This window comes from Apteryx mantelli, chromosome 27, assembly GCF_036417845.1.
Source record: "Apteryx mantelli isolate bAptMan1 chromosome 27, bAptMan1.hap1, whole genome shotgun sequence".
NCBI classification, from domain to species: Eukaryota; Metazoa; Chordata; class Aves; order Apterygiformes; family Apterygidae; genus Apteryx; species Apteryx mantelli.
In genome coordinates, this window is record NC_090004.1 from 3,763,268 (window position 1) to 3,869,558 (window position 106,291).

At 52.6% G+C, this 106,291-nt stretch overlaps 7 protein-coding genes, 1 long non-coding RNA gene and 5 other non-coding genes across 24 annotated transcripts in view; 11 read left to right on the forward strand and 2 right to left on the reverse strand.

Moving 5' to 3' along the window:
* The first annotated feature begins 15,098 nt into the window (after positions 1-15,098).
* Positions 15,099-32,213, forward strand: TRNAU1AP (tRNA selenocysteine 1 associated protein 1). Of its 4 annotated transcripts, none has more exons than XR_010886435.1 (10): positions 15,099-15,177; positions 18,187-18,284; positions 19,076-19,175; positions 22,007-22,059; positions 23,614-23,745; positions 26,722-26,841; positions 28,277-28,439; positions 29,005-29,038; positions 30,351-30,517; positions 30,794-30,871. XR_010886435.1 is itself a non-coding variant. In XM_067311370.1 (10 exons), exons 3-10 carry the CDS (start codon positions 18,199-18,201, stop codon positions 30,928-30,930), a joined length of 825 nt encoding a protein of 274 aa, XP_067167471.1. In that variant the 5' UTR covers positions 15,099-15,177; positions 18,000-18,076; positions 18,187-18,198; the 3' UTR covers positions 30,931-32,213. The 4 variants fall into 4 exon arrangements, 3 of the variants coding, with proteins under 3 accessions (XP_067167471.1, XP_067167470.1, XP_013795521.1); XM_067311370.1 differs by lacking the exon at positions 30,351-30,517 and adding an exon at positions 18,000-18,076 and having other exon boundaries at positions 30,794-32,213; XM_067311369.1 differs by lacking the exon at positions 30,351-30,517 and having other exon boundaries at positions 30,794-32,213.
* Positions 32,214-36,896: 4,683 nt separating this feature from the next.
* LOC106482485 (uncharacterized) lies at positions 36,897-39,970 on the forward strand. The gene is made up of 4 exons (XR_010886457.1): positions 36,897-37,281; positions 37,844-37,916; positions 38,957-39,087; positions 39,610-39,970. It is a non-coding gene; the product is annotated as an uncharacterized lncRNA (long non-coding RNA).
* LOC136994321 (small nucleolar RNA SNORA16B/SNORA16A family) lies at positions 36,905-37,048 on the forward strand. Its single transcript, XR_010886465.1, has one exon. It is a non-coding gene; the product is annotated as a small nucleolar RNA SNORA16B/SNORA16A family (small nucleolar RNA).
* Positions 37,557-37,687, forward strand: LOC136994322 (small nucleolar RNA SNORA44). Its single transcript, XR_010886466.1, has one exon. It is a non-coding gene; the product is annotated as a small nucleolar RNA SNORA44 (small nucleolar RNA).
* Positions 37,960-38,095, forward strand: LOC136994323 (small nucleolar RNA SNORA61). The gene has a single exon (XR_010886467.1). It is a non-coding gene; the product is annotated as a small nucleolar RNA SNORA61 (small nucleolar RNA).
* LOC136994329 (small nucleolar RNA SNORD99) lies at positions 39,399-39,471 on the forward strand. The gene has a single exon (XR_010886473.1). It is a non-coding gene; the product is annotated as a small nucleolar RNA SNORD99 (small nucleolar RNA).
* Positions 39,971-40,953: 983 nt separating the features above from the next.
* Positions 40,954-42,718, forward strand: LOC136994278 (ras-related protein Rab-42-like). Its single transcript, XM_067311323.1, has 2 exons — positions 40,954-41,517; positions 42,234-42,718. The coding sequence occupies exons 1-2, from the start codon at positions 41,282-41,284 to the stop codon at positions 42,655-42,657; spliced, it is 660 nt and encodes a 219-aa protein (XP_067167424.1). The 5' UTR covers positions 40,954-41,281; the 3' UTR covers positions 42,658-42,718.
* A 363-nt stretch (positions 42,719-43,081) lies between these two features.
* Positions 43,082-44,934, forward strand: LOC106494804 (ras-related protein Rab-39B). Its single transcript, XM_013955125.2, has 2 exons — positions 43,082-43,484; positions 44,189-44,934. The coding sequence occupies exons 1-2, from the start codon at positions 43,270-43,272 to the stop codon at positions 44,619-44,621; spliced, it is 648 nt and encodes a 215-aa protein (XP_013810579.2). The 5' UTR covers positions 43,082-43,269; the 3' UTR covers positions 44,622-44,934.
* A 1,041-nt stretch (positions 44,935-45,975) lies between these two features.
* On the reverse strand, positions 45,976-53,967 carry TAF12 (TATA-box binding protein associated factor 12). The gene is made up of 6 exons (XM_067311505.1): positions 53,885-53,967; positions 49,393-49,644; positions 48,340-48,417; positions 47,924-48,038; positions 47,379-47,467; positions 45,976-46,447 (listed from the first exon to the last, which is right to left on the reverse strand). The coding sequence occupies exons 2-6, from the start codon at positions 49,558-49,560 to the stop codon at positions 46,412-46,414; spliced, it is 486 nt and encodes a 161-aa protein (XP_067167606.1). The 5' UTR covers positions 49,561-49,644; positions 53,885-53,967; the 3' UTR covers positions 45,976-46,411.
* A 386-nt stretch (positions 53,968-54,353) lies between these two features.
* LOC136994327 (U11 spliceosomal RNA) lies at positions 54,354-54,482 on the forward strand. Its single transcript, XR_010886471.1, has one exon. It is a non-coding gene; the product is annotated as a U11 spliceosomal RNA (small nuclear RNA).
* A 575-nt stretch (positions 54,483-55,057) lies between these two features.
* LOC106482484 (discoidin, CUB and LCCL domain-containing protein 1) lies at positions 55,058-67,107 on the reverse strand. 3 transcript variants are annotated; one of them, XM_067311558.1, is made up of 15 exons: positions 67,004-67,107; positions 62,862-63,083; positions 60,065-60,202; positions 59,147-59,198; positions 58,955-59,027; positions 58,719-58,852; positions 58,578-58,615; positions 58,298-58,492; positions 57,518-57,639; positions 57,187-57,355; positions 57,007-57,099; positions 56,821-56,911; positions 56,587-56,624; positions 56,270-56,392; positions 55,058-55,832 (listed from the first exon to the last, which is right to left on the reverse strand). In XM_067311558.1, the coding sequence occupies exons 1-15, from the start codon at positions 67,104-67,106 to the stop codon at positions 55,321-55,323; spliced, it is 2,103 nt and encodes a 700-aa protein (XP_067167659.1). In that variant the 5' UTR covers position 67,107; the 3' UTR covers positions 55,058-55,320. The 3 variants fall into 3 exon arrangements, with proteins under 3 accessions (XP_067167659.1, XP_067167658.1, XP_067167660.1); XM_067311557.1 differs by having other exon boundaries at positions 58,719-59,027; XM_067311559.1 differs by lacking the exon at positions 56,270-56,392 and having other exon boundaries at positions 58,719-59,027.
* A 4,833-nt stretch (positions 67,108-71,940) lies between these two features.
* Positions 71,941-84,772, forward strand: GMEB1 (glucocorticoid modulatory element binding protein 1). 5 transcript variants are annotated; one of them, XM_067311541.1, is made up of 10 exons: positions 71,941-72,000; positions 74,435-74,598; positions 75,774-75,886; positions 76,839-76,963; positions 77,934-78,037; positions 78,491-78,645; positions 79,415-79,543; positions 80,282-80,419; positions 81,528-81,650; positions 82,779-84,772. In XM_067311541.1, exons 2-10 carry the CDS (start codon positions 74,471-74,473, stop codon positions 83,498-83,500), a joined length of 1,737 nt encoding a protein of 578 aa, XP_067167642.1. In that variant the 5' UTR covers positions 71,941-72,000; positions 74,435-74,470; the 3' UTR covers positions 83,501-84,772. The 5 variants fall into 5 exon arrangements, with proteins under 5 accessions (XP_067167642.1, XP_067167643.1, XP_067167644.1 ...); XM_067311542.1 differs by having other exon boundaries at positions 82,794-84,772; XM_067311543.1 differs by having other exon boundaries at positions 75,804-75,886.
* Positions 84,773-86,554: 1,782 nt separating this feature from the next.
* YTHDF2 (YTH N6-methyladenosine RNA binding protein F2) overlaps positions 86,555-106,291 on the forward strand; it is a 22,992-nt gene continuing 3,255 nt past the window's right edge. Inside the window, exons 1-4 of one of the 3 annotated variants that reach the window (XM_067311494.1) lie at positions 86,555-86,625; positions 86,935-86,959; positions 87,355-87,434; positions 91,718-93,304. In XM_067311494.1, the coding sequence (XP_067167595.1) occupies positions 86,599-86,625; positions 86,935-86,959; positions 87,355-87,434; positions 91,718-93,304 (1,719 nt within the window). In that variant the 5' untranslated portion in view covers positions 86,555-86,598. Of the gene's footprint in view, positions 86,626-86,934; positions 86,960-87,354; positions 87,435-88,895; positions 88,961-91,717; positions 93,305-106,291 lie in introns of those variants that run through there. The other 2 variants (XM_067311496.1, XM_067311495.1) reach the window with 2 other exon arrangements.

A 106,291-nucleotide genomic window follows, 5' to 3' on the forward strand; every position in this document is an offset into this window, starting at 1 on the left:
GCAGAGCACACTCCCACAGTCCTAGGTACTAACTCTTGTTTCCTCTGACAGATAAAGAAAACTCAAAGGGTCAGCTCATGAGTCTTTAGGGAACTCAAGTGCTCAGTTTCCCTCCCCAGTTTAAAGCGGAGCCACTGCAAATCCACACAGGGACTACAACTAAACCTTTCTACTGCAGAGATGTAGTTCATTTGCTCCTGGAACAAAACTATTTGGAGATCTGGGAACATCTTAAGATGCTGTAGATGAATTCAGAACATCTCCAGCTTATTTAACACACACGCACAGTGTTTGTGCAGAATTCTTGTCTAGCTGCAAACCCCAGGTCTCCATGCATTCATGGCTTCTTTCCTTGAGGGAGTGCTCTCAAGAACAGAGAAGCCTGGAAGATTTGGACTCTCTTCCCATGTCAGATACTGGATGTTCCAGCAGAGATCCAGTTGATCGCAATCCACTTGATTGCACTTGATCCCAAATTTGTCATTGCCACCCTGTCTGTAAGCAAGCCTGCCCTCAGGGCTTTGGGGGCTGCCGGTTGCAGGGAGATTTAAACCTGGATTAACCCTCACTGTCAGCCCAAATGAACATTCGTGACCCAAATCATTTGTGCCATTCATTCTTGTGGAAATGTCACTCAGCTGACATTGAGCCCTCGGCAGGGTGGGGTTCCTCCTGGGTGATGCCAGCTACAACGACAGCTGTAATTAGACTTGTAGAGTGTGAATACTTCAGTGTGATTCACAATGTCTTATACAAGCAAATAGGATACATGGATCTGGGGCATAAAAAGTGGCGGGCTCTCGTTTGCTCCATAGCTCTAACTCCCTAAAACAGCCACTAGCTGGTCCTCGATAAATCAAATAATTCTCTTTGTGCCTCAGTTTCCCATATATGCAAAATGAGGATAATGCCATTCAGTAAAATGCTTTGCAATCTTCAGCTGAAAGCAAAATCACAAGCACAATAGATTTTTTCCCTTTCTTACAAAAGACATTCTTGGTGATTAAAATTCAGTCTTCACTTTGTTGCCAGCTGGCTCCATGCACCTGACAGGCCATGCCAAGAGTTAACTGTCATGCCCCCTCTTCCCATGACATTTAACAACAAAAGTTAGAAGTCCAGATCTTTTTATGCACCCTGGTCATTGGTAGGGAGAGACTCAAGCACTGGCAGGAGGGCTCAGGTTGCTGGAAAGGGAAGAGGTGGCCAAGAGAGTGGCTGAAGAGGTGGATAGTGCCTGTTCTGCACGACAAGGTACCTTTGTAAGAAACATTCCAGGAGAAATAAGGTGAAAGGAAATACAAATAATCTTCAGCCTTTTCTGTGGTGGGAATGACAGCACTGGAGACATCGCCTCACATTGCCAGGGCTCTGCATGACCCTTTTCAGAAGAAGACAAATGCAGGGCTGGCTGCGAGCTGCCTTTCTGGGGAGAGGAGGAGAATGCAACACGAGAGCAGAGGGCAAGGAAGGACACAGAAATACCCTCAGGAAAATCAAGGAGACTTCTTCTTTGGGTCATATTATTTCTCTTAGTTGCAAACTGAAGGGGCCAGGCAGAATTTCCTCACCAGTGAGGATGACTGAGGGAGGAGGGGTCAACCAACACCCTCGGGATTAAAATACACCCCACCTCAGGGTGGCACTGGTACAGTGCAATGCTTTCTTTGTCCAGCACTCATAGAGAAGTCAGTATGAGTAGATTGGCTACATTTAGATATATTCCAGGTGTATTTTGCAGCTCTAAGCCTTAGCACATTGGGCTGGACCTTAGCTGATCTCAGCAGTTAATTGGGATCTAAACAACCAACAGATGGAAACAAAATCTGGCCTCTAAGAAACACTCATGTGTTGCAGGGTTTGGGGCTGGCAATTCATTACCAACACACTTCCCTATCACTCTTAGCGACTTCTGCAGTAATACTGCAAGGTCAGGGCACGCTCTGGGGTTGTCAAGTTGACACAGCAGTTAAGAGTGAAACAAAGGTCAAAAGAGACGTCAGGAGAAAGGAAGCCTTGTTACGGCTCGAGTTTGGTCCCAGGAGGGAACTACAGTTGCTCTCCCAGGCATAATGAAATCAAAAAAAAAAAGAGAGATTTAGCCTGATCATACGGAAAGAATGTCTCTGATCTCCCCCTCTTCCGCACAGCGATGCACCACCCAACACAATAGAGAGGAAGGATGAATAAAAGAAGCTCATGTCCCAGGCATCTAATAAAGGAAATTGGTGGGTTCAGCCCCAGAGAGTAACCCCGGATTTGTTCGCGTTGTTCAGGGTTAAGGGTTCTTGCTCTCAACCTGCATCGGAGGCAAGACTAGCTTGTATTCAGGGTGGCCGTTCAAAGCTGATGTTCTGCTGTGCCTATTGTTCAGCGTGACAAACACAAAGCATACAGTAAGTGAAATTCTATGTTGGGCTTATTTTTAAAAGCACTAACATTTGGGAAAAACTAGGAACTCCCACCACTTTGGGCTAAGTCTGAGAAACAGAGAAAATAAATAAGGACAGGCTCCATGCACATACTTTCCTAGGAAGAAAGTTGTTTACAATACATATTACACTCCAGAATAAAGCTGGAATAAACAAAGCTGAACTCTTACTCATGTCTGTACTTTTTCCTGTGAAAAAGTCTTCTCAAGAGAGAATCAGCCCACCACCTCATCACCCCATAAACCCTATTTAACTTCTTGTGAATAGTGGCTCAGACACTGCGGAGGACAGTCTTCTCTGATCAACCTGTGTGCTGCTCAGCCACGCTAGTGCTTTCCAAATGCTCCTTCCGCTGCTTGACTAGACAAAATGCACCTTTTCCCAAACACAGCAGACTGGCTCCCAACATGCCGGCTACAGATCTGTCCTGGTAGGTACCAAGCACCAGTGACTCCAGCGGAAAGCAGGAGAAGATGAAATCAGTAGTTTGCAGGAAGCACTTAGCACGTTTCAAGATTAGGTCTTCTCTTTCTTACGTCAGAACGGTTGTCTCCCAGAGATCTTGTGAGGACACCTTGCTGGGTTACCCGATAACCACCCAAATGTTGTCACCTGTTGGACCATTAGTCAAATATGTCCGATATTCTGTCTAGGATGATAACCAGTTCCTTTCCTACATCAGCACATATCCCCACCTTACGCAAACATACACACTTCGGAGAACTAAAAGCAATGTGCTAAATTTTTGAGTGAGGAAAACTTATTTTAAAAAGTCACATTCCTTCTGAAATGTGGTGAATCTAAGACTTTCCAGTCTCCATATAACCCGTTCTTTCTCTGAAAACTTAGGGCCATTCTGCAGGACTGTTGACCATGGCAGAACTTTTAAGCCCAACAAACAGCAGAGCTTTCTACCCAGTGACCAGACTCTGAAGACATGAACTGTGTCCTTGGACACAAACACCCAACCACACATGTGTATCTTGCTCACGGCTGCAGCCAAGACACTCTCTGAGGTCCTCATGACTCAAAGGCAGGCCAGAAGAGAGCTTCCCTTGATCTGGGCTTAGCCTCTAGTTTCACAAGGATTCGTTTCAGTGGAAGTGCTGGCCTAAGTAGCTCCCGTATCTTCCCCCCTTGTCATGCTCTCACTGTCGCTACAACTTCTTTTTGTAGCTGAAATACAGGTTAGGGAACTTGCCTGCACTAAAAATAACCCCCAAAAAAAGAAAAAGAAAAAAGGGGGGTTCTTTCTTTTTCTTTTTTTTGTCTAAATTGAGATCAACTCCCTAGCTGGTTCATCACTCAGCCATGCAAAAGTTACAACAGGACGAGAGAGGGGAACAGCACAGGGGCAGGAATGGCCAGCCAAAGCGAGGAGAAAGTGCACTGCTGCCAGAAGAAATGCTTGTGAAACAAAACCCTTAGCTGTGCTGAGCGTGTCCCAGTTTGGAGCTATTTGTTTTGCACAGGAGACTTCGGAGCCCGTCCGGTTCTGACCGAGAACCTTCCATAAGGCAAAATCCCCACTTGGCTTCCCGTTAGCGTGAATCGATTGCCGAACCCTTACACTGCCACACTCTTGGGTCCGACTCGGGCTACTTTGAATAAAAACAACCTGAAGGTCTCACATGAAGAAAGATCTGGATTGACAGAAGAAGGAAAACACAAACCTGTTAATGCAGCTATTGCTATTAATAATCTTTATACACCCCAAATGAAACCTGGATAAGGCCCACAGGAAGCCAGGAGGCAAGTTCCAGGTCCTTGTGGTTCACGAGAATTTCCTGCCTTGTCAGTGCACATTTCCTCTGCTTCGGGGAGGGATGGAGTCCAAAGCAAACGGCATTCCTTTTACTCACCGACCACGGCATCGTCCGAAGGAAGGGGCAGCCGAGGAGCTCTAATGCTGACAGATGGCGGTTTAGAAATTGAACCGCTGGGAGACCCAAGCCAAATCAGATATGGGGCCTCAGGGATACTGGTAGTAACTCCAGTAAGGATGTGCAGCCGGCTATTACTCAAATTAATTCTGACTGCTGCTTTCCTAAGGAAGCTGTATCCAGCGGGGCGAGGAGCGTTTCTGCACCCCCTGGAGACCACCGATTGCACGTACTGACTAAGCCGGTCACCCCCCACCCGCCTCTTTTGCAGCTGCCTCTCCGAATGCTGCAACGGATAGCAGCGAAGCCTGGGGGGATTATACCTTACTGCCGGGGAGCCAGGGGGAGCCTGTGAAATTGGTCGCGCTAAATGGCAGGATCCCGGTGGGAGCGAGTCCCGCGATCACTCTGTTTTCATAGTTACGTCCAGTGACAAAACACCCCCTATCGTGTTCTTTTGCATCAGCGGACAAACTTCTGGAAATCAGACCCTTTTCAATTAGATGCCCACACGTGGATTTAGGAATCTGGGCAATCAGGTTTGTAAATGTTTAGGGCAGGATTTTTCAAAAGCTTTTGAACCGCACGCTTGTGAAAATCCGCTCGCTAGCAATAAAGACCTCAAGGTGCTGTGGAAATGTCCTTTAATTAGTGCACGCAATTTGTGAAGCTGAATTATTTCCTTAGCCCCATTTTATAGATGGGAAAGCCAAGGTACAAATGAGGCAGCATGTTTCCCAAGGCTACATAGCGTGTTAGTGCCAGAGCCAAAAACAGACCCTACTGCTTCTGACTCCCAGTTTCTTGCTCTAATTACCAGAAAATTCCTCTCCTCTATGGCACAGCCAACTGGTTCCAATAATAAATCCAAGCTGTTGCAAAGATCAAGTCCATTTTTTCATTGCTTAAACCAAAAAACATTTAATTTTCAAAACACAGGTTTGGCTTTTCACCAGAAAAAGGATTTGTTTTTCATTATTCATCTGTTTTTTGTTTTTTGCTTTTTCTTCCTCTTTTTCAAGGCCAAACATTCAATCACTCTGTTCAATATAGAGTTCCTATGCAAGGAACACTGCAATTATCATTACCCTATAAATCTTCATTATTCTTACTATAAATACACTTATGTATTTTTCATTTTGTTATTTTTATGACTAAATATGGCACCTTTAGCAAACCTCAGAATGCTTTCCAAAATTAAGAACTTTGAATCAAATCCTGTAGCCCTTGTTTCTGAGAAGCAATGTTTTTGAAAAAAATTGTAACATTCCTTGGTATGCATCCAAAGCTATAACCTAAACCTATGGCTTTTCAACACTCCTTTAATTATGCCAGTCTATGTTGGTAAGGATAATAGTGCCTTAGCTAGACACAGTCATATTGCTACAATGGTACTTTATGTTACCTATTCCTGCATGGGAATAAGCCAAACCAAGCTAAAATAGTTTTTCTTAACTGTGCCCACTATAGGTATATCAGAAGAAAAGCTGTGTGAAGAAGCCTTAACGGTAAAAATGACTTCTAGCATGTACAATAGTCACTGCTGAGCTGAAAAGAAGACACGTGGACAAAAGAATGATGTTTGTCCTCTTTCTAAAGTGGTAGGATATTCTTTCTAGCTTTGCTTTTTTTATTTTTTTGTTTTCCTAAACTGGAAATTCAGATTCTGTGGAGGCTGGAAGAGTCTCAGATGACTAGAAACTAAGCAAAAATAGTTTTATCATAGAGTTTATGAGTGTAAAGACCGATCTGTTGAAAGGAGAAGCGAATGTTAATTAGATCCTTAAACTCTGTTTCTCATTCCCAGTTTGGCACAAATGAGTAATTAACATTGTGGAGAAAGGATGCTTTTGTTAAAGAACTAAATCCCACAGATTCTTCCCACCTTGTCCAAGAACCAGTAACTCACTATAAATAGGAGAACAATAGGGTGGCGAAAATGACTGAATCCATCCGCCTTTCATCTGTGCTCCCCCTGTGCAACTGTATGTGTTGATAAATCAAAGAGCTCTGTATCGGTCAGACTTCTCGGACGAACCTTCCAATAACACCCAGGACACGCAAAGCGCTGGAAATGATTGACCGGGATTTGCAATCCTTTGCCAAGGACTTTGATTCCACTGGCAGCAGCAGCCTACAGAATAACATGACCCGCATATTCTTCTTCACCCCATAAACTGGGCTTGTCCATAGTTAACTTTCCAGCCCATGGAGGCAACCGCAGAGAGGAAGGGCCTCTTCATGGGCAATGACAACTTTAAAACTAGACACTCTTATGAGCCTTTTAGTTGTATTTCCTCAGGTCTAGAGCCTTGTGCTGAGCTAACAGGCATAAGCTCCAAAAGCAATACCACTCAGCGGAGAACCAGAAAGCTTAACGGCTTGCAGGCAGTTCAAAGGCAAGTGATGAGATCAAAGGTGCTCACTGTGTGCCAGCTGCAGCAAAGGTGGCACCTTCGGCCTCTCTGCTACACAAAAGAAGGAAATTAATCATTTTTCCCTGGATGCTTTTCATAGGGGCATTAGCTCTCTCTCATCAAAGCCAAAGAATACCTGGAAAACTGCTTCAGAGGATTTAAAATTATCTCAATATATCTTCAACACAAAGAAAACTAAAATGGGAGAAACTGGCTGGGTTTGAATTTAAAAAACAAGAAAACAAACAAAAAGACATGAACTTTTGCTGCAAAACACAAGCCCAAGAAAACCCTCACCCATTAAGTTTTTAGGTTGAAAAAGAGGGGATCTCTACCTTCCTCTGAATTTTCAGCATTCGCTAAAATGAAAAAAAGCTCAGGAAAAGTCTTCTCATTGCATTTCTGACACAGTATGAGGACATAGAGAAAACCTTATAAACAAAAATGCATAAACTACAATGTTTACTTCTGGAAGCATGCAACCCCAAGACAAAGAGGTCAGAGAGTTTTATCCACTTTAAAACTCTTCAAGATTCCCAACCTAATTCCTTGATCCCTGTTTTCTGGAATCAGAGAAGCAATCTAAATGTTTGACTGATTTCACCGAAGTTTTCAGTGCTCATCCATCACTAACAAATAAGCTCTCGGTAAACTGCACTGTTGGCAACTGAGAAAAAAATACAAGCGGCTACAGGTTCTCTGCTCGCTCTAAGAATCAGTTCAACTGGTTCCTTTGGAGCAGAACACCCCCCAACCCCAAAATGGGTACAGCTCCATTAAATCCAATGAATTTCAGGCGTTTACAGCAGGTACTCAGGTCAGATTTACAGATTTTACATACCCTGCAGTATGTATGCAGAATCCAGCAAAAATTCACATATCCCATCCTAGGAGAGGTGTGAATATCATCTTATCTCCCCTTCCCTTCCTCTTTCATTAAGAAAGGTTTATTTTTGAAGCATAAGGTTTAGATTCTTAGGAAATCCTCTTAAGATTGTCTATCTTAGTAATTATAACTCTGATTCTAACTGTCTAACTGTCTAATTCACAGAAATGGTCAGTTCTTTTTTATTATTATTATTATTTTAGGTAAGCTCTTGGCTTTTGCATAGTTGGCTCCAGTGCCACACTGTAAACCTGAAATATTACTGGAGCCAATGGGAGACATCAACATTTCTGGAAGACAGCTCCCTGTATGATAACATACCTTTTCCATCCACTCAAATTTGCTGTCTCTCAATGTCACCGAATATTTCTGTGCTTCAAGCACACAGGAAGAGCAATCTTTCCCATCCCCAAAGAAATGATCCAGTCCCCCTACATGCATTATCAAGCACATGTATACCACGTTCAGGGGTTTGTCTGACTTGCTTATAAAAATCACCCCAAAATTCCCAGATGAAGCCTGCTGTCTAATAAGAAGAAACCTTCTGCAAAAATCTCATTGAAATGTGTTTTGCTGGACGTTAAGCAGCCTTCTTTCCGTCCTGCCCACAGCAGAGTTAGAGGATAACTGATTGCAGCCCTCCTACCTTTCACACATTGGAAGACTGTCCTTAGCAAACCCTACCCTTCATCTTTTATTTCTGGATTAAACACATTCAGTGCCTTCAGCTTCTTTCCTAGGTCCAGAGTTTTGGACCTCTGGTTGTTCCTGCTCTGTTCTGCGCTCCAGTGTGCACTTCTCTTCCTTAACACATAGCGCTCAAAGCTGGGAGCACTGATACCTGCCCGAGAGGCATAATCACTCCTGTGTCTCACATGACTTTCTTGCTAATACATGCTTAGCCTTTTTTACAAAGCACCAACTGATGGATCATATTCAGCTCGTGGTCCACTAAAACCTCCACATCCTTCACTGCTATGCCACTACTGAGCTATTGCCCACCCTTTATTTGTACACTCTGGTTTTCCTTGCTGTTGGAATAGTTGTCTAGGAGAGCCTAATCTACCTTCTCCGCACTTGTAGGAAGAAATGTAAAGGCTAATTCAACTACTCAAGCACCTGGAGAGAGAGAAGAAAGTCAAGTGAGCTCTGACATGTTCTCTGAGAAGCTTCCTTGCTAGTTCTCCAGCAGCACCTGAGCAAGGGTACGGTTTGTAGCTACTCTAGAAATGAACCCCATGAGTCCCTCACAGGCCACAACTACCCGCACATTATTTTTCTGATCAGTGACAATTTGTGGGGCTGGGCAAAAGAAATTTCCAGCAATCTCCAATTGCTGCTATGTTTTCAGTTTAGTTTTCAGACTGCAGGTGACAGACAGCACTGAGTGGAGCCAGATGTAACACAGCTGGGACCAAATCACCACATGCTTCTTCCACCCAGTGGCCAGCTTTGCCTTTGCTTCATGACATGGGTCTGACACCCCATCCTATTCCAGTTCTTAACTTACAGCAACAGAGTGCAAAAGACGCTTGGTGAAGATTAAACTGAACACCTCAAACGCTGCTAGGAGCGTGCTAAGAAGCTGCTGCAGGGATGACTGGCAAACTGCCACTGCCACCCTCCACTGCGCCGCACCAAGACAGAGAGCCCGATGAGGCCGTCATCCCTCCCCGTTCGGGTGTGATGCGCATGCCCCATGCTGCACAGCCCCCACCTCCTCCCCTCTTTCCCTGCCAGCTGCTGGGTCCATTTCAACATGGCATTTGAAGGACCTACTGGGTTTTCTGTTGGCCTGTACATGAAATCAGACAGTATTAATCTAACCAGACTGGTGCTTCTGCTTTCAGCAACATCGGAAGTGTTCAGACTGAGTCATTAGCTTAACTGCTCTTAGAGTTACCAAACAAGCTCACCAATTGGGTAAAAAAGACCTGAAGCCTATTTATTCATTTTACCTTAAAACATCAGTGGCATAAGATCCCACAGCTGACTTCATACAGAATACAAACATACTGGCAGATGCCCCAAGAGCCACTTTCAATCAAATACCCCAAACCAGGCTTAATTCTGTCCCATGAGATGCTTATGGAGGATGTAAACAGACAAGCCCTGCCAGCTAGTAAATTATGACTGCGAACATCCAGAACACTCTTATTTGACTTATTGACGTTTTCATAAATTCTCTGAGGCAGAATTCCCTGTAGTACCAAGGGAGAAAATAAGAAACAGACTTCTTATTTTCTGACCCATTCCTGGTCAATGACATCCACAGTCCCTGATGGCCCTTGCTGAATCTTGGCTTGGTGAAACTCAGTGGTCTGTTATTTGATCCCCGTGTGGCTAGATGAGGCCTCCAAAGAAATCTCCTCAGAGGAATGGGCAAGGACATCCCTCAGTGAAAATATGACGTGGATAAAAGCTATGAAAGAAAAGGGATCAACAGATGGTGTGGGAACAGGAATGCAAAACTAGCAAGGGGAGCACACATACTCACTGAGGGGAGAACTGACAGGCCTGGGAATGGATTCCTCTAGCCCTGCTTGCTCCTTGAGGTGCTGGACTATACAGGTATTCTCCACACTGAATTCTACATGTTGTTGCTCACAACCATTGAGCTTGGAAAGCACTCATAACTTCATAGCTTGGAAAATATTCCTTTAAAGGTGTAGGAATGAAGTGTCCTTGGCTTATGCAATCTTGGCGTTGTTCAGGAGTCTTACAAAACCCACAGGACCAGAGAAATATGAACACAGGGGAGCATCACATAAGCTCCTCCTTTCTTTTTCTTAAATACAATGCAGGATTGCTGAGACTTTCCTTGTAGGTACTCCAAGAGCCCTGCCAACACCCGAGAGCCCTGCCAACACCTGCATGGATACAATATGCCACCCTGAACATTATTAATAGCAGGACAGATCTGTCTCTGAGAGAGCATCAGGTCTCCACCACAGACGGGTGTTGATATTACAACAAACAGGGTCTGGGTAAGAAGCTAGCACATACATATGTCTCCATAACGAGCTTTTACCACTACTTCCTTCAAAAATACTGCTGGTAGCTACAACACGGTCACAAATTATTTTCACTTGCTGTGAGATCAAGATAGGAACAGCAAGTTTTATCAGTAAATGAACAGAAAGTCAAGTCTACAATAATTTGTAAATGTTATATTGAAAAAAACCCTCTCAGATCTTTGGATCACTTCAAGCTGTGTTATCTTCATCATATAAAAAACTGGTTTTGATCAAATTTTAAGACATACCATCTCATGCAATAATGGAAAACAGATTTCATTGCATATTTTCTCCTGGATTACTTAAATTACTTTCAGAACCTCAGAAACCACTCCAAGCCCAAGCTTTTGCTTTATATATCTTCATTTTGTTATTTTATTTATTATTTTAATTATCCCTGGCCAAATTCATCCCTGATCTCAGTCCATTGGCTACAGTTGTCTCAAGACCGAAGATGGACTTGGCGCCTGTGAGACTAACAATAGGGAAGGCTCTAACACAGTAACACAGTATCAAAGGCAGAAAAACTATTTGAATCAGTTTCAAACTCAAGCTAAAAATAGTAAATTCAGATTAAAATCTCCCAGGCCAGATTCTCATGCTCAAACCCATTAATTTTAAACACTGAGACCACTCAGGGCCTCCTCCTGGGAGATACTAAGTGACCCTTAACTCCAGTCAAAGTTAGTGAGAGTTGAAAGAGCTCTGAAGCTCACAGGATTGGGCCCTTCAACTAGCCAAGTTCCTGGAGGGTTCCACAAAGAGAACCGGATAGCCAGCATCGCCCACCCCTTTGGGGTGCCGAAGGATCACACCTCCAGTGGATATCAGTAAACGGTAACTGGCATTTACTCAGCAGTTCTCAGGGCCAAATTCCTAAAGGAAAAGGTCACTTCCATCCCAGCAAAGGTGACAAGATATACAGACATTTCAGCTGCTGAGTATTGACACTCGCACACAGGACAGAGGAATTCCCACTTCTTCCCATTATAAGCTGCTGCTTCTTTGCCAATTTATAAATCTTTCAAAGAAAACAAACAGTTTTTCAGGTAATAATATTCTTCTGGCAGTGTTTTTGCTTTGTCACAAGGTTAGGTGCATAAACAGCAGTCATTTCAGAAATAGCACAGAACACAACATTCTTACCTCTTGCTTGTCGAATGAGATCCCATGATCCTGGCTTCCTTTTGCATTTTCATTGCCCAATATCCATCTCTATGGATTATCCCAGGAAAAAGCGAGTTCTGTATTACTCAGCTGGAAAGAAAAATAGAACAGAGTTATTGAAGATACTGGGTTCACTTCGTCAAATAACAAAGAAGAAACTACTGGCATTTAAAAGCACTCTGAGTAGTTGTAAGGTAATAACAGAGGATGAGTGACAATTTTGTGGGCTCTGCAAAACAAAGCTCAGTGCTAACCAGTGGACGAGTCACTAGGTTGCAAAAATCCATCCTGGAAGCTATCTCCCAAAAAGCAGTCTCAGTGGGATTGCCAAGGAGGGTGAGCCTACAAGAAGCCAGGTTGCCAGTGACACCTAGGCACCAAAAGTGCTACTTAACAACTGAAGGTCTTTACTGAACAGTTATCAGCAGTGATTTCTCCAGCTGAGATACATCTACGGGAAAGAGCGAGGGAAGAGATTGCTTTACTGCTGCTCCGACTTTACTTCATATATGGACAGCAGGCATCAGATAGCAGAGTTGTCAAGTGCTACCCTTCATAATTCTTGATCAGCAAGAACACTGACTGTCTCACAATGTCTGCCCTGCTAACTGTCTTGATTTTATGCCAGATTTTGCAATGTTGCAGGGAAGAGCTTAGAAACATGACCTGAGGGTGGCCTAGAGGCTCAAAAATCAGAAAACAAATAAATCAAAGTGTAAACATGTTTTTAATCTCACGAGTCTTACATCACTCATGCTTTCTGAAGAGCAGATATTCTGGAGCACTCAATACTGGTCATACTGCAGAAAGATGACAGATACAGATCCTGCTCAGTATGAAGATAAAGGATTTGCACAATCTCCTGCAAAAATGTAGTAAGGGTCGATGTTCATTACACTTTTCATCTGCAGGGAAAACCAGCGAGATTAACTTTTTTTTTCGATTCCTGGTCGGTTTCACATATTCACCGGAATGAGACTGCTCCAGAGCAAAGTTTAAGTGAACGTTCACACATTGCTTCACAAGAAGTTTCAGAGCATTAGCTCCTTTGACCTGTGCTGCTCAGATCAGGCTATGAGGATGCCTAGTGTCACCACGTTGAAACCTCCAGACAACAACCCACGGCCTTGTGCTGCCCTCTCACGGGTAGCAAGCAGCAGAGCAGCAACATCTCTGCTCTCTGAGACCCAGGAGCCACAAAGGCGGCAGTACGAAGGGTTTGGACTGTCCCTGTCAGCAGCAGCTTGGATTTATGGCGTGCTATAGTGACTGCACAGCTACAGCCAGTGCTTTAGCAGCTAATGCCCCATGCCTGGCTTGCCATCACAAGGTACAGGGCTCGCAAAGTACAGTTCCTGTGACCAGAACTGCTGGGTTGGGTGATGCCGAAATACCAACCAGCTCCCAACCACGCAGCTAACGGTGCTTTGGGAGTTCTGATACTTGAGACGGCCTCGGTGATGCTAGCACCCATCTCTGCTCCATGATGGCTAGCCGTCTCATTTGCTCCAGGAACTGCCACCTTTGCTGTCAAGGACCTGGCAGAGTAAACCGGAGAAGAGGTAGAATTACACCATACCCGATCCAACCCCATGTGCTGGACTGACAACCGAAGACTCAGTCTCCTGACTGCTGAGCAAAGAGGCAGTGGTCTAAACTCACGGACACTGCAGAGCCCAGGGCAGCCCTGGTGTGGATGGGAGAGCTGCACGGCTGCTCCCTGACGGGGTCCAGAGCACCTATTCTGCGCTGGTGGTCCTAGAGCAGGACGGAGGGGAGTAGGGGTTATGGCTCTGTCATAGCAAATTATTTGGGTATGCAACAAGTTTCCATTATTTTTATGCAATGCCTAGCACAGCAGAGTCCTGCGTACCACTCTGAGAAGCAATTAATTTTTTTTTCTTCATTTAAAAGCCTCGTGAATTTTTAAGCCAATCCCACGGTGTGCAGGGACCTGCACTGTCAGTTTAGCGTGCTACAGAGAATTCAAACCCTCCGTCTCAGAAAAGAAACGGATTTTTTAATTAGGAAATTTGGGGTTCATTTCATTTGTCTTCCCCCCTCTGAAACTTTTTTAGAGTACGGAATGAATCCGGTTTTCTTGCCATTCTCTGGTACTTAAGGGGCTGGAAACTCACTTTTCATTTTCAGAAAGAGTCGAGACCCTCAGGAACGCCACAACTCCAGGAGCAGAGGTGTTAAGGGAGACATCGCTATCACGGCTGGTGGTGGCATCGCGTCCGCTCTGAGCTCCAGCCGTTGCAGCCGCTTGACCAATTTTCAGAGACGAACCTTCTCCAGCGGCTGCCATCTCCTCCTGCCCCAGCTCCCTGCTCCTCTACCCCCTTCCCCAGGGGCCGTGTCCCCTGTGGGGTTCTCCCATCCCCATCCCCGTCCCCACGCGGCCTCGCAGGGGCCTGACCCACCGTGCCGCCCCACACTCGCCTCGCCTGTGCCGCCCTCCCTGCCCGTCACCCCTCGGCCCTCGCCTCCTCCTCCCTCTCTCCAACCCTTTCTCCCCGCCTGGGCCCCCTCCTCCTGCCCCCCTCACCCCCGGCCTCCTGCCCCACCTCAGGCTGGGCCCGGCCGCACACCTCCCTCCTCCTGGTGCCCCAACTCCTCTCCTGGGGTCCCAAATCTCCTCCCGGGGTCCCAAATCTCCTCCTGGTGCCCCATCCCTCCTCCTGGTGCCCCAACTCCTCTCCTGGGGTCCCAAATCTCCTCCCGGGGTCCCAAATCTCCTCCTGGTGCCCCAACTCCTCTCCTGGGGTCCCAAATCTCCTCCCGGGGTCCCAAATCTCCTCCTGGTGCCCCAACTCCTCTCGTGGGGTCCCAAATCTCCTCCTGGGGTCCCAAATCTCCTCCTGGTGCCCCATCCCTCCTCCTGGTGCCCCAACTCCTCTCCTGGTGCCCCAGATCCTCTCCTGGGGTCCCAGACCTACTCCTGGTGCCCCATCACTCCTCCTAGTGCCCCAAGTCTCCTCCTGGCGCCCCGTCCCTCCCCCTTCCCGCGCCTCCCCCCCCCCCCCGCGGGCGCCCCTCCTCCTCCTCCTCCTCCTCCTCCCCCCCGCCTCCATCTTGTCCCCCCCGCGGGCGCCCCCGCGCCGCGCGCTCCTCCGGCCGGCAGGCGGCGCTGCGGCGGGCCGGGCCCCCCTGGCGGCGGCGGCGCCGCTCTCTCCGCCCGGCCGGGCCCCGCGGAGGAGGCGGCGGCGGCGGAGCGCGGCGGCGGCGGCGGTGGCAGCGGGCCGCGGCGGAGCGCGAGGCGGCGCCGGCGGCGGCAGCGGCGGGGCCGAGGCGGGAGGCGAAGCCGCGGCCCCGCTGAGCCCGCCCGGGGCCTGCGGGAGCAGCATGGCCGCCAGCCTGTGGATGGGGGACGTGAGTGTCCGGCCGGGAGCGGCGCGGGGCTTTGTGAGGCGGGCAGCGGGGCGGCCTGGCCGGCGGCGCGGCGCGGGGCGGCGCGGGGCGGGGGGACACCGCGGCGGCGCCCCGGCTTCGCGCCCCGGGGCGGCCGCGGGCTGGGGGCGCCCTGACTGACTGACTGGCTGGCTGACACTCGCGCGCTGACACCCTCACGCGCCGCCTGACGCCCTCGCGGACACCCTCGCGCGCAGGCAGACACCCTCGCACACTCGCAGACACCCTCGCGTTGCCCCACGCTGGCTGACACGCGCGGACACACGCGCGGACACCGGCCCCTGCCCGGCCGGCGGGCGCTTGCACACGCGCCGGCACGCTCACGCGCCTCGGAGCGACCCGCGTCGCCTGCCCGCACCGGCGCTCGTGGGCACCTGCGCGCTCGTGGGCACCTGCGCGCTCGTGTTCGTGTGCTCTGGGCACTTGCACGCTCATACGCTCACAAACTCCCAGGCGCTTGCACGCTCACAACCTTATATACCCACACCCTGGCAGGGATGTATATGCTCGTGTACCCACTCGCACGCCATAGGCATTTACACACTTACAAGCTTAAGCTCCCAGTTAAAGGCACTTATACACTCACATGCTTGCACTCGTGCGCTCACGCTTGCGCTCACGCTCGTAGGCCCCTGTCCGAGAGCATCCCTCCCTGCCTGCCTCACGCACACCCGTGGGTGCGCTCACACTCGTAGGATTTTACACTCTCGTACATGCCCACGTAGGCGCTAACACGCCCCAGAGTTTCCCTCGCTCCTGCCTGCGCTGGCTCCTGGGAGCGCAACCGCACTCGCAGAGGCTTATTCACTCCCGTGCGTCTCTCGCTGCCTGCTCACATACACTCCTGGGGATGCTCACGCAGTGATACGCTCCCCAGAGCGTCCCTCACCGCCTTTCCTGCCCACGCGCTGCATACACGCTCACACTCGTCCGCCTCAGTGTCCCTTGCTGCTTGCCGCTGCGCACACACATTCGTGTACGTATTCACATTCACACGCAGTGTATCGTAGCATTCTGCTATCTGCCACCCACACACACACACCTGTATGTGTGTGCTCACATCGGTATATTGTAGCGTCTCCACTGTCTGCCGCTTGTACACAGCCGTACTGCAATCGCACCGCTGTATCACGGTGTCCTGGCTGCCTGCCACATGCCTATATACACCTGCATGCACATACTCACAGCAGCCGTTAGTATCCCCCACATCCCTTTCTTGCAGACTGCCACCAGCATATCGTGGAGTCCCCTGCCGCTTGCCCCTCGGGCACACGTGCATCCTGTAGTCCTTCACAGCCTCTCTCTTGTGCGTGTACACACACAAACCAGCGCGTTATTGTGGACCCTGCTGTCTTCTTCTGTCCCATATCCACTCCGAGTCTCCCGTTGCGTTGCGCACATACGCTGGCCTGGCAGAGGGTCTTCCACTGCCTGCAAACACGCGCTGGAGTCCCTCGCTGTCTCTCTTACCTGCACAAAGGGTTATCTCCCGTCTCTCTGCCGTAAGGTCATCTTCTTTTTCAAACAAATACTCACCAGAACAGCACAGTTACCTCTCTTTCCCTCTCTCACAAACTGTCCGCTGCTGTTTGAAATACACATGTACACATGCAAGCAACAGTCACCTGTTGCTTTTCTGTGTCTGTCTGTCATGTACACACACATACCACAAGATCACCCTCTGCCTGACATGTCTGCACAGAGTAGGGCTACATGATGCTTCTTGTACATGCACCAAAACCAGGAACATTTCTGTTTTACACTCACACTTCCACAGGGCACCTGGCACCTTTGCACATGCCTGTGCAATACGGTCACCCGTGACCAGATATACACACACAGTGCTACTCTGCACACTTACACGCGTGTGAAAGAATAACCTAGTACCTGACAGACACACGAACACACGCGAGAGCTACCAGTTATCACAAGGCCACCTCTCTTACCTGCTGCCTGTCACACACGTATATATACTTACGCGGAGCTATTTCTGTTCCCCTCACCCCCTTCACCTGTTCCGCACCCCTCATTCGTGGTGCCAGTGTGAGCTCCGTGCTTGCACAGTGCCTTTTTTCACTTGCAAACACAGCCACCCCAGCCGTGCGTTACCTGCCACGTAGACACGGTGCTGCCCATCAGCCTGCGTATTGCAGCAAAACTTCATTTCAGTCAGTGCCACCCTTGACTGCCACTTTTTATTATGCGAAGAGGCATCCTTTTCCCTCAGTCACTTCATTATCTATTTGGTCCAAATCGCAGTGCTATTTCCTACTTTTCAGTCACATGTACCGTACAGTCACCTCCTCTCCAGTACCTTTGCTCGTACAGTGCCACTGCCCTGCGCTTCATATACACTCTCGCGTGCACGGCGTCACCCTCTCACCCATGCAGCACAAGACACTCGATGCACGCGTGCGATACAAAGTGTTGACTGACTGCGGGATGCGGTTACGAGTCTCCCCTTTAATTGCTGCCCCGTAAAGCTCCCTGGTTACCTGAGGTTGACATGGCTCTGCAAACCCCCACCCCGGCTGGATGGAGGCTGTGTTACCTGACGCATGCCGCCCGTTCATCCTGGCATCCCGGGCTGTGCCGCACCTTTGTACTGATAGTGCTGGCCCAACCTCCGTCTGCGTACGGAGAAGGAGCTTGCCGTCTCCTCATCCCCTGCTCCGTGTAGTGACGCTCAGTTTGTTGCTGTATGTCTCTGAGTGGCTTTTGTCCTTCTGTGAAAGCTCCCTGTTCTCTGAAATTCATGCTGTCTCTTGGGTTCCACTTTGCAGACTGTTGAGCCTGGTTCATGCATGCCTGCTGGTTTTGAGTGGCATCGACCCTCTTAAATGAGTCTTCTTTTTGAAGTGTAAGGGTAAAATACTTCTCAATAATGTTTTAACTGCTTAGGGTGACATTGACACATATATTCTCCTTTTTGTAGACTCCCAAATCTAACTTTTTTTTTTGCTTTTATAGCTGGAGCCATATATGGATGAAAACTTTGTTTCGAGAGCCTTTGCTACCATGGGAGAGCTTGTACTGAGTGTAAAAATCATTCGAAACAGGTTGACAGGGTAACTGCTTGTTTGTTATCAGTTCATTCTACGAGTGCGTCCTTGCATTTGGGTTGTACCTTTTGCCCGTTACATGGCATCTTTGTGGTCCTGTCTATATCAGAATGATTTTCTCTTTGAGCTTTTCATCATTGCTGCCAACAATATAGGTATATTGATGATAGCAATGGAAAGGACAGTTGCTGGCTCTTCAACCTCTCCATCACCTCACCAAGGTTTGGCCCTCATCCTGCAGTGCTTCGGTACTCTTTCAAAGAATGGCATGCGTATGGCATACAATCCACCTGGGAATTACACGTTCTGGAGTGAAGGCTCCAATGACTAGGCTATGTTAATTGTTACATTGTGCAGCTACGCGGTGTTGGCAGAGGTGGGATGTCTAACTTAGCCAGAGCCATATCTTTTGAATTCATTTGGAGTGACTATATGCAGCATAAAATAGTTTCCTGTTCTTGTAAGTGTTGTAGTTGCAGCTTTCAACTGTTTAAACTTGGGTGGGGGAATTTATGTTTAATAAAATAAAGAAGTTAAATATTTGCAAGCAAAAATATTTTCTGTGTTCTTATGTTGACATAACTTATTGGTAAGTAGGGGTTATCACTTCACTGGAGATCAAAGATTACTTTGCTAGCTTCTTTTTGGAAGCTGATGTTTATGCTTTGAAAAAGAATTTGTTCTAAGTGTTGCTACTATAGCAAATTTCCTACGATTTATCTAAAAATATAATGTTCGTCCTCAAATGTGTTTTCAATCTGAAAACTTTCTCTCTCCTCTCCTGTCTCTATGTTCAGAATTCCAGCAGGCTATTGCTTTGTAGAATTTGCAGACCTAGCTACTGCAGAAAAATGTTTACACAAAATCAATGGAAAACCGCTTCCTGGTGCTACACCGGTAAGTAAATCAGCTCAGCTGGTAAAGAAACAAAATTGGGAAGGGATAGATAAAGTGGAATCCATATTTTGCATAATGATTAAAAACAAATTGACTAGTTAGCAAACTGGAATTCTTGTTTTCCTTAGAGTTAAATTAATGAATGTAAAACTATTAGTGATCTTCCTCAGAAAATTGTTAATTGTTAAAAAGTATTAATTTCTGTGTGAATTTACAGATAAAATCCAGGTATAGAAATAATGTGGTGTGGTTTTGTATTTCTGAGCCTTTCTACTGTTACCGAAGTTGGACTGATGAGAAATGAGACAGAAACAAGGAAAAATAGGGTGAATATACCTATCACAGTCCTTCTGTCTCTCTTCTTTGCTAGCTCCATATTAATTGATTACAGTGTGTATGTTATGATATAAATACAAGATGAACCTGAAGTAAGTTCCTACTGGGTTTTGAATAACTTTGATTTGCAAGAGAAACATGACTTTTAAGCCTTGAATTATTCTTGGCCCTTAGCAAACAAAAGTTATTCAAGCCCACTTAGAGTGGAAGCAGCCCACTGTGTAACTGCAATACCTAATAGATGTTCTTGGATACCTGAAAGATAGGTACCTGGGAAGAAGAGGAGGAATAGTCATAGAGGCTAATTTTAGGGTGTTGATTTGAACGTGTAGAAGATTAAAATGGGACAGCTGACACAGCTGTCCACTGTACCCACACAAGTTGGCTGCAGTGGGTGGGCAGCCCTAGAATCACCTCAGTTATAGTGTGATATATTAAGGTAGACTGACCCCTGCTTCGGTGTGCTTAATACTGTGAGTTGGAAACTGGGAGGTTCAGGTGTTGTTCCATGAACTGTGCAGTCAACCTTCCTGAGAGGGTGGCATCCTCCATCAAAAGGGGCAGATAAGACACCTGGAGGTATTTGCTTCGCCTGTCCAGTTTAATATGTTCTTATACTGCAAGTTAGAGGCCGTAATTAAGGGAAGCTGTTCTTCCTAGATGCCTTCTATAGTCACTCAAGAGAGAGGGTAGCTCCTTCAGGGGTAATACATTCATTAAAGTTAGTTTCGGAGAATAGCTGCCTTTATCCACAGTTTAATTCAAAATGCTATGTTGTGTAAAGAGCTGGTTTACATAATACATGGAGAGAGTTACAGATGTCAGAAAGAGATCCAATGTAGCCAGCCTGAACTAGTGCACTCAGCAGGCAGTTGTCCAGGTCATCCCTTGCGTTTAGATACTTTTTCTCTTGTTTGCAGAAAACGGACTATGGCTCACTCTTTTATTTATTTTTAAATACTGAATCAGCAAGAGGAAGAACAGAGAGTTGTGGTGATGTTACTGCCTCTGTTTTACAGAATTAGTGTCCCAACACTCGTATGAGTAGAAATACTGTTCTCTCACTGATTTTAAATTCAAAATATTGCAGTGAAAAAACAGATCCAATAAAAGATGCGTGTGCTTCAAAGTGGAATCCAAAACCTTGTCTTAGGCAACTAAACTTGTAAACGGTCCATGTACACCACTGTGAAGCAATGCATGCAAGGAGCATGGTTATAGACTAGAGTTAAGGCTTTGCTCTGTTTCCTAAGAATTATTTGTGCTATCACTGAGGGAAGAAAATTCATCCTATGAAGCACATGAGCAGACTAGGCTCTCCACTGTACTAAGGAAATGTCCTCTTCTCTAGATTATGGACTCACTGTGGACTTGCTTTCTTTGCCCTAATTTCTCTTGAATTCTTCAATGCTATGTCACTGCGTAATACAGAGGAAGGTCTGCTTTGGACAGTCTGTAGGGGGAGAGAGAAAGATGTGGGTTTGGAGTACTTTAGACTGAGGAGGGAATCCAGTTTAGGTCTTCCACTGACTGGGTGAATGCTGAGGTCTTCTTGTAAAAGGGAATAGCCCTTTTCTTCTTCCTCTGTCAGACATGTTTCAGAAGAAAACAGCACTTTGCAGTGAGCCTACTTGGGTCGTTGTGTGTTAGGCATCATACAGGAATACCTGCGGGACTGATAACCTCGTGATTTTGATGTAGAAGATCAGCTGCTGCTTAGGTCCTGATCAGACTTAGATGCGAGCTGGGCACCAAGCTGCTGAACCCGGTTAGGATGGCAGTGGGGGGTTCCAGATGTGCCAGTAGCACAAGTCTAGGCTCCTGGGGAGCTTGTAAAAAAATGAGGTGCAAAGTTTGGGGAACCCTCCAGTGTCAAATGACAGGAAAGTCATTCTTTTGGGGATACTCTTTTGGACTTGGGATCTTAATTATGCCAAAAGTCCCGTTTGGGTACACAAACCTCATTTCTGAGGATCTGACCAGATGAATGCATCATCCAGCACAAAGTATTCAGGCATACTTCTGGAGTCAAGGGATGATTCTGTTTTCCAGTGTGGTTGTTTCTGTTCTGTCAGTGTTCTTGTAAATCACAAGTGTCAAGTGTGTGTTCTATCATTTCATTTTAAGACCTTAAAATTAGGAGGAGTCATTTAATATTTATTGTTAGAACCTCGCTTTTCCTGTCTTCCTTAAAAGTGTAAAAATGTGATGCTATTTAAGGTTCACTTATCTTTCACTAGCTTTATAAACTGTTGAAATAGAGTCCAAACCTCTCGGTGCAGGTTCTGAGCTGGTTTTCATTGTTGTAGCCGTCCTGAAGATACAACAGATAAAAATGTTGTCCTTGTTTCCTTTACTGGCTGGTCTGACAGCATTGGACATCTGTCAATATTAAGAATACTGTGTAAAATAAGCTTATTATATTTTTTTTCCTAACTTCTTTGGATTCACATGAGACTGTTTGAATATATGGATTCATTTTTGCCTTGTTTCAGGCAAAGCGATTTAAATTGAATTATGCAACGTATGGAAAACAGCCTGATAACAGGTAAACACAATATTCAAATATTAGTTTTGCCTGTTTAATGTCTGTTTATCAACTGCCTTGCAAAGAGTATTCAAAATGTGCAAACCCACCAGTGCATCATGGCTGGATGAGATCTACAGCTAGCAAATTTGGATAGCAGAGCTTTCATGAGGTGCACGCAACTAAAATTTGTACCATTTGGTCTAGCAGTACCAGATAATCCCATATTTAAGAAAGCAGATTATGGTAGACTGTTGTGGAACACATTGTAGATACTGGTGTTGCTGTAGATCTTTTTAGCACTTTCTACCTATGTGGGGACACATCCTGTCATAACACTATATTATGCCGTGAATGTGTTTAGCACCTAAAGATGGACGCAGTGGTTTCACACCACCTACCTTAACCAGCTAGAGTACCACAACAGTCAGCAAAGAGAGAGATGCTCTGAATTGCCCTCTGGAGAAGCCCATCCTTCTCCATTGACGGTAAAAGGTGCGTAAGGAGACAAACTGGCTAAATTAGGCGCCCGGGTGGTGTGAATACCTTTCATAACGCCTGCCCAGAAGCGCTTACACAGCTGAAGTAATAATAACGCAAGGAGGTGTTCAGGCAGGTGTGTGCAAGGGTGAAAACAACACAGTCCTGCAATTTATTAGGGTAGTGTTAGTCATATCTCAGCAATTACACTTTTTATTTTAGATGATTATTTATGAAACTTTTTCAAAAAAAAAAAGATAAATGCTTTCTGGTTTAGAGTCAAGGCATGACAGACAGGCCAAAAATGAAGGGTTTTTTTCTGGTAACTAATTCTTTCAATTCCCTGTGCCCTGGAAACATAGTCATATGTTACAGATTGGCAACGTAACCTTTCCAATTCCAGTGACTTGGCCCCGTGAATCTTTAGAAGAGTTGGGAGAAGAACTTAGACCTTCTGTCAGTTTTATGCTTTTCCTTTTGTATGGCACAGCAAATTTGAGGCAGGAGTGTGTTTTAAGATATTTAAAATTTCCAGCATCAGGGTATCTAATTCTTCTCTTATCTTTTAAGATAACTATATTGAAGATACCAAATCTATAAATGGGATATCAGACAACAGACGTTGCTTCTTTGTAAATTCAGAGCATTCCCTATATAGAGATGCTGTCAAAGTATTTAAGTTTCACATTTATTTTTTAAAAATGGTCCTATTAAACTTTACATAAGAGAAATATTTAAAAAATTCAGTTAAGCTAACTTAGAGATGTTTATGCTTTCTTGCCACATTAGAAATCCAGATACAGAGCCATGTTCAGTATCCTGTGAGAACTAAAAAAATGAATTATCTTTAAATTAAAAGCAATATCGAGCAGATTGGTATGGCTGCTTGAACTAATTAGAAAAAGCAATGACAACAAAAATTACCTTCATTTTAGTCAACTAAGCAATTTAATTGGAGGCACTTTAAAGTATCCATTAAATGGTCCTTTAATATCACTGCTGTCTGAAGTCAAATGTTTGGGGTAAATGTTAGCTGTCACTCAGCACACTTTTTTCTGTGATTATGCTTAAGAAGTTTTCTTTTGATTTCTTTAGTCCAGAATATTCACTTTTTGTGGGAGACCTGACTCCTGATGTGGATGATGGCATGTTATATGAATTTTTTGTTAAAGTTTATCCATCATGTAGAGGTGGAAAAGTTGTTTTGGACCAGGCAGGAGTATCCAAGTAAGTCATCTTTTATGCATTCCTTTCTTTCATTCCACCTGCAGCACCATTGTTTTAGGGAAAATAAAGCATCTGTTAAACTTTTGAGATTTTATCCCTTTCAAAGGACGATGTAATGCAGCAAGGGAAAAAGTAGTCATATCAGCTTACTGTTTAGTGGAACCCATGGCCACTAAATACAACATTCTTGGATATTCAGTCTACGTGTTTTGGGATTTCAATATTTACCGTAGCATATTGTCGCTCTCTGACAGTATTATGATCTTTGTGGGTTGGCAATATGTTACAGGACTTCTGAAAATTGTGAAAAGTGTCTAGGTAATTTAGAAACGCTGACTCTCTGGACTTACAGATAGAATTGTGCTTTTACAGTCTTTAGGCTATTGAGTATACTCCCGTGGAAGCTTTATTGGTTTTTGTTCCAAACAGGGTAGGGCAAACAAAGCTATGATTCATTGTCAAGTATTTAGTAATTGCCTTCTTCATCTTCACTGGAAATGTCTCACCAAAACCAGATATCGAAAAGCCAGTTGTCCTGATAGTATTAAAACATTTTCTAAATAACAGAAAATGAAACTGCCTTTTCTCAGGAGAGGGACCAGTTGGTCAGCATCCTTGTTTTCAAAACAAAACATGCTTTCAGTGAAACACAGTATTCTGATTTAATGCCTATGTTGTGCTAAGACTTAAAATATAGCTACAAATCTCCCCTCTTTCTCACATAAGGGTTTCTCAGTCTTAGACACGTTGGTTTGAAGGAACCGCTGGAGGTGTCTTGTCCAGGTTTCCCACTCCTAGTAGGGCTACTGCCAACACTAGATCAGGTCAGCCATGAGTTGTGTAGTCTGGAAAACCTCCCTGGCTGGAGATTATACAGCCTGTCTGGGCAGCCTGTTCCAGTGCTGCGCTACCTCCCCAGCGAAGAAGATTGTCCCAACGTCCAACCTGAACCTCTTGCAGAGCTGCTCAGTCACTTTCTGGCTGTTAACTGCTGATGCTGTTAGTGCCAGCTCACCTGAGACCAGCGCTGCCCTTGTGGGCTCAGGTGCCTCATCCTCCTCATTGCCCTGTCTGCTCAGGCTTAAACCCAGCAGTGCCTGTTTTGCTATACCTGCTTCAATCCCTGCCCACAGAATGGGTGTTGGGCGATGCAAGTTAGGCCATTACTTGAGCTTTGGGGCTAGTTCCTAAATGGAGACCTAAGGAAAAGGGAATCTGTGGTGGCTCAGGAAGTGGGGAGGGGACAGGGACTTAAAGTCGTATTGCTGGCATGGGTACAACTGTCTTCTCTAGCAGTGCCAAGATGTGTCGCTCCCAGGGATTTTGTTGTGACTTGTGAAGTCACTCAAAGCAGAGACAACTGCAGGTGTCAGTGTGCCGTGAGAGAGCAGCCTAGGGTTTGTGGATGTGTCTAGTAAAGCCCCGGCTGGAAGGGCTAGGTGGTTCAGGTGGTAGCTCCGGAAGGCCTTCACCCAGGACCTCCTGGCCAGGCAAGAAAGGAGCTTGGGTCCTGATGCTGTAGTACTGTGCCTGCTTCCAGGCTTAGAAACTTATATAATTCTGTGTGCAAAAACCTAAAACTGATTTAAAAGTTGACTTGTGCTGGTTTAATTTGTCACTGTGCTTTTGCAGAGGCAAGTTAAACTGAGATAACCAATTTTAAACAGCATGTAGCCATGCAGAGTTTTGTTCTTGCTTAATCGCTGCAGTTTGTGTATAGACAAGCCTGAACTTTGATTTGGGCTTGTATATATGTGGAATACATATATCTATATATGTATATATATATATAGTGTGTGTGTGTGTGTATATATATATATATATATACAGACTTGAATGTATAGCTTGCTGTGCAACATGTTGCATTTCACAGGGCACCAACTACTCTCTGTTAGTTAGCAGTGTGGACCTACTCTGAGTACCAGGTGATTCCATTTTCAAAATAGCGTCTTTGCGTTTAAGAGTTCCCACAGAATAGATAATATGCTGTAAATTTACACCCTCGCTTACGGCTCCCTCACTTCCCCGGGTAGACAAGCCCTTTCCCTCCCAAACTCCTTCCTTCACCTATATGGATTCGTTTTTCCCTCCCACACGTAAGCCTTTGATCTTTCTGCTGTGTGAGGCAGCCCATCCCATGTCAGGCTCCTGGCTCTGCCCTCTTGGATGCTGTTGCATTGCCTCTGACTCACTTCAGCATCAAAATCCCACGCAAAGGACTTCTGGGGATGGGGGGAACCAACGTTTTCTGCCTGGCTGACATCCACGACTGTTAGCACTGCTATGGAGGACTGCTAAAGAGTGGAGGGGTTGCTGGCTGCCTGCTCCCACTGTTCAGGTAGTGCTGTCAGAGCAAGTTTTAGCAGCTTGACATTAAGAACTCATTTTCAGGTCCACTGCTGGGAAAGCTGATGGGGCTGTGCAATTGTTAGGAATGACAGAAAGCCTATTTGAATATTTTCCTGTTGAGAAAAGGATTTGATTGGAAAGTTTATCTCTGTTGATCCTGCAGAAAAGCAATGTTTCTCTTCACAGTGGGACAGTTTTAGGTATAAATGATGGCCTATCTTTTCGATCCTGTGCTGACTTGCAACTATTTAGATTATCTGCATCCTCCCAGTATAGATTTGAGGCTTTGCTAACTGTCTGTTCATGCATATTATTTCGACACGTCTTGTGTCAGCTCGCTTAAGAGTTCCCCAGAATCCACTGGCACGAGATCTACTTCACATTTCTGAAGCCCTTGAAAAATACTACTGACGTTTAGACGTACAATTTCAAGCATTTTTCAAATAATATAAAGTAACTTGAACAGGGAATCATTTAATCTCTGGTAAAAGCTTGGATAACCCTAGTGAAAGTATTTCATTTGCAGTAGAGTATTTTCAAAACCAATTTAGATTTCACTGTAAATATTTGAAAAAAGTGGCATGGCTTTTTTGTTTGTTTGATACAAATTGTTCTGGATCTCTGCAGAGGTTACGGGTTCGTGAAATTCACGGATGAACTGGAACAGAAAAGAGCGCTGACAGAGTGTCAAGGAGCTGTGGGGTTGGGCTCTAAACCTGTACGCTTGAGTGTGGCTATACCAAAAGCGTGAGTATAAGAGCAGCCGGGTGCTTAAGAGTGAAATCACGTGTATTTTTAAGTATCTTTCTGTGGTTTGGGTGCATATCCTGGATGTTTCCATCACAAAGTGAGGGAACACCCACGAATATGATGAAATAGCCACAGGATCAGAATGCGGAGGAATCAAAAAAATTATAACATTAGATCAAGACCATTTTACACTGTCTGTTTTAATTATGTACAATAGTAAATGCACACACCTGTACACACACTGTATTTAAATAAGATTATTTTTGAAGTATATGTTCCTTTGCTTTAAATTGGAATTGTCTAAATCTGCTTGTTGTCTTCTGGGTAGCAACCTCAATTACCTTGCTAATTCTATTACAATGTCTACTAAATATAAATCTTTTGGGGCAGGGATTAACTTTTTTTTCTGTGTTTGTTCAGAACCTGATACAATGAGATCCTGGTCTGACTTGGGGCTCGTAGCACTAGGGTAATACGAATAATAGAAATTACTCCCTATTTGAATAATATTTAGATTTTCAGTGACCTCAGAAGTTGTGGGGGGGTTAAGGAAGAGAAAAGCAGAAAGAGGGGATGTACTGTGGTGAGAAGACTGATGTTTCCCTCTTCCTACTTCTCCTTAATTTCATCATTAGGTATAGTTATGTGTATGGAATATTTTCATTTTCAAGTGATATCTGTCACCTCATTATTTCAAATCTTGATAATCAGGTGGGATTCCTAATTCTTGGGGAATGCTGCCGCTTTATGTCAACGAATAAGAATTTTACTAGCTTACAGACTATTTAAAATCCTTTTTTTAATTACTGTAGTCCTTTTCACCTCAGGAGCTCTGTAAACTATGTGCACTGAAGATCACCCAGTTCTGTGAGAACGGGGATGACTACTTGTTGCATAGGCTGCTGTATGGTAGTGGCAAAAGGGAGAAGCTTTTGCCCATTATTAGTAAAGAACCCCCCCGTTCTTTTACAAGGCTCTAAGTCTTTAACTCTTAACGTAAAGCAAAACTCAGTACCTTGTCTCAGGAGGCTGCAGAATACTTTGTCTTAATTATCAGAAGGAAAAAAGGGCCCTAGAATCTGGATCATGGGTTCAGGATTTTCTAAACTGAGGCTCATAGTCCCAAACTCTTCCCTACCCAAAGACAGAAAATGATCCTAAATCACTCCTAAAGAGTGAAAAAAATGTTTTTTAATGAAGAGGAAGATGAATACAGGAAAAGGGTTTAAAATTAAACCACCTCTTTCTTTCTGCAAATTATGCAAATGTTAAAAACAGCAGCAATAAATAGCAAATATATTTTGAAGACTGAAATTTGCATGTTGGAATAAGCCTTGTTTATGTACCATATAGTACCTTAAGCTATTTCATTTCGCTGCTTTTTCTTAGGTGTTCTGCATTATGTGTAACTTACCCGTTTTATTTTTTTAAGTAATCGTGTGAAACCAGTGGAGTACAATCAGATGTACAACTATAATTATAACCAATATTACCAACAATATCACAACTACTATGCCCAGTGGGGCTATGACCAGAACACGGGCAGTTACAGCTACAGCTATCCACAGTATGGATACACGCAGAGCACAATGCAGGTAGGACAGCACCGAGTACTCGCACTTCGGTGACCTCTTGGCACAGAAACACAAAACTGCTTATAAAAGGGTGATGGGCATGTCTTATTTTCAAGCTCCAGTGTCTTAATATAGCCACCTGCTGAGGAAACAAAACTGTTTAGCAGCCCCTGGCTTGTATTGTTGCCTTGTTCTGTGGGATATTGCAGGGACTGGGTGGGTAAAAAGGGCTGTGGGGCATAAGGGGCCTCTAAACACAGCTGTAAGGGTAAAGGATTCTCTTGATGCAGGCAGTTGGGTGGCCAGTGATAAGACTGCCTTCTAGGATCCTTCGCAAACCTTGTTTTATAGGGTAAGTCAGAACAAGACAGTCACCCACTGTGCCGCAGGAATTTCAAGAACCGCCGCCTCTGTTAGAAGCGTAGTGTGGGATCTCCCCCTTGGAGTCTGCTGGGAGCGGCTCTCCGGGTTCTGTTGTAATCAGCCAGATATAAAAGTCAGCGTATGACAGTAGTAATCAGCAGGTGATGTTCTTAGAAAAAGATAAGTATCTGTAGTCCTAAGGGGATATTTTTTGTCTTTGCAGACATATGAAGAAGTTGGTGAGGATGCATTGGAAGGTATGTTTCTCAGATTCTTTACTGGAGTTGTCAATTCCTTTGCACTGGTTAGAGAGCCTTTCTCAAATTGGCCCTTAGCTTCAAAGTATAATGTACCTTTATCTTTGAGTAAATCTGAGGCCTGAGAAAATTTGCAGGTCAGTATCACCTAATTGCATCCCAATTTGACACTTGCTGTTGCTAGTCTAAGCCTTGCTAAGTCTGAAGCTAACTGGCTTCACTAGCATTGAGAGGATTTGTGGACTTGTGTTCATATCTCCTCAGCCCTGAAAATACAGATTTTAATCTTGTGGAGTACTCAAACTATTGTTCTTTCTTTAGCATTTTTTTTTCTTTTCTGCTACAAAAACAATACAGGTATTCTGTTTTTCTGTAAGATCTTGGGATTTAGAGTCCAGGGTACCTCACTGTGCTTTTAGTTTTAAAAAAGAAATAACATCAGGTAGCACACTGGTATGGTATTTGCTTTGGCAGTCATTGGTTGAAATGGGCTAGTAAATCATGCTGGTATTTTAGATATGTGTACCAGCAGTTTTCATTTATTGATGTATATTCTTGAGTGGAATATGCAATATGTAGTGTATCTTATTCTTCTCTTAAAAATAGTTTGTTAAAAGTAGAAAGCAGAGGGATCCTGTACAGGATCCACAGGTATCAGTGATGATGTCAATGAGAAAGCCCTTGATGGCTTTTAAAAGCATTACATGAGATCTTTCCTTTCTCTGACATGCTCAAACCAATACAGCAATGCTATAATTAGAATAGCTCCAGGGTGTCTTTTTCTTGTTGATTGAATTTTCTGTGTACTTGTATGTTGAATTTTATAGGAAACTGAAATAATATGTTACCAATTCTGTTCACCCGTGATCTGTTAAAACACATTGTAGCTAAAACTGAACACAATTGCAAGGATTGTATTCCTGATGTGTTTTGTAGTTTTTCCATTTAGTAGGCTAGTCCCTTTTCACTTATATAGTCACTTACTAACTTAAGGGATTGTGCTAGTCTGATAACCTAATCTTTAGATTATGGGTGTTGTTAGGGGAGCTTTAAATCCTACAAGTGGTTTGGTGAATAAGATGAGTTGATTTTGCAAAATGTTAAGTATGCGTTGGTAGTAGCAGAATTATACATGTTATGTATTGCTATCCAGTCCCAAAATTCTTTACAAAGATTTCTTCCAACTGTAAAATGGGGCATGTATTCATACTGAATTCTCTGGGTGTCGCTGGCACCACTTTGGTTACTAACTGTGAAATGCTTTGAGATGTTCGAGGCTTTGGCAGACGAGCTCTGGTGACTCTTGTTGCAGCGGTTTAAGACGCTACCATCCCCAGCCATCCACTCTGACCCTGTAGTGGAGTGAGCAGAACGGAACGTGTGCCTGCGCCTCCGCTGCTCCACTTTGCAGTCCGGTGTCTTAGTGCCAACCCACCTTCTTTGGCAGTTTAAGTGGCTACACTAGACTGCGAGGTGCAGGTATGCGTTCTATCTGTTGACTCTGCTATGGGGGCAATCATCACTGAAAAGAGGGACGTGCCTGGAGTTAGTTATTTCTTACCCCATTGCAGAAAGATTTCCTAGGGCTAATCTAGTCAGATCCACGACTGGGCAAGCGATGGGAATGCTTTGTGACAACTCCCCCCCCATCCCCCTACCCACTTTTGTCTTAATAAAACTAACACGTTTATCGGGATTGGGTTTTTCTTAAGCACGTTTGGCCTGCGACCCATTTCTCTGTCTTCTTTCCTCTAGATCCGACGCCTCAGTTGGACGTCCACGAAGCAAATAAACAGTTTATGGAACAGAGTGAAGAGCTCTATGATGCCTTGATGGACTGTCATTGGCAGCCTTTGGACACTGTCTCGTCAGAGATTCCAGCCGTGTTATAGCCTCGTTGCTGAGGCCCTGTCTCTGTGTGACAAGCCCGCCAGCGCGCTCCAGACTGTTATGCTGCACCTGGATCCTGCAGTAGTGAGGGGTGGCCCTTTTTCCACCCAGGTCTGTTACTCGAAGTACGGGAGGACTGTGGCGTTTCCTGTACGAAAAGAGTATCGTAGGAGCATCATGGTAACTTTTATTCATGGTGAAAGTTAGAACTGCAACAGTTTTATTCCTTTTGTCTTGAAATGAACTCTTAATACTTCTTGGGAATTGTAATTTATAAACTTTCAACAAGATGGCACAGGGGAAAGACTCTACTCCAACGTACAATAAAAAAGTTGGTCTTTTAAGTAAAATTACCCTTTGCATTTTGGTTCCTGCCCATCTCTCTGTTTTGCTGCCCATTTAACTGTCTTCAGTCATGTGATCCAACTCTCGTAAATGTGTTTTTTTTTTAAAGTCAATGTCAGATACCACTAAAATGTCTCAAAAGCTTTCTAGTGACTGGGTAAGGTTGCTGTAACTTGAGCATGGGAAAGAAGCACGTAGATAAAAGCTTATGTTTGCTTAATCTAAGCTGTGATCTTGAGCTAGCAAGTTTATAGCTTGGTGTTCTTAAGCAATCTACCTGAAAAGCATTTTGGAGACAGAAAGTGTTATAAAACTATGACAGACCAATGCCTTCTACATGGCGGTCTCTAGCGCAGTTTGGCTTGCCTCACCATCTGTGTATGAGAAAATAATTCCCCATCAGTGAAGCAGTTTAAAACACTTTTACCAGCAACCTTGTTTAAATATGATTCTGTGTATCTCACCTTTTTCGTTGTGGACAATTCTCGATGGTCTCATTAAGATATTAAGATTTCACAGTGTCTTCCACTGTCCTGTCAGAGTGAATATGGTAAAAATGAAGATTTTGCAGCAAAAACGGGTCAGAGCAATCTAATCGATATATTGTGCAACAAATTGTTGCTAATCTGGAAAGCAGTTTTCTACTGGATGTTGTATAAGCTGGACAGACAAGCAATATATTTAAGCTAATATTATGTTGCATTAAAAGTGACAGCAAAAATAATAGCACTTATGTACATGTTATAAGCCCTTTTCAGGCTTTTGTGCCTTAAACTCTTTGAGAAATAGGAGCAGACAAACTACCTGTAATAAATGTCTATCCAAGAAATAGTTTGGTAACTGAAATTGCTACTGCAGAGCATTTAGTTGCCTCCCTGCCCATGTTGATGCAGAAATTTGCCACAAAGTTTAAATACTTTCATAAAGCCTACTTCTACTACACCTTTGTTTGTGTCCATAATTATGATATATTTGTCAGTCTGTGGTCTTTTTATCAACTGCTATGGTCAATGTACTGTGAATATGAAGGTAATGGTGATCTCCCTGTTGGATTTGGCATAGATTTGAATGAGCGATAAGAGAAATACTGGATCCCTACGTTCTCATCACCTGTGGATTTTTTCCTCCTGCTACACTTTTGACTTTGCTGCAGGCTGTTAACAGTGTCCTGACCTTCAGTTACTCTGGATTTAAGTAAATGCGCATTCCCTGCCAGTGATGTTAGTTTTTCAAAGGCAGCAGAGAAGCGGAAGAGGGCAGAGGGCTTTTTTCTTCTGATGTGGCTGGTCAGCGGTGCTGAACACTAAAACGATGCCCGTCTGCTTCAGAAGTGCCTGTTCAATAGAGCGGCATTTTGGAGGTGACGTAAAGAAGGTTTTTTCTGTTCCGCTGTTAAATGCTTTCTAGATCATCCTGTTGCGCTACGACAGTGCTACTCTGTACCACCCTTCATTCTCCTTTCTTTGACCTGCATTTCCCTAACCCTCCAAATCTAATTTTTTAATACAACCCTCCTAATTCACTACAGGAGGTGACCTGAAGCCACGCTTATTTTATCAATACAAATGTATGCTGCTATTCTAAGGCTGCTCAGCACTGCTGTCCTGTTTAATATTTCCTAAGGCGCAGATAAGCCGTATCCATCTAAGCTTCTCGGCGTGTACCAACTGCTGTCAGCTGTCACAGACCCGGCTGCTTGCAGGAGGTGGAGAAAGAGGGGAAGCGATACGGTAGCATCATCCGTAGCATCTCCTAGCCTCTAAGATAGTTGTGTGTGTGTGTGTGTGTGTGTGTGTGTGTATATATATGTATATATATACATACATACATACATACACACACACATATACAGGGCACTTAGGTGGAGGACAATTTTGTTGGTACAGAGGCCGACAAAGAGTACCCACTGGAGCCTGTTTACTGCTCAAATCTACTAGTCAAATCCCTTCCTCCCACCCCCCAAAAAATTGGGGAGATTGAAAGGGAGGCAGTTTTCTCGCCCTGCCAAGCTTAGTGAGAGGAGAGAGCTTCCTCCCCAGCATTACTTTGTAGGTGCGGGTTTTTGGTTACCTTTGCCAGCCTTTTGGGGCTATTTTCGTAGAACCTCAGCCAAGGTTCTGTTGCTCATCTCTTGGCACTTTTTTTCTGTGTATCACTTGTTTATTCTTCTTAATGTTCATTTTCAGCTCCCGGCCACTATTGCAGCACCTGGAGTACAGAGGAGCCTTTTATGTGGAGCTGCAAAACATCCACTCACCTGGATTGGTAGGGCTTGTGTGTTGGAAGCCAAGCTAAACAGAGTGTGGGATTTTGTTTCTCATGGATGGCTACAGGAAAAGCCCTGATTAATTACCAGTTAGTCTAATGCAAGATGAAAGACGAGGACTCCATGTAGTAAGGTAAATAGTGCTTTTATCTTTACACGCTAAAGGCAAGAAATTTCAAGGCAGATGATACCACAATGCACTGGAATTATGTGCTTCTTGAAAAATTGCATCAAAATCTGCAATTTAGATTGTGAAGTACTCTGCCTTTCAGCATGCAACACTGGCTAGTGATTACAAAACATCTTAAACATTCTCACTATTATACTTGACTATGATGTGACGACTCAATTTAGATTACTGTGTTTCAATTGCAGGGACTCTCAGATGACAATTTGAGCTACATAGACTGAAAAATGTTTAGCCAGCTATAGAGTTGGAAAGATGTAGGCGTTACTCCTGCCAGGCGTTAAGTGGTGATTTCCAAACCGTAGTCTGCAAGGCTGCATGGTGCCCTGTTGCCATTACTCTGTGTTTAATTAACAGTTTGATGCTGTGGATGAACGGTGGCTCAGGGGGCAAAGGGGTTTGAAAACCACTTTTTTAACAAATGAGGGTCTGTACCAGCACAGCCCCACGTAGGAGGTAAGGGCTGTGATCGGGAGCCCGCAGTGATGCTCTCTGTGTCTCAGCAGAGAGGATTTCCCTTATCTGGTCCAGTTTCGGGAGACGGGTTCGTAACCTCGCCTCCAAATCCCATCCCACACACTTCAAGCAGTGCCGAACACCCTTAGGTACTCCTCTGAATCCCTTTTGAGGAACGGAGATGTTTTGCTCTGATCTTTGCATGCTCAGTCGGTTTCTCATCACTGGGTTGCTAATCCTCAGCTTCTGCTAAACAAGATCTGAGAGGACCTTAACTTCCAGCCTTGCTATCTCCCAAAGCATCTTGTTACAGCGTACTGGATACACCAGTTTCTGGATTTAACTTGGGATTTGCTTTGACATGAAATTAATTCTATAACAGGATAGGGTGTGAATTTTAAATGCAACAGCTACATTTAAAAACTGATAAAGCTAGTTCAGAAAAAGTTACCCTGACAAAGCTTTCTTTACCTTGTTGCTTGCTCCAAGCATTTCGTCAGAAGATAGCTCCCTTTGCTTCCAAGCTACTGCTCTTTTCTGTCTTAGCAGTTATTCCCAGTCAAAGTGGTTTTAACAAGTGCAACCAGATTTTGTAAGAGGGGTTTTGCGGTAGCACTTAGCACATACTCGGTTTTCCTCAGATAACATGCTGCTTCTCCTGTAAAATATCCAGGGTGAAAGCAGTGGTAGATAACACAGCAAAAATGATGTCGATCAACAGCTGTGCATGAACAGGGCTTGTCTTGTCCTCTCTGCCTGCAGGCCCCCTCAGGAGCCGCAGACATTAGCGACCGACCCAAGTGGGATCAGTGTCTTGCTTTTTTTTTTTTTTTTTTACAATTAGTTTTTATAGAGAGCTTCCCTGTGGGTTACACCATCAGAGAGACCATCAGCTCCCACCGGTCCTGGGGTAAGGACTGCAGGCGCTGTCAGTGCGGTCTCCATCCTGCATATGAAAACGTTTAACGTAAAGCTCCAAGCCGCACCGGGAGGTTTATTCAGGGTCCTTGCTGACCTGTGGTCGGGCACCACAAATATACAGCAGGTTTTTCTCTACTCCTTTTTGGAGCTCTGCATATCTCCCTTGTTTGGGCTGTGATGGGCTTTGGTTTTCTGTATTGTCCTTGGGGGGTTTCCCCATTTAATGTTTGGAAGATTCTTCTCCAAAACACTTGATGTTTGTCAAGGACTTCTTGAACCTTTTTTTTACTTTTGCTACAATAAGCTCCCAGTTCCCGTCGTGCTTTGGGATCTGACGGGGAGGTTTCTGGGTTCGCTTTGCTGGAGGTACCGTGCCAAGGAGAATTAGTGCCGTCTGGGGTATGCCTCGTGACTCGGCACGGCAGCTGCAGAATTCACGCAGGAGGTGGAGGACAGGACCACCTGCTTGTGAGCTGTCCCCACCGGATTTGACAAGGACTGTTTTTAGAAGAGCTTGGTCACACAAGATTTGAGGCTCATTTCCAGACTTGTTGCTGCTTTAAATGGGTGCCAGGCTTTCTTCGTTTGTGATCTGGCAAGTTTGTGGTGGAGTAACCAGACTGAAAGGGCGGTTCCTCGGCAGGAAGCACCCAAGATTTGTGAATATTGCTCAGGACAGATTAAAAGTTAACTGTTGTTCTCCCTCATCCCTTTTCCACCTTCTCCAGGGCTCAAGGGCAGGAAGCAGACATTTGCACTCAAGTCTGAGATCCAGCTTTTCATCCTGATCTCTTGCTGTGGCTATGGCTTCAGCATCTGTATCTGCAGAAACTTCAGGAGCCCCTTCCAATCAGTTAGCAGGTGCTCTCCTTTTATGTGCTCTCCACTAATTATAGATTGTGAGCCAGGGATATGACAGAGATATTGTTTCGGCAGGTAGAGTATTGTTTCCGAGAAACTTTTCTTCCATTCCCTGAGGGCAGGGTGTTCCCTGCTGCGATATACTTTCCTAAAGGGAGGAAGGACTAGGAAAGAAAAATGCGGCCACTGCCACCACCTTTTTGAAGAGGAACTGCTGACACACACTTTGAGGGAAGGAGGAGAAAGAAGCTACATCTTGTCCATGTCACGTAGATTTGAGATTTATTTAGGCTTGGTTGGGGGGGGGGAGCGCAGCCCGCCACCCAGTGCAAGGGGAAGGGTTGCAACCCGGGGTCCTCCTGCTTTGGGGTGAGATCCCTGCCTTTCCTGCTGCAGTCTGAGGTGTGTGGGGGGTGCGTTTATTCTTTGGAGAGTGGGGTCACCACCGGCATGGCATGGCATGGCATGGCATGGCATGGCATTGGGGGGGGGGGGGGGGGGGGCCCGCGCTGCAGGCGGCGCGAACTACAACTCCCAGGAGGCGCTGCGGGAGGGCCCGTCCACGAGAGCCAATCAGCGCCCGCGCTGCTGGCCTATAAAAGGCCGCGGCGGGCGGCTCTCGGCCTCTCCCTGCGATGGCGGCGCCGCAGGTGGGTGATGGCGGCGGCGCGGGCCGGGGGGGGGGGGGGGGGGAACAATCCGGTGCCATCCGCCACGTCCCGGGCTCCCCCCCGCCTCATCGGCACCCCGGGGGCTCCGCATCCGGGCGGCGGCGTTTCGGGGCGCTCCGATGGGCTGCGAGGGGGCGGCGCGGGGGTGATGTCGGGCCCGGAGCTGCCGCGGCCTCCGGAGCGCGGGGGGCCCCGGCGGGGCCTTGGCGCCTCTGCGGCGGGAGAAGCGCGAACCCGCCGGGGCCGGGGGGGGGGGGGGGGGAGAGGCCGCCCGGCCCTGTCGAAGCTGCGCCTGTCTCCGTTGCGTAGCTGGCGCAGTCAAAAAGGAGCCGACAGCGAGCTGTTTTCCCTGACGGTCGCTGCGCAGTTTGTTCTGCCGTAGCTGTGCAGCAACATCCCGGGAAAATACATGTGCGGGACAGGCCCCGGCTCCCTGCCTTTGGGGTCGCGACTGGGAGAGGCGCGCGGAGAAGTGGGAGGCGGTGGGTATCCCGGCTTTTCTGGTGCTCTGAAGTTCCCTCTCTGTGTAAGAAGTTGCCCGACGCTGGAGACTGGGGCTCTGCCCTGCTTCCTTCAAGCCTGAAAGGTGATCCCGTGTACGCAGGATCACGGCGTGGCGATGGCCAGGGCTCAGCAGCACGAACAGGTGAGATGTGTGATTTAGGCCCTTGATTTTCCCCTTATTGAGAATTTATCTAGTTGCCATCACTGCCTCCGTTACCCAGAGTACCGAACAACAGTATTTTCTGGCAGATGTTCTGAAGGCAGTTCTTGTTCCGGGTGCTTTGGTTCCTCTGCAGGGCTCGTTCTTGGGCTTAGGTCCTGCAGACAAGGATTTCTCACTATAACTCTGCTTTTGATGTACCTGCCCCTTTTCTCTCTGCAGCTGTAACAAGCTTTGCCAAACAGTAGTTTCTTAGTCTGCATGTTAATCCAAGAGCTGTGGCTCCATGAAATAGCCACGGTTCTCCAACAACATGCAAGAGCAACAGGAAGGTCTTTGACTGCTGGGCCTCTTCTGCCTGTTGCTGTCACTCGCCCCTCCTATATGTTTTCAGGAACATACAGTACATTGTCCCCTCTTCTTGTAGGGCGCTTAGTGGTTTCTGGAGTGGGTGTGTTAGCATGTTCCTGTGTCAGTGGCATGTGTCCATGAAGAGTAGTATCTGCAATCTATTCCTGACTGCGGGTGTTGTATTATGTTCCAGGGTTGCTCGATGATTAGGAACTCGCTCAGCTGGTTGCCTGCCTGCTGGATAGACCCACCACGGCGCTAGCGAGGTGAGAACATATGTGCTTGTCAGAGCAGGAGCTCTGTAGCCTGTCCCTCCCGATCCCTTTCCCATCAGATCTGAATACCGATCTTGTGGTCGAAAAAGGAGGAAAAGTAGAATGCAAACTGGTCTCGGCCTCTTTGCTGGTACAGTCTTGCTCTGAGAAGGGCCAGTTTGAAGACACTGCAAGTTAGTCTTAGTCTTGCTGCTTTGGGGAGGCTGGATTGGGAATAAAACCTGCTAGTCAGAGAATGGATAAGCGTGTTAGACATCTGTGGAGGTTTGCAACAGGAATATTAAGACTGAGGCTGAAATAATGACAGGAAATGTGTGTGTGTATGTGTATGAGCACCCCAAGAAAAAAGTAACAATATTGATCAGTATCAAAGGTCAGGGGTTCACCAGGGACCACAGTGGGTGGGTTTTTTTCAGAGACCAGGGAGCAACAAGACAAAGCAGGCTTAATCTATAGGATCAGATGGGAGGGAGGAACATAAAGGCGGGATTGGAACTGTCAGGTATTCCCATTATTTTTAAAAAAAGGGGGAGGGTGGGGGGGAGGAAGCAAGGATGGTGTGTGACTTTGCAATTTTGCCTAGCACTTGAAGGCTAAAACAAGATGGTGAGTTAAAAATAACATTGTTGGTTCCTAAAAGGTACAAAAATTCTGTCCAAAGGCTGGGTTGTGGTCACTCACTAAGAGGAGCCCGGGAGGTGTAGTGAAGATTTGCTAGCGGTATTCTCTGTGTCATACACAAGTAATCGTGGTGAGCCTCATGCATGGGAGCGCGAGTCAGCAGAGTCAGAAAGTCACCCAAAATAAAAATCATCTCTGTTGCACAGTCTTGCAGTGAGTTTTGCGACATTAATTGCAACACTGGTTGCGAATGCGGTGACCTAGTTGTTGTGCTCCATTAAAACACACTCCTTTAAAATTGAAGGATATTTGGGCTTGATTTGATGCATTGATTCTTTCTGTGTACAGAGGCCCATCAACTTCAGATTACTTAGCCATGACTATATATATATATATATTGTCTTTTTCAGGAATCGCTTGCTTAGTGGAAAAGGCTGAGAGCTTATGGACCCAAGCCATTAATCCCTTGCTCCAGTGAAGGGAATCGGTTTGCTCTCCAAAAGGCCTAAATCGTGTGTGGGGAAGCTGTGCAGCTAAACACGTGAGTGTCCTTTGTGAACAACTGAGAGATTTGTTTGGTGTTTTCATGAGTGGCATCTCGGCAGTCCTGGACTACAAAGAACTGTATAAACTGACTGTGAAGCGAGTTGTGCCTGGGCTGTCAGCAGCTATTAATGCTTTTCTAACCAGCCACTGGAAATGGCTAATCCTTACCTGGACTTTGCAGCCTGTTGGGGCTTTCCAAGTGGGAATGATAAAGGTCAGTAGTACGGTTTGTAGTTTGGCAGCCTGATGTCTCCCGGTCAGAGTTTCTGTGAGATCAGTCATGCCACACCAGCCCTCTGAACTCCGCCTGGTCAGTGATGAGTCCTCTTTCTTTGGAGACTGCTGGATGAATCCTGCGGATATGGGGCTGAGGCCAGGCAGCAGCATGAACTAGCTAAAAATCACTGAAAATTGACGGGAGTGGGAATGCCAGGGAATCCCTTAATGCAGGTGAAATCTGGAGCTATGCTGAGTCAAACTGCTCTTCATTCAGATTTTTTTTTTCCCCTCTCTTTAGGTCTTAGTGGAACATGGAGCTGAGATGAGCCAGTCTCTGAAGGCTTCGGTGCCTCTCTTTACAAGTCTTCTGTCTTCTTTTTCCAATCCTCTCCTAAAGAAGTGGCAGTTCTGCATAAACAGATCCTGGCTCCTTTGTAAGCCGTGAGCTCCCCCAGGTGGGGACAGCTGCTTAGGTTCAGGAGTCATTCAGTATTCCAGGCAGCAGGAGCTTGTTTTGTTTCACTGTAGATGTTGCTGAAGTTTCTAAATATTCAGCATGGAAGAAGTGTTCCTGCCGTGGAGTTTTGTCAGGAGAAGAGTTTGGGGGAGGGTCTGGACTTAAAACGTTTGAAGGATGAATAGATGCATCTGAAATTCTTGCTGTGTCTCCTGTGTTCGTGTTCGGGCCTGTTGGTCTGTGATGACCACCGGGCCGTTCTCCTGCAGAGAGCGGGAGGGGAGCGGGCTTGGGAGTCCTGCCCGTGCTGGTGAGCCGCAACACTCGGAGCCGGCTGCGAGGGCTGTGGCGTGACAAGCGGGATGTTTGCAACACTGCTCCTGCCCAGGCGAGGTGTCATCGGTCTGGAGGGCAGTCCCTGCTGGGCAGGCTCCCCGGGAAGTGACAGCCAACCTCCCTTGTTAAATAACGAGGGCAGAACTATGTATTCTGCTGGAATTGCCTACCTGGTAGGCTAATCTGCGTTAGGGTGTTTCAGCACATCGCTCGTGGCTCAAGGCTGCCCCAAAAGAACTAACAAACTTGTTAGGTAAAGGATGGGCAGAGCTAAGGTGTCTGGGCTGGGAGGGATGGGGAAGGGAGAAGGGAGCAACCTGTTTAACACCAACATCTGACAACGTTGCCAACATGCTCTGCTAGAGCCCGGGTGAGTCAAGTTGCTGTTTTTCTCATTGTGGAAAAGGAATTGAGGGTGAAAACGGACACGGAGGCTGTTAGAGCAGCTGCGTTGTTGCCTGTTGTGCTGCGCTGGAAAGCAAAACGCTTGGAAATGAATCTCTGGACGTCCTGGTGCTGCGTCAGCAGGAGGGGGAAGGAGGGAAGTCACGGGGGTTGGGAGGTGGCCTCAGAGGAGCCCTAAAACTTGCATCCCGCTCCGGGGAGGAGCTGAGGGGGGTGGAGGAGTGGGGGCGATGCCCCCCCTGTCCATCTGGCTGTCACCAGGAGGAGTAGTGGTGCTGGAGACAGTCCCTAATCCAGACCTGGGGACAGATTTGGGTTGTCAGGGGCTCCGGCTGTCTAGCAGAGCCGCTGCTGGCCCCTCCTTGCTGTTTCACTTCCTTTTCCCTGTCTTCTCCCCCTGGTGCGGAAAAACCCTCTCAACCAAACGCTTTGGGGGGGGGGATGAAGAGCGGCAGGAGGGGGAGGGCAGGCTGATGGCAAAGTCCCCGCGCGGGGAACAGCACGGCACGGCAGGCCGCCGGCGCTGCTTGCAGAGCGCTTTGTCCGGGGGCCTGGAGCCGGTGCCGCTCAGCCCCTCTTCCCCTCGCTTTGCGGGTTCAGATCCCCCCTCGGGGTTAATCCCATTTATCCACCCGGCCGGCTGCAAGGCCGGAGCCGGCCAGGGCAGGTCCCCATCCAGGGCGAAGACGCCGCGGGGTGGGGACGAGGGTGGAGACCTGGCCGGCACGGCGAAGCCGGGGCCAGATCCAGCCTCGCAGGCCTGGCTGCCGGCATGGGGACGGTGCCCGAGCCTGAGGGCCACTACCAGTACCGCGTGCTGGTGCTGGGCGACGCGGCCGTGGGCAAGTCGTCGCTGCTGCGCTGCTACGCCGAGGGCCCGGGGGCGGCGGGGGGCCCCGCGCCCTGCCCCACCGTCGGCGTGGAGTTTTACAGCCGCACCGTGCCGCTGCCGCCGGCCGGACGAGCCAAGCTGCAGCTCTGGGACACGGCGGGCCAGGAGCGCTTCAGGTGAGCGGCGAGGGGGGGGGGGGGCGTGGGGTGGGCAGGGGGACGCGGCGAAGCACCGGCGCCGCTTCGGGGTCCCTTCGCCGCCGCTGCAGTGTTCTGCCGGGTGCAAAGTCCCCGCTGCGCTTTGCAAAGGGACGAGGGTGCAGCGGGTCACGGGGCCAGCGAGGCTTTTGCAGGGGGGGGGGCTGCAACCTTCTGCTGAGCTTGTAGCAAAGCCCCGGTGGGTTTTGGGGAAGGGGGGGGGTGCGAATGGGCTGGGGATTTTCCTCCCTGATTGCATCAGGCTGGAGGCAGCAAAGCTGGGAGCCTGAAAGAGGCTCGAATGGGCTGCAAAGGGCAGGAGGGGCTGCGGCAGGGGTCCTGCTGTGCCCCCTCCCCTCCAGGGCACCCAGGGACGGGTGGCACCCACAGCACCTGCCCAGGGTGCTGCCCCAGCCCCGCTGCACCCCGAACTGAGGGTTGGGGGAACGGAGGGACCCCAAAACCCCTATAAAACCCTGCAGGGCTCCCACGGAGCCGGGACCCCCGAGGTTTGAGCCCTCGAGCCATGGGCAGAGTCGCCAAGCGCTGCCGGGGTGCTGCTAAACGGAAAAGTTGGAGACAGAAAGTCTGGAGCAGCCTCCCTTGGGTGGCGGGTTCCCCTTTCGGGGCAGCGCCAGGGCCCTTATCCCATGCTTGGATTTCCTAAAATGAGCCCCCCCCTCCCCGGTGCCCAGGTCCATCACCAGGTCCTTCTACCGGAGCGCCGCCGGCGCGCTGCTGGTCTTCGACGTCACCAACCGCGCGTCCTTCGAGCACGTCACCGAGTGGTACCACGAGGCAGCGGGCGGCCAGGCCACCGGCAAGGTGGCCTTCGTCCTGGTGGGCCACAAGTGCGACCTGGCCGGCGAGCGGGCGGTGTCGGCCGAGGAGGCCGGGCGGCTCGCCGCCTCCCTGGGCATGGCCTTCGTCGAGACCTCCGCCAGGAGCAACCTCAACGTGGCGCTGCCCTTCGAGACCGTGGCCGGCCGCATCCACGAGGCGCTGGGGTGCGGGGCGCTCGCCCCCCCTGAGGGCTGGGACGGCGTCAAGCTCATCCCCAGCAAGAGCCGTGGAGACCCGCCGGAGCGGAGGGAGCCCCGGGAGCGGTGCCAGTGCTAAGGGCGGCACGGAGCCCACGGGACGGCCAGGCTGAGACCTGCCAGCAGTTGGGACACTGGTGGGGGTGACCGAGCAGGGCACCCATGGGGAGCCCTGGGGTGCCAAGCTGGCGCCGGTGAGCAGAGACGGGGATTTATTCTGCTCCTGGCGGCTCCCCAGCCTTTCTCTGCCCCCCCGCAGCCCCCTTCCCACCTCCTCCACCAGCACGGCTCCATCGTGAGCTCGCGACTGTGGGTTGGCTTCCAACCTTAATTCGGGGGCTATGGAAAAAATATTCCGTTGAGGTCGTGGCTTTAATAAACCAGGTGCTTTTCTGCATTGAATAAAGGCTCTGCCAAGCGAGGGGCCTGGGGCTGCACCTGCCCGGCTCCTAGGGAACATCTAATTTTTCCGGTATTGGGGGGTTCCCACGGCCAGCGAGAGGCGGAAAAGCCCCCCGCTGCCTGTCGCACCCCAGCACCGGTGTCTGCCGGTACCCGGCCGCTCGGGGCAGGACCGCCTCTGCCGGGGCGCCGCGGAGGAGGCAGGCGCTGCCTGCCCGGACACGCAGCCGCGGCGGGTCCCGACGTGCCGCCCGCTTTCCCTGCGCGCCGACGCGGGGCTCGGCCGCCCATGGACACGCGCTGGCACTACCAGTTCCGGGTGATCATGCTGGGGGACTCCACGGTGGGCAAGTCCTCGCTGCTGCGGCGCTACACCGAGGGCGTCTTCCTGGACGCCGTCAACCAGACGGTGGGGGTGGACTTCTACGTGCGGCACGTGGAGCTCGAGCCGGGGCTCCGCGTCAAGCTGCAGTTCTGGGACACGGCCGGGCAGGAGCGGTTCAGGTGGGTCCGGCTCCAGAGCTGATGATGGGGTGGAGGAGCCGGGGAAATCCCGGCAGCCAGGGCTGCCCCGGGGCTTGGGATGGCTGTGGGTGTCCATGTGGCAAAGGAGCGGGCGGTGGGATACTGTGATCCCAAGCCGGGGGACATCCTGGACAGAGCTGTGTCTCCCTCCTCCACGCTTTCCAGTGCGACTGGGAGAGCCCAGCACCCAGGCAGGCTCGCGGGGCTGGGGGGGAGCCGAAGCGAAGGGCACCCACCAGCAAAAGGGAGCCCTGGAGCTTTCCTGCTTAGCCCTGCCTCCCTCTCCAAAGGGCCTGAAGGACCCTGAGCTCCCCCAGGCTGGGGCAGAGCCGCGGCATTCCCGCGGGAGCCGGGCAGAGCTGCTCCGCTGCGGGGCTGGCAGCAGGGGAGAGGCCCCCGGGGAGGTGGCGGGGACAGAGCCACCTCCACCCCGGCGGCAGGGATGCTCCCTCCGGGGCCAGGCGGATCTCGTCGATACGCCGAATAGCAACGCGCCGATTTTACGGGAGCGATGCACAACGCCGGGAGCCGGGGCGGAGGGGGCCACACTACACCTGGAGCCCCAGAGCCGGGCATGAAGCCAGGAGGCCCTACGGGGAGAGGAGATGCTTCCCCACGCGGCGCAGGGGAGCCCCGGGGCTGCTCACCCCGTTTTTTTTTCCTCCCTCTTCTTCGCGCCCAAGGTCCGTGACTCGCTCCTACTACCGCAACTCGGCGGGGGGGATGCTGCTCTTCGACCTCACCAACCAAGCGTCCTTCGAGAGCATCCGGCAGTGGCATCAGGAGGTGACGGACACCGTGCAGCCTTTCCGCATCGTCTTCGTGCTGGTGGGGCACAAGAGCGACCTGGTGGCGGAGCGGCGGGTGAGCCGGAGGGAGGCCGAGAAGCTGGCGGCGGCGCTGGGGGCGCAGTACGTCGAGACCTCGGCCAAGGACGGGAGCAACGTGGCGCAGGCTTTCCAGGTGCTGACGCTGGCCATCTACCGGGCGCTGCAGACGGGGCTGCTGGCTCCCTCCGAGGCCTGGGACGGGGTGAAGAGCAACCTCCCGCTCCCGCCGGGGCTGAAGTTTCAGGTGCCAGAGAAGGAAAAGAAGCAAAAGAGATGCTCGTGCTAGAGATGGGGTGGATAGGAGGACGTACGCAGCCTGCCTGGTCCATCTGCTGCCCCCGGAGCCCCGCTGCATCCTGTGCCTCGATGCAGAGCCGGTGGGGAGCTCGGACACGCTCAGCTCCGCTGCGATGCACGAGACACGAAGCAGAAATCAAGCATTTGCGGCACAGGGAAGAGCAGCGAGCGACGGCAACGGCACATTAAACACCCTGTACTCCCCTTCCCGGCTGCCCGCGTTTTCCTGGGGAGGGGGAAGGGGTTAGCACTGAGCTTGCTGATGGGAACCCCACACTGGGAGCACCAGCACCATGGGGTCAGGTCTGCAGAGGTGGTTTTCACTCCCAATCCCCTATTTTCTCTGTGAATCCCTTTCTACAAGGTTGTCTCCATCCCCTGACCACAAACCAGGGGCCCTCGGTGCAGCCTGTGACCTCCCCATCCTAGCAGCGATCCGAAACCCCTCTTGCTGCCCGATCCAGAGCTTGGCAGCAGGGAATTGGCTCAGGGCTGGGCTTTTCTGCGCTCAGGAGGGCACAGTTGCACATTTTGAATAGCTGTATCTCCTGGGTGTGCTGAGGAGATGGAGCAGTCGGGCTGCGCGGTGAACAACCGTGTCCCCCCAGCACCGGCTGAGGCCCGCAGCGAAGCAAGAACAGCCACCCTCCTCCCCGAGCCCGGCCTTACCCGAGAGGCTGCGTTTGTTTATCACACGCTCCTGGCTCCTTAGCCGGCTGTTGCATGAGGGGAGGGAGGATAGAGGCCTTACTGGTTTCTAAATTACTTCAGCAGTTTCTCCCCCAGGTACCGGCAGCCCTTGGGGCTACGAGAGCCCCAGCAGCGAGCCCAGCAGGGAGGACGAGGCACACTCGCGCTTGCAGGCGCACATTAGCCTTCCCTTTCCGCGCGGAGAGTTTGCAGAGCCGCCTGCTGCCTCTTCCCCACGTCAAACAGCTCCTGCAGCAGCAGCTTCTCTGATGTTCACCGGTTTGAGCAGAACAAGCAGGAACAGGCAGTGAGACACAGCCTTTCTGTACGCCCCAGACAAGCAGAGAGCCAGGATCGGCCTTGATTTCTTTTCCTCCGTCACCCTGTCCCATTCCTCATGGTCTGAACGTGCAACTGGTGGGCAAACACCTCACCCCGGGCTGGATGTAAAGAACCTCCAACCTAGAGGGGAAGCAGCTCACCAAACCCTGTTAGCACAGTAGAGAACCAGCCAAATCCTTCCACTCGCTTCCAGCCCTAGGACAAATCTCTTACAAGAGCACCACATGCAAAAACCAGGCTATCCTGACTGCTGATCACTTCACTTGCGATTTCTCTGCCTGCCCTTTGAACAGCACAAGACTGTGCCATGGTTTTAGATTAATAATTTCTTTATTCATGTAAAACAAATGCAAGTATTTATATAAACACTGACATTACAAAGTACTGGAACAGGTAGGGGCGGGAAGGAGGAAACAAAAACCTCTACAGATGCTTCTAATACTGTCCCACACAAGATCAAATGCTCTGTCCCTTGGATAATCACTTATACGATAAACCACTTTCAAGTCACAAATAAAAGTCTTTGTTTTGAGATACGTTGCGCTCTTAGGGGGAATGAGGAAGGGGGCGTAGAACGTTTTTGGCAGATCTCCTCATAAAGTCAGATATTGCTGCACTGTTAATAAAAAATATATGCTTCTCTGTAAGCATTAAAAAAAATATCCCATGGATGGCATCGTGGAGGCTTCAGTGGAGAGGCAGATATCCCAAAATGCACTGGTGTCATCTCCCAACTCTTCCCAGGGGCTATTTCTTGGTAGTTTTGCGGATCAATGCCATTCTCTGTAACAAGAAAGAGAAAAAGGTGGGAAGCCAAGAGTCTCGGACAAGGTTACTGCACAACAAGCTTGTAAGCTACCCGTGTAGGAACAACGCTGAGGAGACAGTATCTCAGGTTCTCCTAGACACTGCCTGACTTGTTTCAACACAGGTCTTTCAAGTTCATTTAAATCTTAACACGGTCACAGCCAGAGCCAGATAAAAAGAAAGCATCTATACTCTTCTCCTTGACACCTCGAGTTGGCAAAGTGACAGAGTAAAATTTTAACTGCTGGTGAGGGGCGCAAGGATTAAACAGCGCGTTGAATCCGAACCCACTTCAAGGCCTTCTCTCTCCCTGACCAGCAGTTATTGCAGTAGCTTCAGGAGGGGAGATGCAACCTGAAAAACTCCAGCAGGGCACCCACTTCCCTGGCTCTGACCTTACGTTTAAAAAGCAGTAGGTCTGCAAGACCTACAGATCTACAGCTTCAGTAGATCCTGCAGCCACAGGGCTCTCCTGAGCTCGAACCGCAGCACCTGTGAGGCTACAGAGATGTGGGGATACACAAGCATTTAACCCCAGCGTGCTTGGATATGGATTTTCTAGTGAACCAGAGGAGCTGAGCAGTGTTTTCCCTCCCTTCTGCACAAAGATGGAGCACAAGATCTGCAAGAGGACAGTTGACAAGATATTGCCTGCAGCTCGGTTGCTTCAGACCCTCAGATGGTGCGAGCGCTCCTGGTTCGCTCACGGCACAGCCCACCAGCAAAGCAGCCAGAGCAAACTCAACCCTCTCTGCATAAACAGGTGAGGGGACCCTGGAGGTGATTTCAATTCCAAACCACTTGGAAGAGAGGATACAAATTCACGTAGTGCCAGGAGTGCAGGAAGACCCTACCCATATTAGCCTTCCACCACGTGGCACTCAGCGTATTACCAAGGGCTCCTTACCTGTTTGTGAGCTTCTGTAGTGCAGGCTTTTTTGTAGGGCCTGATTTCTTCGGAACCAAAGCCCGGGATCCACATGTTCCACTGACGTTCTGGAAGAGAGGGCGCAGGTGAGCACACGATGAAAACTACCCCAACTGCACACCGCAAGAGCGGCCCCATCAGAACTAACATACCAGCAGTACGTCCTTCTGGGGCCAGCGCTGGAAACGGACTTGTGCTGGCGATCTGGACACTAGCTATAAAAGGCTTTTAAGAAGCAGAGTAGCTGACAGCTGCACTGCATTAAAGTGGACTAAAGATTCAGTTCCTCTGCTAGGTATCTTCCAACAGAGGCTGAAGGACAGCTACAAACTGCACAATTGCACACACAGCTAGGAGAAGATACAGTCAGGGGAAGGACACCTTATTCATTCCCTGGTTATTAGGGCACTGTTAAGTAGCAATGAATCAGCTATTGATGGGTTTCCACCCCAACGCCATGGTCAGGGTTTGCCCTGATTGCATGGTGGGTTCCCAGCTCTCAGCCAAGTGAAAAAATCACTTACCAAGATGCAACTGGACATCTTTCACTTCCAGAGTGTTTGATTTGCGATGCCGCGCAAGCTGGCAGGCAGCCGTCACCACGCTCTCTATGAAATCATCCGCGATCTGCAACAGCATCTGTCACGGACCAAGGACAACAACCGGCCTCATCAGTGCTGAACCGTATAGTCGAAACTATGTGAAGCTTATGAAAACGAACTCTCAGAAGCCAATACTTCAAAGACATTTGCTGCCATTGGTGTTTTAAAACCCCTCTCAACACTGGGAAGTGAAAGCAGACATGGATGTCTGAAGGCTGCAGCAAACATACAGCAGTGGAATATGAACCAACCCTTCCTGCTTTGACAAGGGGCCACTGGTCTGGGAAAGCCCTGGACCGGCTCCTTCTGTAGCCCCTACCAGGGGTGCGTGTACCTACTTCCTCCACATCTTCATCCAGCTGCTCGTTTGGATCCACCTCGCGCACCAGGTCCTGCAGTTTCTTCTTGGTTAAAACCTGAGTGTGGAGGAGGGAAGGAACGATTTACTGCCCTACTTTAGCAAACCAGCTGCCCCCACAGCGCAGCTGCAAGAGGCCTCCTCCCCCACTGTCCCGAGGCCCAAGTCACACATGTTGACACACCGTATCAGTTCAGGAATGGCAGAGATAAGAAATATCAGGTATTAAGGAGCCATTTTCAAGTACCCCTGGCAGCTTTGACCAGAGAGCAGATCCCAGCGTAAGAAATCAAAGCAACGCTGCGTCTTGAAAGGACACTTGCACTAAAATACCATTGCTTAAAACAAGGCTGCTGGTCGGAGAAGACGATGGCATCACTGGAAGTCTTAAAAGGTACGTGGCAAATAAAAGCAGCGTTTCAGCGATCAAGTTTGTGTTCAGGGCACAAAGGAATTACTTCCATTACTCTAGGGCTTATCAACCTTAGTGCTTTGAAAGGAAAACAGAGGGCAGCAGGCAGCACCCTGTCAGTCTGAATATGCAGGGGGCAAGCAGAGATTTTACTACTCCTGAACACTAGCAACACAGAAGAGAGAGAAACAATTTTGGAGTGCTTGCTTGGCAGCAACACATTTTACGTATGTTAAAGACTCAACAACATGACAGGCAAACAGGCAAGTCAGCAGCTTTTTAGAACTGATGCTGCATCTCGCACTGCCCCAGTGTGAGGCTATGAACGCACACAACTTTGATTTCTCTCATCTGAACCACATTTAAAAGGAATTTCCCAGTCAATCCTCCACCATACACCTTCCCGAGATTGACAAAACTTCTGCACCTATGTCTGTACATCATCCAACCTGAAAGTGTCTCGGAGAGAAGGACTACACGAAGATTATGGCTCACTCAGGACAATAACTGATACTTCAATTGACATTAAGTATTTGCTGGTAATTTAAGGAAGGAGAGGAATCAACCTTCAGTCAGGTCTGACCATCTTCCCTGTTGTCCCAAAGTCGGGGATGAAATTACCTGGTTGCTCTCAGGACTGAGCCGTCCTCCTCCGCTGGGCGTCCCAGGCATCTTTGCCACGGTGGTGCTGTTCGCCATGGAGCTCTGCGGGGGAGTGCTGGCTGGTTCTGGCTTTATCGAGGAGAAGTTGGAGAGGTTGATCAAGGTAGATGGGCCAAACTGGTTCATAATCTGTTGGGCTTTAGCTTTTAGATCATAAAGCTTCTCTAGGTCTTGCTTCTTCTTGGGGTTGTGGGGACCCAAGCCAATCAACTGGAAAAGGAAACAAAAGCCAGTTAGCAATCAGAGAAGGGAACTCCAAGGGGCGCTTAGTTCTTTGCCCATAGTAAAGTCACAGCGTACTGACAGGACACAGAGGTTTATCCTAGATCAGGTCTCTCTGGACACAGCAGGGAGGGAGGAGGAATGTTTAGAAAAAGAGAAACATTCCCTGGCATATGGAAGATGAAGTTTGCCGTGAGAAGCACAACGGCTGCATGCAGTGCACCGACTGACAACAGGTAGCGGCCGTGCAGTCGCGCTGACCCACCCGCTCACTCCTCTTCCTCCGAACTGAATCCTACACACGCATCCACCTCACCCTCAGATCAGCGCCTTTTTGCACACGCTTCGCTTCTACTAACAACAGCTTCAACGGAGAGACCACGCGCAGAGCCAGGAAGACTGAACTAAAGGACAGGGCCTGGCTTGTTCTCTTGGCAGCAATGCGTGGGCACAGCGGGCATAGGCCCTGTCCCACTGCACTCGGTACCGGGCCACGATCGAGTCTTCATCTTCATACTCCACGGGCCTGAGATGCAGGTCAGAAGTTCAAATTCCCGTAGGTATCTGCCCGCGAGTGCTGGGGGATGGAGGTTTCATTTTTGGCAATGCCACATTTCAAGTCTGACCTGTGGTGATCCCTCTCCCCAGACCAATATTTCCACCAGCACCACTTGTAAAGAAGAAACACTGATGTTGTCTTGACAACATAGGATCCAGTTTCAGGTCCAAGAGCACGAGTTTGGGTACTCAGAGGTAACATGACAACAGATAAAAAACACACATATGCCCACACCTTCGATTTGTTCTTCCCACACTGGGCAGTTGAAAGCCACAGTAAACAAAATCAGATTTACTGAGCTGTCAACAGTGAACCAGAACTGGGTTTCAGCAGCTTAATTAATTACTCAGGCCTTCCAGGTTCACCATCAGGCATGAAGACGTTATTCATGTTATTAGCCACTGAGCTAATCACAGAACGACTGGTGACCGTCTGATAGCTGAAAGGCTCTAAAATCCAGGCTCGCCAAGGCTCTGCTTGGTCCTTGCTGCTGCTCTGCGGCACAGCTCGGTGAAAGGCAACTGTCCAAACCCTCGGCCATCCATCACCGCTGGCAGCGCAGGCCGCAGTGACAGGTCTGTCACACAAAATGAACATTTAATCAACAGTTTGATGTAAAAGCCTTTCACGCAGAGGCTGCAGCAGCTGTTGCTGGGCACAGATACTGGTGACAAGCAGCCACCGAGAACACACGCGTCCTCTGGAAAGCCTACGCGCTACAGTGTGAAATTACTTACAAAAATTAAAAGGAAAAAAAAGAGAAAGTTCTTTTTAACAGCTGTTTTCTATACTAGCTGTCTCCTTACATGTCTCCTGTCCATAAATTTAAGCACTTTTGCCTTTTTAAAGTACAAAAGAATTCCTCTTAACCTGGTTATTCTCACAGGTTATTCAGCGTTTACTGAAACATGAAATGTTAATCACAGCCAAGTCTTAAGTGACAACAATTTCCTTAAATATCCCCATTTGCTAACAGAGCAACTTCCTCACACTGACACTGATCACAGGCCAGTAAGGAAAAGCACGTTCACATACAAACTGACGAACAGTGTTTTCTGCCTTATCTACAAATACACGTATTCCCCTCATCAGAGCAAACTTGTTAGTTTGGATTAATTCACACCAAAAAAAACCCAAACCCAAACCAGAAGTCACACAGAAACGCTTAGCACGCGGCTGTTTTAGTGCTTCATTCCCACACAAACTCATGCACTGTTGCATCCTACAGACACGGAGCTCTGCCGAAAGGTTTTATATGCAAGACACTCTTCTGTAGCGCTCTCAGCACATTTCTAGCTCATCAATTTAAACCGAATTAATGCTGGAAAACCCTTATGTTCACACCCTAAAACCCCTTAGCTGGCATTTCTGCATGAAGGCGCTGCTCTTAAGAGCTTAGCACAAGATCAGGGGGACTTCAGTGTGCTAATCTTGGTTTTAGCACTGGCTGATCGCAGGCTGTTCACTCCCGTGCCTCAGTTTACAAATCCCCACCATGCAGAGGAGAAGGCAATGTTTGGGGAATGCTCCGAAATCCTTGGGTAGGAGGCACTTTATTAGTATAAAGTAGTTTTGTTCATTTATTTGAAGATCTTATCGCATCCTTGGGGTGCTTATTAAGATCACCAAACGCAAAACTAACGGGATGCGCAGAATCCCACACCAAGTCCTGCATGCCCGCTCATGGCAAGCTCACACAATTTACTTACAGCTATCTGAGTGTCTAGATCTTTAATTACATCAGCAACTGCTGTGGGCCCAGCGAACGGAGAGGCCATTTTCCGAAAGCTTCCAGCAAGTCAGCAGTCAGCGTTAACCTACTCTCTCCTCCTCCTCTTCCATATAACTCTCATTCCTACAGGAATATCAGATATTTTGCATATCACCCATTATATCGTAAGATCTCAACAGGATGCAGTTTCATCAGGTGCCATACAAGAGCACGCCACGTCCTCACCACAGTACACGAGGGTAGACTTGAGGGTACGAACACTATTTTAAATATAGGTGGAAGCCCAGCATATGCTGCTACAGAAGACAAGGAACCTCCCGGGATCCTGACGTGGGAGCACGAGTTTGGCAAAACTTCATTTTCATGTCAGAAGACAGAGGGCTTCTTGGTACCAGCTGCGAGCACCAGCGTTCGGATCAACCCAGACCTCTGCGACAGCAGCTTTCTTCCACGGCAGCAGTAGGTCTTGTGGCCTCAGTTAACATCACGGACTCTCAATTGATCTGCTGTAATTTGTTAAGCGTTGGTACTACTACAGCACAGTGTTCTAGCTGTAGTTAAAACCTATATTAAAGCCAAACCAACCTGTCAGCCCGTTCATCGGAGTGCTCAAGGTTCCCGTTTCCATTAAGAAATATCTAACAGGCAATTTGACCAATATTGTCACACAGGTTTGCAAAGGACTGTCTGGGGGTCTCTTTAGTATTGATGGAAGAAAACAGAAAAGTTCTTGCTATCCTTCACTTTAGTTATTATAAATGTCAGCTAAAGTCCTCCCTTATGCTGCTAGAGGAAGTATCCCCTACAAGTGTTTATCCATTAACTATATTAGCTAAAGATACAAAGTGAATGAACAGGCAAATCCTTTTTTTTCCTCTGAAATGTGTTCGTTAGATGCTGAAGAGTAACCGAAACTTCCTTCCTCCTCGCTGCACAGCTTCCAGCTTTGCATTTACTTCTGAAAAATCGATACCTGAAATCTAGTGAAATGAGAACTTCAAGTATACAGCTAAAACAGATTTTCTTCCAGCAGCTCGTTCTTCACAACCACCAGGTTAAACAGGTCACCAGTCCAAAGATGACCCACATGGAACATAATTAGGGGACTGAACAAAACCTCAATATGCAAAACACTTCAGGAGGCCTCTGAGAGCAGCCACAGACAAAGCAGTCGACAAGATCCAAGGTCACTTAGAGCAATTTGTAATCAATAGCAGGCTCCAAGTCCTGAACGCAGGAGCCAATTCGACCAAACCCTCCAACTCTGACATAAAAAGCTAACGCTACAGCAGCTATATAACACATTTTCCATTTTTATTAACTACATCCACTGCCCTAACTCGGGGCTTCGAAACACACGCAAAAGCACAGGACTAAGAACTACGACGTGTTGCCGCAACTTCCAGCGGGGAAGGCTGGAAAGATCATCCTGCACCTTCGTGGGGCCCAGCCAGATCTGAGCACTTCAGGTTCCGAACGTCAAACCGGCCTTTTCTGAACACTAGCCCCAAACTCAGCGCTCTTCTAGCACCTGTGCAACAGTCACGGCTCCGCAGTGCAGGGCACCACCGAGCCCCCCCCCCCCGGAGCGCCCCGCGCCGGCTGCTCCCCGGTGACCCGGGCAGGCCGCACGCGAACAGAGCAGCCTCCTGCCTGCACCTTCCATCCTAAGAGCCGACGTTTTCCGCCAAAAGGCTAAATAATCCGTGCGAGGTGAAGCACGTGTTTCCCTCCAGACTCGGCCGGGGGCGAAAGGGGCAGTTTGGCCGCTACCGGCGGCTCCGCGGAGGCAGCGGGCGAGGGCGAGAAGGGTCCGGGCCGCCCCGCCAGTCCCGGGGCCGCTCCCCCCGCCCCGCCCCGGGCCGTGACGGCGGTGGAGGGAAGGGGAGCCCCGCGGCCTCCCGGCCCGCCCGCCGCGGCCGCCCGCCGGTCCCTACCTCCCCATGACCCGCGGGCGCACCGAGGCGCCGCCGCCGGCTCCGCTCCCTCCACCGCACGACCCGAGCCCTTCCGGGGTCACCACCCCGCCGCCACCCGGAAGCACTTCGCCGCGCCGCCAACCAGCGGCTGCGCGTGCGCTGAACCGCTTCGAGTCCCCTCCCGACCCGGAGAGTTTCTGCGCGTGCGCAGAGTCGCCCGCGGGAGCGGTGCAGCTTGGCGGGCCGGGCGAGGGGCCCCAGCATGCCCCGCGCGATTTGCATATCGCAGCGGCGCCGCCGCGGCACGGAAACGGCGGCGCTTGGGGGAAAACCCGCAGAAACGGCAGAGACAACGGGCGGGAAAGGGCTAAAAAGAAGCGCGGAATGCGAGCGGAGCGCGGCCGGTCGGCAGCGGGGAGCGGGCCTCGCCGTGAGCTAGGCATCACCCTGCCGCCTTGGGCCAGCGGCGGCGAAAAAGCGAAGCTTTAAAAAGGGCTTCTGCCGTGCGTGGCACGGGGGGGCTCAACGGCCGCCCCCGCGGAATCGACATCAAGAGATTTCGGAAGCACAATTTTTGCGGCAGGGGCAGCTGGTAACCACTTGTTCTGGCGCCCCAGTGACCAATAGTTACAATACAGAGCGGGCGGCACTGCGGGGCGCCCGTGGGCCGCGTCCCACGCAGGAGCCGCCGCGCGGGCAGCGCAGCGCATAGACAGAGAGACAGATCCTTGTCCTATACCGTTATCGGTATGTGAGCGCCTTTAGATGCGGATACGCGTTGATACGCCTTGGCCTGTGCCTCCATAGATGAGTCTCTACAGCTATAGATACACGTTTATCACCACCAGCCTATATCTCTACGGCTATATGGGTTTCTGCAGATAGAGATCTATAGGTGCCCAGATAGGTCGGATACACGTGCGCCAGCACTGTGTGCATTCCCGTCAGAAAATAAAATCTCCCGTGGGCCCTCTGCCCCCCGCCGGGTCTCCGCGTGCCCCCGCCGGGGCGTCGGGGCTCTGCCACGCGGTGCGAGGGCGCTCCCAGGGCGTTCGTGGCCCTGGGGTTTGCTGCCTGCCTTCAATCTCTGCTTGGGGGGATGTAAAACGTCGCTAGGCGGTGGAGAGAGCTCCCAGCCCAGCCGAAACTGGGGTGCTGGAGGGCGTTCAGTGACGGAAAGCAGGGAGGGAATGGTTTATATACATATATATATATATTTAAATAGGATTGCTTTGTAAAAATCTCCCTTCGAGACCTTGGGGAAGGTCTATGTCCCAGGGCTCGGGCCGCCAGGAGCGTGGACGGCCCCGCAGGGCGAGAAGGGCCCCGCACGGCGGCTGCGCTCCCCCTTCGCCTTCTCCCCCCGTGGCCGCTGACGGGGCGGCTGCATCCTCCGGCTCCGGCAGCCCCTGCGTGTGCCCGGCGCGGCGGAGGCGATCTCCCTCCTTGCAGCTTCACAAGGGTTCGTGGTACACGTGCGAGAGCGGACAGTCTCCGAGCTGGAAGTGGGACCCCTCCGGAGAGGGCGCGGATGCCCCGGCCACGTCCCCCCCGGGGCTGGCAGTCCGCTCGGGCCGGGGGGCTGTGTAGACCCCGCCGTCGCCCCGGGGCGCCGGGTCCCCTCCGGGCGCCTCCCCGGGCCGCGGGGTGGGCGAGTCGTACCGTGCCCGCCGCCCCGGGGACGGGGGCGAGCCGGGGGACGCGGCGCAGCTCAGGGTGCCGGGGACCACCTTGACGACGCAGACGTTCCTGCGGGCGCCGGCGGGCTCGGGCGCCTGCTCGCTGAACGGCGTGGCGTACTCGGGCTCGGGCGGCAGCGGCTCCGCGTACTCGTGGTACTTCCCCGGCACGTCGTAGTGGTTCACGACCAGCGGCAGCGTGTAGCCTTCGTCCGGCGGCGGCTTGAAGGTGGACGGACCCGTCTGGCTGCTGGGACTCACCTGCACCACGTCCGGCTCCGCGTACTCTGCAACGGGGCTGTTACCGGCTGCTCCGGGTGCTGGGGCCGGACTGGGTCCTGTCCCCCTTCCCGCTGAGATGGGGCGTCAGGAGCTCCCATCCCGGTGGGAGAGGAGCCAACAGGGCTGGCATTTGTCCCTTGTGTGCTCACGGCGGGGGACATCAGCCCCGAGTGAACGCAGGGGGCTGGGGACACCCACGGGTGCAGTGGGGACACCCATGGGCAAAAGAGCCGGGATGCATCCGGACTCCGGGATGGAAAGCCCTCCCGAGGTCACCCTCTGCAGGGGTGCAGGGCCGGGATCCGGAGAGGGATGCGGTGCTAGGCAGGGATTGGGCTCCCTGGGGTGTCCCCAGGGCTCTGCTCCCCATTCGGGGCCAGCAGCACCGTGCCACGCGGGGGGACGCAGGTCCGCAGGCTTCCCGCGCCGGCGTCCCCGTTACCTGGCAAAGGGTCCGGGCCGAGGTCTCCCGGCGTGCATGCCGCGGGGAAGGAGGCCAGCGCGGAGCCGGCGGGCGGCAGGCTCTCCAGGGAGCACACCGGGCTCGACTCCAGCTTGGGGTACCCTGAGCGGAGAGCGCAAGCCCCACGGTGTCACGCGCCACCTCCCACGGCGCTTCCGTCCCCTCGGGTTCAAAGGGTTTCGAGAGGGGGGGGAAGAGCCCGAGCGCGGGCGGCCGAGAGGAGCTACGGCCCCGGGCTCGCTCCCTGCTCCGCTCCGCGGCCCCTCTGCCCCGGCCGCGTGCCGGGGGCCCTTTACCTTTCATGAGCCCGGAGCTCAGCTCGGCCGTCGGCTTCCTGCCGAGGAGAGAGCGAGACGGGGCGTAAGGAGCCGCCGGAGCGGGCGCTGCACGCCGGGAGCATCCCTCGCTCGGCGCGGGCGTCGCGGCTCCGAATCGCCCCGGGACGTCCGACATCCCGGCGGCGGGATGGGCGCAAGGTGCCCTCGATCGCCTGCCGCGCTCTCGGGGAAGGGGGGCGGGATGGGACCCACCTTTTCCGGCGGCAGAGGAAAGCCAGCAGCAGGAGGCTGGAGCAGAGCAGCACGAAGCCGCCGACGAGCAGCATGACCAGCAGCGTGGAGCCTGCGCGAGGGAGGGCGGCGTGAGCGAGGGCGACCGGGGACCGGCTCCGGGGACGCCGCTGCGCCCCATCCCGTCCCGGCACCGCGCGCACCCACCTGCCTTCTCCGGGTCCAGGGCGATGCCGGGGATGGGCGTGTGGGTGGCCGGGCTGCTGGGCAGGACGGGCACCTCCTCGGGGACGCTGGGCGCTGCGGGGGGGGCAGAGCGGGCGCCGTGAGCGTGGCGCGAGGGGACAGCTCCCGCGGGGGGACCCCCGCCACCGCGGCGGCACTCACCGTAGGGCCGGGGCGCCCTCGCCCGCGCCAGCTGGCAGCCCACCAGGGCCACCTTCAAGGCGATGCGCTGGTGCCAGCGCTGGGGCGTGACGCGCACGTAGCGGGCCACGATGGGCGGGATGAAGGCGTTGGAGACCTCCTCGTGGCTGTCGGCGTTGCCTTCAAAGACCTGCCGGAGAGGAGCCGGCGGAGGACGGGCAGCGCCCGGGAAGCCCCGCGGCACCTCCGGAGCCCGCCGACCCAATGGGCGTCCGTCCCGGCGGCGCTTGGGGGGGTCTCCAAAGGCTGGAAACCTTCGCTGGTGCCCTCCCTCCGTCCCCCGGGCACCCACCTTGTCCTCCTGCCCGCCGCTGCCCTTGTAGGCTCTCCAGTTCCTCCCGTCTCGGCTGGAGGAGACGCGGTAGGACGTCACGTAGTAGTCGTACTTCTCCGAAGAGCCCTTGGTGATGATCCCTGCCGGGGCGCCGTCGGAGCAGAGCCAGCGCCGCGAAGCAGCCCGGGGGGATGCAACGCCGTGAGCCGCGGGACCGGAAGCGCGTTCCCGGCTATAAAAATCCCCGTCCTCGGCACGGCGGCTACCCGGACACCCCTGGCAGGGGGCCGGGCGGCAGCCGTGAGCCCCTGCCTGCGCCCGCTCGTGCAAATCGCTTGCCCCCAGGGCCACCAAGCCCGGGGGGGGTCGAGGGGGTCGGGCGGCACCTCCGAATGTCGGAGCCCGGCTCTGCCCAGACGAGCCGATAACCTCCGGCCCCGGCTCCCGGCCCACATTCCTCCCTCCTCCGGCCTTACAATGTCCCCATTTTCCTCGTCGCAATTAGCAGGCGCGTTCGGGGCCGGCCGGACAAAGCGCCCGTTTTCGGCAGGCTCCGGCCGAACAAAAGGTGCTCGCTGGCACCAGACGCCGGAGCGTAACGTTAACTCGTTCGTCCCGGAGACGCCGCGGGCCGCGGAGAAAAAGGAGGCGAGGACGGAGCGAGGGAGAGAGGGGGACGGAGGGCGGCTGCTCCTCCCAGTTTGCACCAGTATAGCAGCGGCGGGGGAAGAGGCACCCTGGGACGGGGCGACCGGGGCAAGTGCCTGCCCTCCGCCGCCACCACCGCCGCCCGCTGACCTGTGACGTTCCTGCGGGTGCCCAGATCCACCTCGAGCCAGGCGGCCTCGGAGCCGGGATCGGCGGCCCAGGAGCGGCCGGCGGCGCCCAGCGCTGCCCGCTCGGCCGTCCAGGCTCGGCGCTGCCCCAGCGCGTCCACCTCGTGCCAGGAGGACGAGGCGTTGAAGGCGGCCGCCTCGAGGGCATCGCCGCAGGCTGCGGCGGCGGGCGGGCGTCACGGGTTTTGGCAGCCAAAACCGTGGCCCGTTTTTCGGGGGACGGGGGAAAGGACGGGAAATACCTTTGTGGAATACGAGCCGCTTCTCGGAGAGGGAGCCCCTGCGGGAGGCAAAGCGCCGGGAGCGTCACCGGGAGCCTCGAACCCGGCCCCGAAATCGGTGGTGATGGTGGGGGGGGGGGGGTCCGGCGCCCCCTCGCCCACCTTTTGGAGCGGAGCCCGTTGGCGAACGCCGCCTCGTAGAGCGTGATCCCCTTCTGCCGGGACAGGGCCACCTGCCCGCCCAGCTCGTCGGCGATCACGCCGGCGTGCACGGCCGCCTTGCACAGCACCGAGGTCTGCGGGGAAGCGGGGAGCGAGGCTGCAGCGCCCGTCGGCAGCGGGACGGAGGTCCGTCCGTCTGTCCGTCCGTCCGACAAGCCCCCGGAGGCGGCACTCACGTCTCGGTAGCCTTGCTGCACGTTGCCCCAGATGTCTCCGGCGACGTCCTTGCAGCCGGCGGGGCAGTAGACGCTGAAACGCACGGCCGTTTTGGGGAGGGGGGGTCACAGCGCGTGCCGGGCCGAGGCGGCGCCGGAGAGGAAGGGGCGATGGGGGGGGGCTCGGCACCGGGGCGCCCGCCGCGCGCTCACCTGACGTGCTCCTGCGCGTAGTGGGTGCCTCTCACCAAGCAGGAGACCAGGTCTGCGCGGCAGGGAGGCCCAAGGGTGAGGGGCCGCGCCAGACCCCCGCCGGCCCCGCCTGCACCCGCCTCTGCCCCCAGGCGCCCCGTTCCCCCGTGATGCTCCCGAATACGTCGTGCTCTTTTTGCACCGTTCGGGCTCTGGTTGGTGGCTGCCCTGCGGGTCCTGGTTGCCTTGGGGGGGTCCCAATGGCCCTGGGGGTCCCAGCATCCCTGGGGGTCCCGGCTGTCCTGGGGGTCCTGGCTGTCCTGGGGGAGTCCCAATGGCCCTGGGGGTCCCGGCATCTCTGGGGGTCCCAATGGCCCTGGGAGTCCCGGCTATCCTGGGCGTCCCAATGGCACTGGGGGTCCCAGCTGTCCTGGGGGTCCCGGCTGTCCTGGGGGTCCTGGTTGCCCTGGGGGGTCCCAGGAGCCCTGGGGGTCCCGGCATCCCTGGGGGTCCTGACTGTCCTGGGGGTCCCAGCAGCTCTGCAGGTCCCAATGGCCCTGGGGGTCCAGGCATCCTTGGGGGTCCAGGCATCCCTGGGGGTCCCGGTTGTCTTGGGGGGGTCCCAGCATCCCTGCGGGTCCCGGCTGCCCCATATCTGGGGTTAGTCCCGGAGAGCTGGGCTGGCCAGAGCCCATGTGGCTGCTCCGGAAGAGCTTCCGCACCGCGGTCCCTCCAGCCCCACGCTCGCCTCCCCTGCTCCCAACGCCCGGACGGCCATTCCCCGTCCTCCCCATCACCTCTCCGGGGCTCTCCCGTGTCCCCAAGCTCCTTCGTGCCCCCAGGAAGGAAAACCCAGGTGTTGAGGGGCGATGGGAGCCCACCTTGGGGCCAGCAAGGAGCCCGGGGAGCATCCCGCCGGCGGGTGCCGGAGCCGCTCACCTGGGTGCTGGGAGGTGGCGTAGGACAGCAGGAGGCCCCGGCCGGAGCGGTGGCTGGTGCTGTTGAAGAGGACCGTCACGGCGCTGGCGTTCGTCACCAGGAGCGGGGCCGCGGGGCCGGCGTTCCTGCAGTAGGGCCCTGCCGGGACACGGGACACGGTGACGAGGCCGGAGGCTCCCCAGGGCGCCCGGCCGAACCCCGGCCGGCGGCTCAGACGGCTGCGGAGGGATGTGGCCCTCCCCAAAACGGGGGCTGCGGCACGGCCGCCGGCCGGGGAGGAAGGGCACGGCGGTCTCCGGCGTCCCCGTCCCTCCCCGCCTCCATCCGTCCCCGCTTTTACGGGAGCCGCCGAAGCTGCCTTCTAAATCCCTCGGCGCGGCGATGGGTTTAATCCAAATTAATTTGCGGCCTCCATCTCCCTGATTAAGACTTGAGCTTAGTGGTCCGGCGGGGGGGGGCCCTTGGGGACATCCCCGGTCCCCCCTGGGGACAAGAGGTGGCCCCAATCCCTGGCTCTGCGTCACGTCCGTCACCGAGGCCTCTGGGCAGCCAGAGGTGCTTTAAGCAAATGCCATCGTGCCCCGGGGACGGGAAGCGGGTCCCCGACCTGGAAGCAGCCGTGCGGCATCTGGTCCATGCCACCCCGTCCCGGAGCACCCAAAATCCCGCTCAGCCCCTGCCGGGATGAGCTAGAGCAGCCCTGGGGTCGCTCTCGCCTGCGGGGAGGCCGAGAGGCACCTGGGGGAGGCCGGAAGGGTTTGAGATGCCGGAGGGAGGGAGGTCACGGAGCCGAACCCAAGCGGGGTTGCGCCGTGCCTCAGTTTCCCCTCCCGGACGCAGGGCAGCCCCGCGGTGCCGGCGGCGCTCGGGGCACCGGGGTTTTCATCGCCCCGCTTCCCCGCCGGCTCCGCTCCCACCGCCGCGTCCTGAGGCGTTCCCGCTTCCCTCCCCGCCGGCACGGATTGGGCCTCTGGGCTCCCGGGGTGCCTGCGGCGGAGCTGGGGCCCGGCCGGGGCCGCATCCAGCCGGGCGAGCAGGGGCGCGGGGGCGAGCGCAGCCCGCGCCAGATGTTGCCGCATTACTGACATCCCTGGTATGCGCCGTCGCCGGCTCCGGAGAGCCAAACGCTCCGCTCTCCCGCCCGAGATGCCCCACGCGGCCGCGGGAACCGGCACAGCGGGGGACGAGCCGGGAATCGGGCGCTCCGGGGTGGCCAAGCGCCCTGCAAGGACGCGTGTGCCAGTGCGGCCGTGCGTCCTGGCTCTTCCCTGCGGCGTCCCGGCGGGATGCGCAAAGGGACACCCTGGACAAGGGGGTTTGCTCCCGGTTCCCCAAAACGGGGACCGTGGGCACTGCCGGCACATCCCCACACCCCTGGAGCACAGCTGGATGAGGCCACTGGCTCTCCCGGCTCCTTCTCCCGCCCGGAGCTGGTCGGGCGCCAGCGCCCACGGCTGAGTCAGAGGCAGCGAATCCCACAGCCTCCGCCTGCCCCCGCCGCTTCCCGAAAAGCAGCTGGGATTTCTCAAGGCTTGGCGGCGGGCGAGGGAGCGGGACCCCCCGGCACTGCTCCCGGCGGGTTAAAATCGGGGGCTCCCGCACGCGGGATGCCGCGGCGCAGGGCGCCTCCGAGCCTCAGTTTCCCCCTGCGGAGGCGGCCGCGAGCATTCCTGCCGCTCGGGAAGGCTCCGGTTACAACGGCTTCGGGGCGCGGGAGGAGGCGATCGGCCCCGGGCCCGGGGAGCCGGGGGGAGCTGGGAATGGGAGCCGAGGAGCCGAGGCCTCTCGCACGCACAATCCCCAGCAGCGGCGCGTCGCAGCCCGACAGCCGAGCAGGAGCCAGCGGATGCGCTGGGAACTGCGAGAGCCTCGACTGGGGCACCGGCACCAGCTCCTAAATATTTACACAGCGCGAGCGGAGCCCGGCGAAACGCGCCGGGCCAAGGGAAACGGAGGCAAGGTGCCAAGGCCGAGCCGGCACGGAGAGGGGCCGGGGGGGGGCAGCGAAAGGGCTGCACCCCGGCTCGGGAACGCCGAGGGGTTTTGCCCGGTTGCACCGGGACCCTGATCCCGGGGGGTCCCGGCTGTCCTGTGCCCCGGCTGCGGCGGTGCTCCGGGGTCCCTCTGCCCCGGGGGAAAAGGGTATCCAGGTTTTGGGGAGCAGGGAGATGGGGACCAGAGCGGATGGAGGGGGGGGCACCTCACCGCCACCCCCAGGGATGGAGAGGGCAAGAAACCCCGGAGAACAGCGGGGGGGAAAGAAAATCCCAGCGGCCGACTTAAACTGGCTCTTTTCCACCTCGATGTCTGCGGCGATGCCGAGGGAGACGCTGGCCGGTTTCCCGGCACGGACCCCCCCGACGGAGCACAAAGCGGCCCTCTCTCCCGGGAACGTGCCCCCCTGCCCGCCTGCGTTTCCCTTCGCCTGCCCCGGCCCCCCCCCAGCGCCCAGCTCCTTCCTCCCTGCTTCGCCTCCCGCGCTTCCCCCCGGGCACCCGCCGCGCTCCCCAGCCTGGCAAATCCCTCCGGAGACTCGTTTGATCTCTCTGGGAAAACCCTGGGAGTGTTTGAGCACCCTCCGGCTGTGCCGAGTTCATTAATCGCCGGCTGCATCTGGGAACCCCCCACACCCCAGTTCACGATATTCCCCCTCCCAAGGGATGATATCAGCTAAAAAGCCGGATTTTCCCGATCTTCTCCTTAGCCGGCGGGTTACGAAACTTGCGCCATCCTCCCGCCGGAGCCACTCGGATGCGGGCACCTGGGTTTCCCCGGGATCCTGCCGCGGTGCCCTTACCGTAGGTGGTGCCGGTGGCGGGATCGGCGAGCAGCAGGGAACTGGCCGCGCAGCCTTCCGACGGCTCCAGGTCCACGTCGCCGAAGGCCAGGACGAGCGAGGCGCCCGGCGGCGCCCGCACCCGCCACCGGCAGGCCGTGTGGTTGGGATAGGTGCCCGGGTAGTTTTTGGAGCTCAGCGTCCCGCTGTGCGGCGTCAGCACGGTGTGGCCGCAGCCGTCCCCTGCGGAGAGAGGCGACGGGCTCGGCGAGGGGGCGGCCGGCACCGCGGGCTGCTCCGAGCCCACCGGCACCGCGGGAAACCCCGGCCGAGCTGTGTGCTGGGAAGCGATTTCCCTGGGACCGGCAACCGGCAGCCCGAGGGAGCGGCGTTGCTCTCCCTTGCGCCGTGCCTCAGTTTCCCCACTCAGGGAAAAGGGTGCTGGGAATGGGGCTGGCACCTGCGGCGACTTCCCGCGTTTTCCTAATGCAAAAAACATCGCTGGGGCTTCATTCCTGGTGCTACGCGGAGGAAACGGCCCCCCCGGGTGTCACAGCACTGCGAGCCACCCCGGGGGCTTTTCTCCGGGCTTGCCGCCTCCGGGCACATCCCGAAAATACCAACTGGAAAGCACCGGGCATTGGGGACCAGTGGGGATTTCTTGCCGGATCTGGTTAACCGAATGTAGCAATCCTGCCCCAAAAGAGGCAGGGACGGGCTGCAGAGAGCCGCGGCCTCCGGAGCCGAACCTCCGGCTGCCGGCCTTTGTGCCAGCCGCAATTCAGCATCCGAGTGGCCTCCCCCCCCCCGGCTCCAGCCCTCCCGCAGCCGGAAAGAAAAGTCATTGAAGGCCGGTGCTTCGCGCCGCCCGCCCCTGCCTTGGCTCCGCTCGCTGTCTCCGGGAGACGGCACAAAAAAAGGAAAAAACCCGACAGTGGAAAATCTTGCAGGGAGAAGAAGCGGGGGGGCCGGAGGCGGAAGATCCCGGCCCCCCGCGTCGCGCTCTCCTCGCCGGCAGCTGCTGCCCCGCGGGGAGGCCGCGGCCGCGGCGAAGGCCGGTGGCCAAACCGAGCAGCCGAGGGCTGTTTCGCACGCCGGGGTCCCGCTGCTGGAGCCGCCGTGGGCTCAGCGCGACGGCGGGAAGTCGGACCCCCACGGAGAAACTGAGGCAGGGGAGGCTCCGGCAGCAGCCCCGCTGGCTACAGCCAGGGCAAAGGGTACTGGGGACCTGCACGGAGCGGGCGCCCACCCTGGCCTGCAGCCAAGGGGATCCCAAGCCAGATCCCGGCAGCATCCCAGGATTCCGGGCGCAGCAGACGGGCAGCGCCGACGGCGGCTCCGTGCCCTGCCGCAGCCGGGAAAGGGGCGAGACGCACAGCCCGCGGCCGTGCACCCAGGCCCGTCGAAGAGCCTCCGCGCGGCCGAGCCGGAGGCAGGAAAACCCCCATCCTGGGAATTGAAACCCTGGATAAAAACATCCCAAGCTTCCCCCGGCGCATGCCAAGCGTGCATGCCAGAGATAAGCCAAGAGCCGCGCGCGCGCCCGGGGACTTCGCTCCTGGCCTTCGCCGCCCGCGGAGATGCTATCGAACGGCGATAACTGGAGAGCGAAAACCGAGACTGCGTTTCACACCCGGTGCCTGGGGGACGGGGTCCATTAATTTACCCCCACGCTCCGGAGGCGGCCGTAAGCGGATCCAGGAGGATGCTAACCGCCACCAGCCGGACCACCTGGCATTGCTATTCCCGGGTCTCCTCCGAAAGGCAAAGGGCTTTGGAGGGGCAGAAACCCTTTTCCTCCCGTTTCCATGCCCGGCTGCCCAGCGTGGGCACGGACCCAACTCTGCTCCAAGCCCCCCGCTGAAAAAGGGGCTGAGATCCACCTTCGGTGCCCGAGCCGGTCGCTCGGGGTCTCGTCCATCCCGCAAGGATGGGGATCCCCCGTCACCCTGCACGTGAAAACGGCTCCCTCGCACCCAGCTGGGACGTCCCTAATCGCCACTTGGTGCCTGTTGCCTCCCATCCCACGGCCAAGCTCCTCCGAGGAGAGCCTGGCTCCGGCCCTTCCCGCCCCCAGGGTGCTCCGGAGGGGGGTCAGAGTGACATAAAGCCCCAAATCCGCAGGCTCTGGATACCCCGGTTCGGGTGAGGATGGGACACATCCTGCTAGAAATGGCAAATGCAATTCCGGGGGGTTTTGGAGGAGGGGATGCCTCGCTCGGCACCTCTCGCGGCCCTGCCGAGCGGCATCCGTGCAAATCACGTTCGAGCGATTCCTGCCAGAGATTTGTTTGTTTTCCCACAGGATGCAGGAAAGACAAAACAGGGCAGATGCTCCGGGAAAAGCCCAGTGCTCCGGCACACTCCCGCCTCCGTGGGAGGCAGCCGCGCTGTGGGCCCCGGCCCAGCACGACGCTTCCCGCTGCACACTGCTGCCGCCGCTTAACCCTCAAAGCTGCTGCCGGATTCGGGCTCTGTCGGAAAAACTGCAAGGAAAAGTCTCCCGGCTGCCCTCAACGGATGCTGTTCGGCAGAGCGGCTTGTCCCGAAAACACAACCGGAGAACGCAACATTATTCCCTGCGCGTTAGTCCCGGCCCCGTGCCTCAGTTTCCCCTCGCCAGAAAACGCAGTGATGTTTTTGCTCTCCCCTCTCCCAGCCTCCTCGCTCTGGGACATGCTTGGGGATGAGAAACCCCAGGGAAGAGCAAGCTCCGGGCTCGCGGGGTGACCTTCCCACATCTTCGAGGCGAGATTTGGCTGAACATCCCCAGTGTCGCGCTGGGCTCGTTCCATTCCCAACCCCAGCCCGGCTGGCGGGTGCAAATCTTGGGCAAATCCAAGCTCCCAGGAGCTCGCCGGGGTGGGCGGCGGGGGAAGAGGGCTCGCACAAATCCCTGCGGACGGAGCCCACTGCAACATTTATCCGGCTGTTAACCGTAAGCTGCAGCGATCCGGTGCAGAGTCAGGCCTGCGGAGATCCCGGCTTCCCTAGCAGAGCCTGCAGACCCAGCCGTGCCGCCCCGGGGACCCTGCGGCCAGGACGGAGCTGGTCCCAGGACAGGGTATCTGTGGGCAAGGCTGGTGCCGGGTGCCTGGAGTCCAGCCGGGACCGTGAGAGCGGCCATGGGGGCCGAGGTCACCGCCCGGGATGGATGGCAGGAAAGCGGCCGGGCCAGCTACGCCTTCGTTTCCTTCCTGGCGGCTGTTTCCAGCCCTCCATCACCATTTCCCGGTTTCCCTGAGAGTTTCCTTTGGGAACATCGTTCCGTGCCCCGGGGCACGCGGTGGTGGTGTCCTGCTGGCCCCCACGCTGCCGCCGCGGAGGAGAGGGAATCGGGACACACATCCTCGCTCTTCCCCTCTCCCGGCTCCGCTGGAAACCCGCGGGAACCGGGGTGCGGGGCGAGCATGGGACGTGTCCCCCAACACGCCTGTCCCCTCCCGGCGGGGTGCACGGCGGGCAGGGGGCACCGGGACGTGGCCGGGCAGGGGCAGCACGCTGGCGCTAGGACTGGGGCAGGACCTGCGTGCCGGGGCCGGGGGACAGCAGGGAGCCCGTCCTGGTAGGGCAGCAGGGACAACGGGGAGCCCATCCCGAGGCGATCCCGGGGACAGCGGGGAGCCCGTCCCGGGGCGATCCCGATCCGGGCACAGCGGGGAGCCCATCCCAGGGCGATCCCGGGGACAGCGGGGAGCCCGACCCGGGGCGATCCCGATCCGGGCACAGCAGGGAGCCCGTCCCGGGGCGATCGCGGGGACAGCGGGGAGCCCGTCCCGGGGCGATCCCGATCCGGGCACAGCGGGGAGCCCATCCCGGGGCGATCCCGGGGACAGCGGGGAGCCCGTCCCGGGGCGATCCCGATCCGGGCACAGCGGGGAGCCCATCCCGGGGCGATCCCGGGGACAGCGGGGAGCCCGTCCCGGGGCGATCCCGATCCGGGCACAGCGGGGAGCCCATCCCGGGGCGATCCCGGGGACAGCGGGGAGCCCGACCCGGGGCGATCCCGACCCGGGCGCAGCGGGCAGTGGTCCCAGCGCGGTCCCGGCGCGGCGCACGGCCCATCCCGGGGAGGGGGGACCCGTTGGGTGCCCGTCGGAGCGCCCGGGGCCGGAGTCCCGGGGCAGGGGCAGGCGGTCCCGGTGCCCGCAAGTCTCACTCACCGTCCTGGCCGCCGGCCGGCCGCAGCCCCAGCGGGCCCAGCAGGAAGCAGCGGCGGAGCAGCGCCAGCGCCAGCGCCCCCGCCGCCCCGCCGGCCGCCCGCATCCTCCCGCCGCCGCCGCCGCCGCCGCCGCCGCCGGCCCCGCCGCGCCCGCCGCGCCGCGCCCGCCCCCGCCCGCCGCAACGCGCCCATTGGCTGCCCGCGCCCAGCCCTGCGCCGCCATTGGCCCGCCGCGCTGTCAGTCAGCCGGCGCTGTCCCGCGGGGGTCCCGGAGCGCCCTAGTATGGAAGGGGCGGCGGGGCCGCGGCACGGGGGGCTCCGGGGGGGCGGACCGGGACCGGCGGTCCGGGATCCCTGGGAGTCCCGGGGGGGCCGGACCGGGCCGGGTCCCGGAGGCACCTCAGGGTCCCCTTGCTCGGGGCTTGGGGACACGGACCCCCCGAGACACGGCTGGGGACAGACCACCCCCCCCCCCGGGTCCCCTTGCCTGGCTTGGGGACACGCGGCGAGGCTGGGGACAGACCCCACCGATGTCTCCCGGCTCAGCCCCGGGGCGCGCATTCCCCCCGGGTCCCCTCGCTCGGGGCTGGGGGACACACATTGCCCAGGGCAGGGCTGGGGACACATCGCCCCAAGTCCCCTCGCTCGGCGCCGGGGATGCAGAGCCCCCAGGGCTCGGCTGCAAGTGTCCGGTCCCCCTTCTGCACACAACCCCCCCCCCCCCGGGCCACCCGGGCAGGGGGCAGGACCCCTCTGTGCCCCCCAGCCCGTCGCTCGTGTGTCCCAGCTGAGCCATCGCCCGGCCCCTCTGCGGAGCCCTGGGGTGACTCCGGCATCGTCCCCCCCAAAAGGGACCCTGGAGACCGCGGCCCCCGCTGACATCTGTCACCATCCCCGTCTCCCAGCGCCACCACGCGGTAGCGAGTTTTCCCGGGATGTGGATTTCTGCTCGCGTCGGGGTTTCCGCACGCTTCGAGCCGCCTGCAGCGCCAGCGCTGAACGTGCCGCGAGGCTCCGGCGCGGCCGCCGAAGGGGAGAAGCAGTTGCCAAGCCGAGCGCAGACGAGGGATCTGCATCCTAAACCTGAAAACAACGCAGGGCTCTGCAACTGGGAACAAATTTTAACAACCCGGGGCGCGGAAAACACCATCAAAGCAGCTCTTTTTATCTCTTGGATGCCAGCCCTGCTGGAGCGACAGGCCTGGGCTGCTGCATCGTGCCCTGGGGTTCGGCAAAACGTCACCGCACCAAGCGCTGACCCTGCAGCCAGTGAAGACGAGGCGCCGCAGTGACTGCCTAAAGCCGTGGGTGCTGGCCTGGCCTCGCACCAGCGTCCCGGGCAGAGGAAGGGGCAGGTGGGGACCTCAGGAGATCTGCAGCCAGGGACAGAGGCTGGACCGGGAGCAGCACTTTCACACCTTGTGTTTCTCTTCTGGTGTGGCGTTGACGACTTGGAGTCGGTGGCTTTGAGGCCGTGTCAGAGCCATGCTCCGGAAGGAAGGCAGGAGGAACAACCCCCCCCAAGACAGTGCGCTTCCAGCTCCCCGAGAGGCACTGGCACCAGGAGCTGGAGCTGGAGAGGCAGGAGGCTGCTGCTGCTGCTGCTGCCCTTTGGGAAGCAGCAGATCCCCGGAGCTGTGCCGCGCTGCCGTGGGGGGAGCCCAGCCCCGTGGACGAGGACGGGCTGCCCCGTGGGCGGCCAGCTCGCGGGGTCAAGAGGAGCTGGCTGAGGGGCCTGACTTCCCGCCTGCGGGAGCTGCGCAGATCGTGCGCGGGTGGGAAAGTGCCCAGAGCCCCAGGCACCTCCGGCCCTGCCCGCAGCAGCACGCAGACCCTCAGCAGCAAGCGGAGCTGCCGCCGCGGCAGGCAGGCAGGCAGGCAGGCAGGGAGGCAGGCAGGCAGGCAGGCAGGCACCGGCGCTCATTGCTGGGGCTTGGGCGTTCCTTGCAGTGCCAAGCTTTGCGCTCTTGCTCCGGCAAGAAGCTCTTCAAGAAGGCCCTGGCGCCTGCGGAGACCCTGGCTGCTGCGGGGCTCGTGCAGGAGGAGCAAGGGGAAAGCGGTGCTGTCACCTGGGGCCCAGCCAGCGACCAGGACGCGGTGAGCGAGGGCAGCCGGCGGCACACAGCCCTCAGCCGCCCTTTGCCGGGATTCCCCCGCCTGGAGCAGAGCCGTCGAGCCCGAGGCACACGATGCCGCTCCCCTCCCAGCCCGGCTCAGCTCGCGCCCAAAGGCAGAGCGTGGATGCGGAGCCGTTGGCCGGCAGCAGCACTTGTGCAAAGGCTGCCTGCCTGCCTGCCTGCCGGGGAGCTGCCCAACACCCCCCGGCGCAGCAGGGGCTGCGCCCAGCAGCCTGCAAGCACCAGCACCACAGCTCCAGCAGCCCTGCGCTGCCTTCTCCCTCGCCCTCCCCGACCCACCAGCCTCCCGCAAGCTTCCTTCCCTCCACACCTTCTCTGCTGCCTCGCTCAGCCCTTCTCTTTCCCACCCTTGTCCCCAAAGGCCGAGGAGATCCTCGATGCAGGCGTCCCCTCCGCTGAGCAAATGCGATGCCTTCTGATGAAGAAGACTCGGAGGTGGGTAAGCCGCCAGCTGCCTGGGCGCGCAGGGAGCAAGGCTGGCAGGACGCGGGCATGCCGGGGTGCTGGGCTGAGCCGAGCAGCTGGCTGCAAAGGGCATCTCCTCCTGGAGATGCCAGGAGAGCTGGGGGGAGCTGCGACACATTTGCAAGGAGGCATCTGGAGGCAGCCCATGGGCAGTTGGGTCAAGGACAGGAAGATCTGTTGGGCCTCAGCAAGGCCATGCTCCCTGCTGCTGGTGTTTTCCTGCCTGCTCCAGCGGTTCGGGATACGCATGGCACTTGCAGAGCATAGGATAGGCAAGAGCCGTGCGTGGCAGCAGCAGCGCTCAGTCGGTCTCTCCTCTTCTCCCATCTTCCTCCTTGTCCCCGGGTCACAGAACGACCTGCGGCAGCAGAAGGGCAGCCCAGCGAGCCAAGCTGCGACGAGGTTATCGATGCGGCCCGACAGATACATCTGCAAGTATGTGAAGGACCCGGCCGCCTATGTGGAGCAAGCCACCTCTCGGGGCAGGCAGGCAAGGGTAGAGAGGCAGGTGTGGTGCCCAGCGGGAGCAGGCTAGGCAACGGGGGGCTGTTGGGGAGGAGAGAGGGGCTGGCAAGAGCAGGGGGGAACATCTGTGGCCTTGGGGATGCATGTCTGTGGCCTTGGCCCCCATGGCCTTGGGGATGCACGTCCCCGCGCTTCTCCTGGGGCACGGCAGCAGCGCTCGGGGAGAGAAGAGCCTTGGCCAAGCCGATCCCGGGGCAGGTTCCCTGTAACCCGCAGCTCAGAGCTCTTCCTTTCCTCTTCGTCCTCGCTCTCCGCGGTGGATGCTCACTCAGCCTGCCTCCCTCTTCTTCTTTGCTAGCCAAAGGAAAAGGCTGAGCTCTTCTGCCTGCCCTGCGCGGAGGATGTGGAAGACGAAGAGCAGGAAGAGGCAGCGGAGCCAAGGGAGCCTGCTCGGGGCTGTTCTGCTGGAGCTCTTGCGGGAGGGAGGGCTGTGTCGCCCTGGCAGTGAGCGCCCAGGGCAGATGCCCAGGTGTTTGCAATGCAGAGTGCTGGGTGGGAGCACAGGGAGGTGGGTGCTTGGGCAGAGAGCTCGTCCTTCTGCCCTCTGAGCTCTTCTCCTTTCCTCCTCTCCCTTCTCGCAGCTCGCAGAGCAAATGGCAGCTCCTGCAGCTGGCAGCACGGATGAGGTTTGCTGCCAGGCAGCCTGAAACAGCAGACTACGGAAATGCATCAGCTTTCCTAGGCCCCACATGTGCAACCAAGAGGTATTCTTCTGGGGAATCAAGTGCTGGGACATAAGCGGGGAGCTGGCTTGGTGGAGGGAACAGAGCGAGACGACACCCTGCAAGCAGGGTGACCCCCACCCTGTGCTGGCACGGGGGTGCCACCTTCTCCCAATCCTCCAATCCGGCATAACTTCAGCTGTGAGCCCCGTGCGCTGCAGCAGGAGATTTTGGCATGAAGAAGCTGTGTCTCTGGGGTGTCAAGAGGTCTCTTTTCGGGACCCAGCCAAGCGCTCACATGTGTGGACTAGCCTGCAACGACTGGAGTCCCAGGGTGGGGCAGGCCAGAAAGGTGCTAACGTGCTTTGGGGCAGGTCTTTCCCAGGCCTGACGCGCACCCAGGAAGACCCCTGGTGCTGCTGCTGCTGCTTTATTCCTCGTGGTGCTCTCTTGCTCCTCAGAACTTGAGCGAGGTGAGCAGGGCGGACCCCGAGGTCACGGTCGGGTTCAACCAGGAGCCGAGACCGCCAGGCAAGTTCAGCCACCGTCCCAGTGACCGTCCTCCGTGCCTGCTGGCGGCTGCACGCCAAGAGGCGCCGAACCGCCACCGCCGAGGAGCGGCCGCCTGGCGCGGGCAGGGCCGCCGCCGCCGAGGCCGAGGGCGCAGCGCCTTCGCCCGCGGGGACGACGCCGGCACAACCCGGGCCCGCGGGCTCGGCAGCCAGGCCCTGCCCGTCCTCAGGGGGAAAGAAGGGGGCAGAGCCGCCCCCCACCCCCGCCCGCCTGAACTGTCTCCCCAGCCTCTCCCTTGGACCGACACCAATAAACAGATGTTGTTGATTTATTCTCTCCCGGCTCGGCCTGTCCTTGCGGGACGCCAACGCGGCGTGGCAGAGCCGGGCGCTGTGGGGGCGCGGGCAGCACCCCTCGGTGGGGCCTGGCCCCCGAGGCCCGGCCCGGAGCCCCGCGCAGCCCCCCGGGACGCCCCCCCCGGCGTTGGCGATGCCGCCGGCCGCCCGCAGGGGGCAGCACGGCGCCGCGCGCAGGGGTCGGCCGCGGCAAAGCGGCGGCGGCCCCTTTAAGGCAGGCGGCGGCCGGAAGTGCTGGCGGCCGAGGCCGCCGCGGCTACTGCGCATGCTCACTCCTGCCCGGCCCGTTTCCCCCCCCTCCCCCTTCTCTCAGCCCCCGGACTCGGCCGCTCGGCGACGGTAAGGGCCGGCCGGCGCCGCGCTACGGGAGCCGGGAGGGGCCAGGCGGCGCCGCGGCGCGCGGGCGGGGCGGGGCGGGGCGGGCAGGGGGGCCCGGCCCGGCCCGCGAGGGGAGGGGGCGCCCCAGCGCGCGCCGCCGTACGTGCCGCCGCCGCCGCGAGGGCGGACGTCGCGCGCCGCGGGGGGGGGGGGGAGCGCGCGGGGGGGAGGGGGGGGGCCGAGCCGCTGCGTCCGCCCGCGGCGGGAGGGGGGGGGGAGGGGAGGCCCCGCCCCTCCCCCGGGCAGCCCCGCCCTTCGGCTCCCGCGGGGGGGGCCGCGCGCCGGGGGGGGCCGCTCCTTTCCCCCCCCCTCCGTGACCCTTGACCTTGGGGGCTCCGCGGCGGCGGCGGGGGGCGCCCTTTGACCCCCAGGGGTTTGCGGGGCGACCTTTGCTCCTGCCGCGCTGACCTCTGACCCCTCGCCTTGCTAGCAGGGGAGGGGGGCGCCGCCGGGCAGCTCCCCGGGAGGCCGGCGACCCCCTGCTGGGGGCCGGGGGGAGGCCTCGACCCCCCCCCCCCCGCGGCCATCCCTGCCCCGGGGGGGCCTCGGGGCTGCGGAAGGGCCCCACACGGGGGAGGAGGAGGAGGAGGAGGAGGGAAGGGCCTTCCCCAGGGAGGCCAGGCCTGGCGGCACCCAGCGAGCCTGCTGCAGCCCGGGGGCCCCCCCAAACCCCCCCGACCCCCCCAGCAGGGGTGTTTTAGGGCAGCACTGTGGGGACGCGGGGGGCAGCCCTGGCCCTGAGGCCTCGGGCCTGGCCGGAGCTGGGGGGGGGCTGCGGCGAGGGGAGACCTGCCCCGAACCCCTCCGTGCCCCAGCGCGGCGTCCGGCGTGGGCTGGAGTGACTCATCCTCGGGGTTTCGCCGTCTCCCGGGCGGCCAGCCCCATCCCCATCCCCGCTGGCACCGGGCGGAAATCCTGAGGAAGCGGCGCGATGCGGCGCTGGCTTCTGGTTTCATTTAACTCGCCGGGGCTGCGAGGCGTGTCGGGGGGTGCTGCCCGCCCCGCCGGGGCACGCGGGGAGCGGCGCTGCCATCCGCCCGAGGTGCGGCACCGTCACTGAGCACGGCGCAGAAGCGACCCACGGGGTTGGATCCCGGCATCCCTGGGAGCCGGGCCCCCCGCGCGCCTCGTCCTTCCTTTTTCCCAAAGCACCGTCCTCGCGCGAGGCGGGAGCGTTCCTGGGGCGGGGGCGCACGCTGGCCTTTGCCGGACCTTTCCGCCCGTCCGCTCGGCCTCGCGCTTGAACGCGGCCGGAGCCGGGGTCGGGTTCAGGGTGTCGTTCTGACGCGAGAGGCCGCGGCGGGAGCTCAGCCGCCGAGAAACCCTGCCTGCGGCAAGCCTCGAACGCAAGCGCGGCAGCCCCGGCCGCGTCGCCCCTGCGGAGAGGCACGGTTAGCGGTACGGAGGCGCGTGCGGAGACCGTTCCAGGTGGCAGGAGGGTCTGAGGAAAAGGCGTCTCCCAGCACGCAGGCTTGGGGGCGCAGAGAATTGGGCATCGTGTAGAGGCGGATGAGGACAAAACTCGGGAGGGTTTTAAAACCCAAGAGGATAATCTTGAACCGCGCTTGGAACACAGGACTGAATTATTGTGTCATTTGTTTCTCCTCTTCCCACACTTTTCGTTCCCCCAGTAACAAAATCACCTTTATGCTTCCCCGTGCGGCGTTAGGAAGCGGGCCCTAACAGCGTAACAAACACCCGCGCTGTAAAACGCTGCGAGGACCTTCTGTATCGCTGTGTCTCGCTCTGCCTCTGGCACGAGTGATACAGGCTTCTCTGCAGCCTGTGCGCAGCGGAAAGGACCCGTCCCAGGCACGTTCTCGGTGGTGACAGATGAGGGCATCGCGGTGCCTGCTGCAAGGGCTCCCGCCTGGGGGGGGGGGGAAGCTCTGTCTTAGAAACCTTCCTCCCTGCGCTGTTGTGCTCTTGCCAAAACCTAACATGTGGGCTTGCTTGGCTGGCACCGAGTCTGCGGGGCTGGGCTGGCAAGCTGCAGAGCCCAGCAAAGCCGCTCTGCGATCGGCCGTGAAAGTTATTAGAAAGATGGCATTGTGGGGAAGCGTGTTTGTCATCTTTGTGTCATCGGATCGGATGTTCCCAGCTATCGTGATCGACAGGCGAGGAGAAATCCTCTCTGGGGAGAACGTGCCTATTGGCAGATACCTGCCGTCTCTCTTTCGTGGTGAATTTAAAATAATGCCTGGTTCCATCTTTCGTGTCTGAGAGCCGCTCCGCGAAGCCCGCGTCCCTGCGAGTCCGGAGCCGCTGCGTTTGCTGCCGCGGGGCTCTCGGGGATGATGCTTGCAAAGCGTCGCTGTTGCCCGTCGGCGCGCAGGCGGCGGCGGCGGTCTGGTTCTTGCTGTGGCACAGCTCTGCCTCTGCTTGTCCGCTACAGCACTGTGGCACCCAGCTGCCGGGCTTCATGTGAGAGATGGCGAATGCCGAAGTGAGCGTCCCTGTGGGTGATGTGGTGGTCGTACCAAGTGAAGGAAACGAAGGGGAGAACCCGGAGGATACCAAAACCCAAGTGATCTTACAGCTCCAGCCGGTGCAGCAAGGGTGAGTTGTGCACGTCCTCCCGTGTCTGGGAGATGCATCACAGAGCTGGGGGGGAGGCTGCGTCTTGCAGTTTCGGGCGATGTGGGGACTGAGCGTTGCTGCGTTGTTTTCCAGCAGGGCGAGGTTTATGTCGGCTTTGTTTTGCACACGGTAAAGGAAGAGAAACAAAACTGCCGAAAACCTCCCCAACGATAACTCAAAATAGCTTCTGCGTGTGGCTGGCGCGGGGCCTCCGAGGATTGGAATCGTTCTGCGGAGATGTGTCCGCATGATACTATATATGCATTTTGCAGCGTACACAGCACCCCGCCACCCAGCACGGCCGTGGAAGCGGGGAAGCGGCTAGACAGGCGCTGGGTGGGAGTGGGCCGAGGTGCACGGTCAGCGGTGCTGCCCCGGCCGCGCATCCTCCCAGGCTTCCTTCTGCTCCTCATCCTCATCCATCCCCCGGGTGGGTTTTTGCAATACTGCAGCTGCTTTCTGTGGTGATCTGTGCCACGCACAGGGCAACAGCTTGTGATTGTGCATTCATATCTGCATATGCTTCTGGGCCTGCTTTCGTGGATCCTGATCGGAAATACAAGGAAGCGGGGAGGTTAAAGGGAATTGTTCTGTGATGCTCTGAACTGGCAGCTGTTATGGAAAGTGGCTGACACCCAGCATTTCATCTCATATCTGTATCAATCAGCGTGAAAATATACCGACTCCAGTTTGATAACATTTGCAGCACGGGGTTGCTATTAAGAGTAACTGCCTCGGCCCTTTTGCATGTGGACCTGGCAATGACTCTTCCCTGTGTGATCCCCCAGGGGAAGTAACCGATGCTGCAGAATGTCACACAGGGCTGGAAGGGAAATCCTGGGTCACTGAGCTCTGCTTCCTGTTGTTGCGGGTAACTGCTTCTATCAGAAAGCAGAGGAAAAGGTACAGGGAAACGAGATGCAGAGCGGTTTCAGTTGTACGGGCGATGCTGAGGTGAGGCGATAGGACTGCAAACACCTCTGCATATTTCACTCCTTGGGGCTATTACCGTATTTTGCGCATGCCAAAAAAAATGCCTGTAATTGAAACTGTGTAAAACAAAAGATTTGTGTCCCTAAGGGACAGGCAAGAAAGAAATGAACCAAGTTTTTAACCCTGTGCTATGAATCTTAATTTTTCCGTGATTTATATAGTTTGTTTATCGATGGACACTTTTACAACAGGATTTACCAAGAGGGCTCTGAGGCCAGCGCCGCCGTAGTGGCTGTTGAAACACACACCATACACAAACTAGAAGAAGGGATCGGTGAGTTCCTCCTTGGCATGGGCAGAATCCCCTCCTCTGCAGGGCCCGTTGCAGCTGGGCTGGTGTCTCTGGTTCGCCGGGCTTCCTTCTGGCTCTGCCCCTGCAGATGCTGTTTCCCAGGCTGTTGTCATGGATGTGGGTGCAGGGTCTGGGCATACTCTGGACTAAGAGTCTGCTGTTACTGCTTGGTCTCAAAGTCCTGGAGCTGAGATCCTGGCTCTCGTGGAATGAATGGTAAGGGCTCCCACGGGGTCCAGGGGAGCCGAGACTTGGCATTAGTCTTGGTGTGCAGACCCTAATAGGCAGGGATGATGGTTGTTAGGATGACGGTTGTGTCTGCACTGGCAGAAGCATCAGACTGATTGCTGGTTCTTTCTCCGCTGAACTAACACCTTTACAGATTCGTGTCGAACGTTCAAAGGAACCGAGCGGGTTGGCTCTGTGTGCTCCCTGCCAGCCTGAGGAATGTGTGGGAAAAGGCTCCTGTTGTTAGGTGCTGTCACTAGATCTGAACTAGTGTTCTGCTTTCTGTGGGGGTGTGGGTCTTCTGGAAATATTAGCAAAGAACTCTGCGTGTGCAGAGAAGAGATTATTAGTGAATATAAAGAGACGCCAGAGCAAGGTGTTGGTCTGTTTCACATTTTAAAGCAAGATTTTCCGCCAAGTAATGATTGTTCTCATTGACCCCCCCTTATGGACATGTTGGATTGCTGATCCCACATTTTCCTAATAGATGAGCTTCATTTTGAGCGTTGCGATATTAAAGAGCAGATGCTAGTTGCTGTTGGAGCTAGTAATTGCAGAAGGCTAAGAGGATTGATCCTGAATTAGGAACGGCCCTTATTTTGGTTTCCTGAGTCTAGGCCTCGCAACCTGTGAGCTTTAGGCTCCTGCCTTGTGGGATTTGAGCCTCCTGGGTGGAAAGTTTCATTTTGACCCGTTCTTCCCTCAGACCCCAGCACCATTGAAACAAACGAGGAGATTGAGATTGCCTATCCCATCACCTGCGGGGAGAGCAAAGCCATCCTGCTTTGGAAGAAGTTCGTCTGTCCAGGAATTAATGTCAAGTGTGTAAAGGTAACAAAGTTTTAGCAGTGGATTCCTTCTCCACTTTCGAGCGCTGGTACTTCACCTTCACAGGACCTTCTTACTATTTGTGTTTCATCGGAGTCTTATCTTGGAGCTGAATGATTTTGCCCTTGCAGCATGCTGGATTGTTAGCACTAAAGTTGGTTTTGGCATGGGAAGAAGCAAGAGAAGAGTGTAGGATAAGGAATGAAGTGCTTTCACCCACCTTATATTTCTGTGCTGTTCTTGATTACCCTTTAAAGCAGAGTCATGTTTGGGACCCAACGAGAGGCTGAGAGCTGAAGGCAGGCAGGGGATGTGTACTGAGATCTGCCAGAGCTCTTCTTCCTTGTCTTATTCCTTTGGTGTTCTGCTACTCCGCTCCTGAGGCTGTCTCTTCCTCAGCGAGCAGGATGCATCAGGAAGAGAAACCTTGCTATTACCTTTCTCCCCTTGACAATGTGCTAATATAATAGCTGATGTGCTGAGGCTGAGTCCCCGTGTGCCGCTGTGGAGCGATTGCTCTATGGCTGACCCCCAACAGGAACCATCTCAGTCACCGGAGCAGGACAGAACAGATGCCTAAGTGAATAACTGTCAGCTAGACGTTGCTTGGCCATTTGATGTAATAGGAGTCTTCCATAATGATCTCAGAGATGACTGTACATGTTCACAGAAGGAGCTAATTTGTTTGTGCTCTGTATAAAAGCCTTCAGGGCTGTTCCTAGCTAGATCAGTGTGGTTTGAATGCCAATGAGCAGCAGGTTGTCCCTGCAAACATATCTGTTCTATTATTATGAGCAGTGCTGTGTTGAGGGGTTCAAAGTTGGTTCCTGATAGGGACTTGGGAAGAAGCTCGTCTTTCTGAGTAGAGATGGAAGCTTAGATGAGTTGAACTGACTGTGTTGGATGTCCCAACACAGTCTCCACAAGTGATGTTTCCCTGTGTTTGCTGAGCTGTTGCTTATCTTATTGCTAGTTCAACGACCAGCTGATCAGCCCGAAGCATTTTGTTCACCTGGCTGGCAAGTCGACCCTAAAGGACTGGAAGAGAGCCATTCGTCTTGGAGGAATCATGCTGAGGTATTTGATTTGTTCACTGTTGCATCCAGCTTCAGAACTTCATCACCGCAGCTGCAGGGTCCTGAGCAGGCATTTTGGTTGCTTTGCAGTCCCCAGGAGATCTCTTGGAGGTTCACGTTACCTGGGCAGCAGCCTGCAGCACCTCTGGGGGCGAGATCCTGGCCCCACAGTCTGAGGGGCAGGATTTTTCATCTTGTACAGAAGTGGCCTTGCGTGGGTGTCGTGGTACACGGTGGGGATGGAGCAGGGCTGGCCCATAGCTGGAGCCACATGTACGGAGCTGGGCGATGGCTTGTACTCACCGTTTGTGAGAGGCGTTTTGTGTGCAGGGTGGAGCTGGATTTGCTTTTCTCTCTCCTTCCCATGGCCATAGTATTCCCACGTGGAATACTCCCTTTTGTCTCCAGGCTGAGATTTGAGCTGAGCCTGGTTCTCTCCCCACTCCCTGCACAGGAAGATGATGGACTCGGGGCAAATCGACTTCTACCAGCACGACAAAGTTTGCACCAACACCTGCCGAAGCACCAAGTTTGATCTCCTGATCAGCAGTGCCAGAGCACCGGTGCCAGGGCAGCAGAGCGTGGTGCAGACTCCCACATCAGCTGACGGTAGGAAGCCACTTAGCAATGTGACAAGTTCCTGGTGACGTTCCTCTGCCTCCTTCCCTCCCTCCTTGGACTTACCAAACTGTGTTGCCGCACGTGCACTTTACACCTTCTCCCCAGGTGTAGCAGGGCAGTCCCACCATTCAGGACACTTACTGCTCTGGTTTCTGGGAAGGTTACTTTTCTCTGAGACCCTGGATGGATGAGATGGCAGAGTTGTCTGTAGGCTAAGGTGAATCCCCTGAAAAGCACCATGGCCGCATGGCAAAACCTTACAGTGGCTAGACATTGGCTTAGGTGTCTTAAATTTGATCCAGAAACTTAGGATTGAGTCAGATCCGTCTTCCTTTTATAAGCTAGCTTGGCTCCTGACCCGGTCATTTCTTGAGAGATCAGGTCATCTCTGACATATAGAGCTTTCTGGTGATGATGCAAGGGGAGGAGGGTTGCTGGGTGACTGGGCTGAGGCTTATTTGTACCCTTTTTTTATTCTGATCCTGCTCTGCTGCTTTTATGCTAGGACTCCAGTCTGCTTTTTGGAGGGCACGTGGTTTTCCCTCCAGAAGCCCCAGAGCCTTTCACAATCACTGTTCCAATGAGAAGCAGCAATATTTGCTTTTAGCTAATTTGGTTTAAAGAAGCCAGGCACAAACAACCTCACTGCGAGAGTGAAAAAGAGCCTGAGAGGGATAAGGGAGGTGGAAAGCAAAGCGGGGATTCAGGGCTGGCACTCCGGGTGCTGCAGAGAGAGCTGACGTTGCCTTTCCTGCAGGGAGCATCACCCAGATCGCGCTGTCGGAGGAGAGCATGGAGGAGGGGATCGAGTGGAACTCGGCTCTGACAGCTGCCGTCACCATGGCCACTGAGGAAGGCATGAAAAAGGACACGGATGAGATCTCGGGTAAGCTCAAGCAGCTTGCTGGGTGTTTTCTCTCCCTCTCCTCGCCTGTTACGTTTTGGAGACTGAAATCCTGGGAATTAGGGGAATTTAGGCAATGACAGAGCTGTCCCCCAGCTCTTTGGCCATCCCAGCACTTCCCAGGTGTGCAAGGTCCCTGCCGAACAGCGCTCCCCAGTGCTGCAGGAAAAGTGGGACTTCAACCCTGGCCTTGGGGCTGATGGATAATCCCTTTTGTCACTTGCCACTAGGTACAGTGAGGGGGTTTTTTTTGTTCATTTTAAGGATGTAAACGCCTCCCAGCCTTGAGCTAGACTGAAACCATCAGTGAGCAGCGTCATCTTCGTACCCCCATGTTAGTACCCCGTCAGCCCTCTGGGCTGTGTTTCTCCTGCTGCAGTGCCTTGCTCTCCTAGGCATCTGCTTAGGTGGTTTCCTCAAATGAAGGTTATAAGCTCTGCATCCTGTGAAGATGAACAGAGGCAGTGAAGTGTTGCCTTGGAAGTCATGTGCTGTTTGAAAACCTGTTAGTGATTTGCTTCTCGGATCCCTTTTGTTTCTTTTGTTGTTTTTCGCTTGTCACGTCTGCCCCGATGGCCAAATTAGAAGTTGCCTTGCAAAGTTACTCTTGCCTGACAGCTCGCTGCTCTTGGCATGGGTTTAAGGTACCCTTGAGGGAAAATGCCAAATGCTCGTACATGTTGACTTCTCCCTTCTTGTCAATTCCTTTCCCTGTGCCAGAGGACACACTGATGTTCTGGAAGGGAATAGCTGATGTGGGGCTGATGGAAGAGGTCGTCTGCAACATCCAGAAGGAGATAGAAGAGGTGCTAAGAGGCGTTCAGCAAAGGCTGGGTCAGTCTCCCTTCCAAATGACAGGTGGGTTGAGAGCCAGAGGGGGAAGGATGCTCAAAAGGGGAGCTGCAGGCAAAAAAAGTGACAAGGGTCCAGCCACGCAATTTAAAGCTATTGAGTCAGGATGGTAATAAATGAGTTACCCAGTTACCGCTCATTAGCTGAGCTGTGGGAATTGAGTCCGGGTGTGGTCTCAGCCTGCCCAACCATAAAGTGCATTTACTTAAACCACTGTGAGACAGAAGGACACATGCCACCCTTGAGCAAAGTGATGGTGGCACTGTGCTGAGACCATGGGGCAAGCGTCCTCGGCTCCCAGTGCTTGTTAAAGCCTGCCCAGGTTCGATTTTCGGACCGCAGTTATTCAAACACTTCTCTCCATGGCAGTGCTGACTTAAATAGGTCCTGCCCCCTTGCTTCTCATTCTGTCCTCACTTGTGCCAGAAAGCCTGTTTTGGGGGTTAAAGCAGAAGGGGAACTGATCTGGGTTAAAAATAACTCCCCTCCCCTTTTTAGGGTTATTTTTAACTTGGATCAGTTCCCTAATCCAGTTTAGCACAGGGCCCTGTGAGCACAGAGTTTGAGAGCAGCTCGAGTTGGTGCTCTTGCTGCAAGAACACCCATGTAGCCCCAAACTTCGTATCACCCAGGATGTTTTTCTTCTAATTCAGTTTTAGGCTGGTGGATCTTTGTGTCTGGTAGGTGGCAGCTTTTGGAAGCTGTGAGTGATTGAAGACAGTGGATTATAATAGAAATTTTGCACAGCTTTCAGTGGAGCTGGCATGTTAATGACACTGTCAGCAGTATGGGGTGATGATTTGTAGGTGGAGATCTAGCTGGTATCTCTGCGATTGCAAATTATGCTTTCATTTGCAGCAGTTCTGAACTGCTTGGGTGACACATCCTGTTTCAGTTTCTTTGTCATATGAATGGGATTATTTAGTCCTTGGATGTCAGAAGGATGAGGGAGCTGGGCCTGCCCTTGTCAGCTAGTCCTTGTGGAAGAACAGACATGGTTTTACGGAAAGCAACAGAAGATTTTTCATGTTATAACAACATCTGCTGAGTGTCTGATGGAGGCTCTTAGCCACCTGTGGGACTAAGCCCTCATCCACATGGACTTTCCTTGCAGATGCTGCAGTCTTGAATAACGTTGCTCACACATTTGGCCTAATGGACACAGTCAAGAAGGTGTTGGACAACAGGAAAAACCAGACGGAGCAAGGAGAAGAGCAGTTTCTTTACACTCTGGCAGGTACAGTCGATGCCTAGTAAGGCTTCTAATCCTGTTGCTGCTCTTGGGACTTGATGCGACTTTCCCTCAACAGATGCAAAGTTGCTCCTTTCATTTACAGCTGCCTCCTAATCCCCAGTGGACCATATTTGGGTTCTTGCTCAATACGCACTGCTCCGAAACAATCCCTCGCCTAGCAGTGAGCAGTTGCTTGGCGCATTAGACAGCCCAAAGTGGTGGCTGTGCCCTTTGCTGAAGCTGAGGTGCCGGCTGTGCTAGTCTGATTCAGTCAACGTTAGGAAATAGGTGCTATTAGCTAAGAGCTGAGATGTGGTCATCTGAGCTGCAGGCAGCGCGGTGCTGTGCCCAAGCTAACAAGCTTCTCTGTGGGGCTGAGTTATTTCTTGTCTTGGCGTGAAGCTATTTGGTGTCTGGTGTGGCTTGCCCTGAGCTGAAGCCAATAAGCTGGAAGGATTCTTCAGAGCTGTTTGGTGGCTGTGTCTCCCTTCCTGCATCCTGTAGGACCTGTTCTTATCTGGGATGTCCTAGTCCCCTACTGCCCTGGAAAAATGAGATGTTACTGTGCTACTTTTGACTTGAGTGTTCACACAGACAAGGGTGGAGGGAGGAGATGTTTGTGTTGACCCAGACAGTCCTGCTCCCTGACCCAGGTATGGATGCTGGGCTCCTGGGAAAGGGATCCAGCCAAGCTCAGGAAGCAGTTCACCCTGCCCGGAGGTGCTTGTCCCCTCTCCCTCGTAAATGGGTCTAGCCTGGGGAGCAGAAGTGCCCGTCTTGGCAGTGAGAAGATCATGGAAGTAGCTAACGGCACTGCAATAGAGGGGAAAAGAGCACGGCCGGTGCTTTGTCGCCTGTTCCTTATGCAGGCTCTGACACTTGGCCAAAGCAGGCTGAGCGGGCCCAGGACGTTTAGCAGGTCTGTGTAAATGGCTGTCACAGGCCAGAGAGCAGGAGAGTCCGGCCTTTCCCTTCAGTGCCGTTTGATCTTGAGTGGATTGGGGGAAATGCTAGACTGGCAGTTAGGAAACCTCCTGTCGCACAGCATGGGATGTAATGGCTGTTTGTGGAGCCCTCGAGTCCCCGTGAGTTCCCGGAGCGCTGCTTGCCGTAGCCCAACACACCGCTTAGCTGTTCTCTTTGCAGACCTGGAGCGCCAGCTGGAAGAGCAGAAGAAACTCGCCAAGGACCAGAAGGCGAAGGCGCAGACCATCCAGAACGTGGTGCTGATGCCCGTCAGTGCTCCCAAGCCCCCCAAGAGACCCCGGCTGCAGCGCCCAGCCTCCGCCACCGTCCTCAGTCCCTCCACGCCCATCCAGCAGCCCCAGTTCACGGTCATCTCGCCCATTGCTATTGCACCCGTCGGACAGCAGTTCTCGGTGGGCAACATCCCGATGGCAACCATTAGCCAAGGCTCCAGCCCGGTGACTGTTCATACCTTGCCAACCGGCTCCCAGCTCTTCCGATACGCCACCGTGGTGTCCTCCTCCAAGACCAGCTCCTCCGACACGGTGACCCTCCACCCGTCCTCCAGCCTGGCGCTGCTGAGCTCGGCAGCGATGCAGGACAGCGGCGCCCTGGCGAACGTGGCGGCTGTGGTGAACCCCGTGGAACTGGTGGCCATGGAGTCCGGCCTCACCTCCACCATCCAAGCCGTGGAGGGCACCTCGGACGACGGACAGACCATCATAGAGATCGACCCGGCGCCAGATCCTGAGGCGGATACAGACGATTCGGAGGGCAAAGCTGTGATCCTGGAGACGGAGCTGAGAACTGAGGAGAAAGTGGTGGGAGATGTGGAGGACCATCAGCACCAGGTCCATAACGTGGAGATTGTGGTCTTGGAGGACTAGTAGGGAAGGCGAGCATCAGTTTGGGGAAGAGTTGGGGATTTGTCTTATTTTGGGTTTTTTTGTTAAACATTTTTCCAGCCACCCCATTTGTTTCCATGGATATTTTCATTGTACAGTATATAAAATATATATATATTATATATATAAATTTTTTTTTTTTTTAAACAAAAAAAGTGGAGAAACACGGGAGACCTGGAAAAGGCTCCGTCTCCGTGGAGCACTGAACAATACCGCCTGTTTGTAGGGTCAAGAAGAGACTGGATCTCTGCTGAACAACCCACAGCAGGGAGGAACGGGGCAAGGGCTCCCAACGCTGAGAGCGCATGGTGGCGCAGGCCACGTGCATGGTGCTTCTGATCCAGGCCTGCCCGCGGCCGGGACTATTTTATTTCAGAGAGACAATAACCAGTGACTGGAGTGTTGACGTGATTGTGGGAAGGGGGTGATGGCTTTGGGGTGGAACAGGTACCTCATTTGTATTTTTATTTTCCTCCGGGGAAGGAAATTCTGTTGGACTCTTCACTGTCACCTCAGCTGGGATTTTTTTTATTATTTTTGCTTTGGGGAAGAAAACAGTAACCGTGACTTTACTGTCCATGTTCTCCTCCTCCACACAAGTTGTTTTTATATCGATTTTTTTTTGTATTTGTTTGCTCCCTTCCCTTGTCCAGATTTGCCAGATGCAAAGTGCTGGACTTGCTCTTGCTGGTCTTGGGTTCCCACATCCAAATCCTGCCTCTTCCCACAGCACCTTTCCTCCTTCCCTTTCCCCACCTGGCCAGGCTCGGTGCTACAGATGCTGTTTGGAAACTCCGAGATCACTTCAGCCTTGTACATAAAGGCAAAAAAAAAAAAAATCAACTCAAGCTTAAAACCGCAGCCTCCCTCTTCGCTGTTCAGCGTAGCGCTGCAGGGACCTTTGGGATGTACAAAGCATGTTGTGCTGTTGCTTTTTGGGAGAGCTGGACTCCGGATCGGGGCGCCTTCTGTTTACACTGTGTGCTGGGGCTGCTCCGTGCTTGTCGCTACTCGTTTGGTGGTTTTATTTTTGTATTTTCTTCTTTCTTCCTTTAATCTCTTTGCAGGATTAGAACTGGCACGTTGCTGAAATAACGCGGCTGCCCCTCCGTTCTCCCGCCTTCCCTCTCTCTCCGTCGGCGGGTCCCTTCGAGCGGCGCCGCGGCGGGAAGAAGGAAGGGGGAGAATCGCTGGGCGCCGCCTGAGCTGCGGAGGTTTGGGCGGGCTGGGAGGGGGGGAGCTGCTTGGCTGGAAATATTAAGCAAAACAACAGCAAAAGGAAACAGACCTGGGGAGGGAGGGTGGGGAGGGGAGAAGGAAGATGTGTTTGGCTATTTTTTGCATTAAAAGGAAAAATCGAAGGATGCCCGAATGGTTTATTCCGTCGGTAGGTCACAGGCAGCTCCGTGATCTCCCGAGGAGCGCAGGACCAGCAGGACTCCCTTTCGGAGGCCCCTCGCGCCTCGGCCCCGGAGGGCAGCGTCCCACCCGCTGCTTAGCGGAGGGTTGGAGACGCAGAGCTGCGCCGGGCCTGACCCATCCCTGAGCCGCTTCCCGTTGCGGTGGGAGCTTGTAGCAGTTTATAGGCGCTTTGGACGGGGGCGAAGGGGTGTGCGGGGCAGGGGGAGCTATTCAGGGCACCCGCAGGTGCTCAGAAGTGGAAGCGGCTTGTATGAGTTTGGGATCAGGGCTGTTCTCCCTGGGGTGCTGCTTGTCTCCCTTTTTCCCTCGGTGTCCAGGAGCCTTCTCCTCATTTCCTCTCCCGCTTGCCCTGTGCAGGCAGGTCCCTTGGTCAGGAGAGGGACGGAGGTCCGTTCTGGGACCCCCCCCCCGGATCTGGGCTTGCGGCACGTGCCGACCACTTCTTTCCATGTTTGCTCCGCCTGGGATTTGCCAGTGCTGCGACTTCCCCCAGGGACGCACCGTGGGATATCCCCGCCAGACCGCGATCCCTTCCTCCGGCGCTGCGGAAGAGCAGGGTCGGGGCAAGTTTTGCTTCATTCTCACGAGCATCTGAACCTTCAGAGCGGATCGCAGCTGCCCCCCCGGCCCGCGGGACGTGCGGGGTTGGAGCCCCGCGCGTCTGCTTGCAAGAGCAGCCCTGACAAAAGCGCCCTCGGTGTAAATCCTGTGCTGAGTTTGCAGGGGCTCTGCAGGCACCCACAAGAGCTCCTTCCCTGCCCTGCCGGACGCGGGCACCCCGGGGCGATGCTCTGCGGTGCTGTACCAGCCGCTCGAGGCCGTGACTCGGTCAGGCGGCCCACGGGCCAGGTGGGGGCTGTGGGCCCCGTGGGCTGGCGTGTGCGCCCTGGGGGGGCTGTAAATACCCCGTCCCCGCCTGGGGGTGGCCCTGGCCGGGCAGGGACGCGGCAGGGGGGCCCCACTCCGATCTCGGCCATGAGCAAAGCGGCTCGGCCGGAGCCGGGGCAGCGCGGGGGCAGTGAGACGAGCAGCCCCGCACGCCAGCTCCGCCGGGCAGGGGGTGATGCTGCCCCGCGCGGGGCCCTGGATGACGGCTGAGTCCCCGATCTCGGGGGGGGGGGGCTCGATGCTGCGGGCATCGCCCGACTCGAGGCTCGCGGCCACGTCCCGAGCAAGCGCCTCCGCACGGGGCAGCCCCCCGCCCTCCTAGGGGCGGCCGGGCAATGAGGGCGCCTGGCCCTTTAAGAGGCGCCCCCCCACGCCGGCCCCCGCCTGCAGCGCCCGCGCCCGGCCGCACGGGGGCGCTGGCGGCCCCGGCCCGCCGGGTCCTCCGCCGGCCCGTCATGCGTCGCGCCCTTCCTCCGCCCCCCCTCCCCCCCCCCGCCATTGTGCCTGGGAGCGCGGCGCGCGCGCTGTGCCGCGTGACGCCCGGGGAGCGCGTGTGGGCGCGAGGCGGCGGGCCTAGGCCATAGACGCGGGCCGGAAGGAGAGGCGAGGGGGGTGGCTAGAGCGTCGCCCGAGCCAGGCAGCCGCCGCGGGCGAGTCGGAGTCCGCCAGGAAGCCGCGCCGCGCCCGCGCCCCGCCGCCCGGACAAAGCCGCCGCCGCCGCCCGGTGCCCCGCCCCCGCCCCGCCCCGCCAGCAGCCCCGCCGCGGAGCCATGTCGGCCAGCAGCCTCCTGGAGCAGGTAGGGCCTCGCCGCCGCCGCCCGGCCTTCCCCCCCCTCCCCCCCCCCCCAACCCCCGGCCTGGCCCGCTAGGCGAGGCCGCGGCTCGGGCCTAGCGGCGGAGGGGCGCGGGCGGGCGGCGGCGGCCTCTCCCCGCCTCAGGGCCTCGCCTCGTCGTGCGCGCGGGCCGCGGCGGGCCCGGCCGGGCTTCCCCCCCCCCCCCCCCCCCGCGCCGCCGCCGCCGCCGCGGCGGCTCCCCCTGACTCACCGCTCTCCTTCCTTCCCTCCCTCCCTCCCTCTCTCTCTCTCCATGCCGCGCCGCCGCGCCAGAGACCCAAGGGCCAAGGCAACAAAGGTGAGCGCCGGGGGGGCCCGGGGGCGGCGGGGCGGCGGGCGAGCGCGTATCCTGCGGGGAGGCAGCGCCTGGCGGCGGGGGAAAGGCCGGGAAGGGTCTGCGCCGGCCGTTGCTGGCTGTATCCTCGGCTCGCGGTGACCGAAGCGGCCTGGAAAAAATTATGAGCTGTGAAATCGGCCGTGGTTTCTGGAGCTGGGGAAACTTTCTGGTTAGCAGGACGTTAGTCTGTGCGCTGCTGAGCGCTCCCTCTCTCCGTTGGGCGAAGCGTGGTGTATTCCAAGGCGCCGGGGTGGTGTTGTGCTATAAGGTCCGCCTTTAAGTGCTTTAAATCGATGAATGCTCACGTTTGGGTTTATTTGCAGAGTTGTTTCTAATGCTGTAACTCTCTTTCTCAGTGCAAAATGGATCTGTGCATCAGAAGGATGGGTTAAATGATGATGACTTTGAACCCTACTTGAGCCCCCAGGCCAGGCCGGTGAGTAAGAGTGCCTGCTAACGGGCAGGACGTGCCAGAAGTCCCCTGACTTCCTGCTGCTCTCTAACTAAAGCAGATTTGGCATCATTTTTGTTCCCTGTCTCCCCTAATTGCGTTTAATGTTTGCCAGCTTTCTGTAGCAATGATGGTAACATTCAGTTTATCTGTATGTTTCTCTGGACAGAAACTACTGAACATTATTAGGTTGTGGGGTGTTAGGTGTAAATGTTTTAGTAACTTTTCTGGGTGTAAGGACTTCCTCCAGTTAGAATTCAGCTCATGTTTCAATGACAGAAATTAACAACTACCTTGAAGTTACCATTTCTGATCTTTCAGTTTTACTGTTATGACACAGCTTCCTTGCCTGTTTCTGGTTCTTTATACTGTGAGAGCAAATACACTGTATCGCATTGTGAAATTTCTTAGTAAAATGCAGTAAAGCTCTGGAGGCTTTTGGAGGATATTATCAAGGTTCTTATCTCTATCAAACTGAAAATGCACGTCATGGGGTTTTCTCTCTCTTTCACCAGAAACCCCACAGAACGCAGATACGATAAATGCTGTAAAGACTTTTTTAAAACTTTAATTAAAGTTGAGCTGGAGTTTGTGATTAGCTCCTGAAAGTCCCACTTCCAGATACTTTTCCTCTTAACTTTTTATTTAAGATTAGCTCCACCGTTAACTTTTTTTTATGAGCAGTAGAAGAGTGACACATAACAGATGGAGTTCAGCTGATTAGATATTACAAGTAAGCATTATAGATAAACATCTGTAGTAAGACTGGAGCACTTAGTTCATTCTGTTGGCTCCTTTTTTTTCCCCAGTTGTGATTAGTAAAAATAAGTTGTTCTCTTTTTTTCCCTTTCTATATTCTTTTCTGTTGTATCCGTTAGTCAACATATATATTTTTGGTAGTTGTGATACTTTTTTTTTTTTGACCCCCAAGAACAGGTTTCTGTCTCGGTTTAATTTTCAACAAGTGTGCTCCTACTTTGTGCTAAAAATATAAGACTAAATATTCTTCAAGGTCCTGCCAACTCTTCTGTAATCCTCAGAATTCAGCCTGTCCATTAAGAACACTTACTACATTTATCTCCCTAAAAAGCTACAAGCCTAGATTTGAATTGCATAGAGTGAGTGAGAGTGATTTGTTTCTTAGGTCTGGAATAAAACTAGCCATTTTCCTTGCTCTACTCATTTGATGGTGTTTTTTTCTGTCCCAGAAATTAATGTCACCAATTTCTGGGCTCCTTCTGAACATGGAAATATTTCATGCAGAGTATAGTTTTATTTAAATCTTCTAAATAGAGTGAATGTTATTATAATGTTAGAAGCAAAGTGTTGTTTTACTTTTTTTATTTTGTGCATTTGATAATAACTTTTAAATATTTAGCTTCTTCTCTTTGTGTGTGTCACAAACTGGTAAAAATACTAAAGAAATAAAAAGGAAAGAAAAAAAAAAGTGATTGGAGCATTCCCCAGGAGGTGCAGCAGGGATATTGCTCTAGAAATTCATCAAGAGTGAGGTAAAATGCTATGCTAACTTTGAACGAAACTTTAGGGTGACTTATCTCAGTTTCTCACTATGTTGTGTTACTTTTCTGCGCTCATCCATATTTTGACACTTCGTATAATAGAGAACAAAAACCCACGGTACAGTCTTGAGGTGACCATGGTGCTGCTGAGCCAATAAGCCAGGCTCCTGATACAAAACTATCAAAGATTACACCTCTTTTCTGTAGATGGGAGAGGGAATTACAGATGAGACTCTGAAAAATGAATTAAATGCAGCCAACTGCTGTAGAGTGATGGGAATGTTTTTGAAATTGCTTTCTGAGTTATCCACCCAAACGCTAGGTAACTAAGTCACAAGGTTTCATGGCTCTGAATTCAAGGGCTGCTATTTCAGGTGCGACTGTTACTAACTCGTCAGCTTAGTAAATTAGGTTACTGTATATTTTAAAGCTCAGATACACAGTAAGTGATTTTTAAACAGTTTAAAAAAAAACCAAAAAAACCAGCAACAATAACCGAGCCCAAACACCAGCTCTAGTCTGAAGTGGAGAGGTGCAGAGCAATAGTGAATTTGAGGAAATAACCGTGCAAAAAGTCTTAGTCATTGGAGAGAATTAAAAGCTGGTGAAGTTTTATTTGCATGCTAATCAGTAACTGTGTCAGTTGTGCGAGTGCAGCGTAGCAGAGCGAGGTAGCACGTTAGCAAAGTGTAGTTCTAGAAACTGAGGCAGGGAGCTAAGAGCAGTGGGCCTGTCTTCAGTATGCTTTGAACTGCTGGCTCTCAACTGTTAGTTAACTGGTGTGCTCCTTCTTTATTATGGGAGTATAGCTGGCGAATGTTCTACAGGTGGTACCTTAGTGCAGTCTGTATTAAGCTGGCTCTCGAAGTTGAACATATAACAGCATAGAAGAGGATTTAGAGGTGACAAGTGACCAGATTTTCATCTGACAGTGATGTGCTTTATGCACTTTGAGGGAGAAGTCTGCAAAGAGAAAACTCTGCTTCTCTGTGTGTTAGGTTCCGGTTTGAAGTGTAGGCTGCACGTGCATATTCCGTTAAAGGCAGTTTCCAGGAGAGTGTATTCAGTTACCCTCAAAATTGATGTTATACTTTGAAGATACTTTGGCTTAACTTTTTTTTTTTTTAAGCTCCTTTATTTGCATTACAAATTATCCTTTAGAGTCGATGTCACTCTTCATGCTGCCAACTTTTGAACAGATTGAGCCCTAAAGACTGTTCTGTTGGTTTGGGGTTTGCAGGACTGAGTTCCTGAATTACTAAAATTGTACCCTTGATAAGACTTAAGCTTGTTTTTTAATGTTTTTTTGCCCTTCTTATCTGGGAAAACAGAAAGGTTAGAGAGAGTGTGTCTGAGTTTTCCTGTATTGACTTACAAAGTAGCACAGAAGGCTTTTTAGTGTTTAATACAACAAAATAAACCTTGTCTCTGAAAACATTAGGTTGAATAATTCCTGTTAATTTTTGTAAATTTGGGGCTAGGTGTAACCTGTTGTTCCCACTTAACTCAGTGGGAGGTGGAGAGGCAGAACTGCTATTTCTGTAGGGTGCCAGAGCCATCTTGAGAGCCTCCATAGATTTCAATATGGCATGAAGTCCTTTGGGAGCTGCACTTGGCACATGAAAACATGATTCAACGAAAAATGGAGTAGAGTCTGCTGCAAGCCAAGCTTTTAAATGGGAACTGAACCTGACTTTCATCTCGTCTGCACTGGGTTGGCATGCAAGTCGCTATATAGCACTAGGGCTGTGCGCACACAGGTTCAAATTACTAGATGATAATGTCCATTAGTGTGGCTTTAACAACTCCCCGGAGGGAGCATTGGTTTGAATACAAAATGACAGATGTTTTTCATGTAAGAAAATCTTAGTGATGTCTGAGAGTTTCCTAATTGTAAAATTAGACATTTGTTTTCATAACCTAAAGGCTACTTGGATATTAAAAGGGAGACCAAAACGTGGAGCAGTTTTTCCCCTCCGAATCTGAAGCCTGCTTTCATGTGCTGTTGTTGCTGTGCTGTAAAAGGCTCCTATTGAAACACTATTCATTATTCCCCATTTTCCCAGTTATTTTTTAGTATGTGCTTGCAGCACTGGAGCAGTTTGTGTTTTGATGATGAGGTTTACGTCCCTGTTTGCTTGCAGGTTCTTGGAATGTTTTGAACTCTGAAATATTAAATTGTGCAGATAAAGCCATCTTCATGGATAATCAGTTTAAGGAAGTGACTTGCAATACAGGCAATTGGAGGCATTCATGGTTTTGGCAGTATACTTCCACTGGGCCTTTTTCTTGCGTATTCCACCTCCCTCTGCCTCCTTCCCCCAAAGCCTCTATCAAACAAACAGCAAAGTGAGGTTTGATACATACGTTACCCAGGCAAGAGAAACCCTCTTTTATATTAGATACTGAAAGTATGTTTTGTATGCTACATAAGATATTGATTTCGTAGCCTGAGCAGGAGCTCTGAGGCAGTTGAGCGTCCAGTCCCATATCGGGCATCAGGAACACAGTGCTTTCTCATCTTAGAGTGAGAAGCTTGTTCAGCCTTTGTGTTTAATCTTTCTGGCAATGAAACTGTTTTTAGAGTACTTCTAACAAAGGAGGCGTTTCAAGGCCAGGCCTGTTTATCTGCCCAGCCCTAAGGTAGGGAGGGGTGGGGCACGGGAAGTCTAAGATGGCTTTTATTCCTGGTCCCTTGAAATTTGTTCTGCTTATTCTAACTATTCAGTGCTTATTTTTATTTTGCAGAATAATGCATACACTGCAATGTCTGATTCCTACTTACCAAGCTACTACAGTCCATCCATTGGATTCTCCTACTCCTTAGGCGAAGCTGCCTGGTCTACGGGGGGTGATCCACCCATGCCCTACCTAACCTCTTATGGACAGCTGAGCAACGGGGAGCCTCACTTTCTCCCAGATGCGATGTTCGGGCAGCCAGGGGCCCTTGGCAGCACTCCGTTTCTCGGGCAGCATGGCTTTAACTTCTTTCCAAGTGGGATTGACTTTTCAGCTTGGGGGAATAACAGTTCTCAGGGACAATCCACTCAAAGCTCTGGATATAGTAGCAATTATGCTTATGCCCCTAGCTCGCTGGGTGGAGCCATGATTGATGGACAGTCTGCCTTTGCTAATGAGACTCTGAACAAGGCTCCTGGCATGAATACCATAGACCAAGGGATGGCAGCCCTGAAGCTGGGCAGCACAGATGTTGCAAGCAACGTCCCAAAAGTTGTTGGTTCAGCTGTTGGTAGCGGATCCATTACCAGTAATATTGTGGCATCTAACAGTTTGCCTCCGGCTACTATTGCTCCTCCGAAGCCAACGTCCTGGGCTGACATCGCTAGCAAACCGGCTAAGCAACAGCCCAAGCTGAAGACCAAGAACGGCATTGCAGGTTCAAGTCTTCCACCGCCTCCGATAAAACATAACATGGATATTGGAACTTGGGATAACAAAGGACCGGTGGCAAAAGCCCCTTCCCAGGCCTTAGTTCAGAATATTGGTCAGCAGCCAGCCCAGGTGTCCCCCCAACCGGTGGGTCAGCAGATCAATAACAGCCCACCAGTGGCCCAGGCCTCAACCGGGCAACAGCCACAGCCACTGCCCCCACCGCCACCGCAGCCGGCCCAGCTGCCTGTGCCACAGCAGGCGGCTCAGCCCACCCGCTGGGTTGCACCTCGTAACCGTGGCAATGGGTTTGGTCAAAATGGAGTGGATGGTAATGGAGTGGGACAGTCTCAAGCTAGTTCTGGTTCTGCTCCTTCAGAACCGCACCCAGTGTTGGAGAAGTTGAGATCTATCAACAACTACAATCCCAAGGATTTTGACTGGAACCCAAAACATGGCCGGGTTTTCATCATTAAGAGTTACTCTGAGGACGATATCCACCGTTCCATTAAATATAACATCTGGTGCAGTACAGAGCATGGCAACAAGAGACTGGATGCTGCCTATCGCTCCATGAACGGGAAAGGCCCCGTTTACTTACTGTTCAGTGTCAATGGTAGTGGTCACTTCTGCGGAGTAGCAGAAATGAAATCTGCTGTGGACTATAATACGTGTGCGGGTGTGTGGTCCCAGGACAAGTGGAAGGGACGTTTTGATGTCAGGTGGATTTTTGTGAAGGACGTTCCCAACAGCCAGCTGCGGCACATCCGCCTAGAGAACAACGAGAATAAACCAGTGACCAACTCCAGGGACACTCAGGAGGTGCCTCTGGAAAAGGCTAAGCAGGTGTTGAAAATCATTGCCACCTACAAGCACACCACCTCCATCTTTGATGACTTCTCACACTATGAGAAACGCCAAGAGGAGGAGGAAAATGTTAAAAAGGTAAATTGTTTGTCTATCTTGGTGAAGTGCTGCGGGGCAGGAGCTGGAGGAGGGCTACCTTGCAATGGGCTAAATCAGTAGCCTGAAAGCAGGGGGTTGTGAACAAGCTTGGTAGGCAGCACTTTGCTTCTTGGCTAGCTGTGTGCTTCCGGGCGAGTGGGTGCTAGTGTCCCGGCAGGGCTGTGTGCGGAAGCTTGCACAGACCCTGCCTGTAATCAGCTGCCCTTCAGGTGCTGTAAATCTCAAACTTCCCTGAGTACCGTGTTCACCAGACAGATTGAAATTTATTTTTACACTGTTGTCAGCACTTGGATAAGAATGGTGCAAAGTAAGAGACTGGTGGGGGCTTTTGGGGATTTTCAGAAAACAGAGCCGGGTCTTTGAAAGGCCGTTTGATCCACCCCCTACCTAAAGTGGGATCAGCATGACAGCTGCTCCGCACCACTTGTAAAACCTTCAGCGATGGCAGTTCCTGTCCCTCCCCAGGCCATCTATTCCTATGCTTAATTATCCTTCCTGTTAGAAGGCTTTGTCTAATGCCCAACCTAAATCTCCCTTGCTGCAATTTAAGTCTGTGACTACTTGTCCTCCCTCCTGTGGACACAGAGCAGGTCATTCTGTTCCTCTTGGCAGCGAGCTCTTATATATTTGAAGCAGGTAGGCTGGACCCTCTGCTAGCGCTGCCCGGCACTGCGTAGCGCGGCGTGTGAGCTGCACCGATTGCCGTCCTGCAACTGCACTGTCTTGCCACTTGGGTCCATCAGCTCGAAGCCTGCTGTGATCATTGGTTTAACTAGAGGAGTGCACTTTTCAAAGCATTCTTTGTAGCAAATTGAAAATTCTGCCCAAACTCTGGAATTAATAAGAAATTCGGTGACCTGTGGGCCTTGAATTTTTGGGGGGATGCAGCTGTGTGCTAAATTCACCTGTAGCTGACCTTCTCCACAACAGGGATCTTGCTTGTATTCGATCAAAACAGTAATTACAAATTAGCATTAGCACAGCTTTCTGGTGGTTTGCCAAGTTTTCCAAGGGTCTCTTTAAGTCTCAGCAACAGGGAATTTTCCACCCAATAGCTGAAGAACTTAATCAGAAGCTGCAGCCTGCTTACCGTGACAGTGAACACAATTTTTAATTTTTTGATATGTATCTTAGTGTTGTCTGTGTTAATGTTATCACTGGTGTACAAAGATAGTCACGTTTTGCAACTGATACTCTGGCATGTATAATGCTTGAAGAAAATGTGAAAGGGAGGCATGGAGATGAAAATTTCCTTAATTTTATGTGTAGAGCTGGCTTGATTTATTTTTTTGTGAGAACCTGAATGTTCATGTGAATTCCCATCCCAGAAGTTTTTCACTTGCTATCCAGGCTGTATTGAAGTGGTAATTGGGTAGTAATAGAGACTTCAAATACAATTAGAAATCATTATTAATTACAGGACATCTTAGGAAGTGCAACTTCTGTGCTCCATATTTGACTTGTTGGGAGCAACAGGATTTGCAGTGTGAGAAAGGGACAGATCTTGGCGCAATAGGAGTGTGCAGAGGATGGGTGAGAAAAGTTCCCAGAGGGCAAGTAGAGAGTGGGTAGAGGGAAAGAGTAATACTGGGTAAACGTAAATGGGTAGAAGGAAGAGCAGATGAGTGGGAAAGGCCAGAGGAAAAGGTGACAGATGGATGGTCTCTCTCTTGCAGGGAAGCTTCCGTATTTACAAATGTTTGTAATATCTGAAAATTGGTAAGATAGTAAAAATGTGACTTAACAATTGTCTTATATTAAAAAAAAAGTAAAACATCTTTCCTCATTTTTCAATTGTATTTTGTAATCTCCTCCCCTGCTTTCTTCAATTTCTTTGAGATGTGTTAGCATATAAAGGTCAAAAGTAGAAATAGTAGCTGACAGACGTTTAGTGCACCAGAGCCTTCTTTCTAAATGATGTTTGAGTTGATTCAGTGTGACACTCGAGCGCCAAAGCAGTTGATTAGGAAAACATTTATTCTTTCAAAGGAAACTTAGTCATATGTCTCTGGAATTCATAGGCAAGGAAGGATTCCTGTAGATATAAAACTGATGTTTGCTTTTTACTATTGACTCAGTCTTTGTTATAATTCTGGGCCCCTGCCCTGTAACATCCGGTGTGGAGGAAGTGACTGGTCTTTCTTTCAGCAACAGCTTGACCTCTTAGACTGTGAAGATGCTTGAGGTTTCTGTAACGGCTGTTTCAGGGCTTCATTGAGAAGCGATAGTTTTTGCTCGAGGAGGGCTTTCTGGGATTTAGTCCTGCTGGGCTTTCACGGAGTGAACGCTGATGGTTACCTTGGGATTGTAATTGGCAAAAACAAGCCATGTAACGCCTGCCTTGAAGCATCTCAGTTGGTCACCTGAAAAAAATTCACAAACCAGAGTTGGGGCACCGAAAGGTTAAAATGCTGCTCTGGCAGCAGTTAATGGCGCAGGCTCCCTGCCTGTGGTCTGTCAAGCTCCTTTTATGTTGGGGAAATCCTATTGCTACAAGCTCTTTGTCTCTGCCACCAGTCTTTGGATGAGGGTGATATGTTAATGTTCTGCATTCTTGTTCCTTGAAGCTTAAATGTCTCAAGGTTTGGCTTGTTTTGAACCTCTAGCAAGCTAGGATTGTTTCATTTGGCTCCGAACTTGCCTAAACCTTTGTCTGATTTGCAGCTTTATTCCTGCTTGCTACCCGAACAGATGGACAAGCTCTTGTGAAAGTCTGGGAACTCTTGAATATTCTTTTACGCTTCTTGCTGTTAGAATCATTTCTTTAGAATTCTTTAAAATAGTTCCAAGAAATCATAGGAAAAATGCTTTGGTTAGTGTTTATGCCCTTTGGCCAGCGAAGGGAAGTTAATAGGTTCAGGTTGAAAACGTCGAAATCATGCGCTTGGTTGTCCTTTACTGTTGCCTCTGCCCTTCCACATTCTTGTCCTCAGAGGCTCATCTCCGTTTCTTGGAAGTTTCTCATTTTGCATTACTAATCTTTTAAGGTTTGGATGTTCTCTTAGCCAAAACCGATGAAGTGATTGCCAGTACAATGTTACCTGAGCTAGCTTAGATCTGTCAAAGGTTTCAAGAAGTTGCTCTTGAGGTAAAGCATGTCACCAGCTTCTTCCATGTGAAGATTGCTTTTTCTTAATTAAAAAACCAGACCATAATAGCACATCTCTATTTCTAGGAATGTTGCACTGACCTCAGTGTAAAAGTCTTAGCAGAATCTGCTCAGATCTCCATCTTGCATGTGAAAGGTAACATCTTGTGTTTTCTTTTCTGAAAAACAAAGTAGGTAAAAACTTGCACTCTAAAGGGAGCTTGTCTTGGTTCTTTCTCTCTCCCATTGCCTTGCCAGGGCTTGTGGTACTTGGCTTCTTGCAGGCCCCAGGGATTTTAGGAAGGGCTTTGCATGAAAACCAGTCCTGGCCTGTCCCTTTTTGGGGGCCAGAGCGGTCAGTGGTCATGTTTGCTTTGCGGTTGATAAGAGATACTTTGCACAGGGACTTAGGTGGGTACTGAGTCAAGATGAGCTGTGCGGGATTGATTTGCATGCTGAGGTGTACCAGCCTGAAAATAGAAATGTGTGATTTGCCAGATTGGAACTATTAGTTCCTGAAATGTGCTGCATTGTGTCTCGGTTGACGCTGTCTGCTGGTTAAAGGAGTATTAATAGTGGTAAGTGTTGCTGCCCCCTTAGAAGGTGCGATTTAAGGAAAAACAAAGTGGCGTCATATGAGCCTGTTTCAAACTAACAGGCTGTTGCATAGTCACTGTTAAAAGGGAACGATTTCTGCTGTATTTTGCGGAGTTGTGGGGTTTTGTCTTTAAAGTTTGTAGTCTCTGGGAGGAGAGAGCATACTTCTAAAGAGTGGAATAGCACTTCTTTCTTCCTCTGTTACCACCGTCCTGGCTAATGCTGCGTTTGCTTTTGGTTTTACCACATTCAGCAGGATAATGTTTCTGACTGTAGATGAAACAAAGATTTGGTTCCTGGATATTGCATCCCTAGGCAAAACCAAGCATTTCCTATGATAGTAAGGGAATAGTGCTTGCACTTGCACGGTCCCTTTCATCCAGTGATTCCAAGGCTATTTGCTCTCTTTCTGCTCCAAATACTAGCCGTAGAGAAGTTGATTGATGGACCAGGACAGAATTTCCTTGCTGTGAATACCCCTTCTGTAACACACATCTTTCAGTTTAGTTCCAGGTCTTCTAAATCGTCTATGTGTGAGTCCATGCTCATATGTTTGTCGTAGTTCGGGAATAGAGGAAACATAAACCATACTGCTTGTCCTAGTAGCTTGTTACTGGTGGTTTGATGTATGCCGTGCTTTGTGCTTAGGATACCTTTAAGCCAGCACTGTGAAGCACTTATGATGTTCACATGTATTTTTGGTTATATTCTAGCTCTGTTTAAACGCAGTAGAAAGGGGGGGGGGGAAGGTTTAGATTTTGCTCTAATCAGTGTTTTCTGCTGCAGGGCAGGGGAGTGCATTTCCTCATCAGTAAAACAGGAGTAGCTGGAAGCCATTTCACTGCAACTAAAGTGGAAGTTGAGTGGTAAAAAAGGAAGCCCGTTCCAGTTTCTCATGGCTGAGCCTTAGCGTTAATATCTTGTTAGCAGTCTTTTCTGAATAATGTTGTTTAAAGAAGTCAACTCACTGCTTTTGAAGTTGGTCTCTAGGCGCTGTCAAGATGAGTAGTTTTAAATTTGTTTCATGAGGACTGGTAATCGGATTTGGAGCCTTTCATCTCTAGGTCACTGGGTCAAATGCAGCGCAGGCTGCAAGCGAGGAGAAGCTATTGCACCTCTTGCAGGTATGGCCCTGAGTGAAGGCAGTTTCTTTAAGGTCCTTTTCTTGTGAACTTGTTACCAACTGCCTTGCTGGCTGCTTGGTGTGGGAAAAGCTTCTTGCCCCCCTGCCGTCCGCCTTCTGCTTCAGGGTGTTATCTTCACCTTGGCTGAGCGAATGCAGCCCCAAGCTGCAGAATACCTTCATCTGATACAGATATGGTAATGCATTCATTCATCTGAAATCGTTAGTATATTCATAATGTCTTAAAAAAACAACCTTCTTCCCTTCTCTAACAATTGAGTTGGAATTGTACGTGGGGTTGGCTAATTCCCTAGAAACAACGTGGAGATCTTGGTATGCAAGAAAGGCATGCATAAGACGTCCTCGGTGATGATATTTTTAAAGTGTTACGGCTAACTTGCTGACACTGAGGTTAATAGCCACTGACAGAGGTGTTGTATTTCAGGTTATCTGAATACAGCTATTTCTCCAGGAAAAGTAATTCTCCTTTGAAGCTGAGTGGTGGTCAGCCATTTTGTTTCCCGAAAGCACAGTGCATCGGGACGTGGGTAATGCTCTGTTGCCTGGATTTTCTATCCAGTGCAGAAGTACAACGGGTCACAAGACATGGCTTAAAGCTGATTAGGATCCTAGGAAAACTGCAGAAACGCATTGACACGCGTACCTTGTGTTCGTGCAACTGGACAAGGACAGCTTCACGCACGATGCTCCTTGTGTGTTTAAACCACACCGTATTTCGACAACAGCTTTTCGTCTGAAAGGCGTTGCTTTCTTTTTGTGTCTTCCGCAAAGTGTTATGTGACAGGTGTTCATCTAGGAGGCTTCTCTTTCCGTACTGGGTGATCAATTTAGCCGCAGCCGTTAGAACCCTCTCATTTTCCTGGATGTTGTTTGTACCTGGTAGTACTTGCACTTTCCTATGGCTTCATGAGTTAATAAACTGATTCCTCGGTGGTGCAAAACGCTGGATACTTGCCAACTAAAACAGTGCCACTCTGCTTTTACTGTAGCAAAGTTATCCAAGGAAGTCTCGGTTAACAAGGATTGTCATTATCCGAGCTGATCACTAGAATAGAGACTTGATTGTAGCTCTTTCCAGTGACTAGCTGCCCAGTGTGAGGCTTTTTAATTGACGTGTAAGTCATGTTATAGTGCATTTGAGCAGTTAATAATAAAGAATTTGGGTTCTGTAAGCTGTTCTTTGGAAGGAACTCGGAAATGAAGGTGGCATTTCTGGTTCCATACCATTAGAATTTTTTTTTATTAAAAGGACAGTGCTGAGCTGGTTTGGGTTAACTGCATAGCTATTTCTTGTAATGGAGAATCAGTGTAGAAAATTTAAGATAAAAACTGAACCTTGTCTAAGTAAACTAAAACTTTCTTGTGCTTCTAATCTTGAAATTAAAATATTATTTTAGTTTCCTTCCTTGTATTTATCTGTACAGATTGCTCCACTTTCTCAGCTCTACTACTTATGATTTGATGCCATCTCCTATAAAGTGATTTCAGAGAATTTCTTGTCATCGTTTGTAAGTCTTCAAGAAATCGTGAAGTCCTGATCGTCAACCTTATGTTCTCTTGCGAGCCATCCTGATTTTGGTTTCAGCTGATGCTCTTGAAGTGTTTAAAGAAAAAAATATATATAAAACTGTGTTCCAATGCATATTGCCACGTGTTCCCTTTCAAATATCAGTGAAATGAGGACACGCACAAAAGGCTATAGGAAATATTGTCTTTTTTACTTGAGCTTGTGGATTGAGTTCTTCTTGGTTAACAGAAGTAGGCAAATACATTCCCTCTTGTCCTTTCATTATATGGAGTATTGTGTTTTTTCTTGTGGCATAAAATACTCGTTCTGCCTTGTTTGGGGCTGAGGTAGTATTTTAGGCCTCAAACGCAAGAACATCTGCACTGGGTCAGATCATAAGTCCGTGTAGTCTAATATTGTATCTCTTGTGGCTGCTGGTGTCTGGGTGGAAGGAGGCAAACCGTGGGCCTGCACCGAAGGCAGCCTGCCCGCCCTGCAGACCAGATAGCGCGGACCATGGCTTTGATTCCAGCTTCCCCGGGCACTGAGCGCTCAGCCCTCACTCGCCGGGCCAGGGAAGGATCCGCAGTGAGAACTGCGTCTGCCTGTCTGCCTATAGCACTTGCTGCGTGGTATATGAGAAGGTGAGAGTCTTCCTCTCAGATTTCAAAGTGTTTGACCTGCAGATGTGGACATCTAGAGAGGTGCTGCTCGAGCATCCTTGCTCCCTTTTCTACATTAAAAAGCTCTGTGTGTGGCGAACAAAGTGGTCAGGAGCAAAGGCCTGTAAGGACAGTGCAAGCACGTGTTTAGACATCTCTGAAGGTTTTCCTAGCCTTTGACAATTTGTAGCTCAGGAATTTCTGGACCCAAAGGAGGCATTTCTGTGTTTAACAGCTCATGATTTCCCTTCTTGTCCAATATTTTGACATCATCTTTGAGCATCCACAGGATCCTGTGGCAACGAGTTCTACAGCTTAATTATGTGCTGTGTGACGAACCATCACCTTTGGTTTGTTTTGACTCTGCCACCCGCTAGCATCATGTGATGCCCCCTGGTTCTTGTGGTTCAGGAAGGGGTGGCGAGCACTTGATTTCAATGTACTCTCTTTGCCTGCTCAGCTTGTGCATCCCTTTTCAGTCACCTCTTTTCTAGGCTTGAGAGCTGTAGGTGGTGTTTCTGCAGATGGAAACCCTTCTGTACCTTTGATCAGCCTCATTGCTCTTCTCTGACTCTTTTCCAGTTTTTCTGCATCCCTGCAGAGATGGAGAGGAGCAGAGTTACAAGATAGAGGTGCAGCCTGGGTTTGTACAAAGGCGTGATGATGTTCTGTTCCAGATCGTGTTTACTTTTTTGATTGTAGGCATTTTCCTAGAATTATCCGTTGCAACCTTGAGCTCATGTTTCTGAATGTTAATGGCCAGTTTGGAGCCTGTCATCTTGTACATCAAGCTAGGACAGTGCTTTTCATGTGAGTCACTTGATTTATCTACAGTGAATTTGGTCTGCCTACTTGAATGTTCAGCTGCCTTTTCACACAAGGTCCTTCTGCATTTCTTCACAGTTGGCTGCTATTTTTGTTACCCTGAATAGCTTAGTATCATCAGTAAACTATCACTTTATTCACTCCCTTTTCTAGATCTTTTATGAATATGCTGAAACACAAATTCCAGTAAAGCTCTATAGGTCATCTGCATGCAAGAGTGTTCAGTCCTTAGCATTGCGCTTTTATGGTGTGGCAGAAACTAGAACAAATGCGTTATTAACTTTACAGCTGTGAGATTTTGAAATGTGAAAGTGGGGGTACTTCACTTTCCAAACAGTCGCGTGGTACAGGTTTTCTGGTGCTAATACTTTGTGTCTGAGCTATGATCTGTCATCTAAGAGAACCAAAGTCATAAAGCACAAGTCATGTGACGCACAGTGAGGATGAGCCCTAGTCCGTAGGGGAGGGAAGAAAAAAAAGCACCTTGCTGTATCTGGTGTAAGTCAAAACCGCGGCTCAGTGTTTGGAGGAGCCCTTGGTGAATGCTGTTAACTGTTCAGTGCTGTTCACTTCAACTTCCATGTTAACTACTCCCATTACTTTAATAACGCTGTTAGCTTTCTTTTCTGCATTATGAGGGAAAGCCAACTTCTTCCCTTACCTAACGGTGTCAAACCTGGACTGTGCAAAGGGGCTGCTGACCCCATCAGCGAGTTGGGCTGCAGAGACGAGTAGCTTTTTAGAGACTCTTGTTTCTGGGTTATGTCAGTTGTGGTGAATGGAAGAGAGCAGTCAGGTTTGCTGCTTGTACCCTTGCTTGCCCGCTGGTGAAGCTGAGTTTCTTGTAACTTTGCAGATGATTATGAGAGGAAGCTTGTAGCGAAGTCACTGAACTGGTGTTGGGAGCCTGCCTTTTTGGTTTTCCGAGCTGCAGCAAATGCCAAATATGGCAAACTACTCATCTCATCTAGTGGTAGGGAAGAATAAAGACTGGTATAAGGCAGGGAGGAATTTTTTCCTTCTCAGTGACGTGAGAAGAGACTTGTGCAATTGTACCTTGCTCGTGCACCAAAACCAGCAAGTCCAATTCCATTCCCTAGTGCGAGCCCAGTCATCCTAGCATGAAATGCCACTAGAAGTCTTCCCAGGCTGCTTTGCATTGCCCTTGGTTCTAAATATTCATAGTTGTTCTTAGCTTATTTGCTCTTCTGTTTCCTTCTCAAGTTTTACTCTACAGGACGGCGACTCTCTACAGGAGGGCAGTTATAAATGTTTGTGGGAATTGGTCTGCCTCCGTGCTATCAAATGTGATGTTTTAAGCAAGAAGATTGCATCAGTTTTGATGGTGCTTTGGAAGATTTTGGGGAACAGCAGTATGCCTACCAGTATGTGACAGCTAGGACCATCTCACTTGTGTAACAACCACTTCAGAAAGAAAGTCCCACTACTCTCCTGACGCTGTCTGTGTCCTTCTTATCCTTAACCCCAAACTGGTGGTTCTGACGTGGAAATGCAGTGTGTGATTTAAAATGAATGACCACTGTGGTGTTTATGTTCACAAATGTTAAGGCAAGTTTTGCTATGTTTTGGTTCTGCTTCAAAAATTGCGTCTTATTGTTCCTTATTTCTTCTGTCTGACTTCATCTCTCTCTGACTACATGGTGAAGCAACTGGTGTCTAGTAAAGCTGTGGTGTGCTCAGGTTTTAAGAGGAAACCAGAACTTCCTAACTGCCCAGCCATGCGTGCTCAGTGCGATGTTAGGACGTAGTCTGGTGCTTCCTTCTGCGTTCGGCGTTATTTGAGGATCCCCCTCCCTTTCTGTCCTGTCTCCCCGACTGGCAAATCTCAGTTGTGAAGTCTGCGCCTAGGCAGCCCCTGCAGTTCAGTTGTGTCCCTGTTTGGCTCGTGCTCTTATCAAATGATGCGAGTTTGCTCTTTGGGGGGCTTGCGTGGACGTTCGGTTTTGCTTCGCTAAGTTTTGATTCGGTTCTTAGTTGCAAAAGCAAGTCTTCCTTGCACTGACAAGGACTTTTTATTTGCATATCTTCTTTCTTGGTGCTAAGCTCTGTTATGCGAATAGGAGGTAGGATAAAGACTTCTAACTATAACCAGACTACTGTAACTGATGATTTTAAACAACGTGGAGCTAGTATCCCATCTCAGAGGTGGGACAGGCTGGAATGTAGCTTTTCGCTGTAGCTCTGCTGGCTTGCTAATGCTGACTGTAGGAAAACCTTGCGTTTGGTGTATAAGTCAGTTAAGACTTGAGGCTGTATGTGGAGCAGATAAGCATAACAAGAAAGCGATACTTCCTGTCCAACATTTGTGCTGACTTGTAACCATGCTTTAAGCTGATCTTGCTGGGAAAGCTGTGCTGGGTATGTTTGAGAAAACATCACTGGCAATGGACTGCTGCAACTTCTTATTTTGAAGGCAAGTCAGGAGTCTGCCTTGGACACACAGGCACATGGAAATCCTGACATGTTAGTTTGCTTTGCTAGGATTGCATCCAGCATGGAGCAGGAGTCATCCTTGAGAGGAGGGTTCAAAAAACAAAATGCCGTATGGTTGCAGCAAGCGCCGAGGGCTGAATTGTTCTGGCGAGCGAGGGCTGCAATCTCGGTGAGAGCTGCAGGTGCATTTCTTAAGGCTGGGTGTCTCGGCCCTTTGGGGAGTGATCCTGCCGTAGCGTAGACCACGCTCTAGTGTGGTTGTCCCCTGATGCTTGGAAAGCAATGTGTTTTGCTTGTAGGCCGGGGCAGTTTGAAACCAAGACTGTACTTTGTGGCCTGCCTAGTTTTTAGGCTACTGTGCTGTGCTCCCGATGAGACTGGACCAAATAAACCCCCGCTGTAGTTTATGTTGTGCAACTGGGAGTCATGTTCCTGGTTCTTCTGCAGGCTTTGATTAGTCTTTCATTTCTCTATCTGTAGTGTGGAAATAATGTCCTTGCCTTTGCCTTAGGAGTTATTAAGGCTGAATGTTGTTTGTTAATCAAGGTAAGAGCCTCTGAACAAACCCGTGGCGTTATCACCTATTGTCATCGTTTCTAGGTACAAACTCTGAGCTCTTTGAGTCTGTTGTTGTTGTTGGCTCCCCACAGTGCGACTAGATAAAGTAATCTCTCATCGGCCTTCTCCACTGGCTTGTTCGGTTGCTATTATCAGGACCTGGCTTGTGACATTGCTGCAACCCCCTGGGGACTGCAGTGACATGACTGAAGTGGATTAAGCAGGATGATTACAGAGGGCTTCTATTTACACAGGCCAACCTTGTCTGAGCTTGGTGCCTCTAAACACCGTGAGCCCGGAGACATGCTTGCAGTGATGTGTGGGTGTCAACACTTGATTTGAGCAATGGTATGCTTCTTTCTAGTCATCACCGTATCACTTTGCACTTCAGCCATTTCAGTGCTGCAGTGTTCTTAGCCCTCTGGTTGCTGAGGGATTTGATAGATGGGGACAACCGTCTGAGCCTGGTGTCTTTTTTTGTGCTCCTCCCCCTTGGATCAATAAGGCATGGCCCAGGTCTAATGAAAAATGCAGCTGAAGAGAATGTAACACTTTTTGACAGGATCTCTTTGCCCTCCAGGGACTGTATGCCGGAGCAAAGCACAAAACGCTCGTGTGTGCATGCAGATGCTAACTGCAGTGCCTTTTCCTGGCTTCCGCCTAGCTGTGTGGGCTCGAGCTTAACGCCGTCCCCGTGCCCTTGAGATCAAAGGAGGATGCACCAGGAAGGATGAGCATCTGCAACACTGTTAGCCTTTGCCATCAGTCCTGCTAGATGCATTTGCAACTGCTGTGACGTGGTGCTCACCTCTTACCCCACCAGTCCTGAGGACCAAGATGTTTTTTGTGGGATCTGCTGCAATCGGGGTGGCAGATTAGATGGTGTAAAAATCCCCTAGGCCCCGGTTTTACCCCACTTTCTTGCCCTCTAGGAGGGGGTGCAAGAGAGCAGCTGTGAAGCTGCCGACAGAAGAGCAAGCAAAGCAGTACTGAAATTGGTGGAGAGGAGGGAGCTGTTACTTCCCTCCCTTTGCCTAATGGCAGCAGTGTCCGCAGCGGGGTGCGCTAAACCGAGACCCCAGGCAGTCGGGCAGGTGCGGAGCAGAACTGCTGGCAGGCTGCCGAAACGTCTCCCGGGGTGGAGGCTCTGCCGTGTGCCATGCCCGGCTCTTGGCAGAGGGCAGGGCGGCGCTGCGTTGAAATAAGCCCCTCCGGAGCCCCGAGCAGGCGATTTCATGCTGCGTTTTTCTGTGACAAACTCCTGAAGATACTATTTGAGGCATTGATGGAGGGAAGTGGGTAGTGCTGCACTGATATCTCAAGGTTTTGTGCTGAATAGCTGAAGACTTAAACAGAGCACTTGGTTGAGAAAAATTGCACTCTAATCCACCCTGAAATTAAGATGTTCACTTCAGTCATGTCTCTGATCCCCTGATAGACTTGAGGGCAGTAGCACAACTATTCTAACCTCTCTTTGGAGGTGCTGTCTTCTGTTTTGACACCTTAGGATTTTGGGGGGGGGGTGTCATTTTTCCTGCTCCCTGCTTTTAACCATCTACTGGCCTGGGGAGCAGCTTCACCTTCACAGCAGGGGAAGGAGAAGAGCCTAATTAGGCCGGTGGCTGGGGTCCATCTGCTCAGCTAACTGGGTGAAGCGCTCAGCGGGGACTTCAGCCACCATCTGCAGGCCAGGCCAGGCCGCTCTCCGTCGCCACTGAAGGAGAAGGGGGCGGTTCGAAGGCTGCGTAGTCCTGGCAGCCGGCTCAACCCGTGTCTGCGTTTGGGAAGATGGAGGCATTAGCTCAGGCAGTTGCAGCTTCTTCCCGAAAGAATGCGTCATGTTGCCATCTGTCCTTGTTTAACGTAACATGCTGGCTGCCGAGCCAGGCAGCAGAGAGGGAACAGGGCTTGGCAACTTCGTTTTTGATTTGTGGCTTTCCCTGCAGCATTTGGTTTTCTTTATGCTCCAGACTAGTTTTGCTTTCCACCACGGTAGTTTTATTTGACTGTTGGGTGGTGGTGTTTTTTTTAGCAGCAAATGGCACCTGCAATAAATTTGGGCAGACTTAGGAGAGAGGGAGAGAATAAAATTGAATTATGTGGGGCAAATACTCTTGAAGAGAACATGTGC

Coding starts and splice junctions, on each gene's coding strand:
- TRNAU1AP (XM_067311369.1), top strand. CDS start 15,151: ATGGCCGCCAGCCTGTGGATGGGGGAC. Junction 15,178..18,186: donor CCAGCCTGTGGATGGGGGAC/GTGAGTGTCCGG, acceptor TTGCTTTTATAG/CTGGAGCCATATATGGATGA. Junction 22,060..23,613: donor GGAAAACAGCCTGATAACAG/GTAAACACAATA, acceptor TGATTTCTTTAG/TCCAGAATATTCACTTTTTG.
- LOC136994278 (XM_067311323.1), top strand. CDS start 41,282: ATGGGGACGGTGCCCGAGCCTGAGGGCCACTACCAGTACCGCGTGCTG. Junction 41,518..42,233: donor GCGGGCCAGGAGCGCTTCAG/GTGAGCGGCGAG, acceptor CCCGGTGCCCAG/GTCCATCACCAGGTCCTTCT.
- LOC106494804 (XM_013955125.2), top strand. CDS start 43,270: ATGGACACGCGCTGGCACTACCAGTTCCGGGTGATCATGCTGGGGGAC. Junction 43,485..44,188: donor GCCGGGCAGGAGCGGTTCAG/GTGGGTCCGGCT, acceptor TTCGCGCCCAAG/GTCCGTGACTCGCTCCTACT.
- TAF12 (XM_067311505.1), bottom strand. CDS start 49,560: ATGAACCAGTTTGGCCCATCTACCTTGATCAACCTCTCCAACTTCTCC. Junction 48,418..49,392: donor TCAGTCCTGAGAGCAACCAG/GTAATTTCATCC, acceptor CTCCACACTCAG/GTTTTAACCAAGAAGAAACT. Junction 46,448..47,378: donor CTACAGAAGCTCACAAACAG/GTAAGGAGCCCT, acceptor TTCTTGTTACAG/AGAATGGCATTGATCCGCAA.
- LOC106482484 (XM_067311557.1), bottom strand. CDS start 67,106: ATGCGGGCGGCCGGCGGGGCGGCGGGGGCGCTGGCGCTGGCGCTGCTC. Junction 59,028..59,146: donor TACGCGCAGGAGCACGTCAG/GTGAGCGCGCGG, acceptor CGTGCGTTTCAG/CGTCTACTGCCCCGCCGGCT. Junction 57,640..58,297: donor CACCCGCAGGAACGTCACAG/GTCAGCGGGCGG, acceptor GCGCCCCGGCAG/GGATCATCACCAAGGGCTCT.
- GMEB1 (XM_067311541.1), top strand. CDS start 74,471: ATGGCGAATGCCGAAGTGAGCGTCCCTGTGGGTGATGTGGTGGTCGTA. Junction 76,964..77,933: donor TTAATGTCAAGTGTGTAAAG/GTAACAAAGTTT, acceptor TCTTATTGCTAG/TTCAACGACCAGCTGATCAG. Junction 78,646..79,414: donor GACTCCCACATCAGCTGACG/GTAGGAAGCCAC, acceptor CCTTTCCTGCAG/GGAGCATCACCCAGATCGCG.